Source organism: Perca flavescens, chromosome 20 (genome assembly GCF_004354835.1).
Source record: "Perca flavescens isolate YP-PL-M2 chromosome 20, PFLA_1.0, whole genome shotgun sequence".
Classification (NCBI taxonomy): Eukaryota; Metazoa; Chordata; class Actinopteri; order Perciformes; family Percidae; genus Perca; species Perca flavescens.
The window spans coordinates 21,718,337-21,861,098 of record NC_041350.1 but is presented as its reverse complement, the minus strand read 5'-3'; the positions used below and the strand labels follow the sequence as shown (position 1 = coordinate 21,861,098).

Sequence of the window (142,762 nt, the reverse complement as noted above, 5' to 3'; positions counted from 1 at the left end):
CACCACTATCCCAACTGCTAACCCTCCACCTCATCCCTCTGTACTTCACAGACTGCTTGATCTTATATTTCACTCTAACATCCCCCTGCATGCCTTTCATCATCATCAGATTATTTTTCTCCGACAGAAGCCAACTTCATTTGAATCAACTCTTATGTCACGTGTGGCAGTGTCATGTTTTGTTTGTTTCTCAGAGGAAGAGGCAAAGTGTGTGTGTGTGTGTGTGAACTGGGAGCCTGCCTGATCCATTATCAACCAACAACTAAATAATCCTCAACGCACATTGGCTTTTTGTCATTTCCTCGACACACTGGCACTCTCTCTGGCTTTCTTACACCCACACACACACACACACACACACACACACACACACACACACAGATTGTAGCAGCCTCAACAGGAGACTATGAATAATTTGCAGATAGTCTGCTCAACTGTTCCTCAATTTTGGAGGAAAGAATAGAAGCTGCCAACTGTATTCACTTTGCACCTCTCTCACCCTTTCTCAGTTCAGTGCCATTTACTCTAAAAGGCATGAATGAAAACAAATACTCTTAATAAACCAATCCCAATCTTAAAAATGTCAACAGTTACTGCCCAAGCAGAATAATGAATTATACATGTAAAAGCCACTTTCTGTTCACTCAGTTCAGTACATTTTGGCTGCGCTGTGACATGGGAATAACAGCACTGACCTGACCAATGATATTATGGTTCTGTAAAGGTGCACAAACTGTGGCCGTCTCTGCCCTAAACTGAGCTACGATGTCCCTGTTAACTGATCAACGTGTGTGGTCATGCAGGTTAGAGACAAAACCCCAAAAGGTATTACACTTAATATCACAGAAAACAAGCCAATATTCACATCTGAACACAGACTGTACAGTGGGCCTGAGGAGAAAAACGCTGTATTGGTGCTGTTGTTTATCGGTTGTCATGACTTCACGAGTGATGACGTCCTGTCACTGTCTCAGTTGCTCAGCCCTCAGGGGGGGAGAGAGAGAGAGAGAGAGAGAGAGAGAGAGAGAGAGAGAGAGAGAGAGAGAGAGAGAGAGAAGAGAGAATGACTGTTCGCTTGACTTAAGTGGAGGAGACAGCTCTTCAGAGTAGTGCGATCACGACTTCATAAAATTCTGAAGCCGCGACGGTAATAACTAAGCAGCGCTATATGTGTATTGCGAATACACTGCTGTATAAAATATGGACATAGTAGTTTCTGAAGAGCCCAAATGGAGCGCAAAGCGGGCGGCTCCCGCGTGTGTTGCAGTTTGTGTGAGCTAGCAAAGCAATCTTAAAAGCCATTAGAAAAGCCACAGATCTTACCAATGCAATGCATCCTGTCATATTGAAACCACTCGTGCAGCACCTGCGTCGTGGGCTCTGACCAGTGACACAGTTGCTCAATGCAAAGCAAGCACGGTATGGATATCCCAAATGCCTTGAAATGCAGCATAAAAGACTGAAGAAAAGTTAGAAAAGTTCAATATTTATATTAAATAGTACCAGACTAATGGCTAATATGTTTTCTTGTACTGAAAGAAATGTTCTCACTAATTAACATGCACCTAGATCACAAATACACACCCAGCCGGCAGGGGAGTTCTGGCAATAGGAGTGCAGACAGTTGAACGGCTGGTTGGAGGGCAGCTTCTATATTTGACGCATTTCAAAACATTTGCCCTGACATTCCAGTAGGTGTAAAAGATCTCTAAAGGGTGTAAAAAATAAATAAATAAATAAATAAATAAAAAAGGATCAGGGGAGTTTGAGCTCTAATAAAAATGTTTAGAAACTTCACCTGGGCTGAACCTAATAATCCCTAAATAAATAAAATAAACTACAGTGCAGTTACAGTAATAAAACTTCATGTAGCCACTTTAAACAGAGAGAGCATTTATGGGGAACATAAGGAGCCAATAACCATATAAACTGTAATAAAGACTTCTAGAGCTGTGTGGAGCAAATCGTGTTGTGTGCAGGTTGTTATGCTTTGACAAAGGTGTTGGGAAGCTTCTTAAAATCTCAACAAAAAAAAAAGTGGCCCAAAACAGAAGAAAAGGTAGTTTACTTTGCCCTGATTTGATCAGATTGTAGTATTGTATCATTGTGAGAAAACGCTGCACATATGTCAAGCAGTTGAGTTGTATTTTATACACAATTTTTTTTTTATTAATTTAGTGATAAGATATTCAGGATGGAACTGTAGCCACTCGTGCTTAAACAGACACACCGAGGGGTTATGCAAACACTTATGGTAACTATCTTTGGCCTGCCGAGTCACTTTATCCTGTGTGTGTGTGTGTGTGTGTGTGTGTGTGTGTGTGTGTGTGTGTGTGTGTCTGTCTGTCTACTTAAAAGGGAGCAAGACAGAGAGACAACGAGCGAGCATCTGAAAACCACTTAACATGCATGTCATGTTCTCTGGGAGGCAGGCCGGCGTTGCTATAGTAACTGGTGTGGGTCATAAGCCCGGCTGTGACGGCATATTTGATTGGCTGAGTGGAGGACAGGACGCCTGCTGAAAGTTGTTTTCAGATTTCTCTCTCCCTCCCTCCCTCTCTAAAAGAACTCTGTTGATGATCTCATACATCCGTCACATAGCTAACTAAAATTAGCCTGGTGATTCCTTCCTTATAGACACACCATTTAATCCCATTCATAATTCTGCTGTTCTTGCACTGCCATACTTATCCTCAGTGCTGTGTCAGGTATGGCTGCACAACACAACATTCTGGTACAGGGGGAAAAACGTGTGACGTTGTTCTCGCGATGCTATGTATGTTTACATCCGCTGTATACAGCGTAGACATACATGTGGATGACTCAAAATGCATACAGATGACACGCCACTTGGCTTTAGGAAAGTGGCGTGCATGTGTACGCAAAATCATGATGACATGTTGCAATATTGGGGGCTCTGGCAAAAAAAAAAAACAGGGTTGTTCAAGAAAAAAAGTTTAACCTAGCTTACGACACAATGCAGCATCTACCAGAAAAGTGTTGCGTTTGTCATTTGAATATTTCTACTGTTTACCTTGTGACTGTAGTGACAAGGTAGAATGGAAAAACTGGTCACTTTTACATCTTTGTAGAGTTGTTAATCCATTATTTTAGTATTATAAACCGTTGTGCAATGCTTTGGTATCTAAAAGGCCTTAAACCTATTGGATCTATTCAAACCAGCCTTTCTGGAATGCATATCGTTGTTTCACCAGTACCTAAAACAACAGCTCCCATAAACACAGCACTTTGTGTTCTTTCAACACAGTAGTGGAGTACGCCTTCTGCATCAGGGTGTTTTGGTGGCTACAAGAACGGGCTCAATAGGTGCCACCAAAAGGATAAAAAGTTATTGGTAGGACAGTGCAGACAACAAAGAAACTTGAAAAAAGGCTCAGTAATAGTTACTTCAGTGGCGCCGCACAAATGAGTATTTTGTGATCTTGCAAAGCCACTTCCAGTGGAAAGTCTCGACGCCACCACTGTCACTATTACAAAGTGAAGTAAAGTGGCACACATATACTGAGAGGTTTATGCCTCAACGCAGAGGTCCAGGGTTCGAATCCGACCTGTGACAATTTCCTGCATATCTTCTCCCTTTCTCACCTAGCTGTCTTGTCAAAAAGGCGGAAAAGCCCCAAAAAAATAATCTTTACAAATTGAAGTAAAGAAACAGGATTACTTTGGCTATAGAATGACTGCATTGCAATAGTCTCCATTGTAGTAGCTATAGACACATTGGTTAGCAGGCTAAACTATTTCCAGAGACAAATTTCTGTCATCAGGCTATATCACTGAGCTAATTATAGAGAAACAGAATAACATTGGGTATAGTGAATGCGTGAGACAATGCAGCTAGTGAGGCAGCGGTAATGTCACATTTCGACAGGTGAAATTCAGAATAATAAATCAATTCCAGTGCCAGAGGCTTCTAGGGTGAGACAGCCAAAACACCTTGACAGAAAAGCATAAATCTGGTTTTATAAAGTGCCTCTCACCAAAGCAAATGTCTTCCATGGTCACTTCACGCCCTTTAACTATGAAAAGAGAATGTAGAATAATTTGGCTTTATCGTTTAAAATACTACTCAAGGCAAAAATAGAAACAACAGCAAGCTCATAAAGGAAACACACTTTAATTAAGACCCTTCACAAAACTATTTAACACATCTTTAAAGCTCTAAACTTAAAACAGCTACACCATATAAATAGCGTACAGCTTATTATTATGGGTTATTTCACTGATGCCCAAAAGGAAAACCTCTCTCCCTCCTTCTACAGGGAAATCAGAGAGTGCAGGGTCAATCACACACTACAGCTGGCAATGATTCAACATCACTCGTAATGGTGACACTTCAGCAAGGTAGCAATGGGGGCTCGGCACTTTTCCTACCTCCACAGAAATACTACAATGTTGCAAATTACATGATATTGTGCACACAGAACATGTGGATATGACATACAATATTTGAAGCACATCTCGGACACCGAGGTACACTTGGTATTTTTAATATTTTCCCTTTAATTATTTAAAGATTTTAGAGCACCACAAAGATACATTTTACAGGCGGTAACTATAAGGTGATGATTGTTTTTGCCTGCATTATACTGTAAAGATCTCATCAGGGTTTCCTGAAGCAATTTGCAGTTAAGGCGGCAGCCTAAGCAAGACACGGCTGCCGCCTTAACTACGTCGTAATAAAAAAACGCGTTCCAAAAGTGTCCTCTCCGCATATTGACAGAGAGCGGAGCTCCGACACACACACACGCACGGGCTACGTAGGCTTTGCAGTTTTGCTGAAGTCACAGTGAGTCACAGCAATGCCGCTAAAGTGGTTTCCAGTGTGGTTTTTCAAAACTTCACGCAGAGAGATGATTAATGGAGAGGCGAAAGCGGTCGTGGTTCTGTTGACGTTAAACTTCCTCTGAGACAAGCAGGCACAACAGTGGTTTCTATGCCCTGATAACTGACTGACAGGCTGAGGTTGTAAGGAAAGGCAACTCTTTATTTCTACAGCACCTTTCAGCAACAAGGCAATTCAATTCCATTCCTTTGCACTTAAGTTAGTTCTCCATTAGTTTAATGTTGACAACAGGGCAGACACCAAGTTTATTGTTAAAGGTTTGTGTCATTATGAAGTGTGACTAGGGCTGGGCGATATGGAGAAAATCAAATATCACGATATTTTTGACCAAATACCTTGATATCGATATTGTAGAGTTGACTATTTGTGCGAGATTTTTGATAAATAACCATCAGTAATGTGGATATAATGACTAAGTGGGTAAAGGGAAATAATAGAACAGTTACAACAGTCTGGTAAAGTTACAACTTTACTGTAATGCAGCCTTTAAAGCCAGGAAAAGACAACACTTGTCATATCACGATATCCAAAATCTAAGACGATATCTAGGCTCATATCACGATATCGATTTAATATTGATATAATACCCAGCTCGTTTGACCTAAAAAGTCTTTGTTGTTTACATTCCTTTGCATTTCAGTTAGTTCAATATTAGCCTGTACACAATGTAATTTGTTTATCCATCCATCCATCCATCTTCGTCCGCTTATCCGGTGTCGGGTCGCGGGGGGAGCAGCTCCAGCAGGGGACCCCAAACTTCCCTTTCCCGAGCAACATTAACCAGCTCCGACTGGGGATCCTGAGGCGTTCCCAGGCCAGGTTGGAGATATAATCCCTCCACCTAGTCCTGGGTCTTCCCGAGGCCTCCTCCCAGCTGGACGTGCCTGGAACACCTCCCTAAAGGGGCATCCTTACCAGATGCCCGAACCACCTCAACTGGCTCCTTTGTTTACTCCGAGCTCCTCACGGATGACTGAGCTTCTCACCCTATCTCTAAGGGAGACGCCAGCCACCCTCCTGAGGAAACCCATTTCGCCGCTTGCACCCTGGATCTCGTTCTTTCGGTCATGACCCAGCCTTCATGACCATTAGGAGCGAAAACTGACCGGTAGATCGAGAGCTTTGCCTTCTGGCTCAGCTCTCTTTTCGTCACAACGGTGCGATAGATTGAATTACCGCACGATTCTCCGACCAATCTCCCGCTCCATTGTCCCCTCTCGCGAACAAAACCCCAAGGTACTTGAACTCCTTCACTTGGGGTAAGGACTCATTCCCTACCTGGAGAAGGCATTCCATCGGTTTCCTGCTGAGAACCATGGCCTCCGATTTAGAGGTGCTGATCCTCATTTTCACACTCGGGTTGCGAACCGATCCAGTGAGTGCTGAAGGTTTTAGGCCGATGATGCCATCAGGACCACATCATCTGCAAAGAGCAGCGATGAGATCCCCAGCCCACCAAACTGCAACCCTCCCCACCCCGACCACGCCTCGATATCCTGTCCATAAATATTACAAACAGGATTGGTGACAAAGCGCAGCCCTGGCGGAGGCCAACCCTCACCTGAAACGAGTCCGACTTACTACCGAGAACCCGGACACAGCTCTCACTTTGGTCATACAGAGATTGGATGGCCCTGAGTAGAGACCCCTCACCCCATACTCCCGCAGCACCTCCCACAGTATCTCCCGGGGACCCGGTCATCACGCCTTCTCCAAATCCACAAAACACATGTAGACCGGTTGGGCATACTCCCAGGCTCCCTCCAGGATCCTTGCGAGAGTGAAGAGCTGGTCCGTTGTTCCACGACCAGGACGGAACGCATTGTTCCTCCTCAACCCGAGGTTCGACTATCGGCCGAACCCTCCTTTCCAGCACATTGGAGTAGACTTTACCAGGGAGGCTGAGAAGTGTGATACCCCTATAATTGGCACACACCCTCTGGTCCCCCTTTTTAAAAAGAGGAACCACCACCCCAGTCTGCCACTCCTTTGGCACCGTCCCAGACTTCCACGCAATGTTGAAGAGGCGTGTCAACCAGGACAGCCCCTCCACACCCAGAGCCTTGAGCATTTCTGGACGGATCTCATCAATCCCCGGGCTTTGCCACTGTGTAGTTGTTTGACTACATCAGTGACTTCCGCCTGGGAAATCGACGACATCCCCCCGTTATCCTCCAGCTCTGCCTCTAAATTAGTCGGATTCAGGAGTTCCTCAAAGTGCTCCTTCCACCGCCCCTATTACCTCCTCAGTGGAGGTCAACAGTGTCCCATCCTTACTGTACACAGCTTGGATGGTTCCCCCCCCCTCCTGAGGTGGCGAACAGTTTTCCAGAAACACTTTGGTGCCGACCGAAAGTCCTTCTCCATGTCTTCTCCAAACTTCTCCCACACCCGCTGCTTTGCCTCTTTCACGGCAGAGGCTGCAGCCCTTCGGGCCCCTCGGTACCCTGCAACCGCCTCCGGAGTCCTCCGAGATAACATATCCCGGAAGGACTCCTTCTTCAGTCGGACGGCTTCCCTGACCACTGGTGTCCACCACGGTGTTCGTGGGTTACCACAAGCTAGATATTATTATTTATAATATGTTCATGTTGTGGCAAAAAGGTTTCTCTTTTTTTGTTAATTTTTAAAGTATCGGACTGGCACACCCTTATCCAAAAGCACAACCAGTGTTATTAATGTTACTCTGAGTGAGCAGTGTTTACCGTTTTGATTTACAATTAAGGTGGAAAAGAAAAGTTTTGTGTTAATGTATTTTGTTGATGTTGAAATGGATTTTAAAACATATGGTATTCCTGTTGTCATGGCAAGTGCTGGCCCAAATCTTCTGACAACTATAACCTGAAATGCATCTGCTATAATTGGCCATTATCTCTAGAGATGGAGTGTAAGAAAGCGCCTGCTTCACACCGCGGACTACGTTTTTAAAGACGGAAAACCACAAGACTGGATTCATGACTAATAACATCAGGAAGGAAAAAGCAAAGACTTTAAAAAAAAAAAAAAAAAAAAAAAAGGATGGTTGCTCAGATACTGTACATGTCCTACCGAATGTGCTGCCATCAATATAGCCAATCAAGACTTGAGAGCTATTTCTGTCTCAGTCAATCTTTCAGGATTTGAGACAGCAGTGCTACTGTACGACGGTGAGTAAAGCTGGGTATTAGGTTAACACTTCGCACAGGGCTACCTATCAGAGGAATATGTAAATTATAAAATGGGATTAGGACAGTACAAAATAGAAAGAAAAAAAAATCAACAAATAATTGAGAATATGAATTATTTAGGAGAAGAAAAAAATCCTTGTAAAACATTTTTGGCCATTTATATGGAAATGAGTTGTAAGAAGGAAATACAAACAACTGAAGACAACCTGGCAGATATGAATGTATTCTCATGCTGTAAAATCCATTAAGTAATATTAATTTGATTGACTGCGCTGGTGTGTAAAGGCCACACAGAGAAGAAGGCTCGCAGTGGGTTTTGTCAAACAGTCGCCAGCTGTTTGCAAGTCAATGCCTTTCTTGTCATGTTAATTATTCTACAGTAGATAATTAGCTTGTTTTTACAGTATTTGTGTCGCCTTAGGTAAGTAGCCAGCGCAAAACATCAAAGTGTGTTGCTGGTGAAAGCACACGGATATTCAAGCTCCACAAGAGGAAAGGTTGTCAAGAGGACTCGAAACTCTCAACACTCTCTTTACAAATGCAAGAAAACACACATGACTAACAAAATGAGCAGCTAAACAAGACAGGTCAGTAAGATTTGCAAAAAATCTGCTTAGAAACTTGAAACTGAAAAAGCACAAAGTGTAATTTGTAAGGGCATGCAAGGAAGTCATAATTATTTTTAATAATACATTTTATTCATATAGCGCTTTTTAAAGTACTCAAAGACACTTTGTGGTTTGAATGTGTCGAGGTCAGCCCGGTTACGGATGTGTATGGATAGGGAGTTCCAGAGGGAGGGGGCTGTCACCCAGGTCCAGTTACTTTCCCTAAGACCAAATGAAATGTATCCACTGCAACTAACGTTTATTTTCGTTATCAACTAATCTGACGGTTATTTTCTTGATTAATCAATGGTCTATAAAATGTCAGAAAATGCTGAAAAATGTCCATCCCAGTTTCTCAAAGTCCAAAATGATGTCTTAAAAAGTCTTTTGTCCAAAACACAAAGATATTCAGTTTTACATAATATAAAAACTGAAAAAAAGGAAACCTCCATATTTGAGAGGCTGAAAACAGCTTTTTTTGTATGAAACATTACTTTATGGATTAGCCTTATCGATTATCAAAATAGTTGGCATTTATTTTTCTATCAATTAATTAAATAACCACTTCAGCTCTACTCTTACATGTCAGGACTTTTGCAGGAATGGACTTGATAGCTTCATGAAAATGATGATCTGTGTCCCGCATGACCCATTTCAGAACAATTTATCATCTCGCTGGCAGCATTTCCAAGAGTCTGTGAGGGAAGCTGGGAGAATCAGCACATTAACTCAACCTGGTTCTCTCAATTTCTCTCTCAACCTCTGCCGTACTACAACAATCAAAAACAAAAAGCTAATAATTATATGACAGTATCACAGTAGCAGCTCCCCTAGGTCTTCTTCTTTTACAAACCGGTCAAACGGCCTCCAGATTTTCTCATAGACCCACAATTTGCCTCTCAAGAAATTCATTTTCTTAAAAGGAAACAAAAGCTGGATAAGAGTAAAAGCCACTATATTACTAAATTAACTGTTGAAAAGTCCATAACTCAAATAAGACAGTGCTTAGTAGAGCCAGAGTGAAGCAAATTCAGCCAGAAGACACTGGGAGATATTATTCTCTCTTTATATTACAGCCATAGGCTCAGCACATGTACTGCTGTGCAGAGCTCTGACTAGCTGACACGCGCTGAAGCTGCTTAACTTTGTCACACTATATAGCTGCTGACTCGCTGAGTGGATATTACATTGAGCTCAAGCTGACGTAGATTTAAGTTCACACCTCGTTTCTCTCTCTGTGTGGCTACATTTAAAAGTGGCCTGTGCAATAATTTGACAGAATCAAACAGTAAAAGCCGTTTTTGTAAACCACTGGTCCTTGCAAGGTCGGTTTCCGTAGCAACATGCCCAGTATAGACCTAAAATTAAGTAATTTTCTGCTCATCAGGCCATTTACAGCTTTTATTATTTTCTCTCTAAAACGATTCATCTTAACACTTTTGGCTTAGAATTAGAATTTGACCCACATCAGCTTCAGCTGTTATCTGGAACTGTAAACCATGCTGCGCCATCTCCGGTCCTCGCCGGCACACTGCGGTCTCCTCGACATCCTTTTACCACAACACTTTATGACAGTGTTAACATGTTGGACGCTCGGGTAGCGGACTAGTTTAACCTGGATGGATTTAAATGGCTTTAATTAACTTGATTCTTGGTGGACCTGCTGGCCTGAAGGGTAATCCCATGACTGGAAAATGAAAGAGTCAATCCTCCAGACGGTGTCCTGAGAGCACAGAGAACTCAGCAAATGCTTCATACTGTGCTTTGACTGTATAATAATGTAGATGTTTTTTGAGTTAGACTGAAGACCTACTCTTAAGCAGAGTGTGCATAAAACGATCCTTAAATGGATTGATGATGTCTGTCAGAGCTGAATTATCTGTTTCCTACAAATGCCACAAAGGAGAAACCTTGAAATGAATGTATGTGAATGTCTAAACCACCAGCCCCCCAGACATATTCAGCATGAGTTGTAAAGTACATCACAGCAGCTGATTGTAAGACAAATGGCCTGCATCAAGTCAGACTGCTGCATGCGTAGTTCTGAGCTGGAGAAGAATTCAGAAAGGGTTTCCTCACAGCTTACTCTGATAATGACCTAGTGTTTTAGAACACGTTGTGAACTCAGATCTTTACTTGCAACTATTTCGCTTTACAACTATTCTTTTGATTTTTTTTAATTCGTTAAAAAAAAAATTCTACCAAAATTCAGCAAAAAACAAATGTCACCTTTTTTCTTCTACTGTATATAGGCTACTACTTAATCAAACCATACGTGGGAAAATGATATCAACCAATTACAGGACAAACATTTAACATTTTATTAAACAGCTATGCAACAACAACAAAGACAAAGAATCAAGAAACAATCTAGAATCATCTATTCAATAATTCAGTTTGGTACTTTGTAGTCTATGTGGACAACATTTCCAAGTTCTGCCGGATGTCCGTTACCTTCTGGTTTCTTTGTGTTGGAATTTAAAACTCCGGTGGATTTAGGAGGACTATGGTTAACTGCTCCTCAGATCTCTGCAGGGTAAATCAAATTAATTACATCAAGCAGCCTATGTATCAAAACGATGCGTCTGTGCCAGTGGCAGGTTTAAAAGATATTTTTTCCAACAGCTTCTAAAAGCTACACTCAGATCGGTTATTTTGGATATGATTCGATAAACTGGCCAAGGTCTTATGCATTTTGGCCGTAAGACTCAGTGAGAAGCTGTAAGCTGCTACGCAAATATAATTAAAGGAGAAGCACTCACAGGAATCGCTTAGCAGCACAGTGAATGGCAACAGTGGTTGTAACTGACGTATGATGTACAGTACTTCTATAATTAAATGTAATGGTATAGTGCCTATAATCACATAACACTGGAGGAAAACTGGTCAATCAGAGGACTTTTCTGTTTTACACCACATTATGGTGAGTGGCCAACATCCAGTCAGCAGTTCAACTCAGAATAAGCTGCTCAGTTTCAACATTCTGGGGCTGCGAGGCCAACGAGGTCCATGCAACGGTACGATTAGTAAAACATGCCGACTTTCAATATTTCATATTTCACCCAGACCTTTCTGCTCCTCATGCTGAGCACCAACTCTGTATTTAACTGATGAAATGCTTCAGCCAGGAGTCCTGCTGCATCAGATAGGGTAGCGCTTACTCCACATGCTTGCATCTGACTGACTGTTTCACAGTTCAGATCTGCAAAATAACATTAGAGAAGATTTGCGCCTTTGTCATAAAGAGGAACAAATACTGACGATTCCCTCATTCCAAAAGTCAAGCAGTATGTTGGCATGCACCTAGCAATTGGGAAAAATCAGATACAGATAATACTGTGATTAAAGCCTTTATGGTTCACAGCAACCCAATTTCTCCAACAGCCTGACATTAGGGCTACATGCTTCATGTTAATTGGGTAATGTCTGAAAGGTGTGGCAGTCTGCAGGAAATGTGTTATTCATTCTACAAAGAAAGAGAGCAACACTGAGAGAGCAGAGTCCTTTTTCATGGTGATGAATAAACACAGTACTTAACACAAGGCCTATTTAGTGAAGTGTTCGGAAAAGACACAAGGGACCTTTTAGGAGCATGAGTTTAGATTCAAACCAGAGAAAGAAACTAGACTATGCAAAAGATCTATCAAATGACATAGTAAAAAACAGGGTACTGCACACACCAATTATAACCAGAGTGGTGCCGCTATTTAATTATCATACATTTCACGGTGCAAATGAAGCAAACTGACTACGGGCAGTTTTAAGACCGGCTCAAGTTCAGGTCGAGTCTTGAGGCCATCCCGCTGTAAGGAGATCAGCTGCTGGTGTTCACGAGCACTACAACTTCCTTCAGACATGGAGTACGTAACATTGCTGGCTTCATCTAAATAAACTTGATGATGAGTTGAAAATGTGAATACATTGTTGGGTTTCAAAAAAAGCTTTAAAATCTAAATTAATTAGCCTAACACTTATGAAGTAATTTGAATGAAATGTAAATTATAAAATGTATTACTAGGATTGTACTCAAGTATTTGGTTTCCATTTAGTTTTTTTGGGGTCTTTTTCCCTTCATTATATAGTGACAGTGGATAGACATGAAAGGGGGAGAGAGATGGGGGGATGACACACAGCAAAGGGCAGCAGGTCGGATTCGAACCCGCGCCAACAGTGCCCCAGCATTGAAGGACAGGGCATTCAAGTTGAGTCTATTCCTCTTTGCTCACATGCTGCATGGAATGTGTTTTGCCAGATATTCATTTAATCGGCCACACAGTTGGCGTGAATGAACACTGGAAACACATGGAGAGACTGTTAATCTGATTATTATTGTAAGAGGGGTTTTAACCTCTTTTGTCCTGGTCGCACCGCAAGGGGAAAATAGTGTTAAATAGACTGGTCTTACATGACAAGATTGATCTTATGCCTTGGCCCTTTTACAGTGTTGCCTTTATCAGATTTTGTGCATACGAGACAATGCTTGAGATAATATATTTATCACAGTGATCTTAGAAGGCGGTATAAGACGTGCATTTGTATGCTTCATCTGGAGCTGCTGTAGCCTTTAAATTAATCTGATGGCATTAAATTCTGACTTGTGCCACTGTTCCAATATCAATGTGTGAACTACATTGAGAATTTCTTCAGATAAAATGTCTGCTAGTCAGCGCAAAACATTTGAGATAAAGAGGCAGGAAGAAATGTCAAGACAGATGTAGACCAAACAAGTAGAGATAGGCTGGAGGAGCGGACAAAAGTCATCTGCCTGAAACAGAACAGAAGATGACGACAGCAGGCAGGCGGCAACCTGCATGATCCGTACATGCTGCCCCAAAAACCAACAACAAACAGGAAGTTTAGGTGTTCTTGTGACTCAGCAGACCAAAGGCTTTACACGTACTTGCAATAGCTTTAACTCATATGTACTTCTCAACCTAAACTGAATGACGCCTTGTGATTTTCTGTGTTAAATTAGCTAAGTCCTGTCAACTGCAAAAAGGCAGAGCTGGGGAGAGCTCCAATTTGGTCTGATGATGCATTCAATCTAGCACGTGCTGGCTCGTATTAAATGGCAGTGATGTCAACGCAAGGCTATAGTCAAATCCAGCTGTGTCGAGTCCAAGACAAATCCAAGACCAGGACTAGTCGAAACAGATTTAAGACAGAGTCGGAAAAAGTTTGCGTCCAAGTCTAGACCGAGTCCAAATGAGAGAGTCAATACCGAGACAGAAAAAAAAAAAAAAAGATACCTCTGCAAGACCACTCACTTATCTGTTTATTATTTATGTGATGTGAGAGACAGTATATCTTCTACTTTAAGATGATCATTTTGCTTTATTATTTGTAATAATCAAAAAGGGAGTGTAGAGTAACACACTATGGAATTAAATTAGGCCATATTTACTTAAAATATAAAATGGAAATGTTCCCATTCTTGAACTTATGACTTGTCCTGTAGAATTCATAGCCCAAAGTGCTCGCTGACATTGCGTGTGTGGCCAAAAAGAAAATGACTGAGGAATATGCAATCTCAATGGCTGTTTTAGATGGATTTTGAATTAAACTAATACCTGTTTTCTGAAGCGTGCTTCATCAACGGTTTTGTTTTGAAGGAGGAAGTTACTTTAGAACAAAAGCATATAGAGCTGGACTCGGTCAACACCATCTAGAATATTTGGCGAGTCCAATGCCCGAGTCAAGTCCGAGTCCAAATACCAATGAGTCCAATGGCGTTTTTCCATTATGAAAAAAAGTCCCTGTACCTGCCAACAGGTACTTTTTTAGTATCACCTCCGTTGAGTTCCAAGCGAGCTGAGTTGATACCAAAAGGTGACGTAAAAACCTGCAGACTACTGATTGGTCGGAGAGAATCGTTACTAATCACTGCGTCATCATTGCTAGCGACAGACGGGGGGGGAGGGTGTCCTGAACAAACCCGCAATTTTTAAATAGTTTAACCACCGGTGTTTTTTTTTTTGCTGCCTCCAGCTTCTTTTGAAACAAAATCTGTCTTCTGGCTGTGGCAACGGCCACATGCGGAGAATCAACAACACACAAACAACACACCTTCAACGTTCTGTGTGTGCGTTAGGTCACGGCAGTTTCCTGCGGCGTCGCTATGACGACCAGCCACGCTGGTCTCACGCATGAGGTGGTACTAAATCTGCAATGGAAAAAGGAGGACGGGGCACTGCGGCCAAGTCGAGTAGAGCTGGTAATAGCAGTGGGTAAGCGCCACAAGACTAGTTTGAGACAACAAAAAAGCCCCTCGAGTCCGGACTCCAGTACTACAGCCCTATGTCAACGCCTTTACCCTAGAAGGATAATAATTGAAATACATGCCCTTCACTTCTGCACAATTCAAAAACATGTAAATCATACAAGGCAGACATAGGGAGCCATAGGTGGTCATCCAAACTGCTTTAAAATTATATTGTGCACAATTTACTGATGGCCACCAGCATGACATCAACTACTCTACAACAGTGTTAAGCATAAGGGTGACTCCTATAAACTTGACAGTCTTCACGTTAAAGACAGTATTTTCTGCTACTGAAATCCCTCTGCTGCCACAAATACATTCCGTTAGCTCCTCATCCCTGGCAAATACGTAACACTGAATATGTTCCTGACCAGATGTGAGACGATAGAGGAGGAGAATGTGTCATTGGATCTGGAGGTGTTTGATTTCCAGAGAGGAAAAATAAGGATGTACATGTTTCACCACTTAATTGAATTAATTGGCAATCCTTTTGATCCCTGGTTGTTTAACCATGTTTTTAAGCAAACATTCCATAAATTCCAACTTCTCAAATGTGACAACTTGCGGTTTCCTTTGTCTCACATGATAGTAAACTGAATAGATTTGAGTTTTGGACCAAAAAAAAGCAATTTAAAGCTGCAATACAGGTTTTTTTGGGGGGGCTTCAGAGATAGGGGTGTTGAAATGAATCATTGCATCGATGCATTGCTATGCGGACCTGGACGATTCTGCATCAATGCAGTGACAGACCATAACCTATTATAGCCTACTGATGTTACTTGTTGATTTTCCGATCGCTGCTTTTTTTTGTTGTTGCTGATGCCTTTTGTCTGCGGTATTTAGACTCCGCTACATTCAGGAAGTGTCTTTTTTAAGAGCAGATACAATAAAAAGGGGAGTTCATATATATCTGACTGCTTGAATTTGTTGATGAAACCCATGTGTAGCAATAAATAATAATATTGAGGACGGGGTGCATTGTGACGCATCAGGATATTGAATCGATTCGGTGATAGGATAGTCATAATCAAACTGAATCGTGAGACCAGTGAAGACTCACACCCCTATTCAGAGACTCTATTGATATATTATCACTATAAGTTGATGTTGATAGGCTAACCTGCTAGCACACCAGTCACTCGTTTACACATGCAGCAGATGCGGAGCAACGTTAGCATTTGTTTGGAGATGTGTTTGTGTCTATTTGAGGAATGTGAGTCCAATATTCACTCCGTTTTAGCTCTGTTTTGGTCTCCTCCAACTGCTCAGGGAAATATCTGACTTTTTAGCTGCTGCTCCACTATGTTCAGCAAAAAATCTAGCTATGTAAGTAGATAACAGAACTTTAATTATGTCAGCTTGGACTGTTGAAAATTGTGTCTAGGCTTTTTTTTTTTTCTTCATAGACCAAACAATAGCAGATTATCCGATGATTAAAATAATCATTTGCAGCCCTAGTGAGCCCCTAATTAATTTGATCCCATGTTAGGAATCGAGGTGTGAGAAAATGTTTTCCACCTCTGGATTATTTAATCGTATTCCTTCCAATGAGTGCGGAATTTCAAGTCCCGACTTATAATCAAAGTCAAAACAAATCTGCAAAGGAACATCATACAACTCCAAACTACTAACAAGAAAGAAGATTACAAATCAGAACGCTCCCAAATCTCTCCACAATAAAAGGCCAACCAGAGCCTGAGCTGTGAGCTTGAACCACAATCGGTCCCTCTGGGCCACCGCTACGAGCTGAACCACCAAAGACAATAATTGTACTTTATCATGCTGCCAGCCTCCATACATACTGTGACCAAAGAGCCTTGGCCTTATAACTTGGAAGAGCCTTGAGGTCGACTGTGGCCGTCTGGTTTAACCAGATTATGATTATGTCACACAGTCGATTACCCATCCGACACACGGAGAGTCAGTCATGTTCCTGCACGCACGCACGCACACACACACACACACACACACACACACACACACAGCCATCTGTTATTGCCACAAACTACTGTATGCTAGATCTCTGCAGAACACAAAGCTTGATCTTCGCAAAGAGAAGGGGAGGGGAGGGATGCTGTGTGAACTACACAAACTGATAGGATCTCTGTTGAAAAATAGATTTTTTTTTTTCTCCCCCTAATCTCTTGAGAACTACCTCTGTGAATAAAGGATAAATAGATCATAGGAAGAAGAAAAAAAGGGCAAGGCTATGGAATGGCATAAAAGAGATAAGGCAGAGAACAAGCAATGTTTCTCCCCCTCTCTGTGCAATGGCTGCCTGCTCAGCTGCAGCTGACGCAAAATGGAGCCGCTAGAAGAGGTGGTGGCGGTGGAGGTTGGGGGGGGGGGGGGGCATTGTTAGAAGGGAGTGAGGGGGTAGATGGGACGAGTGGGTAAGGAGCGGGGGAAAGAGGGGGAGAAAGTGTGACAGTAGCACAGAGGGGGAGAGCAGCAGGAGAGGGAGTGGGTTGGAAAAAGAAAAAGACTCATTTGTTCATTCTCTCATCTGTCTGGGCTCCCTCTCTCACCTTGGCCCACATTTTCAGTCTGCCTCATGTTCACTTCTAATAGAGGGGGAGAAAGAGGAAGGACACACTCACAAACAGACACGCAGACTGACACACACTCATTACGGAGGCCATTACTCCTAACACCCATTATTACTTTCTAATGATCTAGCGGCACGTCAAGATTTCAAAAGAGCCTGCTAATCTGAGCAGGCAGATGTCAAAGCAACAAAAAAACCTGTTACGTAGCCTAGCAATAATGTACTGACAGCTGAGGGGAATAATGACTGCCCAGATACAGAGTGAGGGATTCAGAATAAGAGGCTAGTAAGCTCTGACTGAAGCAGATGGTTGATTTAAAACGGTGCTTCAAGGAGGTAGTGTACGTATGTAAATCCCAGCCAGGTGTCAGAAACAAATGGCGAGACAAGGAGGAGGAAAATGTAAAAATATAAAATATTCATACGAGTGGTACATTCAGTCATTGTTGAGGTGGACCTGTCCTGCTGGGGGACGCACAACAGTTTTGTCTACTGGGGTCTGTTTGAGCGTTTCAGACAACACACAACAAACCGATCATTACTTCAGAGTGGTGCGAGGCAAATTTGATTAAGCAATTAGTCAGCTTTAAGAAAATGTAATGGATGTCATTTGATCACTTTTTCTCTCTTTCTTTTTGGACTGTTTGCCTTGGGTTTAAGAAGTTTGTGATGGACATTTTTCACTATTTTAAAGTACTTATTTTGGCATTATATGCCATTAGTCAATAGTGAAAGTGGAGGAGGAAATGTAGGGACATGCAGCAAACAGTCCAGCCAGCTGGGAATCAAACCGAGGACCGCCCAGGGCATTTGCACCCATGTGGTATGCACCACTCGGCTATCGGGTCACCCGCACTATTTTAGTGATTCATAAAAAAAAAAAGTGATTCCCCCAACACCCTACTTTTCGATGATGTTCACGTCGCGTAATTACGTCACTTCATAACGTTACGATGGCAACAGGGGAAAATGGCTGCTCTTGTGAAGTAAACGCAACATTTTTCAACTTTCTGCTAAGATATAAGTGACTTTTTGGCAAAGAAAATGCGGGGATTATGAAATCATGCAAGCCCTGCATATTTTGCGCGGAAATCGGCAATTTATGCGGCGAAAGTGCGGCGTATTTGAAAAAATGCGGCCCCTGCATAAATATGCGGACTTTGGCTGATTATGCATTGGGTTTTTGGTGTCGTCCCTCCACGCCCTACTTTTTCCTTGCAGGTGTTGCATATTGCAAACTTGTTATCTTCTGCACACACGCTAAGGAATTTCCAAACAGCCGACATGTTGCAGGTTAATTCACGAGGTTCCCTACGTGTGCGAGAATAGCGCGGACACGCACTTCACACCGCGAGCGGGTACGCGCGACACACGGCGGAAAAGTTGAGAGAAAGGAAAAAGAGACTTTGTGCTGTTGTGTTCGTTCGTGCGTGCATCCTTGAGAACTGTAACTTGTATAACTTATGTTGTCAGTTAATTGTAGCATTGACCGGCATGGAAGCGGCATATGTCAGACTGACCTGCCGGACGCGGGTCATGGCCGAGCACGTGAAAACCGGCCAATTCCGGTCACCGGCCGATCTATCGGTGCATCTCTAATAAACACTAAACCTCAAACCACAGAGCTACAAAAGTACTGAGAGCTGAAAACACATTGACTTTTAAAAACGTTCTTGGCCCTGCACGGTAGACATCCTTATTTTTAGGTTCATAAAATGTACATGATACACACATAGCGCCGTCGCGCAGAGAAAAGTTCCATCCTTCGGCACACAGGAGCAAATCGATCATACACTTGCAAAGACCAAAACAATTTCCCAGTTTACATTATTTTAGTGAATGAAGGACATGCCTTTCCCTCTTACTAAATCAAATCAATAAAAATGACAATAGAATTACACACGGTTTGATGATGAATCACTGTAGTCAAATAGTAATTCTGTCTGGGACCTATTAAAGTCCATCGGCCAGATGGTGTTCAAACGGGGCTGACCCTGACTACAACAGTCAACAGTTTAAGGAAGCTGTTAGCAGTGGGTTTGTCTGACACTGTGCCGTACTGCTAGGTTTACATGTGGATAACGCTGGCAGTATAATATGCAGTCAGGAGGGAATAAGGAAAGAGGTTTACGGGTAAATAATCTGTTGGAGTCAGCCAGTGCAGGCAGGGAAACCCCTTAATCCCCTCCACACAGGCCGAAAGAGCAGACGGGGTATGAGTGATACAAACTAATGATGTCTCAGGGCAGTGTAGTGAACAATTCTAGCCTGCCACATCTCCACTTGTAGTAAACCTCGTACACCAGATAACACAGTTGTGTTGTCACAGTCCTTTTTTCCCGTTTGGGCTCTTAAATTAGTTTTCCAGACTTCCATTTTTATGCAGAAAGACAAAAAAGGTTTGTTTCCAACACCAATAATTATTTGGCACATTTACAGTTTCCAAATCTGTGAAGAAGCTCCGTCTAGTAGCTCAGTTTGCTGAAATGTTTTGTTCTTTTTGCGGCCACTTCATTTCCACTCTGTACAGCCACAGAACTGACTTGGCACAGGGCAGCAAATCAATATTAAGTAAAAGTGTGTACAAATAACACTGACCGTTGAGACACACACTGCCACAGCCGATGCTGAGGAGATGGTATTTGCTGCCGCTTGAAGCTGGCTGTTAACCCCCGCCTGAATGAAACCTAAAAAAGGATTTTGCGGATCTGGTCTAGTGCCAAAGTTGGATCTGTCTGCTCCTAACGTACGTAAATCACCAAATAACAATTTAAACCCCTCCAAAGCCGAGACGAGAATTCACTTATCCCCAGACATCAACCCGCAGGGACTCTATAAGCAGGATATCAAGCTCTACTTTTGAAACTAAAGGGAACTCTTAATGGCACCAAAAGAGATCAATAATCTATCATAACCTGTCTTTTCCCATTCAAAAAAAAAAAAAAACGGTGGCCTGCACTCCTTGAGGAGACACAGATACAATCTCAATCGATGTCTATGCAAATCAGACTTTCACTTCACGACCTTACCGTTGGCCAATGCTCCAAAAGGAATTCTTCCCACCCGACAGTATTTGTTTTTATGCTCCGAGCCACCGGATGTGAAGGCAGCTGAAAGTGTTGATATCTTTAATGTAAAATTTAAAAAAGCTACCTCTTTAGCCCGTCTGTCTATTAAAATGTTTCATAGCCATTATTTTTGTTAAATTGTATTGATGTTTGTATTCCATCTTATCCATTTTATTTGCCTGTATATTTTACTGTTATTTTATCAAATGGATTATCTCATTTTATAATTTCTATGACAATGTAGAGGCACACTAGAAATGGAAGAGAGAGAGTGGTGTATGACATGCAACAACGATCCCGAGGCTGGAATTGGACTTTGCAGATAAGCGGCATATACTGTAGCCTAGGGCTGGTCGATATGGACAAAATCAAACATCACGATATTTTTGACCAAATACCTCGATATCGATACCGCAACGATATTGTTGTGTTGACTATTGGTGCTTTAACAAAATATCTACACAATGAGATTTTTTATAAATAACCATCAGTAATGTGGATACAATGACTAAGTGGTAAAGGCAGATAATAGAACAAAAGTCTGGTAAATTCACAAAATGACAAATTCACTGTAACGCAGCCTTTAAAACCAGGAAAAGACAACACTTATGCCATATCATGATATTAGGATATCCAAAATTGAAGACGATATCTAGTCTCATATCACGATATCGAAATATTGCCCAGCTCTACTGTAGCCACTCGGCTAAATTCATCATCGGTTTATACGCCAGCATCCACCTATAGATGTCTCATAGGAGGATTTATAGTTATTAATAAAGAATTTATTTATTAATAAACACTTGAAATATCTTTATAACTACATTACAGTGCGTCGTTAACCATTACCGTTACATAGGGGGCGGGGGCGTATTTTCTAGTATTATTCTATTATTTCTTACAAATGACAGCTAAATATCTTCTTTACAAAAATTTATTTACTTCACACAAAGGCTCACTGTTCCATACCACCTTAAACTCACCCCTGCGTTCAATGTGAGCGATGCCCTGATGGCAATCTTTTCCTTAAACCGCCTGTCTGAGGCTCAGTCTTTAATAAGGTGTTACAGACTACAAAGCTCCACTGTACAGCGCTGAATTGTAAAAGATTTAATAAAAAAATGAACTGCTGGCAATCCCAACAAAGGCAGGAGCAACACTTTCTCACTGTCCTAGCAGCTGAAGGATAAGACAAACCAAAAACTCCATCTGATTTCATGAAGAAAAACACATCCAGAAATAATATTACATTTCGGATGCAAGTGGGCTGATTATAGTGCAATGATTTCATTCCTTTATAGTCAAGTGAAAAAATACCACTGCTTTGGCATTTTAATTGGATGTGTTTCAAGTGATGGAAATAACAATACAGTAATGTTTCTCTTATCATGCTGCCAGTGAGAGGAACGTTTGTGGTTGCAGTCAGCTTTAACAAGGTGAACAGACACCAAATGAATACATTATCACACACCACATTACAGAATTACAGTAATTACCTTGTTTATTTAAGCATTGTGGATTTTTGTTGTTGTTGCTGGATCTACATCCCATTGAGCAACTGTGTGGTTGAGATTTAGGATTTGTTTTAGGCTTCTATGCACAGTCAGCGGTGGAGAAAATACTCAAGTCCTTGACTTAAATACAAGAAAAATACTGCATTATTGAAACAACTAGACACAAGATGTTGCTTACGTCACTTAAAAAGGTCCATTCTCAGTATATGTGCTCTGAAGGTTAAAAGTTTCCACATCGCAGTTGTTTGCAGTGTCACAAAATCACGATAGTACATACACGTCTTAAACTCTGATTTAAGACCAACTCAAATCACATTTAGTCATCCCTTTTTGTATTGAAAAATAAGGTCAACGTGTTTTTTTAAATGCATCGTAAATAGTTTTTTATTATTCAAAGGCAGGCTGCCAGAGAGCCGGTGTTACACCAAAGAGAACGAGTGACAAAGTAAACAAACTTAGCTGTAGCCTACATTAGGGCTGTCCTCTACTAAAGAAATTCTTAGTCGACTAACACTTATACAATTTTGTCGACTAATCGATTAGTTGATTTAATTGACAGAGCTGTGCGCTTTGAGAGGTGGTTAAGACTAGAAAAGCACAATATAAATGTAGTTAATTAACCATCTGTAAAACTGAGTTTCTCCACAATTAATCCTGCAAAAGCACCACTTTAAATCTTGTGTTTACCATAAATGTGCTCATAAGTTTCTTGGAAATGAGTAATTACGCATGAATAAGCATAAAAAATGACTGATCGACTAAAGAAATCTTAGTCAACTAAGACCAAAACGACCGATTAGTCGACTAATCGACTAAGAGGTGGCAGCCCTAGCCTACATGTCACGGGCAGACAGCATGCTGTTGTTAGTTGTATTGAAGTGTAAGGACCACACCAGCATCTAACAGGACAGAAGAGATCACTGCTGGTACATGTTGTTTAATGTAGCAGCTAATTAGCTATCCAGCCTGCAAACTGATGTTTGTGGTACACTTATCAGTCCTTCCAGAAAAATGAGTTTTTTTTGTGATTGTTGCGGGCAAAAATCCTTGATTATGCGGCATGTTTTCTTAAAAAATGCGATGGAATATACAGGATATTTATGCAATTTTATGCGATGGAATTGTGGGAACTTGCAAAAACTGCAGTTTGATGAAAAAGAGGGGAAAAAAGTGATTTCCCCCAACACCCTGCTTTTTGATGATGTTCACGTCGCGTAATTACATCACTTCATAACGTTCCCATGGCAACAGGGGAAAATGGCTGCTCTTGTGTGAAGTAAACGCAACATTTTTCAACTTTCTGCTAAGATATGTGACTTTTTTGCAAGAAAAATGCGGAGATTATGAAATCATACAAGCCCCGCATATTTTGCGCGGAAATCGGCAATTATTTCGGCGAAAGTGCGCTGTATTTGAAAAAATGCGCCCCCCCCGCATAAATATGCGGACTTTGGCTGATTATGCATCCAATTATGCAATCGCATAATCGCGTTTTTCTGGAGGGACTGACTTATAATTGGTGGCTTTGTTCATGTTCATGTTTTGTGTATTGTTTCATGTCAAGTTAGATAAGAAAGGGAAGGTAAGCTAACATGGGTTGTTGTTTAAAGTCTGTGGCTCATGTGTTTGACTGTCTGCCTATGACAGAACACTGACATTACGGATTTATAGGCTGTATTGAAATAAGGTCTCCATCTACGTAGACAAATGCCGTCCATTCTGCCGAATAAATGCAAACCTAGTGGGTGCCAAAATATAATATATATATTTTTACCTCTTGGTTTTCTTGTCTCAAAAGACAGCACAGGACAAGTGATTTGTAGTAGACAAAAAAGTAGCCTACTTTAATTCCAGTTGGACCTATGTTACATTCCACATCTGTTTAGCGAGATCAGTGTAAAACTAGTTAACCATACATTTTCAGGGTCAGTGGAGTCAGAGGAGTTAGATCAGCCCCATTTGGGGGGCATTGCTAACAAGAAAACGACAGTTTTTAAGATTGCAACATTATACATGAAGTAAAGTTGTACAAGGAACCAAGGGTCAACTTGTGATGCTGAGACTCATAACTGCACTAAAGTATCAGTATTTTTTTTTATTTTATTTAGGCAGTGGGCTGAAAAAGAAGTGTTTTGACGTTGGAAAGTAAAGCGTTGGGATTGTTTCCCATTCCTAACTCTGTTTAAAACTACTAACAGCCACTGCCAGTTGGTAGTTTGGCTGCATCAGCAAACACCTGGTAAAAGCAGCTTGCTCAGCCGAGAAACCACTGAGCCGTGAAGAAATGCCAGGGAGAGATCACAAATCTCTCCACACACACACACACACACACACACACACACACACACACACACACACACACACACACACACACACACACACACACACACACACACACACACACACACACACACACACACACACACACACACACACACACACACACACACACACACACACACACAACCTGACAGCTGAATAGCATTACTTTAACAAATACCCTCTACTACAGATATTGCCTCCCTTATGAAGCAGTTGTCATCATGTTATCTGGCCCATCATTATGTCAAAACTGCATTAATAGGTTATCTGACAACTTGCAATTTTTCCTTCCAATCAGCCTGGCAATTTCTACCACTGGTAGTTTTAGCCATGTGGTAAAAGATAAGCCCCGACTATCTGTAAAGCACTGCTAGCATGCATAAGCAGTTAGCATACAAGCTCTTGTGGTACAGCAGGAAATCCATGTGATGCAGGTTGATATGTGTGTTGTATAAACGTGGACTTCCCAGCCAGTGCACATGCTGTGGTCACCAGCTGGTCCTGTAACCTTGTTGTACTTCTTGAGTTACGGCGGTATTGGGGATCGTAGTTGAATGCAGAAAATCTATAACTTCCAGGCATTTACAGTGACAATATTGCTACATATCATATCCCCAAATGTGCACTTGTCGTAGCTAATGAACGCTACCCCATGGCCAGCAGCTCTTTACACTTTGGCATTGCTTCCAAAACAATCAATATTTAACTTAATGGTGCCTGAGTTTATTGTGTAAGTGTAATGGCTTTAAAAAGGTCAGAATCAATAGTTGACAACACTCTAATGCCTGTGCAATGAGGCTGCAATGAAAAAAAATATTGTGTACGTGTTCCCAATTCATCTACAGTTAACACTACGAAACTGTAAAAAAAAAACAAGAGCCATGTCAACAATTCAATTTGTTCAGCTTTCAAAAGTGCAAAAAAGAATCGTGCAACTTGGTGTTAAAAGTTAAGTTGGTGGTTTCAATAATTTTATTGTATATAATGTGTCTAGTATGGTGTTTATGTACTGTATGTAAATGCTCAGACCTACTGCTGGACCGAATTGCAACAGCCTAACGTTAACAAATTCAGCTTGGCTTTACAGCAATCTTATTCCTAACTTCAACTGAGTTGCCCTGCACAAAAAAAGCGACAGTAACAGGTCTGACACCAGCAATGCAGCTAATTACACAACAGGAAACCACATCACAGGGAACGCCTTAACTCAGCCAAGAGTGACAAAACTAGTTTAGAAAGCATTACGACAATACGAAGAGGAAACATTGTTATTTCTATAGCCAACATCTTGAATCAAGGTCTTGTAATTGCCTCTGACAAATGTTAAAGCCATTACATAATCTCCTGAGCTGTATCATTATGAGCATATGGCTCTAACAAAAAGCACACTGCACTTGAGCAGTGAGAGCCTCCAGCTTAACTACTAGGCCTATATGGCACGAATACTAATACAGAATCCAGGTCTGCTCTTTCCAATTTGATTCAGTGTCAAACAATATTTCTCAATACCTTTAGGTTTAAAATCATTAAAGACATACAGTATCTTGCTTTCATTAGGATTTGTAAAGTACATTTTCTTTGCAACTAAAGGACAAGCCATTTGCCTTTCTTAACAGAAGCTGCCAGAAACCAATTCTCCTCAAAACAAACAGCCACATTACATATCCATTACTACCCATAATTCAACAAACTACAGTATGTGTACTAGGAATAAGTACCATTATATAATTCTCTTCTTTTATAGGCTAATTATGGTAAGAACCAGGGCAAAGAGCCAAGCATCAAGGGGTTAGAGGAAAGAGGAGGGATGATTCACCATTTCTGGTTTGTTCAATGACATGTTCTTCATATCAGCCACCTTTAGAAACTTCTGCAAGAAAAGCAACTGTATGCCAGCTTCAAACGGTTTTATTCCCAACCCCAAGGTAACGACAGTCTGGTGTATAACTAAATATTTATCAAATGAAAACTGTGTGGATCTTTAGAAACTCTGTGGTTTTCTTCTTCAGGGATGAAGCCATATGCGAGTATCTTGTCCAAATAGTTATTTCTTCAAAACAAGCCATAACACAGAGCACTTCTGTTTGGCATCAGACCAAATATTCATGTTAACGTGGATATATCTAAACCAACAATTTGGGAGCCAAACAAACAGTTTTTTCCTTAATGGTGATGTCTATCTATACTATATCTGCAACTTTGCTCTGGCATCAAAACATGCTGTGACTCATTCCGTGGAAGAGGGGCAAAGGTCATAGTGTGTGTGTGTGTGTGATCTCAATTGACTAACATATCACACCAGAGGATCCTGATGATGCAATAAATGAGGAACCAAGATATTTTCAGTTCACCTAGTTACCTGTGGAGGTCTACTCTAAAGGTTCCAAACAGAACCGCTATCACATCTCATCTTTTCTTGTCTATACAGATTTACACGAGGAGACAATTCCAGCACAGTTTTTAACAAATTCCCAGCCTTGTGTCCTTGCGTTTCCACGCAAAATGTAAAAGGAGGACATAATAAAACAAAACTATTTTGGGGAGAAGGGACAGACCTCTTTCGATAGGCCACCCAAATGCATGTTTTGTATGGGAAGACTAACAATACTGTGCAACTGACCAAATGGCAATAAAACAGGACACGTTTTAACAATCATGTCAAACAGTAGTAGTCTCCCTACTGCATTTGACTGTAGCAGGAAGTCAAAATAAATAAATAACATTCACTTCCAGTTTCTAACTGGACTGGAGCCAGGAATAAGACTATACAAATAAACAGATATTTCATGAAAACTAAACTCAATATAATGTTAGAGGTGGGAAATATGACCATCAAAGAGTAGCTATCTCTTTCTCTTCAACATCTCTGAGTGTATTAGTAAGTAAGTAAAATGGATTTTTATAGCACAATTAAAAACAGCTTGCACTGACCAAAGTGCTGTACATAGCGCAAAAACCACAGAATAACAATAAAATAAATACACTGACAGATCAGTGATTTAAGCTAAGACTACATCAATAGACAAACACTTAATTACAGACATAGCAGGGTAAGACAATTAAATCATGGGGGGAGACCAATGCAAATAGGTGAGTTTTGAATATTGTAAATGAAGGGGCATTTCTGATGTCAGGTGGCAGTCGGTTCCACAGCTGAGGGCCAGCAACAGAAAAAGCTCTGGCATCTTTTTGCCTAAGCCGAGACCCGTGGGACATGGAGGAGACCTTGACTGGAGGATCTGAGGGACCTGATGGCTACATGGGGATGAATGATACCAGCTATGTAGCCGGGGGCCAGGGCGTGAAGAGCTTTAAAAACCATCAGCAGTATTTTAAATTGTATCCTAGAACTGGACTGGAAGCCAGTGCAAGGAGGCTAGGAGAGGTGTAATGTGTTAAAGCTTTTTTTTGTGTGTTCGTGAGCAGCCTAGCCGCTGCATTTTGGACCATGTGAAGGTGTGCCACCAGTGTCAGAGGGAAACCAAGGTAGACAGAGTCTAGGCGGGAGGTTATGAAGGCATGGATGACTTTTTCCAGATCATTGTATGACAGAACAGACTTGAGTTTGGAAATTATTCTTAATTGATAAAAACTGGTCTTTACAACAGATGCCATTTGCTCGTTTGTTTGTAGGTTAAGATGGGAGTCCAAAATAACACCCAGACCATTATTAAGACCATTTTGGGGAATGTTGCAAATCTATGCGTGCGAGTGCTTATGGCAATATTTAATTTGTATATGATTGTTGCATCAATGTTATAAAATAGCTACTCAATGTGTCAAGGATTTAATTGCTGCTAAAAACATATGTTTATTTTATCAATTAAAATGTTCTCAATGGTGATGCAAAATAATTTCTATATATTCTTCTTCTATAATATAGAATTACATATATCATGAGAGGATATTTGGTAAATCCCATACACTTACAAAGCAGCTACATTTTAAATGTGCTTTTAGAATAAAAACACTCACATATTTTTTCAGCAGCAATTCATTTATGAAAAGAAAAATGTCACCAGGAGTTGAACCCTTTGTAAAGAGCCATCATCAATTGCATCAACACATGAAAATGCAATTCTCACAATGTTTAACATGTATTGCTTAACTTGTTCTGCAGGATAAATGAAATGTGGCTTGTGCTGTGCAGTATGGGGTGGAAACACGGAGTAATAATTGAATCTAAGTTGGCAGGCAAGCGGGCTGCAGATAGCAATCCAAGACAGCTTGCATGAAAAAAAAAAAAAAAATCACATGGCTGACTGTAAACAAAGCAGTTATGCAACAATCTGCGATTCATGCACACTGCCAGGAAGCACTCCGTGACCCACTATGAACTGTCCCTAACTAGTTTGCAGGGTTGAGCTGTACATAGGTCAGTTTGAGAGGGGAGGGACGGCCAGATTTAGACGTGTATAGGGCTATCTGGTGGAGCCCATCCCCCCTAATGTGACTCATGTTTCCCCGCTCAGTGTTGCCTGCTTCCCGCACAGAAGGGGGCGGGAATGGGAAAGAAGCGCCATAATAATGTTGTTTAACGTGCACGGAGTCCATACTTGCAAACATATTGAAAAGCATCCATCTGATGTCATTTATTAAAAAGCAACACGTTCTTTAGCCGTGTGAAAAGTCACCACTACTCTGAAAACTTGAAGGCAAGAAGGAGCTGGGATGCTGATGTTGACACGAGAAAAGTAGCTACGGAGGAACATATCTCATATGTCACACTGTATATTTCGGAGTGTGCAGAAAAGCTAAACTACCCGGGGTTAATAACAACAAAGTCACCAACAACGTGGTATTGGCGCTGATGACGATAATAAGCAAAGAAAGCATCGCACGGCAGGAGGGCAATACTGTAACCTACGATCATAATACGGCTGTGCAAACGAGAGAAGGAGATGCTCTGATTCCTGCTTTGCAAAGAGCAAGAAATCGCGTCACACCGCATGGCTCTTTATTTGTTGACAAGCCAAACTCAAGAGCCGGATGGAAATTGGTTGGCTAAAACAGGCCAGAGCTGAGACAACCACTTGTCCCTCTAGCAAGTTGTATTGCCGAAAATGTGGCGCTAGCTCGCAAGCTAATGGCTCTGCTAGGCTATAATGTAACTGAGGAAGAGAGAGAAAGCACATTCGCCTTCGTTAGCCGCTAACGCCCATCCCCCAACCAACCAGTCTCCCCTGTCTGTGTCCACCATCTTTAATCTGTTCTCCGTCTCCCTTCCCACTGCACAAAACACGACAAAAACACAAGACACTCACCTTTAACGAACATCACCGAATCGATTGTCACCTTCCAAAATAATAAATCGATTACCGTTTTAATATTGTGCGTATTTTAATATTGAAAATTGGCCGTGCGAGCGGAACCGCGCCTTGAGAGAAGAGCAGCAATCCTAAACCGCCATCTGGTGGTATTTTCCTCTCTGTGATGCAGCGGGAGCGGCGCAGCCTCAGACCGAGACACAGCTGCCCCCTGGCGGACACATTGGGCCGCGGCGGACACGCGCCTCGGGGGGCGAGCATGGGGAGGGAGGGACCGCAAGACCCCGCCAGCAACACTCACGGGGACGCGCACAGGAGCAGAGAGACTAAACTAACCCCTTTTCTCTCAGTTTGATTATTACATTAATAAAACACTACATGCAAAGCACTATAAAGGGTGCAAAATGTAAAAAATAATACACACACATACTTATTGATTACCTTTTGAAATAGTATAGCCTACACACATTGCAGCAGGACATTCAAGTATATTGTAACCACTATGAGTTAAAATAAATCACAAAATCCTTAAGAAATTCAATAGAACATACATTGATGTGATATATTTAAATATATATTCCTTTGCACTGTTTGTATTTGTTTACACTTTACTTGTATAGAGACATTGTATATTGTTTGTCATTGTTGCTTTTTATATAGCCTATACATTTACAGATATTTTGTATGAACTACTTGTAAGCATATAATAGTTCTATGTTTATTTGTACCTATCTTTGTTCAGCTTTGTTGTCCTTGCCTCTAGCTGTATTTTCTATCTTCCTGTAAATTGTTCTTGGTACTGTGTAGTAAATTCATTGAAAGCAATTAAAATGCCTTGTATGTGTACACATACTTGGCCAATAAATATAATTCTGATTCTAATATGATATAGCCTGCATGTATGAACCATAGGGCTGCAACTAACAATCATTTTCAATATCAATTAATCTGTGGATTATTTTCTTGATTTATCATTTAATCTATGAAATGTCAAAAAGTAGTGAAAAATGCATATTTTGCATTATTTTAATAGGTCTTTCAATGTTTTGTTTTGTCCAACCAACAGTCCAAACCCCAAATAAATTCCATTTACATTATATGTGACAAAGAAAAGCAGCAAAACCTCACATTGGAGATGTTGGATCCAGTAAATGTTTGGAATGACTGAAACGATCAATCGATTATCAAAATACTTGCCGATTCATTTTCTTGTGATCGACTACTTAATTTATCAACTAATTGTTGCAGCGCTAATAAACCCACTGTGGGGCACATGTCTGTATTGAGATATTAAGGTTCTATTAGAGGAATATTTTCAGAATTTACAAGATGTGGCTGAACAAAACAATACAAAGTTACTCAGCTTGCAAAGCATATGTCAGCGCATTAATGACCTTTGACTTTTGATGTGTGTGCTTTCTCTACCTGTTTCATCCTCTTTAAGCATATCTGCTTGTCAACCTAGACGGAGGGAGAGAAAGAAGAGTGAGTATGTGCACATGGCCAAACTCCTATGCTGTTATTCTCCATGAGATCCTTGAGCTGAAATTGGACGTGCATGAACCCAATTACAGAGCCTGGATGTGCACACATTATTCACTCTAGCTCACTACTACCTAAAGTGAGAGCTAGAGACAGCAATGGCTTTAGTTAATTACATTAGTCACGAATGAGATTCATTAAGTGGATATCAAACACCAGCATTACGTGTGTATGTGAGAAAACAAAGAGAGAGAAAATGCATAAAACAAAAAAACAAAAATAAATAACTTTTGTGTGCATTAAAAAAATGTTTTCTTAAAGTCTTCGTGTTAGATAAGGCAGTGACACACACACAGACACACACACACACACACAAACACAAACGTACCCGGTGGTGTTTCATCTGACAGACGCACTGTTGTTTGCCATAGCAACAGCACGTCTTCCCCATAAAAGCTGCAGCTGCACCTCAGGGTTATTTTACAAAAACACACACACACAAACACACGGACACACAAACACACACACACAAACACATGGACACACACACACACACACACAAATATTATAATTCTCTAATGTTTAGTGTAATGAGGCATTCCACAAGTGCCATATGTATCAAACAATATCAAGGCAAAAACAAAAACATAACAAAAACAACATAAATCGTTTTAAGTAATCCGCGGAGAACATTTTGTAAAATTGTAATTATGTTTATTTTTTGACAAACCAAATGAAAAAAAGATGTAAAATTTGTAGGCCTATCTCTATTTATTTATTTATTTTCTGATAACCCTATGCATGCATCAAATAAAATTAAAAGATTGTGATTATGTGAATAATACGTGAATGTAATAAACATCATAACTGCTTATCAGTTGCCTGTGCCATCTTGTTGCCTTTTTGGTTCATTTATCAGGTTACATGATTCATTAAAACAGTCCAAAAACGTTTCTTCTCTAATACTCAGATGGTCCTGTTGAGGAAAATATCCTTCTCGTGAGCAAAAGGTGCTGTAAGCTCAGTTCTTAAATTACCAGCATTAGATAAAGATGTAAGAATCTGGGTCAGAACAGCAGCCTGCAGAGATTAGCATTATCTTTGTCCAGAAAAACAAGAAAAAGAGTGACATTAGTGCCAGAAATGGATTATTTTGCAAGCCAGGAAGAGGATACGATGCCTGTCAGATCTTGTCACTGATGGGATGACAAAATATCACTTTTTTTTGTATCATCTGTGTTCTGCAATCTTTTGCACACAGTTCTGTCTGTTTTATTTACAACACCTGCTTCAAATCGCTGAGCATGCGTTTTGTTTCTGCGAGGTTAGGACATTGTACTGTACTTAAAAATTTTGATCGCTATGACAATGTTTTCAATACTTTTAACAACTTTCCTAAACTCTTAACGCACCAACACACCTACAACACACAATTGGCAGTTAATTTCATGCTCAAAATCACACATTGTAAACTACATTCCAACACTAATTTTCGAACTGCAATAATACACTAACACAATCCAGCATGTCTACCAAAACAATGTGAACATGTCTCAAAATCTAATTTCTTCCAAAACACTAACACATGTTCTCTCCCAACAGGAACATTTAGTCAATCATAGCACAATGTCATACAAAACACTAAATACTAAGATGGAATTACAGAAACTGCATTATTTTACATGTGTCAGGTCTGCCCTTATACAATAGACAATAGTATATAGTATTGATCATAGATTGTGTTTTACACTGCAGTTTCTCTTCAAGCCTCTCTACATTTTTGTTTTGGTGGGTTTAGTAAATGCATGCATTTTGTTTCTTTTGCTGCAGAAATTCAATATAAAAAATGAATGACCCATCTCAGAGTAGCTTTATAGAATGTACAGTTTACTGTATAAAAAAAAGAAGACAGAGACAGAATTGTCCTGGTACTCGTCTTCCTCTCTCTTGCATTTTTCTTACTTTCTTTGTGTTCATCTATATTGTTCGTGTTGCCTTGTAACCTGTTTTTCCCTCCCCTGGAGTTAACGCGGCCAATGAGGTATGCATAGTTCTTTTAATGTGTAATTATCAATGTAAAAGCATAACTGTGTGGCGTTTTATTAACAGTCAATCTAACGTTGTGTTGTTTATTATTCATGTGCTATTCTCTGTGAGAATATTCTTATTTCTGTAACTTATGTGATTTCTATGTTTTATTTAGCTCTCACGGCATGTTTGATGGCATCGACAATGACATGATTCAACTAATAAATGCCCGTAGACCAGAACGCCTTGTGTCCGTGTTTGTTAACTGGAGGGAGCTACAGTTCGTTTTCTACACAAGATCAGCCCAAATAGGACCTCTTTTATGTATTACCATATGGTCATGCGATCAAAAGAACCTCAACACCTGAGTGTGTTTCCTAGATGGGAATCAGCTGTGATTGATCTATTGGCATAACTTAAATCAGCTGTTTTTCAGTAGCAATGGAATAAAATGCAGGGGATATATTTGTGTTTCAATTTACAATATGAACAGGAGCACTTTGACTTTAGCCTATAAGTTAGGTTTAGAACATGGTGTTATCTGTTCTGACTTACAGTGTGACTGCATTTGTAAATTGGTCAGTAACAATCCATTGTTTTGGTCTTGGTTGAGCTTGTGTGTAAAAGAAGTTCAAGCATTTTAAATGTACGCATGAACTGTATGCATTTAGTGTCATAGCAACAATAAATGTGTTAATTGTATAGCCTACACAGACAGATGTTGTGCTAACTGTGTTAAGAGTTTGGGAAAGTTGTTAGAAGTACTGGAAAAATTGTCATAGCAAACGTAAAAAAAAAAGGAATATAATTGCTTATATATATTAATAATCCTGCATATTTACATTGTTCTGAGATATGCTGCTTTCTGTCATTTAGATCTGTGAGATTACACAATTGAGCCTTGAAACAGGCACACACACACACACACACATTCACACACACACACACACACACACACACTTACAGTATGATCTAGTGTCTGGCTGTTTATCCTCTTGTCTTCTACATTTTTTGTTCAGACAAAATGGGTCTGTCTGTGCAGGGTGTTGCATCATATTGCAGTGTTTTGCCGTGGATTTTAAGCTTTTCACCGTTCCTTTGGGCCAACATCCTCAACATTAACCGTCTCAGCCTCTCAAACTCGTTTTGTAGACACTTGCCCAGGTTAATCTGTTTTAAACCTGCCCAGTATTAAATCTCATGAAGGCGTTTCATTAAGACTGCACCTTACTTTTTAAGTATGCATGGTGCAACGTTGAGTTACATAACCAGTAGACTTCCATGACGTCTGCATCAAAACGTCTGGATCCATGTTTGTGTTCCCATTGAGAGTTTTGATGCAGATACATACAAATATGGCCGTGCCTGGAAGCACACACATAACACGCTCAATCACAGCCTCCACTACAATTTTAAAACTTTTCCCGAGGCTGTAACCATGGCAACAGAGGCTGTCTGGCACGGCATCAGCAGAGCAAACCCTTTTAGACTGTCAAGGTAATCACAGGTTATCATTTAAATAGTCAAGAGGAGTGACAGACATTAAAATCTGTGGGAAAACACAGGCCCGTGGCTTCAAGGGGGCTTTGATGACGGCTCATTTCAAACCTTTTCTGCAACATTTGACATACGAGTTATGTAATAAAGGTCTGTTCATCCTATGTCATCTCTGGGGCTGTTGACTAACGGAAAGGCTTTACGGGGCTGTTCCACGCCTGTTCTATTATTTGTCTCCCAAGCCTCCCCCCCCTGCCTCTTGCTGCTCTTGCCCTCCTTCCCTCGTCCCCTCTCTCTTCCTTTCCCCCACTGTGGTAATGCAAAATGCATGAGAGGTGGTAGAGTGCTATATTGCATCGCTGGTCGGAAAAAAAACATGACAGTCTATCACAACCTCACACACACAACACACACACACACAGATGGTAGTGGACATAGTCAAGTTTTTTTTTTTGCTGCAGTGTTTGTGTCATACACTACTAGCCCAGGCTCCTAATTTCCGTAGAAGATCCTCATCTTATCCCCATCTTCATCTCAACAGTGGTGGGTTTTTTCTAGTTTTCTATTTTGACTCCCCTGTTCCTCTCCTCCACCGCAAAGACCCGGTGATGAATGCGTCCTGTCTGTGGCTGCGGTTCACTTATTTCTGCTCTCATCAGCTCCTGCTGTAATGAGAACAGGCGCTCAGACATCCAAGGACCCGAGCTTTGAATAATGAGATTCTGTTTACAGTTCATAAACACTGAACGCCCAAAACAGACCTATTTAATAACCCTGAGACAGAGGAATATTAATTGATGCCAAATCCTGTTTATTTACCATAGAAATCACCCAAAATGTAAATTGAATGTCCATGAATGGTAATATCTGATTGACAGACAATCATGATGCCTCCTGTGTCAAACAAGTGTGAAATTGGCAGAGAAACTACCCAACCTACTTGTGCTAATGTGTGTGAACAGAAGTAGATGTTTGAGAGGCAGATCGAGGAAGAAAGACTCAAGAAGGAAAACACAGATGCAGCTGATAGTGAAAGACAATAAATGAAATATCCAAGTTTAGCTGCCACTCTGTCCTTCTGTGACCGTACTCTATAATTCATTTAATCCTGACCAGAGATGGAGCAGGAGAGAGACAGTACTCAAAATGTCTTGATTTTAGTTCTCACATGTACTTAAATTCATCAAAAAAACTCTCTGCCTCTCACATACTCTCCATCCATCCATCATCCTGCTCTTCTCTCCACTACAGCGCTCTCATCCCACCCATTTGCCTCCCCCTGTCCCCACTTCCTCCCCGATATCATCATCTCTGCTTCCTTTAGCATATTCTTATCACAGCAAGTCACCGACTCCTCCCCGGAGGCAGCACCTCCCAGGCTGAATATGATGAACCTATTACCCAAAAGCTGGCCTGCAGAGTAGACGATGGGATTTAAACAGTGCCCTAAATAGCTGGGTCCGATGTGCTGCTCTTATTCGCCGTAACCATGGAAACACTAGATATTCCTCCTCATCCTCAGAAACATAGCTTAAAGCAAATGCATGGGTGAGAGAAAGAAAGAAAGAAAGAAAGAAAGAAAGAAAGAAAGAAAGAAAGAAAGAAAGAAAGAAAGAAAGAAAGAATGAAAGAAAGAGAGAGAGAATTATATTTTCTTACCAGCAAGCATCTATCTGAGGAGCATGGCTACTATAAAAATAGCCCCAGGAACAATACACATTTAACTTATTTTCTATCACTGCTCCATTTGTCCATATTAAACTCTTTTTTTTTTCTAATTGTGCTGCATTTCAAGGGGAATTACGTGGAAACATCCCCGGTTATGTTGAATAAACAGTACAAGTTAAGAGTCTGACATCCCTGATATACCACACAGTGCTGTTTGTGATTTTTTTAGGGGAACAGGGCTCCTGAGAGTAAGATCAAATTCTGTCTTCTGAAGGATGAGTTGAAGCAGGGTAGTTTAGTTTTTGAGCTCCATCTTAAAAATATGCAAAAATGAACATCCATAATCCCTGTTGTATTCCAGCATGTTCCAACTAGACACCATTTTGGAAGCACTGTTGCATGGCAAAACATTGCTCTCTGATAACGGATGGCTTCATTTATTTAACATTAGCCTAAAAATGAGTTCAGTTTTTATAGAGTGGCAGGTTCAAAGTTGTAAAGCTGTAATGCAACAATACTTGCATTTCTCAGTCACATAGTATTGCTTCAGCAACTTAAAGCTGCACTTATCAATAGTTCTAAATGAATAATGGCTCAAAAGACTATGTACAGTATAATGTGGTCAGGGTCGCTTGTAGTGACAAACCCACAGAGAATTATCACCCGACTCTGCAGTTCTCTTCAGTTCTACTGAGCATTTTAGCATCTGTAACATCAGTGTATTTTACAACTCACAGCTTTACTATTTTGGTTCAGTCTCACCACTCTTGTAAACGTCGTTTTCAGCTGTTTTTAGGGTGTTGTGGAAATGAACACACATAAAATAATACAATAAAACACCAATTGATTAAAGATTAAAATGATTATTATTATTGTACATATGTGCAGCATCCGACTTCTCGATAAGGTAATCTGCAAGTGGTCTCAACAAAGCTTATGATCTTCATCCTGTTTTCAGTCTTTAGAAAACAATTTTTAAAGTTTTCAGATGAGCAGAATGAGCAGAGTCACAACAAAAGTTGAATAAATGATAACAAATGTTTCATGAAGGTTTGATTTCACAAAGGCAAATCTCATCCCAACCCACCACCCAGCCCCCTTAAAAAAACAACAACAAAAACACTGTACACTCACTACCTGCCCAACACCAAACGGCAGACAGACGAAGTTAGCGACTTCTCTCGTGAACATAGTGGAGACCAAACTATAGCTAAAAGGGACATTCCTATTGGACTTACATTTGTTCTGTGGCCAGAGACGTGAATCCAAATGAATGCTGATATTGCTCTGTGTCTGCTTAATGTGTAATTAGGCAAGTGTTTGCTTGCTGTTGCAGTTGCCTAATTATGGAAATAGTCAATAGATAATTGTCTACAGTGCAGATTATGTTTGCAAGTATAAAATGGTACTGTTGACAGTACTTTGACATACCCTCATTACACAGTAAAGAGCTAATTAGTGAAATGTGTTGTTGGTTGGCAACAAATCCTGCCCACTCTCTCATTTGGACACCACAGAAATAAAAACAAAAACAAAAAGCGTGTAGTACAGTACAGAGACTGGTTGCTCCTTAACGGGGTTATTGGCTGTAATATTTCCATAATGCAAATATTGGAGCAATTAGTGAACATGGAAAGATGTGTTTTACCTCTCATTATATGCTCACTGGAGAAGTCACTCTCCACTGGGACCATTGCTTCTTATTAAACAATATGACGGTCCAACCTTACAATAGTGCACCTGGCTGCATTAGGCAAAGGTTAATACGGCTCAAAATGGAGAGGAGCGCACAAGTGTTATGGCAGCAAAATGTCAAAACAATTACTGTCAGGTTGCAAAAAGATTACAGTGTGTGAGATTGTGCGGTGTTTGTGTGTCAAACAGTGGATGAGAACCTGTACCGAGCTCCTTCAACATCTGCCTCCTCTTTATTTAACCTCTCCTCCCCATTCTCACCACTACTATCACCTAGTGTTGTAGTGAAGACCACCTACACCGAGACCAAGTCATTACCAAGACCGGAGTGTATCCAGACCGAGACAAGACCAAGACTTTGAGGGGTTGAGACCGAGACAAGACCAAGACCAAGGCAGGGCGGGACCAGGACAAGACCAAGACCAGACCAGTGTGAGTCCCACACCGCATGGTACAATAAAATGTGGAAAATGCTAACCATAGGCACTCCTCAAATTCATCTGAAAGATCCAGATTCCCATAAAAAACACCCACAGAAAACAAATTAAGATTATTCATCATTTACCTAATATGTATAGCTAATATTCATTTTCTTTTAGATGTTGTTTTGGAAATAAACTCCTTATGTCTCCCGCATTCACTTTCTTGGGAGTGCATGTTAAAGGTCCCATGTCATGAAAATTTCACTTTATGAGGTTTTTTAACATTAATATGCGTTCCCCCAGCCTGTCTATGATCCCCGAGCCCTGGGTATCCTGCTCTGCCTTTGAGAAAATGAAAGCTCAGATGGGCCGATCTGGAATTTTGCTCCTTATGATGTCATAAGGAGCAAGGTTACCTCCCCTTTCTCTGCTTTGCCCGCCCAGAGAATTTGGCCCACCCATGACAGAGAGAGAGACATCATGGCTTTCAAACGAGCAAAGTGGCAGTTGGTCAAGGCCACAACCCCCACCCTCCCCCCCCTCTCTCCTCAATAGCTACAGACACAGAAATGGCACATACTAAGGAAAGCTCATTGTGGGACAGTATTAGTATTAGTATTATAAATGCATCCAAAGAGCACCATGTCATGGGACCTTTAAGGGGACGGGGAGAGGGGGTTAACAGTTACAAATTTCAAATTAGAAATGAGTCAAGTTGGGTGCCTAGATAGCTCACCTGGTAGAGCGGGCGCACATATATAGAGGTTTACTCCTCGAAGCAGTGGACCTGCGGCCCTTTGCTGCATGTCATTCCCCCCTCTCTCTCCCCTTTCATGTCTTCTGCTGTCCTATACACACAATAAAGGCTGAAAATGCCCAAAAATAATCTTAAAAAAAAGAAATGAGTCAAATTGTTGGTTGCATTTGAAGCAGGAAGTTCTACATCTAATCACAGTAATGATGTTACACATAAATCAGACAACGCACAGGCAATTTAGTGATATCCCTGCAGTTGTGGTCTTGACCGGTCTTGAAATAAAATCCGGAGTCCCATTCATCCGAGACCGAGACAAGGCCGAGTAAAAATGTGGTCAATTCCAAGACCAGGCCGAGACCTTCAAAAAGTGGTCTTGAGGCCAAGACCGATCTTGAGTACTGAAACACTGCTACCACCATTACATTACAAGGATAAATGTATGTTATCATAATTGTTAACATATTTTTGACACTATCATGCTGCTATAAGAGCCTTGTCTTTGGAACGTGGCAGCAGAGATTTTTCCCATTCAGGTCGGCCAATGATGTTGGGCGATGGGGCCTGGCTCAGATTTGTCGTCCCAGTTCATCCCAAAGGTGTTGGATTGAAGTCAGGGCTCTGTGCAGCCAGTCAAGTTGTTCCACACCGAACTGGAAAAAAAAAAAAAAAAACATTTCTGTGTGGATTATGCTTTGAACATGGGGGCTTTGTCATGTTTAAACAGGAAGATGATGGACCAATAGTACACAAAATAATGTAAACATGTATTTTAACCATATAGTGTGTGCACATCTCAGCAGATCTACAGTAATTCTATACGTTTTTCTTATTTATTTTTGATGTTATATTTTAATATGCATGTGCATACCAAATGTTTTTTGTTAAAATTCTGATTTAAAATGTATACTTCTTGATTATTACATTTTGTGAACTTTGTACAACCTGCTTGGGGGACCATAAGAGAACAGTACAATTTTAAATAAGGAAGGTATTGAAAAAAAGTGTTTGACATTGGCCCCTCAAGATTAAGTAATAATGCAGAACCTGGCTTAAAGGCCCATATTGTAACTTAATGATGCATATTCCCAAACTAAAGTGCAATTAATCAAATTACCACAAATATTAAAACTGGGACTTTTGGGGGCCCTGAGGGGCTGAGAGCACCAGGGCATGATGCCAACAACAACAAAAATAAGAGAGAGAAAAAAAGAAGAAAAAAAAGTCTATTCTTACAACAGACACAATAGGAAAGGATGTAATGAGACCAAGACACTCATGGCCCATATAAGTCAGGTAAGGGACACATGCGTTATCAAGGTTCCTGGTGCGCCCCTGACACACACGCGCGCACACACACACACACACACACACACACACACACACACACACACACACACACACACACACACACACACACACACACACACACACACACACACACAGTGGGGTGACATATTGGCCTAACATACAGAGCTGGTGTTGTGATGTCACGCATGCTCAGACGTTATAATTACCCCCCACCCCCACCCCCTCTTGTTTTATGTCTCCCTCTCTCTCTCTCTCTCTCTCTCTCTGGGTAAGATGAGGAGGAGCATCTGTATCAGTGCCTATAGCGTGATGGATGGGCTGCAGGTCGCCACAAAACACACATTTGCTCCCGCAAAGTGAAGTGAGGTGACCGCAGGGTCTGGTCGGGCTGAGGCGTGTCGCGGTGCCCTTGAGGAGACTATTGACTGCCGCAGGAGACAGGGGAAGAGAGGGAATTAACAAAAGAACAAATGGCCAAGAAGAGGTGATGGAGCTTTGGAGATGCTCGGTAAATGACTGAGGCTGACCGAGAGACAAGTTAAACCCGGCGGGATCCGCTGGTTTGCGGGAAAGCAGGTGAGTTAAGCAATTTTTTTTTTTTTTTTTTTTTAACTATAGCCTATATATGGCTATAAATAACTCACCCGTTGGTTAATTGAATGGACCACATTATGCAATCACACGAAAACAAAGAAGGGCACTAATTGGCTTAATGACTCAGTCGGGGTTCATTGATTAAGCTGAGGTGTGTCAATCTGCGGGAGCATGGAGAGTGTGAGCGAGCGAGCGAGCGCGCGCTTCTCTCCATTCAATAATTCGTCATAGGTCACGGGTCGGGCTGTCATTGTACACTACAATATACATAGGCTACATACATACATACACACATGCTGTTTGGTAGACGCTTAAAAACCTTTCACAATGTAGGCTAGTCTACCACAGGCGGGAGTCGAATCATCATCCCTGCAGGTTCGGGCGGGTGTCGAGACTATAGTGATATTATGATGTAACATGAATTGGAGATCTAAACAGCGAAAACACATGTAGCACAACCCTTTCCTCCCGTGTGTGTGTGTGTGTGTGTGTGTGTGTGTGTGTGTGTGTGCGCGCGCGCGAGCGCGTGTCAACCCTCTGGCGTCAGGGGCGCACCAGGAACCTTGATAACCTTGAAAATAACATCCTCCTTCACAGACACCCACTCACTTAAACACACACACATACACACATGGATTTACATAAGAACGTGCAATGACCCTTCAGCAAAGGCACATATGTATTTACCACCAATATGATACATTATATAACATAATCAGTCTTACTTTGAATAAATAAGCTATTGGGAGCTGCATAATGCTGTTCAGTTATTAACAGTGTAGGAGTACCATTCATTGGTAAAATAAAAAGTGATTGGCGTATTAATATTCCATATGAATGATGTTATTGCTTTTCAAATAAACTATATCAGGCTAGAAGATGCATATAAATACACCAGGTTGACAGTTTAATTTTTTTTAATGCCAGATTTCCTCAGAAATCAGAGCTTTACCTGCTGTGGTTCCCACATTGTGCAGGTGTGGTGTTGGCTAGTAGCGGCTCACTTTAGGGTTGTGTAATGTGTGAAACAAGGTTTTGAGAGCAGCAGCAGTGGCAGCACCAGCAGCAGCATTGCAGAGGCAGGCTGCATCACCCAGATCAGTAAATACTACTGACCGAAAAGAGAAGAGTCAGACTAGACTAGAACATCCTGAGCTGCTAATGCTCTTTGTGCTTCTTGTTCAGAGCAGCAGATCAGGTTTCATCCAACCTTCGGTGATAGTAAATGACTTTTCAAACGTCATCGTTGCAAACTCACACCTGTGGTTATTTATTACTTTATTCAGCGAACTTTGGAGTCGGGAACTCATGAAACGTTTTATTCGACCCAGATTCACGCTTCATTATTTTAGTGCAGGGCAACATTTCAAGTTGGGGTGATTTGAGGACGAATTATTGAATACTATAATTTTCCTCAAAGCCCAACTTTTTCAAAGAAATTTATTTATATTCTATTTTTAAATGAAAGACTTCATGAGCTCGTTGCCATTAACAGCACTCACAGCATGACTCTTCTAGTTGTTTGTAACAGGCAATTCAGGCTGACATCTCCGGGGAGAGTAAAGGTTGCGTAGCCAGCCACTAATTCACAGCCTCCCCATGCTCCTACCAAATCAAAAGGACTGCACCACCAACGACGAGAGAAACAGCAGTGAGCTGCCAAAACTGCCGGCTTTTTACTTTGCCTGCTGCTGCAGTTAGACTAGGAAAATATAATAAAACTGAAAAATTGTTTGTAATCTGGTATGATGCACCTTTGCCACGCATGTATGGTAATTGTTAGGGTTTGGTGGTATGAAGAGATGATATATTGAACCGTCCGAGAGAGTCATTGGGGGCAATCAATGTGCTGGATTGCTTTGTGACAACACTGTTTGTTTGTTTTTTATATGCTTTTTGAATCATTGTGATGAAGTACCTTGGATTGTCAGGTGTTCAATTTGCTAGCTAACCAACAGACAGAACCTGTTGTCTAGTTATTTTATCAATAAACTGGTTGATTTTCCAGAACTTGTCCTCTATCATGATACCTATACATGTCGTATATAAAATGAATTATATCGGGATCAGATATGTTATCCTTGTGGCCCAAATACTACTAGTATTAGTCATGTATTCTTTGAAGCATTTTGCTCGGCCCATGTGATTTATAGCCAGTGGGCAGCTTGGCTCTGTAAATAGGCATGTCAATGTCGGTCAAAAATCTCCATCTCCGATGGATTGGCACACACTTTGGTACTGACAGTCTTGGTTGCATCCTAAAGACTTTGATGATGCCCTGACTTTTTACTTGTTACTAAATTACATATTTTGTGTTGCCACTTACATTGAGTCTGTAGTTAGGCCTATAGGCTTTCAATAAGTCAAGTAAAGATGTGGTTCACTTACTGTGTTTAAGTAGCCAAATTACTGTTGAGTTATAATTTGCATCTACAGTGAAAAAACTGAGGACTTTGCATGAATAAACAGTATATCATGAGAAAGTATTCCCAATTCCCAAAGAAACCACTGCCTGCTGAGCATTTTACAACCTGAAATGCAGCAGTGGGTATGTGCCGTACAGCACCTGCATGGCCATATTACTCTGCTGCAGAGAGCTATTACTACATCTGTTATAAGTTAGTCATCCGGGAAGCAAGACCTTGAAGGAAAAAGTTAAAGAGATGGAGAAATGAAAGGACGGGGAGGAAAATGGTTGAGAGGGAGGTATTAAATGAGACATAGGATGCACGTGGGATTCATATAGCTGATTTTTGTATGTAAAAGCTGACATATCTAATATTTTGACAGACTGAGAACCTGAGAAAAATACTTGTATATTTCACCGGCTTATATTTTCCTGTTAATATATTGTGAGGGAGGGGAAGAGAAAGAGGCAGAGGGTGAAAGAAATTGTTAGAGACCAAGAGAGATAAATGAGACAGAAAGCACTTACTGAAGCTTATGTAACAGTCATTGCCAAAGATCTCTATCACCCCTCGATGTTCATTTTATCCAAGAAGTTTAAAATGCGGTCTAATAGAGTTGTTAATCTGCCATTATGGTTCTGTATGATTCTGCTAATATAAACTTTATGTGAACTCTCAATCACAAAGAAGAAAAAAGAATTAAACTGGCGATTGCTCAGACGTGGCAGTGCTTACGTACATTCTCTGCCAAACACGCAGGGCACATAGGAAGATGTGAGTCACTGCTATTATTATCTCAGATATTAAAGATATAAGAGGTATCAAGTGGTATCCCTGAGAGGGACAGTGTGAGGGAGAAAGCCGAGAGAGGATTTGCGTAAAGAGTGTAAAATGTATCTTGTATTTGGCTCTAATGTGTGTCCTTTCTCTTCCGTCGCAGGTGTCTGTCGTCATTAAAGCTTTAAAATGGAGTCCACTCACCTCCTGACTGGCTCTAAGAAGAGAGTAAAGATCCACCCTCACACTGTCACAGCCAAATACACCACGCACACCCCTTACTCCCCTCAACCTGGAGTACACACACACTTCCCCCAACCAGGGGACGAGGGCTACGATGACGCTCCATCTTTTGAGGACTTTGGCTCCTTCCTGGAGGAGACGTCAGACAAGAAACAGCTGACGGAGAGCCGGAGGTGGCCTCTGACTCTGTTTGGCTCCAAAGACAAGGACACGCCTAACAAATCTCAGGCTGCTGGGGGAGGAGATGGGATTGAGGGGGGAGCCAGAGCAGCAAAGGGGTCTGTGAAAGGGGTAGGGGAACAGCTGGCCAGTTTTGGGGAGGCGTCTGTGTCTGCGTCGCGGCTCACTTGGGTGGGGCTGCTCGGCGCGGCGCTGGCTCACGGCTGTTTGATTGTTCTGACCCGCCTGGCCTCTGAACGCTTCAGCCTGGGCCCCCTGTTTTTGCTCTTGGTTCGGTCCGTAGTCCAGCTCCTCTCTGTGGCTGTACCACTGCACAGGGGGGAGAACCCTTTCGGACCGGAGGGCTACCGTCTACGTCTGCTCTGTTACGGCATCGCCTACTCTCTCTCCCTGTGCTGCGCCTACTCCTCCTTAAGCTTTGCCCCTCCTGGAAACGCCACAGCGACCTGGCGCCTGGCAACCACAGCGCTATCAGCAACCCTGGCCTTCTTGCTCCTGGAAGAAAGGTTGGGATTGGCCGATGGGATCAGCCTGGCTGCAGGGCTGTGTGGTTTGGGCCTTGTGTTACTTCCCACAGCAGACGAGAGCAACTCAGATTCAACAACTCACCCGGTTGTGTTCTGGAGGGGTGCGTTCGGCTGGTCTCTTTCGGCTCTCGCGGGGCTGTGGATGGCTCTGGCGCTGGTTGGGTATCGCTCCCTAAAGGAGAGGGTGGGAGTGGGCACAGCTTTGTTCACAGTAAGCTGGACGGGCTGCCTGCTGGCCCCAGCCTCCTTGGCTCTGCTCCAGGAGGGCTGGTCCTGGCCTACGAGTGTCCCAGCCTGGGGCCTGGTGCTGGGCCTGGTTGCCTGCTCTGTAGCAGCCTTTCTGGGGATGACGCACGCTCTAAGCCGACTCCACCCGGCTCTGGTCTCCGCCTCTCAGAGCCTGGAGGTACCTGTCGCCATGCTGCTGCATCTGGCAGTGCTGCCGTTGGCTCCCACTGCGCCGGAGGTCGTCGGGAACGTGATGGTCATACTGAGCGTTGGTTGGCTGGTGGCGATGAAGCTGCTACCAGCTCGTGGGGGAGGCCGGCGCCAAAGGGAGGAGTATGAGGAGATTCTGGACTCACCCATCAAATAGACATCTCTTCTCTCCTCTTCACACCTCCTTGTCTTCTCCTCACTCCCTCCTCCACAAGATTGGTTTCAGTGTACATAAGAGACTGCTAAATGTTTACTGGAGATTTATCTATTTTGTATTGTCCTCTTTGCTTTTGAGAAAGTGCCAATGTTGTGTTGTCTGTTATAGTGACTATGTGATGTGACATTAAAATCTCTCTGATGAACACAACGCATTTCTGAAGCCACTTCTAATCAGCATCTCACCTCCCTTGAGTGTGTGTGTGTGTGTGTGTGTGTGTGTGTGTGTTTGTATGTGTGTGTGTGTGTGTGCATATGCGTATATATTGGCTACATTTCACAAGAGTGTAATGTCAGTCACTTTAAACAGCCAGCTGAGGGTTGGCCAAGAATTGAAGCCATCTATTTTGCTGCTGGCGAGAGAGAGAAAAAACAGGAGAAGCGAGGCAAGAAAGAGGAGCGAGACACACAATCAGAGGAAGATAAATGGGGGTAGAGAGAGAGAGATGATGGGATTGGCATACAGATAAGAAGCAGGAGAGAAAGGAGAGAGATGGCATGTGACAAAACAGAGATGAAAGAGCAGGAAGCCAGGGCAGAAAGCAAGGCGGATGGTGTCTGGGTATTGTTCTGAGTCTGGCCAGCTAGCTCTTAAAAACACTGTTCTATGTGTGGAGAACAGTCATTATGTCTTATAACTACCTGTCACTCTTTTGTCAGCATCTATCCTCTATTTTCCACATCATTAGCCTCTTGCTTTCCTTTTTTCCTCTTTGTCCCTTTTTCTCTGTGTTAAAACATGAATGAAGCGCCAACATAACACGAGATGACAGAGCTTCCATTCACTCAAATCCACCTACACTGCACAGATGGAGACTTTTAATAAACACAAGTGCCCCCACATTGAAGAGAACAGTGTGTGAATGTGTTCATGTGTTTCCGTGCATGCTGGATACCATGATGAAACAGACGTAGTAGGAAATGAGATATAACTACTATCATTGTTAGTGCATCTTGTTATTTGTGACGTCAAAGAAAAAGGCTAGAAGAAAACTTCAAATCTCGCCTGTAATTCTCCATCCAGCTGCAGATTTATAAGGAAAGGGACACACACACACACACACACACACACACACACACACACACACACACACACACACACACACACACACACACACACACACACACACATACAGCAATGGGCACAAGTATACATTCATGCCATGCTTGTAAGCCTTTCATTAGTGAAAATACTCATATGATGTCAGTGGGCTGGCCTAATTAAACTCACATACGGTTCAAATGTTCTTTGTTGCTATGTTTTGCCCAGTGGTGGAAAGCTACAAGATACATTTAGTGAAACACAATCTTTAGGTACTTGTACTTTACCATTTTTATACTACTGCATACTCTACTACATCTTAGAGGAAGATAATGTACTTTTTACTCTACTACATTTATTTGGCAGCGGATAAGATTCGACATATAAAACCTGGGACCAGTTTATAAAGTATGATGTTTTGTTATAGATTGAACTACCTAAATATATATATATATATATATATATAAATATTTTCAAATGAGCTCCTTCTTGATCAGCTACATTATTAAAATGCTGCTAACAGGCTACCACATCAGTAATAATTATGAAATAATATATAATAGCATACCACTGACTGGGGTTTTTCTGCTGCATAATGAGTACTTTTGCTTTTGATACATTTTGCTGATAATACTTGTAGTGGAGTATTTTTACATTGTGGTATTGGTGCTTTTACTTCTTCCGTGACAGATTTTTCCCTCTTCATTCTCAGTTTTCGTCTTTCTCTCTTGCTCCCTCTTTCTGCTTTCTCATTTGCCCAATTTCCTCTCTAGCTCTATAAACTCCACAAAACAATACTTCAAAAATGAATGAAGATGTGTTCTGGGACCATCATACAGTACATAAACTGCAAAATACACAGAAAGTACTTCCAGTCAACACCATCCATTGTGTGGGTAATAACTGTGAACGTATGTGTTTGTCTCTGTGCTGCTGCAGGAGGGATGGGGAGGGGGCAGTGTAATAGCTCTGGCAGAGTTTCATAAATCCTAAAGACTCTGAGAATTGTAAGTCGTGGCCTCTCAGCATTCAGACACTCTTAAAGCAGCTAACGAGAGGGAGAGACCTGCCCAGAACTGAACACAATCCAAAACCTCTGGCACACTTCCTTTCGGTTGTCGGTATCTACAGACAACACCACTACACAAACATTGAGGTGGCGCTGGCACGTGAAGGAAAGGATAAAACACATGCACTGAAATGAAAGCGTAGGCATGTGCATAAACATATAAGTGTGGCTCTAAAAATGAGTTGATTACTGTGTGGGATGGAGGGAGGAAACCTTTCCATGAGGCTTATTGGGCTGTTTCATTAGTTTTTATTCATTATAGTAAAACCCACAACATTTATGATATATTTAAATTCATTGTCACCAGACAAGAACAAGCTCACATATTTTTAAAAACATTATAAACTGAGTAAGTGCAAAAAATCATTATCACTGGATTGTGCCCAGACAATCTTTTATTATTTTTCCCCTTTGGGCAAATTATGTGTCTCCTCTGTCCTTCCTCAGTGTGGCTGCCTGCTCTATCACTCTGCTCAACTGAAGGTGAACCTTCTGCAGCTCTGTTGCTATGGCAACCAGGGCCCTTTCCATTGTGGCTATGTCCAGCGGTAAAGTCACTTCCTGCTCCTTTAGGCCAGATGTAAATGGCTTCATCCCCGAGCCAAATGCTGCCCCTAATCCTCCAGGTCTTGGTGTTGGTTGGTGCCCCATCCTGCCTCTACCTTCCTCCAGACGCTTCAGCTGGGCGTTCCCCTCATGGCCACTGTGCAGAAGCTGGTGCAAGGTAGCGTTTAACCTCCTCTCCCTCTCTGCTTCCTCCTCCCGGAGCTCCAGCAAGCCTTGTTGCAGCCTGACACTTGCCTGGTCGGCTTGCGCTTTGCACGCTGACTCCAGCCTGGGTAGACACTGCTGGCATGTCCCCTTAACCAGCTTGTCCACCTGGGTCCTGAGAGAGACCATTCCTCCACAGCACTGCTCCAGAGACTCCAGGAGCATGTTCTGCCTCATGTTGGAGTCCTCCAGAGCGATGAAAAGCTTGTCCCAGCGAGAGAAATCTGCAGCCTGGCATGGTGGGGTTGGAGTTCGCCCTGGAGATAACAACCATAGGGACGCATCAGTTATACAGACTCATAGTCAGTGGAAAAGTTGCTTACATTATAATCAACCAAATATAACCAAAATATGTTTTGGTGGCCACAGTTTTGCCCTAGGAGACCAAGTGTTTGTGAGGTTGTGTGTACGAATTCATGAACGCAACACGACGCAGTGGTGGCAGCTATTGCAAATTTGCGCTTTTTTGTATAGAATGAATAGAAGTGGACCAAGAATAGACCCTTGAAAAGTGTGTTGATGAATTCTCAATCACTCATATAATTATTTGCTTAATGAAATCAGGCATGGCAGCTGAGGACAAATTCTTGGAAATTCTTACAATGGCCCATCTGTTCAAACAAGCAGTGAACAAAAAAAGACAAAAGGACAAATAAACAAAACTCACCCTCCTGCTGGTCCTGAGATATCTCGTTGTCATAGTTATCTGCATAGTTCCCTTCATACTCAACCTCATTCACACACAAGGATGCACCCACTAAGCCAAGCACACACAGCACACGCCAGATCCTGAACACATGCATGATGAAGATCTCACGATATTCTATATCAGAAGTTTTTGTCACCAAGTTTTCCAGTTGCTCCCCCTTCACTTTGTGTAAAGCTCTTCGCACTGAGCCAACTGTTGCGGGTGCTGACTTATAAACTCAGCACAGGGGAAGGAGGGAAGTTAAGGAGGGTGGGACAGAGGTGGGGGTGCTGTGGAGGTTGGGTGAGTAATGCTTCAGTGGAGGTAACATGTCAAAAGTCAAGCTGAGTGGGAAATAGGACCATTATGAGAAAAGAGGAACAGAGGGAGAGTTACAGGGGCAAAGGGGAAGATGGGGTAAAAAAAAAAAAAAAAAAACAGGATGGCGGGAGGAGAGGAGAACAGAGAAACAGAAGAGAAGTGCAACGTGGAGAAAGGAAGAGACACCAGAGTTTAAATGTCTTTAAAGCCAGATTTTGTAACATTTGGAAGTAGAAATAGCCATCTCATGCTACTGCACAGCATTACTTAGTCTGGTATGACCAGTAGCATTTGGTGGCTAATGTTAGCTAAAAGGTAGCAAACTTAGATATTGCTGTGTGATGGACATAACTGGCTCAGTTTGCTGAATTAATGACACTTCTAAAAGCATTTAGCATTATCCCGTAATTGTCACTTATGACTGCTGTTCAGCATTAAATCCCTACCAGACAAATGAAAAACCCATTCCATCTTCACTTAAGTTTGTAATATGTTTAGTTTCTATATCATTAAATCTTTGAGCTTTAAAATCTGTCAAGGTTCAGCTTTATTGTTATTAAACAATAGATGATTGCACAATGAAATGATGTTATGCTACACAAATAGAAATTGTATAAATAATACAAAGAAATCAAACTGAATAAACACTTATATTAAAATGAATAAGTATACTTATACTATAGTATAGTACTATTATAGTAAAGTATACTATACTTGGATAGAACAAATATATAGTTGTATGTATAATATAGAAACACACAGTATGTACAAAAAATATTAATTTAACTTCTTTAAAATTTGCTTTTTAATAATCAATGGCCAAAATCGAATGATTCCTCCAAATATAGGTCCGTTTTTGTCATCGGAAGAAGCATACCATTCATTGTTAAATGTCCTCTACAGTCACAGTTTACATCTTTTTCACAGACATTTCAATCCACACACTCTCTTTAGGTCTGTGTGCCTTTCCAACCTTTTCACTGATGAGTCAGAGTCACTCCCTGCTCAGTGCATCAACACAAAATCACTTAATCAAAATAAATTGCAACACTGCAGTCTGGATTATATTTTAAGCTTGCAATGACTATGCGTTAACCACTTGAAATTTAATTTTGTTGCTAAGCAACACTGCAAAATTTACCTTGTGGCTGTGATTGTATTTTGTTGCCTGGTTACCTTGTCGATTAAACATTCTGTGAGGAAGAATTAGGAATTATTGGGCTCTTAGCAAGGCCAAATGACTTTATTTTTATAGACTCTAGAGGGCTCTGGTCAACAGGTGTTGGGGTTACGCAGCAGAATCAGGACATGTCAAGGTTAGAGGAAAAGCCGTGACCTTTCTACTCTCTGCAGACCTCTAGACTGAGCACGCCCTGCAGATGTCAGCATGTCTGCCTTTCTCAGTTTGGCAGGTTCTAATTGTAGCAGAGGGACTAAATGGGGTGGAAGCTGGCAGGTTTATCTCAGGAAAAGAGAAAACATGCAGAGGAAGAGATGGACAGAAAGAGTTAGAGAGAAAAAGTGATTGAAAGGTTGGTGATGAAAGGTACAGAGGAAATGTGTATACATTTTCCTTTTCTCATTGCAGCAAAAATACCTCACTGTGGGCATGAGTGTGTGCATTTCCCTAGCCCACTTCCATAAAATGCAATAATTAGGATCCCTTCAGGAAAGCAATAAATCCACACGTCAAACTTGCAGGTGTGAAATAAAATTCAGTGGATGCATGTCAGAAACAGTTGGTGTACTCATCTTGTCCTCATTGGTGCCCATCTCAAGCATTTTTTTTCTCTATAGGTCATCTTTCTATTTAGGTCATCATGACTCCAAAAAAGAGGAGCTACATTTACCAGCAGCCACCAGACGCTATTTACCACCCCCACCGGCACACCACACCTACAGTTTAGCTGTCACCCAACTCTCCCAGCTGGCAGTGAATAGGATGAGTGATGATTGATGAAGGATTGGCAAAAACATAGCAGAGAGAGAAAGATGGAAAGGAAAAAGACAGAGAGACAGACAAGGAGAGTATTCCTTCTAATTATTAAGACCAGAGAGAATTACATGAGAACAGATCCTGTCGTCTGGTTTGTCCAGACGGACCCAGATATGCAAGCAAAACTGTGACAGTGGGTGTTGTCAGCAGAACTTCACTGGCTAAAAACAGCCGATGTAAAACAGCAACAGGACTTTTTTGGTGAATAAACCGCAAACAGTACTAACACAGCCAAGTCAGCCAACACAGGCTAAAAAAAGGTAAAGGTACTTTATTTGTCACATACACGTACATGTAGCGAAATTCATTCTCTGCATTTAACCCATCCCTCAAGGGAGCAGTGGGCAGCCAATGACAGCGCCCGGGGACCAACTCCAGATCTGAGCCAGTGCCTTGATCAAGGGTACTGACTGGAGAACCTAGTAGTTTAATGAGAACTGGGTGTATCCCTTTTTTATCCCCAATATGTAGAAAGAGGAAGGGAGGAAACCATGGAGATATAATTAAAATACAGTATACTGTAAAGCAATAGAGCTATTGTAAGTCAGACAACTTTTAGTGCCTAATGATGTTAGAAAAGAGTCTATTTATTGATGTTTATGTAACATTTTACTAAAAACAGTGCAGTGGAAGACACGAGTCAATAGATATCTGATCTAAAAAAAAACTTGTAAACTCTGGACCATGTCCTGCTAGTTTAGTGATTATCTCTCGGGTAGGACTCAATGTGTCAAAGTCAATGGGCACTGTTCAAACTGGCTTACTGCACTGAAGGGAGTACCTCAAGACTCTGTGCTTGGCCCGCTTTTATTTTGTCTTTACATAAATGATCTAAGTATTAACACACATGGAATTAATACTCCTTATTATGCAGATTATGTTTTGTATACCTGGGGATCTTCTCGCCGAGACGCGCTTCATAATGTCTGCCTTTACTTTGCACAACTCAAACTGCTGATTGCAGATACATCTAAGATGATGTTTTCAAATGATAGAAGGAAGTCTATTGACATTGTGAACATTGTTACAGTTCAGGGGAAGACAATAGAAGTTACTTGTTACAAATATCAAGGTATTTGGTTTGATGAATGTATTTCATTCACCACATTTTTACTGGTTCTTAATTTTAGTGATTTGTTGTATATGGATAGATCAGTGTCTCGACATGTTGAACTCTGAACATCGAAGGGCATTGAGATTTGTAACCAAATCAAAACCATTCACACATCTTAGTTCTTTCTATTCCAGAGTTCACTGTCCATCTCTTTCCATACATTTACTTGTAAATTTAAATTGTAATTAATTGTAGAGTATTAATTGTGGCAATTCTAGGCCAATTATTAGCTTTATTTCACTATTACTATATGTTTTTGGTATCCATTTATCTGTTGCCTGGTTTTGTATGTTTTGTCTGTATTTTTCTGTACTGCCGTCTTGGCCACATATCCCTCACAAAAAAGGTTTCTAACTTTGAGGTTTTCTAATTTGCCTGAATAAATTAATAAGTAAATAAAGTTGAATAAAAAATTAAATAATACACCGTATCAATCCATAGAAATGTTATCTGTCTGTGCCCCTTGAATAGAGGAAAGGGCTATAATTACAAACATCCCATTTCCCTTTATCTGCTTTCATAACTCACTCATGTCAACCAAACCTTCAAAACATAATTTCAGCTTCCTCTTCCTTCCTGTAACACACATTAACACAAAATCAGAAGAAGACCAGAAAGAGAGCTGTCTCAGCTGACAGACAGGATGCATACAAAAAAATAATTTGGAAACATAGCAGGGATTTGCTGCATCAGTGGTGGAAATGCACTCATGAGCAGCTAGGGACATATCTAAATTAGATGAATCTATTTTCGTTTGGCTGAGTCAGAGGAAAGTTACAGGACCAAAACACCATTTAATATTTAAGAACTGGCAGTGCCTACTGTAAGGCCCCTCTAAAATGTAGAGCTGATCTAGTGGTGGGTTAGAAGTGTTTATGGTGTTATTTAACCACGGGCCTCCCGACTGTACTCGGATCAATATCACATAACCTGCGCTTGATCGATGTAATTTGACAGGAGGCCTCAGACAGGAATGAGATGAATGCAAAATACTAAACACACACACTTTCGTCAGTGTTTTTTGGAGTAGTATTTCACTATGTGAGCATTGAGGTTGAGATAAATGTCACACACCACCAGAACTCAATATCAGAAGAGCAAGCTAAGCTTAACTGCAAGCATCAGTGGCAGAAATTGGTTCAATTATTACTAGACTTGGCCTGGGAAGTCTGATCAAGACCTTGACCTGGGAATGATTGTCTGTGTGTGTGTGTGTAAATTATATGCGAAAGTAGCGAACGGCAAGCAGCATTTTAACGAGAAAATAACAGAAGACTGACTGGAGAACAAAGATCCACACTTGATTTGGATTGACATTACATCACTGTTTGCATATTTATTTCCACATCTTCACTTGAATCAAACCTCACACCGACATCAGCTCAATGTGGCTGAAAACTGGCAGCAACTAGAAGTGTGAACAGCGTAGCTATCCACACACACACACACACACACACACGTTAACATACTGAGACAAAAGCATAGAGCTAGTCGTTGGCGATTACATCAGTAGGGTCAGTGCTATATTAATGTGTGTTTCCATCCAGGGTCCCCAGAGTGGACCCACACCACAGTAGAGCAGGTCTGCCCTCACGAAGAAAATTACCAACATCTGGACTTGGAAACTTCTACCCATTTCACCTAGTGGATGATTTAATGGGGTGAAAGGGTAAAAGTGAGTATGTGATTTGATTGTGTAGACGGGGAAACACCCAGAGCGTGTATGAGGAAACATATTTTATACCATGCTATAGCATAAAGGTCCTGTTCAGCTTGGTGTTTTGGCACCTTGTTGGACTCCCCAACACATGTAAGTAACGTACGTGCGCACACACACACACATACACACACCTTTAAAAGGTGCAACATGTTTAAGGGGGGGGTCTGTAAACACAAGTGACAGTGTGCACACATGGGTCACTGACAGACATGGACACAAACACACTGAGACTGTCGCACATGAATTGATGTTTTCACACTTATGATTTTACAAATATATACTTGGCACAAAGCTTCATCAGTTCTCTCATTAGCTAAAAGTAAAAACTAAAGATTTCGTTTTGGACATATTACAGAGTAGACATTACATCCATTGCTACAAGAGAGGACACAACAAGAGGATACTTAGTGATTTTCATATAACATGAATAATATATGAATATGGTTAAAGGCTAAACTTACAGTATTGTAGCACTATATCACATTTAGAAAAATAAGCACTTTCACAACCACTTCACATTATCTTCGCTATGGGATTAATTAACGTTTTTTTTTTTTATATTCACCGTACCACGTTATAATGTTGTGTATCTGTTCCTTTATAATACAGTCTATATTCTCGCTACACTGATCTAATTGAGCTGAAGCTCTAAGCAAAGTAAGTCCCAGCTATTGAGCCATGTCCTGACTGGCTGTTCATCACTCCTGGGCATCTTCTCCGTTAATAGTGGGCAGCACGCTTGCGGTTTCATTGGCTGTTTGGGGCTCAGCAGCCATGCCACTGGTTGTCAAAGTCTCTATGGCTATGTCATCGGTTGTTATGGTCTCACTGGCTACTGCATTTGCTGTCTGAGACACGTTTGAGGTTCCGCTGAGTTCAGAAGGTGGGGAAGCTGTTGTTGTTGTTGTTGTCGTCAGACTACCTGCACCATTGGTTATTGCAGCTGTTGCTCCGTTGGTTCCTGCGCTGGCTGTCATGCTAACTGCTGATATCTGATCTGTCTGGTGACTGTCCGAATTTGATGAACAGACATGGTCCAATGCTTGGTTGACCGCTAAACAGTGACTGGTTGCCTGGCCATCAGAAAAGAAGTTGTTGTTGTTGTTGTTGTTGTTATTTGGCTGTGTGGTTACAGAGGAATCTTTAGTTTTTTCACTTGCGGCCGGTGGATTTGCAGTCCATGAATCCTGGTTGAAGTCTGGAACTTGGTGGACGACTATGGGAATTGGAGTGACCTGATTTAACCCATTGGTTACATGGTTGCTTGTGGACAGCTGATTCACTTCATTACTAATAGCTGACTGCCAGTTATTGGAGCAGAGGACTGCTGGAATGCTGCAGGGAAAATAAAAATCATAACCAAGTTGTTAATGTGGAAAAAAATAGTTTGCTTTAAAAAGTATTCTCAATACAGTTACTGAATACCCAATGTTCTTTGTGAGACCAGATGTCCAGAGTTCGTTGGCCAACTGGGTTATAGATTTGAATTAAAAATGGATTGGATCACATGTTGTACTACATACAGTTTGGAGTGATAGTTGGCTTCTGAATTTAGTGTTTTAAACTATTTTTCTTTTTTCCTGAGCAAACAAAAAAAAAAAAAAGCCTGTGACCTTAATGAAAGTACATTGAAAGTGCATTTTGTCAGTGTCCTGTGAAAATGTGAAAACCAAATTTCATTTTATATAGATTAATAGTAGAATTCTTTTCTCAACCCATAAAGGAACACTTGATCAAAATCACCGTAATTGGTGGTACAAGGTTTTCAGTGGACAGCAAATGTAATTTGGTAGCTGCTGTGTGAAAAACGTCAATTCAATTCTGATGTTTTTTCCATAAAGCATAAGGAAACAATGAGGGACTTTCATGCATTATTTTAGTTCTATAAAGATTTCGTCTTTATGTGTTGTAAACCAGACATACAGACCTGGCCAGCTGCTTCTGAAGCTTCTGAGCCTGTTGGTTGCACTGGTCGAAATAACAAGCCTGAGCCTCCACAAAGTCAGTCAGGCTCCGCATGTGGTTGGTCTGAAGAAAATAAAAAAAATAATAAACATAATGCAAGACACATTAAACAGATAGATGAAACAACATATTTTACTCATTTTAATAGTAGAAAGTAAAAAATAAATCACAAAACATCATTTGCATCCTTTATTGATAAAATGTGATTTTTACATATTGGATTCCCTCCATTTGAGGATATATTGAATGAAAAACTACAGTAAAAGATTTATTGCATCTATTTGTTTTTTAAAACGGTAAACAATATAGTGTTTTGCAGGGTATTGGGTATTTGTATGTGTGTATACAGTTCATGTTACAATTGTTGCAAACAAGCTTGAGAGATGTGTTTGTGTGCACATACATGAGTGTTGCTGATTCCTTCCACAACTTGTCTTGTGATTTCTGACTGTCGATCGAAAAGACTCTGACAAATCCTCTGCTCCATCTCTGCCTGCACACACACACACATACACACACACACAAATATAATGGTTTTTCTAATTATGTTCAGCTTTGCAGCAAAAACCAAATCCCAGATGGTCTTAAGTAAAAAGTCTAAAATAAGTCTAAATGAGCAATGAAATGGACAATAGAAAGACTATTACAGCAGCTAACAGGACCATAACTGCTGGCAGTGTTAAAATAGTCTCCCTCTATTACAGCATGAAGAATATTTATATCAGATCCTGTGTGAATGCAACGATAAACATGAACTCACCTGAGAGATTTCCTGGGCCCACATCTGATTGGGTGAGAGAGACAGAGGAGGACAAGCAACTTACTCAATGACCAAACAGAAAGTTCAACTGCGCCTGTCAGTGTTCAAGTCCCTTTACGGTCACTGACCTTTAGCCATTTAACGCGCAGGAAGCTGAACATGAAAGAGACATGGGACAGGTAGTCGTCTTCCAGGGGGTTCGCATTCAGGTTCTGACAAAGAGAACGCATAATGGTTTTGAGATAGAACATTATTTTGGTGCGGTTTTGGATCGATCCAGGTATGATACATGTATTTAAAGGCTATGTTTCTATGTAGGTGAAAGTCAAGACACTGGAACTCACTCTGCCTTCTTGGTCGGCTTCGTGGGCTTTTCTCAGTCTGGTCTTAGCTATGTCCAAGTCCAAACGCTTATTCACCAACATCTTGTGCTCATCCTATGAACGCACACACTTTTTTAAGAAACATATTAAACCTACAAACAATATATAAAATGAGCATGAACAAAAGAACAAAGAAAGAGATTAGAGAAGCAATTACTGACAATGTGACATCTGAAACAAACAATTAAGTGCCATAATAGACCTTTTTCACGGCAGACATGTTGACATGTCATAATAGGAAAAGCACAGGTGTATTCAAAACCATTAATGATGGCTGCATTCCACTTAGGAGAGGTCCTGGTATTGTACATGCTGACTCACTGAAATAGCTCACTGGGACACTTGATGGAACTGAGCCATCGTTAAGGTTACCAAGTTCAACGGTGCTTTTCCTACTATGACAAGTCAAAATGTCCGCTGTGAAAAAGGTCCATAATAACGGGGTGTGTGTGTGTTACCTGCATGGCTCTGTATTCCCCCTCAGTGAAACTCCTCAGAGGGGTGAGAAAGTGGATGTTAGCGCTTTGGACAAATTTCCTCTCTGCCTCGCCAAGCTGCTTCTGAGCCTCTCCACACCTGAGCAGTGCAGTTCCTGAACACAAAACATACTGCTTTTTGCATATGTTTTTCTTTTCTTTTTTTTCTTACTGTGCATACTTGTTACCCAGCATCTGCAAAGTATTTACTGATGTGATTTAAACAACAAATCTCAGATCAACATTAGCCACACCATACCATAGGGTGTGTTGGACCCCATTTCCATCCCAGCCTGGATCATTTGGTCTCCAAGTAATTCATGCGCACGAGGACGAGGGGGGACGCTCCAATCCAGATGCTCATATAGCCGGTCCTCTAACCGCGCTCCTGTTCATCAGGGATCACAGAGCTCAAATCAGGTTTAATGTTGACTTTGAACATCTTCTAAAAATGTATTTTGCCATTGGGCTGATACAGATAACGTTTTAATGTCTGACCTGAGCACACAAACAATTACCTCACAAAACACAGGTTAACCTCAAAATGGGAATCAAACAGGTGTCAGGATACTCCAAAGGACATTGGCATGTTGAATGAAATATTACTTAACCTCCTGCATGTATATGATACCGTATTCTACTAGGACAGTCAAAATATATTGTGAAAACTAATTTATGTGAAACAAAACAGTAGGCAGCTGCTTGCAAATCGCTGATCCTTGCCATAAGCCCATGAGGTATACATAAGGTAAACAAAAATGATTCTTCAGAGAGCCTAAAAGCCCTTAGTCGATAGACGCTCTGCAAATATATCCCTGATGCTGAGTAAACATATGAGATTATTATTTCTGGCATTTGAATAGTCCCCTTATTTGATAGATTACAGACCACATCCACTCATAATTCCATTTGCTGAGGGAATTCGATTCAAAAACGGCAGAAGTATAACCATCCCTATTCATCTGAAAAGGCCCTTTAGAGACAGTCAAAGCAAACAGCTGAGCACACGGGAGATATATCTCATGTAGGCAGGCAAACAGAGATCAAATGGGTCCTAGAGGTAAAGAGCCTAGTCATCAGTGGTTTTATGCTGACCATAATGGCTGGTACCCACTTGTTGGAAATACTGCATGTACAACTGGTTGTGGTTTGGTGCAAACATGAAGATGGGTGTATTTATCAGGACAAAATGTTTGGCCAGTTAATGATCTACATGTACAGTACAACATACTATATTTTGTGTTGTTCATATGAACACTTGAAATTACAGCATCCACCAACACCTTTAAATTATACACACTGTAGATTTATCTACAGTAAAACAGGCTTTTTGCCAAAACATCAGGCATGTAAGGTAACTTAGAGTAATTATTGTGTATATTTCTAGAGGTAAGTGCAATGACTTAATTAATTAATGATCATCGTCTGAATTCAAAACATATATTAGGACTTTCAGGACCTGCAGAGAATTGAAATAAATAATACGAATAAATAAACACTTTACAGTCTCTCACCGGAATTGGGCTGAAGTAAAACCTCAGTCTGGGAGATTATTTTGTCTGTGCAGATCTTGGTGGCGTCTGCCCGGGACAAGAGCTCCTCTAGCCCGGGGTCCAACTCCGTCTTGTCCGCATGGCCAAGACTCTCCTCCGTGTACTGGGGCGGAATAAACAATGACAAAGCCACTTAAAAAAATAAAGATTGGTCGAACTAACCGCAATACGCATTTTTCATTATACCGTTTTATTAACATGCTAACGGTATATGACAGTGCATTTCAACACAGTCATCTAGGGTGATAAGAATGTCTCAGAAGTGTTTTAATAACAATAAAGCACGACCACAAGCAGTTTATTTACTAGTTAACGCTCGACTTTTTTTTACCTGAACAGCCCGGTTGATGAACTGACCAGCATCCACTGCCAACCGCGTCAAATCCATGACAACGTCCCCAAGGTCGCGCTCTGTCCTCGCTGGTCCAACAGAACGTTAACGGTCCCGCGGGACTAAGCTACCGTTAGCTATAAAAAGCCCTGTGAACAACAGCAACAGCCAGCTGACCTCGCCATGGCCTCAACCGCTATAACCACCTCTGTTAGCCAGATTACGCCGAGCACATGAAGACGAAAACGACGCAAGTGTATGCACCTGCGTGTGTTGTTGTCAGTTTATCCATCCAGCCATGCTGAAGGCTTCCGCTGACAAATTGGCTGTTTGCTAACGTTAATGGTTTACAGCTGGGATTTGTTCGTAACCGCTGCCGAATCCCAGTACACACACAAGCGTTGTTGTCCGAGTCTGTGGTGTATTTATGTGCACCGCTATCTCCGTTTAGGACTTTTAATTTGCTGCTTTAAACGGTAGCTTCACCGCAGTGTGTTGTCTGAATTATTGTAAATACGCGTCCGTTTCACAGCAGACTAGCTAGCTGTTTAAAGCGGAATGTTAAGACTTTAACAGCTGTTTTTAACTGGGTAAAAACAGAAAATAATGACAAAAATCTGACATGGCAAGAATAGTGCCCGGGACTTCCGGTTTCGACTTTCACAATAAAAGTATAATCTCTACACGCCTACACCAATCAACGACGTTTATTTGCTGAGATAATCTCCAGCAGAGTAGTGCAAAAATGATCTTGCCATAGCATAAAAATACAAGTCACTCGTTGACATCCTCAAAAATGCCCCATATCCAGTGTTGTTTGGAAAGGTCCAAGACTTCTATCCAAAAGAAAGCTGAAACAGCAGCCAAGCGTTGACAAATATGAGAAAAGTAATGACAAAAAATACAGTGACCTTTTGAGTGTCTGAACTCATGACTGGACAACAAAAATCTTGCTCACCTTTGAGCAATGTACTATCTTCACCCAGTCTTTTTCAGCCTCTAAGGCTTTCAGGAGGAAACACTTTGCTCTAATTTGTGCTCCTGTGAAAAAGGTCAGCTGATTGGACCATTGACACACACACACACACACACACACACACACACACACACACACACACACACACACACACACACACACACACACACACACACACACACACACACACACACACACACACACACACACACACACACACACACACACACACACACACACACACACACACACACACACACACACACACACACACACACACACAATTAAAGCAATCTGACTGCTAAAGACAATCTAAGTAGAAGGGTTAGGAGATTAGAAGACACACTACTTACATACACATTTACTTACAAAATCAAATCTGCAAAACATATCATTTATTACAAGATAATGTACAGAAATGCAACAAATATATTTTGTTTCCAGAAAACAGGAAACTAAACAATGATGGAAGTACTCAAACAAAAATCTGGCATTCAACAAACAGTCGTGGGTGTAGGACATGTCTTTTTTTTGCCGTTATTACAAACTTCAGTGCAAGAATTTACTGTATTTGCACTTATCATACTTTCTTAAAGCCACCTTGGAGGGCACAGGTTGTCTTGTGTAGGCATTTGATCACAGGAAAGCATCTGAAATTCTCCTGAATTTAAATGCTTTCCTCTCCTTTGATGAATTTAGGTGTGTGTTTTACAGGTAGGGCCCCCAGCCCAAATACATCTGACAGAGCAGTTTGTCATCTGTGGCTTCCTGTATGAGGTAGTGGACGTGTCCCTCTATAGACAGAGGTAGACCCAGCACTTTGTTCCTGCTCTTTATTACTCCCTGCAGACGCTGGTCGATGTCACACACGTGGGTTTTTGCCTGGTAGAGAAGGAGAGTTAAAGATAAGACAATACAGTAATGCCAATATGAAAAATTTGACATTTATATGTATGTTATATTAAACAAGCACGCTGCTCTAAATGCATGTAAACATACTTCCAAAGGCAAAATCAAAGAATTACACACACCTTTTCATTAACTATCTCTCCTGTCTCGTTGGCCTGAGCTTTAGAAAGTCCTTTGGCCTGTTTACTCCACTCGACAAGCGGGTCATGAAGGAAGGTTTTAAGCACACTTCGAGGGGAAATCAAAAACAAAATTTGTTGAATTTTTAACCTTTTTACAAGTTCAAGACAAAGTATAATAATAATAATACATGCTCCTCACTCTATTTCCAGGCATATCTTTTGTTTTATTTAATATACCCCCATGGCATGCGTTTGCTCGGATTACAAAACAAGGTTTAACAGGATTATTCAAAAATCATGTGTTAATATTTGTGTACCTCATGAGCGGTTCTCTCTGGTCTCTCATTAACCTCAGGGTGACCTCACAGGCCTGTCTGAAGAGACCCTCGGTGCCCATGGGCCCCATGGCGTGGACCATGTTCTGGGTCAGACGGAAGGGAACCACCTCAGGCACGTCAAACGTCTCCCCCTAGTGGGGAGGGAAAGAAGGAGCATGAGAGAATGCAGGAAAAAGGGGGAGACCACAGAAAAAGTAGTAGATAAAAAACGATATATAAAACTGTCTGATTCTTTTCATGATTTCTATTGAAATATTTACAATATAAATAATAAATACAAATGATTTATAATTTAACACAATTTAGGACAAACACAAACCTTGTTGAAGAGGCAGTTGAAGTCGACGTGAACACATTCCCCGGTGAAAGAGTCAAAGAGGATGTTTTCTCCGTGGCGATCTCCCAGACCCAGGACGTAGCCCACCATGGACATCACAGCAGTGGAGCGGCAGTACGCAGAGCGACTGCTGTACCTGTAAACACGCACAATCCCTGAATGGGACCTTATCCTAAATGTAACTTTAAACTCTGAACTGGATCTTTTTCAAATTCCAAACCATCCAAAAACTCCTACATTTTTAAATCCAGAACTGAAACTGCTCCTCTCAAATGTGATAACGTACACAGACACACAACAAAAAAATACATAATTGACAGTGCTTGTGAAACAGTGGTCCTCATAAATGTAATTGTACCATGAAGTCGGGTCAGGGAAGGTCCGGAGGAACCACTCGTGGAACACAGGAGGGTGTCGAACACAAAGCACCTCCTTGTGAATTCGTAGCTTCTCCTCAAAGGGGGCTGTCTTCGGCAGAATAAGCTTCCTGAGCTCTTTACCTGATAAGTAGATACCTAGAACACACGTACAAATAGGACTATAACATTGATTATTATGACAGTTTATTTTTATTTGTTTTAGTGTAGTTTTATGTAAGAGAGTATACCTCTCTCTTTATACAGCTTGGTGAGAATGTGTCGAAGTCCGGCAGTGTTGTTGACCCATTCGATGATGCCGCACTCCTCATTGAGAGGAATCACAGCGTAGGTACGGATATGTAGCTCCCTCCGCCTTGACTCAGCATCTTTACGTAGGCACTACACACACAGAAAGCTTTTACACATACTATACATACTGCTCATTCTGTCCCTTCTATATAGTGTGGTGACACACTTTACATATATAGTGTAGACTAAACACCAAGATACCAATTTACAATTCAATCTATGGAGAAATGGACTAATTCAATTTAAAACACAAGACTATTGACTAAATTGTTGATGTAAAATTAGAATGTCAGAAAAAAAGCTTTCCTTTTCTTTAAAATTGTTAGAAGATGTGATCAATTTACTGTATTTTTACTGTTTTTTTTTTATTGTCATCTTTCCGTAAAAGTGTATATTCCTATTACGTATATATGGAAACGTGTCTGTATGTACTATATTTACATACTGACAAACATACAGTACTATGAATTTATTTAGTGATTGCTTACTTATTATTTCTATGTTAGTATGTCCCCTTTCTAATGTCTTGGCTATTTCTTAGTCACCGTTCAGAGTTGAACTGTTGAGAAAATACTAATGGTAAAGTAGTCCACCTCTATTCATATACACAAAGGGGACAGATTATTACTCCCAATATAAAAAAAAAAAAAAAAAAAGTACAGTTAGACTTCATAAACAAATATCACCACACACCTTGTTGATGAGGCAGTTGAACTCCATGAGTCTGCAGTCCTTCCTCAGGTCATCTTTAGGTTTACACATCATGGTGTAGCTCCGCCCATCTGAACCCTTCAGACTTATCTTCTTAGGCTTCTGTAAGGAGGCCAAGATCTCCACCTACACACACATACACATACACACACGCTTTGCAACCATGTTTCATGAACGTGTTTTCTTCCTACTAAAATATTTGTGACAAAAATCACCAGCCTCTCTCTCTTACAGTGTCTTCAAAGCCATCCAGGTATGCCCAGTGTCCGGGGAAGGCGTCGTGATGTGTGTTTGCCCCGCCAGTAGAGGGCAGCGTAGGGATGAGGACTGACTGTAGCGGGATCAGGATCTGGCTGAAGGTCGGCTCCTCCACCAGACGTTTTAGCTGCTTGAAGTGAACGCTCATGCTGAGGGTGGTGCTGTTACCATCCACCTGAAAGACAAATTCACAGAAATATGTATTTACAGCTACCTTGTGATGCGTCCCTCTTACTGGCTACTGCAATCACTCTGCACACTGTTCCTGAATGGAGATCAATACATTTATTTGATCTAATCTAATCTTGTCTACCAATAAAATGCATTGGTTTATAGTCACTTAGGAGATTTTATAGCAAGCTTTTGAAGTATGTGATTTACTATATTTAATGCCGTGGCTCCACACTCCATTGAAACCGATTACAGAACATGCATTTATCAAATGAATAGTACCTTAGAGTATATGCCATGCAATACAAAAAAAACATGGTTTATTACTTCTATAATGAACATACACATATATACAGTAATCCATGTTGACAATTATTATACTCTTTTCATTATGATTAAGATAAAGTTCATAGGGCTAGAATTACAAGAGTTTTGAAGTGTACCTTACTTCAATTTTAATTTCATGTAAGATAAAATACTTTGTGTGCGTGCGTGCGTGCGTGCGTGTGTACCGGCTTGTTGCAGAGCTCCAGCAGCTTGTCAGTCAACCTGTTGGCGTCTCCGATAAATTTCTCCAGAGACTGTTTGAGACTAATTGCTTTCTTGAGGATCTGATTACAGCGGTTCATACGCATTGGGTAGGACGACTGAAAACAAACACACAGGCACAGTCAGGAGTGAATGTGAGGTCATATTTTTTTAGTAAAGCTATTTATTGGTCTGAGTTTATGCAGGTGCTAAAACATCTGGTCAGTCAATCACACAAACACACACGCACACGCACACGCACCTTGGAGACAGCAGTCATTAGCCACATAGCCTGTTGGGGGTATGCCAGGAAGACTTTGGCCACGATGGTCATGAGGACGGTAAAGACCTCGTCGCTGGAGTGGCACACCCTGGAGATGAGCTGGGAGAAGGCGGTCAGGAACTGGTATGGCGCCAAGTTGGCACAGTGCTCACTCACCACCGTGTTGATTTTTCCCAGCTCCTGTCGCAACTGTCTGTCTGATCGCCCCGCTGTGGTGGAGGGACGTGTAGAGATAACGTTTGAATGTTATAACACATTTTTAAGGTTCCACGGTTTATGAAAAGTAAATAGGTATAAAGTGGTGGAAATGCTACTGAGTTAGCCAGACACGGGAAGTATTTCATTTGCCATGTGTGTATCTTTATTTTACACAAACAGTCACGACAGGCCACCTACCTTTATCACACTCACACACTTTTGCTCCAAAATCCAGCCAGAGAGACAGCATGCGAGGCATGGCCTGGTAGATGTACTGGTTTCCAAACTGCAAGGCTCTGGGAGGAAAACAACCCAAATCTTTCATGGCGGATAATGAAACTAATGAGTCTACGGTGGAGTAAAGTAAGTTTTAACAGCATTTCCCGAGCTCTGATCATAGACTGCAGGGCTGGGGTATCAGCAGTAAGAACAACAACTTACTTTCCAAAGAATGTGACAATGTATCGGATGAGGTTCCCCTGTTTCTCCAGCTTGTTATCAGTCACCATTGGCATCACTTTGTCGTAGTACTTGGCCAGGTAGAAGTTTCCATCCTCCCACTCAGGCAAAAGGTTGGTCACATCCTAAAAAAACACAACAAACACACTTTTAAAGCAGGGCCACAACTAACAATGTTTTCATTACTGCTTAATCGGACAATTATTTTTTTGATTTACATCAATTCATCCCTTGGGCTATAAAATGTCAGAAAATTGTGAAAAGTGCCCATCACAATTTCAGAAAGATAACTGAATTTGTTTTGCATGAAAAATGACTAATATTTGCCTTACGTCCAGTGCATCTTGAAACTCAGCTGAATGTGAAGTCTTCACATTAATAATAATAGTCTTAGTTAATGTGTTGATATTATTTGCAAACTCATTGACTGTTAAATTAAAGCCTTTGATGCCTGCACAGTGGTTCATTCCCTTTACAAATATCATGGCTGTTACCTTGTATGCCTTCATGATGGCATTGGACTCGAAGTTGGCCGTCTCCTCCATGAAGCGTCCCACCAGCAGCATGGCCCTGCTTTTGGTCTGCAGGCTGCGAGGGTCCGTGAGTGGCTTGTCGTCAGGGAAACACTGGGCCACGCCCTTCTGCAGGACGATCAGCGCCTCGTGTACATCGCCCTGATGACACAGCAAAACGCATTAAAAGTTGTATTACTGGTTAGCTCACCTGATAGAGCGGGCGCCCATATATAGAGGTTTAGTCCTCGACGCAACGGCCGCAGGTTCGCCTCCGACCTACCGCCCTTTGCTGCATGTCATTCCCTCTCTCTCCCCTTTCAAAATCTAAGCTGTCCTAGGCCTAAAAATGCCCCAAAAAAATCTTTAACAAAAATAAAATAAATTGTATTAGTATAGTTTACAGGTCCTAAATATGCAGTGTAAAAAGGACTACTAATCACAGCAGGCAAAATAACACACTTGGCACGTATTTATTATATGCAATCTTTCAAGAAAATCCGCTTCTTATTTTATATATACTGTATGGGTTAACTTAAAGCTTGGTTATACCTTGGACCAAAGCCACTTGGCCTTCTCGGTGACCAGCTCGGCCAGGTGTGTGTTCTCTGCGTTCAGTAGTGCATTGAAGGCAGTCTGGTGATGTCCTGCCTTTCTGGCCACCCGGGCACTTTGCAGCCAGCACTCCCCTACCATCTCTGTGCTCATAGGTCTGCACAGCAAACACAAGGCCTGAATTCTGTTGTGGCTTGGACTTATATACAGTAATTGACACAGACACAGTAGCCTGAATGCACAAGAGGGAGGTGATCATAGCACTCTCCCTGATTTCATGGCAATGCATGTGTGCACAACACATATGTGCACATAAGTTATTCAGGTTAAAGAACTAATAACTAAGAAATAAATACTGAAAAGATGCAAAGCCACTTGTTAACACATTGGGTAACATAAAGAAAGAAAAAATGCTATATCGGCTTGACTCAGGGAGAGTTAGACCTGTTTAGAGTTAGCCAAATAAAAAACAATGCTCATACAGATGAAAATGCTTGGAAGTGAATATTGAAATCTTAACACAACGTTTCTACATCCTTACTGTGGTCCCAGGCTGAGCAGGGCACGACGGAGGGCCAGGATTGGCTCCTTGGCCCTGAAGGAATTCTGGGTCATCTCCAGTCGATCTGACCAATGGGGAGGCAGCTGGTTGAGGCTGGGGGTGGAGCATTCCCTCTGTTTCTGCAGCTCAGTAAAACTGTGCTCCAACTCGCTGAGCATGTGAAGCCTAACCAGACACACACACACAAGTAGTTTGGGGATTCACAAGATATTGCTATGGAAAACCAGGAATCAACTCAGAAAAAAAGAAAAAAGCAAAACATAACTGATTCCAAGAAAACAAGGACACCCACAGACCTGACGATGTACTCATATCCTCTCTGGTAGGTTCCACACTCATAACTGGCTGCAGACAGAGGGACGACCTGTTCCTTCCTCACCAGCTTCAGCTTCTCATAGAAAGTCTCGCCATCCTGCTTCTTAGCTGACAGCAGTAACTGGCCAAGCCGCACACCCCAAGTATTGGACTGACGGTCTGGAGACACAATGGTAGTGCACAACTTAGTCATTACGTTCAGTGTGTTAACTAGATGTCTATTGCTGCCATTAAGTGTCACCAATGGTTTAATACGTCGCAGCTTTCAAGGATCATCCGTGTGTTTTATTACCTGAACTCAAATAATCTTCCAGCAGGTCCCATTTTCCGAGCTTCCAGGCGGCCTCCACTCTGTAGGTGTTCAGCTCTGACTTCCACTGGTGCCTTTATGTGTGCATATATAGCTTAATTCAGTGGATCATAACTGACATGCATGTTATCTAAGTATAAAATACAATAGTCTCTTAGTTAAGAAACCACCAAGAGGTCAAGACACAAGAGTATTGTATTCCTTCTCCACCTACAGTTAAAAGTGGGTTAAACTTGAATTAAAAAGCACCTATAGTGAGAATGAGATGTGTGTGTGAATTTGTGGCTCACTTGTTGGCCAGGACTCCATTGACCTGAGTGATGACTGTTGACAGCTGTCCCAGGCCGAGCATAGACGTCATCACCCCATGATAGTGACCAATCTACACAAAGGGACGATGAAAATATGAAATAAGAAAAAGAATTACAGAAAGATACAACAGTGTAACAAACAGCTGATGCCACACAATTTTCTTTCATCTTAATATATATATTTTTTTATTTATTTATTTATTTATTTATATTAGGGCTGCTCGATAATGAAAAAAATAAATCATTATAACAATTATTTAACATGATTACTCGTTGACTTTTGGAAAGATGTTGCATTTATTGAACTTAAAAAACAGTCAAACAAATCAACAGTGAGAACACCTTGAACTGTGAAATTTGCCTTAATACTTTCTCGTTTGAACTTCTTTCTCTCCATTCAGACCACAAGACAAAATAAGAGTTTACTTGCAAAATGTAATGTAAATAATAGCTTTTTTCTCTATTACATTGTTTTTGTGATCGTTAGGAGCCAAAATCGTACGCCCTAATATATACATATGTAGTGGCTATGTTTCTCTTAGCAGTATTTTTTGGCTGGACCGGAGCAAAGCGAGGTCCGCTGAGTAACTGAGTGAGTGAGTGAGTGAGTGATGAAGTTACACCGTATGTCGGTAGAGTTGGAGTCTCCCCATCGGCCGTTGCTCTTTCAAAATGGATAGGCACGACATTGTTTCCGCTGGTGACGTCGTTACCTCTGCGATCAATCATGCGATTCACTTCCTTTCTATATACATTTATATTTTTCGGAATATGTGATTAATGCTATAAGAGTAGCGTAGTGTGGTTAAGAGAGAGAGAGAGAGAGAGAGAGAGAGAGAGAGAGAGAGAGAGAGAGAGAGAGAGAGAGAGAGAGAGTAGTAGCAGCAAGAAATGTTGTGTTTGTATAAGTAGTAAGTTACCATTTACGGTGTGTGTGTGTGTGTACTAAATCTAGTGTGGGGATGGCAGACTTCACCGTTAAGAGAAGTAATTACTAAATTCAATGTAAATTAATTGAATGACTGCTGACAATAAACAGTATCAAACCATAGACATACAATCTATTTCTATGTATCAAACATGGGGTTTCATTTGAGGAAATCCTCAAGAATTTTAACTTGTTGATAATGTGAACCTGTTTCTATCGAAACCCAGAACTTTGGAAGTATTTGCTTTTATATTTGTCATTAAAAGACAAGAGGCAGATTTTTTTTAATGCTTTATTGACTTTAAAAAAAAATTATTTTCACTCTTCTTTTTGCTTTTTCTTAAATGTTTCTTTTTTCTTCTTCTCAAGCTTGTCGTCGGAGTGTTTGATCTCCTCCAGCGGGGCTCAATATTCAGTGAATCGTGGAGGGAGCCTCCTTCTCCTCGTCCTTCTGCGTGTCTTTGAGCTTGGCGAGTAGAGTCCAGAGGCCCTGGCTGACCTCCGCCTCGGCCCGGAGCTTAGTGACCAGCTCCTGGTTGGTCTTGTTCTGTTTATTCAGGGTCTGGATCTCCTCGTCGGTCTGTCGAAGCAGAGCGTCCCGCTCAGCCCTCAGCTGCTTTATGACCTCCAGCTTCTCTGGCACCCTTTCAGCTTGCGACTGAATCTCTTTCTCAAACCGTTTCTGAAGGCTGCCACTCTTTTCTCTTTCAGCCTCGAGCTCAGTTTCAGACCTGTGATGTGAAACTTTCAGCCGCTCGAGTTCTTGCTGAAGAGCTTCATTTCTATCTTTTTCAACCCCGAGCTCTGCCGAGAACTTTTCTTGGCTCTTTGAGAAATTCACTTTGAGCACCTCGTAGTCTTTTTGAAGCTCCTTCTTCTTCTTCTTTTTGATATCGTTGTGAAGGTCAGTGGCAATCCTCATGCCGTCCATGGTCTCTGTGTCACAAAGCCTCTTCAGCCTCTCCAGGTCTCTGCGTGCTTCCTTCTCTTTCTTGATGAATATTTCTTTAAGGCTCTTCTGCCGAGCCAGCTGTTCTGCAGTCTTTTGCAGTACTCTGCTGAGATGCAGCCCCATATTATGCTCCTGGAAGTTTATTGCACGCTCCTGCCCCAACAAATCATTCAGCTGCCTGACTTCATCCTGCAGGGTGCGGAGTTTCTCCTGGAGCCTGGTGCTTGTCTCGTGAAGCAGCGGTTTTCCCAAGTTCTCCATTTCTTGCTCTCTTGGGATCATCCGTCCTTCCAGTTTAGTGGCAGGCTGCTTCACCTTCTCTTCACTTTGCAGCTGAGCCTTCAGCTCCTCCACCTGCTTTGCAAGAGCCTTCTTTTCCAGCTCACACTCTTCCAACTTTGTGGCTAACCTGTAGAAGACCAGGGGCCCTTTGCTGTTCTCCATGTTTAGCTGGTAGATCTTCGAAGGTCTATCTAGTGTAGATGCAGTCTGTCACTGATAAATAGTTCTGTGTCTATCGGTGTTGTATCTTGGTTCTCTCTCACCCTGCTTGTTTTGATACTGACTCCAGATATGACTTTTCGGTAGTTATGTGATGACCTGCTGTTGTCATAACACACAGAGAATGGAACTGTTTCCTGAATGTTGTAACTTTGCGAGTTCCACAGTTTAAATGTTTACACTGACCGTTTCATTGGTTTTGTCCAAGATTTGATGATTGACAACATATCTGTGCATCGCCACATAATACAGTCAGCTTTTCAATTAGGGTTGAATGCAGATGTTTTTATGATACTATGACACTGTCCTCACCAGCGGTAGGTCAGCGCCGGTCTTTTGTGAATACACATAAAACAACCTATATGTACACTTTTCTAGATAAACGACTTCTTGCCCAGTCCCAGCAGCAAGGCATTTTTTGAATTCTTGTCATCACTATGAGGTTGCCAGGCAACCGCATTAAGTCGCTGATTGTCAACAAAAAGTTGCAGCATTAGCCACTGAACTTAAAGTTTTTATATCAAGCATTCAACATGCTGGTAGGCGTATTTTTGAAGTGTGTAGAGAGCCAGGCTTGCTGGTTCTCACCGATTCCATACTTTATGCTAAGCTAAGCTAATTGCCTGCCGATTCCTGCTCCACAAATAGTTATGATCCATATTGTATACGAGTAGTTTTTGAAGTCAGGAACAAACAGCCTTTATCACTTTTTAACCGTTTGTTGTTAAAAGGTAGAGGAACTCGTTGATACACTGCTCTGAACCATGCACTACCTTTTATTTGCTTATTAGCAACGTTGGTGAGCTAAGAGCTAAGAACTGAAAATCTATTTTGGCAAGATTTTAGAAAGAAAATTTAGAATATACATTTGTTTTTTACAATTAAATTTAACATAGAGGACCAAGAGATCAATTTCTGGTGTGACATTTTTACGTGAACACTATATGTATTACAGAATCAATCAATTTTTTAGCCTGACATGGTCATACTCAGACTCTAGTCAGAATGTGAACTTCCCGACCTCGAATGTTGTGGGCGGGGCTAAGTTCGGCTGGCATCCAGGCTACCAATTTCTGGGATACAAGTTATATTGTTTGATTACTACAACACTAAATACATTCTACAGTATATACACGCATCACCTAGAAGGCATTTTGGCAGTTGTGTTTTTTACGTTTTCATTGTTTTTGTGTGTGTGTGTGTGTGTGTGTGTGTGTGTGTGTGTGTGTGTGTGTGTGTGTGTGTGTGTGTGTGTGTGTGTGTGTGTTTGTGTACCTGGTCCGACTCCAGCTGTATGGCCCGGTCATAGCAGGCGGTTGCGTCTCGGAGCAGGCCGATGCTCTCGTGCTCCAGTATCTGTTCCCGTAGCGACGGCTCCTCCCTTCTCAGGGCGTTGACCCCCCTCACACCATCAGGCTCATGCATCGCAGCATACAGTCTCTGCAACAGCCAATCATTAAAAAAAGTTCAGAGAGCTGCAATTTCCACTTAACAAGGACTCAACATTACCGTTTATTGACTTTTAGCAGCATCACGTTGTAATGACATGATCTTAACAACAGTCTGATTTTACTTTCATTAGCCACATTGTGAATTATATTTAAAAAACATACCGTACCATTTATTTGAAAATCTAAAAAGTCTAATAACAGTAATTCTGCCTTCTAAGCAACCAGTGCCATGCCAAGATGTTTTTTATTCCAATCTAAAAGAAAAGGAATTGAGCACTCACTTTAGCAAAAAATACATTTTAATGACTGTTAACGTGCTGTCTGACCTGCAGGAAGGTGAGATGGTCCTGGATGTTCTCTTTGTTTTCTAAGATGTATGCTTCAAAGTGCATGAGGGCACGAGTGTAGGCTTTGGATCGTAGAGAGGCCTTGGCCAGAACGTCCTGTGGAATACCTTTCAGGAAGGCGACCACACGCTGATACTCGCCACTTTCTGCAATGATACGGTTTTCAAGCATGAGTTAATCATGCAGTTTAGAAAACAACAAGGATACATGCATTTACATTCAGTTCATTGAAATAAAAAATTTGTTCTGAACTAATCAGTAACATTTTCATGTAAATAAGTGTCTGTTCTGTTGTCATAGATATACGCTGATAAAACCTAAGCATTTTCTAAATATAAATATACAAAGAAATAGGCTCAATATAGGGCTGCACAAAATGAGGAAAAAACGCAATAAAGTTGTTGAATATCACAATACCGATATTACTTGCAAGAAATCCAAAGATATTAAAGTGTACTCAGTTCTGCATTTCTGCTGCTTTCAGAATTATGCTAAAATACCACAAATTTCTTGTTGAACTTAATACAAATGAAAGGAAATCATTACCAACATTCTTTTGTTGAACAAATTGAACACTGAATTGAATATTTCGCAGCCTTTCATGATGTGTTTATTGCGCTAGTTGATATTGCAATGGCCATAAAAAAACCAATATATTGTGCAGCCCTAATACCAATAATCTAACGTTCTTTTACTCTAACTTCCGTGTTTCAGCACTGCAGTGAAAAGCTAGAGACGTGTGCATTGGGGTCACTTACCGTTTTGTTTGGGTTTGGAGTAGAGGATGTGGCGGCTCCACTGTGTGAGGTGAGACATCATGCTAAACACAGTCTGAGTGCTGAGCTGTGATAGGCTGGAGGCTGTCACCTGACCACACTCCGCTCCTCGTCCATCACCTGCTGTCAGCACGGCCAGCATCTCCTCCGTTACCTGGAAGGAGGTGCCTTATTTATTCCAAAAGAAAACCAACCCAAAAAGCTGGATTAACGTCTTCTGTAAGTTATACTAAATGAGTGTCCTCACCTCCTGTTGCTCTGCAGGTGTGCAGCCCAGCAGCATGTAGAGCAGAATATGAGGCAGCAGGTAGATTGTAACCTTGTAGTCGTGTTTGATGATGAAACTGCAGCAGGTGAACACTTTGCTGGCCAGCTCATGTCTCACCTCAAACACATGAAAAAAAAACAGTTCCTAAAACCTCTGGCTTGAAAGACAAGTTTATGCTTTTATGGGGTTTTACAAAACATTGACATCTACATTGCTATATTACCTGCCTGAAATGAAAATTATTTTTTTTGTCTTCATCTTGATAATCTTATTGTCTTAAATATATACCTGCCTGAAAAGAAAATTTATTTTTTTGTCTTTATCTTGATAATCTTATTGTCTTAAATATATAATATTTATGTTTGTTCATGTTCAATGTGCTTGAAACCTTTGCAGTTTTTTTCGGTTGTCTTGTGACTGTTCATAAAGAAAAGGCTTTTCTTACGGTTGCTATTTTCACCTCCATTTTGATACTCAAAATGTCAGAATGTTATTAGTTACACATGTATTTAGAAAACAAGTGTTAAGAATCTAACAAACTGGACGAGATGGATACATTAGATGTGTATCCCGTTGGCTCTGCAAAAGTGAGCGATAAATCAGCTTACCTTGCTGATGAGGTATCCGGCCCAGGTGGCCGACCAATCAGAGAATTTGCTGCCTCTCTTGCTTAAGTACACTGGCTTCTTCAGTTTAGACCAGTTCACCTCCTTCTGACTGCTCTTATACCTGAAGATAGAGAGGGAGGAGAGATAGGGTAAGAAAGAGGACAAAGAAGTTTCACTTGAGGGATTTGATCTCCTGAATATATGGCTATGTGTGAGACAATTACATTACATAACATGTCATTTAGCTGACGCTTTTATCCAATGCAACTTCCATGAAGTGCATTCAACCATGAAGGTAAAAACTCCGAACAGTAAGATTTATGTGCAAGTACGATTTTCTTCATCTTTCTTTCTTTTTTTAAAGCCAAAGTGTCCAAGACAGGATCAGAGTGCATATGTGCTGAAAGTCTATGTGTGTGTGTGTGTGTGTGTGTGTGTGTGTGTGTGTGTGTGTGTGTGTGTGTGTGTGTGTGTGTGTGTGTCTGTGTGTGTCTGTGTGTGTCTGTGTGTGTGTGTAAACTCGAATACCTGCTGTTGAGGTGTGGTTCTAGTATTTCTTGAATCTGCTCTGGGAATCTCCTCCACAGACGGCGCCCCGGTGAGTCGGTTCGACCGTCACGGCACTCAAAGATGGACAGCAGCTCCTACAGTGTACATGACAGCAACAACACAAACACACATGACTGACATGACATGAGCCAACAACAAAAAAAAGAAAAAGAGACACACACAAATTAAAGTGCAAAGCTAGTGCTTGCACAAGTGTGGGAGTACCTGAATTGCATAAGCAGCAGAGTCCTGTGCTCTCACGTCATCGGCGTAAGCCAGAAATGTTCTGGTCAGTTCAGTCAGCAGCTCATAGGCGAAGTTGGGATCATCAACTCCACTCTGGTCATAGAAAAATATACTTTTACATTTAGTTTCTGACAGACTTCCATTTGGGGGGGGAAATCCCTACTTATCCTCTGTCAAACCAACATACGTATGTCTCTGAATGCAGTCTTTAGCTTACCACGAAGGTGTTGCGGTCGCCATGGGTGTGTGTGTGGGACAGGTCCAGACGTCCGGGATCCACGGCCCCCAGCTCCCCCAGACACTCCCCACAGAGGAGCCTGGCCTCCGGGGACGAGTCCTGGCAGCCCTTCAGCAGCACTGACACCAGGCTGGAGATGACCGGCTCTACCGCCTCACTCGCACAAACATGCCTCAGCAGCCACTCCTGCAGTCCACAACATAAAGAAACATATTTATTCTATGGATTGGAACGTTAGGGTAAGTTTGAGACATGTCGGTAAACTGCAGCGGGGAAAATTCTATTATAACTTACAAATAAGAAGCTTGGACTCTGGTCCTTTCAGAGGTAGTTGTCTAACAATCTGTGTGTGTGTGTGTGTGTGTGTGTGTGTGTGTGTATACCTGCTTGCTGTGCATCATGTCCCTGAGGCTGGTCAACGCATGAATCCTGACGTCGACGTTTTCATGTTGAACGGCCCTCATGGAGAGCTGCAGCGCTGCGGCCAGGTCGCTGCTGCTGGCTGTCAGCTGGATCAATGTAGACATAGCGTGTTTTACCATTTAGTGTATTTTTCTGATCTCTAAAACCACTGGCAAACAATAACCCGTGTCACCATCTGCATCCTTTATTTACTTCATTAGCATGATCATCCTCTTGTCCATACTGACCTTCTTGTAGTTCTGCAGAACGGTGTGGATGTCTTTCAGCTCAGGCTGGTCTGGCAGAAAGTAAATCTCATGGAGGTAGTCGTTGACTTCTTCCCTGTTGGAAATTGGCAAAATTAAATCACTGCTATTGGAAGTCTTTAAGTTTAGTGCAGATTTCTTTATTAACCTGAGTACTTTCTATTGGCATTTATTTGACAGTCAGTGTGGAAATACCCCCACCTAAGTACTATTTTTGATGTTAAAAAATGTTGTTTTAACAATGCATTAACAAAAGGTATTTTTATGTAAAGCAGGAATTACATAAAAATTTGTTTGATTTTGCACTTCTCAAGTTGTCACGTGTAGCTTCCTGCACAGGCCTAGTTTGGTCATTTAAAAAAAGAAAATGTATTTGTGTGTGTTACCTGTTGTGCAGTATCAGGAAGCGGATAATGGCAGCGGTTTCTTTGGGCTGCAGTGGGATCAGAGGGAGGAGTGCAACAATAACATGACTCAGTAGAGGGCCCAAGTGTGCCGGCTCCACACTCCTCACAAAACACTCCCACGTCCTGTCCACACAGGAGGAAGGAATTAATACACAGAATCAGCAGGGGTTTCAGCCAATCACACAGGACTGTGGCATAAATGAGTACATAAAGAGAGTTGAATTGTGCTACATTCTATCAAGTGTGGAATTAAACAGTCATAGCTGCCTTTCAGTGGTTCAGCTATCTCTAGCAACCTGCCTTAACTGTGGTCAGGGAAAAAAAGGTTACCTGTCAATCTTGACATAACAGAAGCAATATAGCACAGATATGAAGTGTGAGTGTGTGTGTGTGTACTGACTGGCAGCAGAGCAGAGGGAAGTCCTCTCTGTATCGGAGGCCCGTGCGGAGCGTCGTCATCATCTTTACTCGGACAGAGCTGATGTGTTTGGAGCCCATCAGTCGCATTAGAGCCATCACACTTGTCAATGCCTGCGCAGAAAACAGGCGGACACTTTCTTTTTACACTACACAAGCTAAGTAGTATCGCAATGGACAAACGGCAACATTGTGTCTGATTTCTATGCAGGTGTTTAAATGGTCTGGCAATCAGACACAATGTTGCTGTGAACAACATTGACCTCCAACTGTAGCGCGGTGAACTCTCTTACTGAAACAATACATTCTCAAATATCAATATTCGTTGTCAGTAGCGGTTCACACACCAACTTCTTCCGGTCCTTCTCTCCTGCGCTGGAGCTGAGCAGCTGCATGTTGAAGAAAGCAAGAATTCCCAGCAGCTTCGGCTGCAGGTAGTCCGCCTGTAACACAATGACCAAAGAGAGACAAGTGAGGAAAAATACAGATTCATGTTTAAAAAGAGAGGCGATTATGGATTACTAATTATGTAATAATTATTATATTTGGTGCAAAAAATGACTGTTCTTAGTTGCTTGCATATGGCTACAACTAACAATTGGTTTCATTATCAATTAATCAATTTAAACTATATAATTGTGCATGTACAGTTTACCGGAGTAAAAAAAAAAAAAAACTCTTAAAAGTTTTTACTAGGATATAAAGTATTATGAATGCATTGTAGTTTGTTCCAAAAGCTTTTGGGACTAAATTACATTTGACCTTGTCTGTTATAATTACACAGCATGTCACATAAGCACAAAATACAAAATGTATAAAAAATTCCAAACTGTGTATTCAAAGCTAAAGCTGTAATGAACACCACATTAAACTCTGACACGCACCATGCGTTCAGGGGTGGTGATGTCTCGGGGACCCTGGTACGGGTCATCATTGGACGCAAAGGATGCCAGGATCGCCAGACCATTAAACACCTGCATAGAAATGTAAAACACACATGTGAACAATAACTAGTTTTAAACCACATAAGTGAGTTAATTACACGACATGTATGCACTCAAGAATATATACGGAAAAATACTTAATTTGTAGGGGACCTTGTGTTTGTGAGTGAGTGAGTGTATGTGTGTGTGTGTGTGTGTGTGTTTTGACCTGTTGGTAGTGTTCTCCCAGGCGCAGCAGCAGCTCGTTGTGAAGACCCTGGAAGTCTTGCCTTAGCAGAGAGCCCAGTTCAATCTCGGTCTCACTCTGAGAGAACATTAGGAAAACAAATATAAATCAGTCTGGCAATCTGATTACTTACTATGGACAACGATCATTGCTTTATCTATCAGCCTTGTCAGACTAAAAGCCTTGCCACACAGCTGAGACTCACACTGCCAAAGTGATATTCTATTTGATTAATACTCGATTTTTTGGCCAACCTAAAACTTTATTTCTGCCCTAGTTGGTGAACTCTAGTGCTTTAAATCATACAAGTTATTAAGTTAATCTGCCACAATGCCAGACAAATTGCTCTGTTGTATCTTGAATGTGTAGACAATTACAGACTATAGCTAAGTATGGTACTATTATAAATACCTGTAGGTAGTGGAAAGCCCTCTCTAGCTCTTCTTTAGTGCAGGAACAGACCAGATGGCTGAAGATGTACTTGAAGTTGTTGATCAGGATCTCTCTTCTGTTCGCCTTCAGCTCATTGGCCAGGGTACGGATGAGGGCGGAGCCAGTAGAGCTCGCTTTGGCAGCCAGGTAGGGCAGGAGCACCTGGAGGGTCCTCTGTATATACAAGTATGCATAAAAACCTATACACTTAGAAACACCCATGGATGTAAAACAGTCTCAAAGTACTACCACCTATATACTGTAGACTGTACTGTGTACTTTTGTGTAGTTACAGTACATGTATGACATACAGTGAGGAAGCGGTGAAGGTCTGGAAAATCAAAAGCGTGTGCAATCTGAGCTAGGATGTCCAGGGCCAGTTCTCTCTGATTGGCCGATTCGCTGCCCTGATCGGGCGTGCTCCGCAAGGCCGACGCATGGCGTGAATGCAGCGACTCCACCAGGAACTGAACACACAGAAGAAAGAACTAATGTATGTCTTCACAGCACTGAATCGCGGCACACAGCTCCAATTCTTTGGAAGTAAAAACAAATTCATCATCTCAATGCAATTCATTGCGACAATCAGGAAAGAATATATTTCTCAAATCATTTTCCACCAACAAAAACACACAATCATGTGGAGACCTTATGATGCCGCAACCATTATCATCATACTATTTGCGGCAAACTAAAATTGTAAAAACAAATTAAAAGTCTTAGTGGTCCAAACCTTCATTAGCAAAAGCACAATTGAACATTAACAAAAGGGGTAAAAAAAGCATTACAGACATTTTTTACTACTATAATATTGTTAATATATCTAATTATTATTCATAGCATTATGGACTGCTTATAAAAGCAACACTAAAAATGTGTACCTGGCAAATAGGGTTCTTGTACTGACTGAAGAGGGTCTGAAGTTTAAGACCTTTGGCAGTGGCCAAGGCTCTGATCTGAGCGTAAGCAGCTACAGACACCGGAGACGACTTGGACAGCAGACAGTGAAGCAGCCGCAGCAGAGAGAACGACACCAAACTACCCTGAGACGCTCTGCCAGAAGAGGAGAAAGATGAACTAATGTAACAAAAACATTTATTTAAAAAAATATATAAAACCATTTAAAAGCCACAGCAACCTTCCCATGCTGCAGAAGAACTTGTAGAAATAAAACTATATGCAACATATTTACAGATGAGCAAATGATGATAGTAGTCACACTGAGTGATCACAACACAGCTGGTGGTGCTATTCTGTGCTTTGGTGCATAGGCAAAGGTCACCTGTACCTGCCAATCTCTCCAGTGGTGAGGATGAGAGTGTTGCGCAGGTCGTCGTCTCTGTTGAGTTTAGCCTTGTTGAACGCCTCTTTAAGACGGGCGACCAGGAGCTTGGATAGCAAGAAGAAACACACACACCATCAACCTCACTAAGATACATTGGTTTTTTTTACAAAGCAAGTATTAACCAAGTCATAAACCCCAAACGATGAGGTTAAGGTCTGCTTTAAAAAACTGTATGAACAAAGTAAAAATTTTAAACTTTTTTTTATCTCTTTGACTTTTTCACTTAACTGAGGGAATTGTGATTTTAAGGCACATATAAAACTGACATTAATGTGCATGTTTTTGCAGTATTGACCTAAATGGAATCTTTTAATATTGTAAGCTCTTTATGTCTTGCAATAATATATTTGTATTGAAAATGATGTATTTTAGATGTTTACACATTTGAGTCTCACTGCTGAAATTGCTCACCTCACTCAGAGAGCCCTGCTCGGAGTTTCTGCTGGTCTCCGTTAGCAGGAAACGCACTGATTGGCTAAAGCGTATTCTGACCACTGGATCTGAGTCCTCCATAAGACCAATCAGAGCGCAGAGAACTGCCTGGGAGTCACTATCTCCACCAACCAGATTCACATGCTGGCAGAGATGAGGCAGAGCTTCTAGGAAAGCTAAGAACGTGAAATAAATAAGTAAAATAATTAAATGACAACAATAAAATGGATGAAATAATATTGCATTTCAAAATAATCCACAGAAGGATCACAGCAATGTACTGTATATATACATATATATATATATACATATATATATATATATATATATATATATATATATATATATATATATATATATATATATATATATATATATATATATATATATATATATATATATATATATATATATATATATATATATATATATATATATATATATATATATATATATATATATATATATATATATATATATATATATATATATATATATATATTTACATATTTAGCATTTGTATTTTTTTTATTAATAAGGGAAATAATTCCACTAATTAACCCTGACAAGGCACACCTGTGAAGTGAAAACCATTTCAGGTACTACCTTATGAAGCTCATTGAGAGAACACCAAGGGTTTGCAGAGTTATCAAAAAAAGCAAAGGGTGGCTACTTTGAAGAATCTAAAATATAAGACATGTTTTCAGTTATTTCACACTTTTTTGTTAAGTACATAATTCCATATGTGTTCATTCATAGTTTTGATGCCTTCAGTGAGAATCTACAATGTAAATAGTCATGAAAATAAAAAGGAAAAGCATTGAATGAGAAGGTGTGTCCAAACTTTTGGCCTGTACTGTATGTATATATATATATATATATATATATATATATATATATATATATATATATATATATATATATATATATAAAATACATGTAGCATCTTTTAGGCTTTTTGCATGTTGTAAAAGCTCATTGTGGAAGAAAACATATAAAAATAAAAAAAATACCTTGTTTAACACTACTTGGAGCTTGCTTTTTGAGCAGTGGCAGGAAGGGTTTAACAACAGCCGCCCTGATGGATGGAATAGTATTCCCAGCATGCTTTGTTGCAAGGCTGAGTTGGTGGCAGAGGATCTCAGGAAGAAGAGTGGACTCTGTGTGGGTGTCACTGAGCTGGGAGAGCTCTGACTGGATACAGCTCAGCTCACCGATGATCCTGGCAAGCTCCTTCTTCACCTGCTCCGAACTGTCCTCCAGCATGGGACTGCAAATGGTCAAATGTACACCATGAACATAATGAAAAAAAAGTTTAAAACATCTTAATAAAAGCATAGAAAATTATGAAACAATGACACCCAAGCAAGAGAGAACATTTCCATGGTCATTGCATTCCATGGACAGTGTTTGATTGTGCGTATAATGTTAATACATATATAAGTGCGTACAGCAGAGTAGTGCTGATGAGGTTGTGGTGCGAGTTTCCCAGGTGGTGAAGAAGAAGAGGGAAGGCCTTGACTGCCGCTGCTCTCACCAGCTCATCTGGACTCAGCAACGTCTTGGTAAACACACACACACGCCACGTCTCACACACACCACCATGCAGAAGGGCCAGAAGTGACACACACTCTGCCTGGAACTCAGATGCTGTAAAAGACGCATATAGTTTGACATTAATTCTGAGTTTTCACAATGCAAACCGCTTGGTAAAAATCACTTAAAATGAGTCATCTCAAATTTCCTTTTTTTTTTTTTTTTTTTTTTTGTGATCTACTAGCCAAATGCTGGTGAAATATGCAAGTCACTGCTAGATTCGCTTCACTCATCAGTCAAAAAACAATGACTGAGTGGCTGGTCAAATTTGAACATTCAATATCCATTTGGCTGGTGGACAAAGAAAAAGTTCATTTTGGACCCTGGTTGTAATGCAGAAGAAATACTCACAGTAACAGAGGCTGAGTCTCTGAGCGAAGGCAGGCAGCCAGGAGGGGAATCCTGAACTCTTATAGGCTGGGATGAACTTGTTTTCACACACCCAGGGAAGAGACAGCAGAGCACACACTCGCCGCTGGAGCCCGCCCTCACTGTGGCTGCTCACTACAAACACACGCAGTATTGAAAAGAGATGGCTATCAACGAACTCTGCTTAAAAGGATGTGATTTTGATTTCTGCCATATACATCAGCTTGTTTTTAACGCTCAATAATGGCAAAAATAAGGGATATTATGCTTTAGTTGTGACATCAAATAAATAAATAGCAAATTAATAACCCAGCAAAAAATAAAAAAACATATGAACAGTATCTTTAATGTGTGTTTTTGTGAGTGTATAGATCCTTACTTGTCAGGTAGAGGATAGAGTCAAGGACCCTAACAGTAGTCTGGACAGCAGACTGAAAGTAGTTCTGGTTTAAGCCAGGTTCAGGACCTACTTCTAACACTGACTGGCAGCTCTTCAGGGCCCTGCCCAGAGTCTCAGCAGGCACCCAGAGAAGAGGAGAAGGACTGTCAACGAGACAGAGAAAGAAAGAGGGACAGAATATGCAACTAAGCTCAGTATAAGAATTGTTTTTGCAAAACTGCAGTAAGCAAAGTAAGTAATTCTTGTAGTCAGTTGATAGACAAAACATTATTAAAAATATTGGAAAGTTAGCATTTCCGTGTGTAAGACATGACAAGAAAAAGATAAAGACAGAGATGGAATGACAGCAGGTGTTTGAGTATTACCTGGTGGGAGAGGAGCAGAGGGCAGCCAGGTGGAGAATGAGGGCCAGACCCTCAAGAGCAGAGAGAGTCTGTTCGGTTTCAGGTCCATCAGAGTTCAAAAAGGTCAGCAGCTCCTCCAGCCGACTGTTTACCACAGCCCAAACCTCACTGCCAGCACGCATGTCCATCTCACTTAAGACACAGAAACACATAGTCATTTTAAATAACAAGATGTGAGGTGAAATATTAAGGTCTATACTGACACTAACAAAAAAATGGTCTGGGAAAACTCAAGAGAGATCCACATGACTGAGCAGCTACAGCGCAGAATTTTCAACAGATTTCTTACACGTGAGAGAATAATTGAAAATATGTACTGTACTGTGTTGTATTTCGCTGTATAATATCATGTAATGCTCTACGCCGTCTTTTACGCCACTAAAGTTAACCACTTCTATGATAGCACACAGTTCTGAATGTTTATGAACTCACGCTGCTGATGTTTTTGTCATTTTGCGGACTGACTTGGTGGCAGATTTGCAGGATTTCTTGGCAGCAGTCTCTCCATCTACTGACTTCTGCATCACCATAGCAGTCTCAGCCTTCAGTGCGGCTTGGAGAAAACCCTCTGCACACTACAAAACACAAGCACCACAGATATTGTAAAGAGGGTGAGAGAGAAAAGTTGTTACGAACATTATACCAGCAAAAAAAGATGAAGAACAGAATCGTACTTCAGCCTGCTTTTCTGTTCCAACGGTGCGTGTCAGCGTCCTGCAGACCTCTGTGACTCGCTGCCTTCTTAACAACGCAGCACTTTCATAAACTATGGCGACAGACAGCAAGAAGCTGAACAGCAAACAGAGTGTTTTGGTAACCTCAGTCCCCAACTTGACATCTGACCCTCCAAGAGTACAAACACACTCGAACATCTGCGAGAGGTAGATGGGCTCAAAGTGTGAGTGAGAGACACCAGACGACTGAAACACACAGCGAGTCAGGTGCAGCAGCTCGCCTTCATAGGGATGTTTCTCATCTAGTTTGGTGTCTGCTGTGTATGCGTATGAGTGTGTTTCCAGTAACTGAAGGTAGGCCATGAAGAACTCGTGGCCCTGCCTCTCAGGAAACCCTCCCAGCTCCACTAGTCGACTCAGCATCACCATGGACATCTTCCTCAACCTGCTGTTGCCATTGGCCAGGAAGGAGCAAGCAGTCTCCCAGGCCACACTGATGTCACGAGGGGAGACAACCCCCCGCAGGGCATCAGTTACGACACCGATCGCCACGGTGGTCAGCGACTCCAGGGCAGCAGGCGAGGCGAGAACAAGAGGAGAGGGCTTAAGGTACGAGGTGACACAAACGAGGGAGATACTGAAGCACTCGAGCGTAACAGGCCATCGGCTCTGCGTGTAAATTCCCAAAGAGTGTCCATTTCCTGCCAATGTGGAAATATGAGTGTACAGGATGTTGCTGAGGTCCTGGGCCAGAACAATGAGCTCCCGAGTGAGGCGGCTGAAGATGAATGGCGCCCTGGCTCTCAGAGTGTGAAGTAAAGAGCACAGCACAGCAGAGACCCGCCCGTGGATGACGTCACAGCCTGGAGCCGCTGCCACACGAAGCAAGCGCACGGCCACCCACTTACTAAAGTCTGAATCAAGGGAGGAATGAGGAGACATGAAGGTGGTGGGGAAAAGAAAAACACAAAATAAAAAAAACAGATCTCCAAAAAACGTAATATTGCCGCTTTTTGAAGCGCTCTTACCAGTAGAGCTCTGTGTGGTGTCCGGATACTCAGCAGGTTGGCAGGCAGGGTTGGTGAACATCAAAGATGAGGACTTGATTATATGCTGCACAAAGTCCAGCAGCATCACACAGGCCGGCTCTGAACTAGACTTCTTGTTCAGCCCTAGAGCAACTGAAGAACACAGACAATAGATTTGTTTTTGACTAACTGATTCACAACCTGGGGGATCAGGACTTTTCAGATTTATTTTGCAACCCATCACCCTGATGGGTTGATGGGAAAGGAACAGTAGTAACATTTGGCCATAACCTCTAATTATTGAAATATAACAGCACAATCAAAATTACTTGATTAGACACAGCTCTTCACAAGGAACCAAACACACTTTACTAATCGGTCAGGTGTTTTTATTATTGTGTCCACCTCTTGTACGTGCTTGAGATTCCTTAAAAACGTACCGACATCGACATCCGTCAGTATTCTGTCAATGAACTGACAGAGGATCTGTCGAGGTTTCTGCACCGCCTGGTCGTACTCAGCGGCGCTGGCACTGCAAATAACAACACGGTGTGACGTTATTTATGGAAACAAGGTACAGCGAAGGTTTTCATTAACTTAACTAAGGGCTCAGACTTTCAGAGTCTGACATGCTGTTAACAGCGTAGCATAGCCAACTTTAGCCGGTTAGCGTTACTCACCTAGCTAGCTCCTGAAGAGCAGGTATCATCGCAGACATCTCCAGTCCTTCCATTTTTACAGACGCTTGGTGTGTCGCTACTTGGACAACTTCTTCAAAATATAATATCAAATATTTCTTAGGTAATTTTAACCAGCACACTTTTACATGTCCTGTCCATCCTGTCAGGTCTTTCGAAAAACTTCGCTCCAAAATGACGTTTTTGTTTTGGTACGGCAGCCTTCGGCGGTCAATACACCTAAATATAAACTCGAACTACGAACTGCTCCCCCTGGCGACGTATTTGCCAATTATTTACCGTAAAAGTTATGGATTATATTAACTACTGTATTAATGTGTACGCATACTTTTTATGCTGCAGCTGGTAAAGGTTGGTGTAATTGTATATACTGTTGGGTATTAAAAAATACATAATACGTTTTTTATTGATTATTTTATTTTAATAATCTGAATTTGCAAAGTAACTCCTTAGGATAAATATAGTGGAGTAGAAGTATAAAGTAGCCCAAAATGGAATAACAAGCACCTCAACATTGTACCTAAGTACAGTACTTGAGTAAATGCACTTAGTTACTTTCCACCACTGTTTACCTTGTTTTTTGTGTGAAAGCAACTGTTTTTTGTGTGACTCGATATAATGTCTCCTTTTAATCCTACAGCTACAAAAAAAGGTTGTTTCTTTACGTACAAATAAGTTACTCATACATACAGTATTACATGGTGTTTTAAGGTGAAAGTTTGTTTTTACGTATGTTCTGCTTACTTTGTGCATTTAAAAATCACATTAGAGTTGCACATAATGACTCACTCATCCAAGACGAGAAAAGCTACTTTGTTTGAGCACAATTTTTTTCTCCTTTATTTAACCATGCATAACACACACACACACATACAAGACTGCTTGGTACATTTAATAAATTCTCTTTAATAATTAAATAGCAATATTAAGTGCACAACATTTACAGGCATAAAGGGAAGGTGTGTATGATTCTGCTTTTCCTTTAGCTGAATCTCCTTTTCTGGTCATAGCAGAAGCAAGTAAATAGATGTAATGCGCTATAAAATATAGCAAACAACAATTAAGAGCTTGTTCTATATAATCACAGATGCAAATGCAATGGCTTTGCTGATAAGAAATGATTTCCAACTTTAGGTAGGCTTATTGTCGTGACTGTCTTGCTTTGATCACAGAAAGTTTAAAGGTAAAAGAAAATTATGATGATAGAAAAGATGGGGGGAACAATGATGAAAAGCGCTTAGAAACAAAATGTATATTGGTGGCTGGTTTCCAGGTGTTTTGTTCATGTCCGTTTCAGCGTTTGTCCTTTTTCAAACCGTGGCCCATGAGGGAGGCAAACAGCGTCATCACCATCTTGGGATTCACTTCCACCAAATCCTCAGGCAGCGCATAGACACGAGCTCCGATCTTACGAGCCAATGAGATTGCATACCTGGGAAAGGAACAGGAAGAGAGAGCAGTTTGGAGATTTCAACCTAGTGACAAATACAAAGTTGCAAGAAGAGCAAAAAAGTGTGGAGATTTTGTCTTTTACTTTGCGTTGTTGAGTTTATCAGCATTCTTCAGCAATCCTTTCTCTCCTCTCTTCACCATGTCCCACTTGACAGTACCGGGAGCAATGGCGTCGATCAGGTCAATCACTGGCAGACTGGTGCTGATCAGTTTGTCCTGCAGAAAACAAGGAAACAGGGTCAAATGCAGCCTTGAGTTTAATCAAATACAACATGCACACACACACACACACACACACACACACACACACACACACACACACACACACACACACACACACACACACACACACACACACACACACACACACACACACACACCTGCACGCACACACCTTGAAGCTGCTGATCTGTGTATCTTTTCGTTTCTGGCTCAAGGTGGTGTTGACCCAGCTGAGGATGATCTGATCTCCAACCTTCTCTCCATCACCCAGATCTGACAACACCTGCACTGTGTACCTGAAGGATAACGAGCAGGGTGGATAACTCAAACTGTACAGGGACCTGTTGTATCCAAAACACTCAAATTGATTTGAAATGGACAGTCTGTCTTTCCCAAACAGTTTACTCTAGCAAGTAACCTGTCCCACAGCTTTGGACAGTGCATGTATACCTCCTCATCAGCTGCCAGATCAGCGCCAGGGTGTGCATTCGGCTCCCCTCATTCAAGTTTTCTCCTCCGATGCCAACCAGAGAGAAGTGAGCCACATCCCTGCCCAGCTCCACAGCATAGTTACAGTTCTCCAGCTAAGATATGCCAAGAAAAACAATGTTCATTTTATTTTATTTTGTCATCAAAATGTTTTTCTTTGGTGTTCCCCAGCTTTCTATTTCTTTAATAATAATAATAATAATAATAATAACTTATAATGTACTTATCTAACCTTCTTCATATTGCCCCCCAGAACAGGATAAGGCGGGTTGTTGACTTTCTTCCAGTTCACCGGCACATTAACCTTCTCATAAAGCTGCATGATCACCAAACCATCACACAGGTCACTGCAGAAGATAAAACACATAGAGAAAGTGAGGAAAACAAGTGTCACTGCAGCAACAGTTGCTTTTTTTGCAACAGGAATGCATACAAAAAAGAATCATAGAAGAAGAAAAAAATAGGTAACAAAATATTTAAGATTTATACCATGCTAAGTTTGGTTTAGTATCCCTATTTCTAACTAACTAAGGTATAACAGATTATGGCTTTTTGATAGTAAACATCAAAGAGTAATTTTATTTTCAGGCTTGTGCACAAAAAAACAGTTCTTCCTAAAGCTTTAATACTTTGTGGATACTTTACGGGCTAAGTCCAGTCTATTTAGGACTCAATATGTTTACATTTGATTACTTTTGGTCCAATAAATCAATGTGGCATTCAAAATGTCCCCACCAGATTCACATGCACTCAAAACCCTAGCTATAGCTCTTTTCATTTCACTTAATTTAACTTATTAAGGTTCTGAAGTCTTAAGGGACGAAGTAGGACAGAGAACAAAATTGAGTAAAATGATGGTCCATTTTAGATTAGGAAGCTGTTAACAGAAACTGTGAAAATGAAGTAATAACAATACTATTTCAGCTGTAACCCTTGAGCAAAGCACCCTATTCAACTCCCTGCTCAATGTCTACCAGTAGAATAACTATAAAACAATGACTATACTGACAAGAGCACATCAAATATGTAATTTAAAAATTGAAATACCAAAAGAGGACACTGATGTTGCTCGCCTACATTTTCAAATTGCCCTCATTACTGGTTGTACTTGGTATAAATAGGTACTGTAACTGTAGGAATGTTAAGCATCCATCCCCCTCCTTGATAAGATTAACACACACACACACACACACACACACACACCCTGATGTGTAACTGATGACATACCAGTATAGGTGGTTGACATATGGAGAAACACCAAGAGAGTTCATCCAATTTCGAAATGTTTTCTCTTCGTTGGACTCAGCTGGAAAGACATGAAGACATGATAAACACCATCACCTTCTCTACCAGCTGTTTGGATTACAGTTACTGTTACCAGACAGGGATGCTTTAGGTTCAGCTATAGCTTACATACAGTATATATGGATTCATGGATGCCATAACTTGTCACACCTTCTTTTGACTTTTTTATTGGGTTTACTGCATAACCCGTGTGTCTAGCTTTACATCAGTTCCCTGCACATTCATCATTATGGTGCACATTCTGGAGTGAGTGTGTGTTTGTGTCACCATTTGATGACTTGATTTTCATTTTGGGTTGCTAGAAAAGCAATGAGCAGCCTCAAGACCATGACATAATGCAGCCTATTCATATTGGACAAAATATCTTTTTAGTGAGGGATGTGTCTCACGCTCTATGTGTGCAGTCTCTATGCCGTTGCCGTTGATCTGAGCCTTCTGCAAACCAGAATGCATGTTGTACAGGTTCGCTACGAAGGCCATGTTGAGTTTGCTGTTCCCAGATGTGACGTCATGAGGAGAAACAAACTGTCTGCAGTCTAGCCGGGCCGCCTGTTGCAGCATCAGCTCAGCCCTTTGGTCCAAATCACGCTCCTACACATACCACATAAAACAGACACGTGTACATGCACGGTACAGACGCTGCATATATATATAAAATCATAGCAAAATCCAATAGGAAGGTCACTTCATTTAGTTTCATTGATGTACATCTGCAGGATAATATAAAGAGAGAGAGATGCAAAGAAGATCTACAAATTGCATTTTAAAGTTGAAACAAAACCCCACATCAAAATTCACAATAAACCCTTAAAAGTAATAATTAATTACTATCATATCCATCAGTTTCTGGTTCACAACTCTATCAGCTTCACATCTGACATGATCCACTGTGATTTGAGAACTTTGCAAAAACACATTTGCCGACTCACATTGAGGCCGCTCATGTCGATCTTGACGTTCATTTTATAGTCGTCTTGGAGAGCAATCTGGTCCAACAGGTAGAAGTAGGCTCGCGAGTCCTGCAGTGGTACAGTACAAGAAGGGGTTACACTCTTGTGTTGGTGTAATGTGTGTGTGTGTGTGTGTGTGTGTGTGTGTGTGTGTGTGTGTGTGTGTGTTTTTTCTATGTAGGGGACCTTAATGTCTGCACTGAAGTTGCTGATGGTGCTTGTTCCTGCGTTTTTTAGATGATAGTTGACCCAGCGAAGCAGCAGCTCCTCGGGGGAGAGAGACATCAGATGGTCCAGACTCTCATTGTCTGTCAGAAGGCCCACTAGACCTGGAGACACACATGCTGTTAGTTTAGCAGTGTCCATTGAACGTAGTAGTTTAATATTTTGGGGGGTAAATGGCTTAACTTCCAACCTGTTCTTTTACAAATAATGACATTCATGTTTAGAATAAAAACTACCTTCCAACTACTGTGCAGTATTGGTGTACAGTAACTGTGAAGTTATTATATTGCGTGTGTGGGTGTTTGTTGCTGACCTTCGTTCCTGCTGATCTCTATATCAGCAAAAAGGCCAACCTTGATAATCTGCCAGAGCAGTCCCAGGACTAAATGGGGTTTCCCAGCCATCAGATCATGGGCGTCAATGCTCACCACCATACAGCCGATCGCTGAGGCTGAGTTTAGAGCCAGGACCAGATTCTCCTACGAATGTAAATGATTTGTGTATCATCGTGTTCATTTTAGGCTCAAAGTCAGAGATTTTATAGCCAAACTACAGCATTTTTGCAATTTCTGTTGTAACAGCTCAGCAAAAGCAAACTGACTGATGCCTGAATCCTCCAATAATAACTAACTTATTAAATGCAACCGTCTAATTTTGCTCTTTTTAGAAGATGGATGGCTGGATGAATACATATCACTCAGTGAGAAATAAAAAAACAAATATGTAAGACTATGCTATTATTTTATTTTTACTTCTACACAGAGGAGGCAAATACAGAATTACAAAGGGATATAAAACAGAAAAAACAGGAAGTATGCAGTAAAGAGTTAATATACAGTATTACAAGTTTTGCACAGTGCAACGGTATTGGACAACCAATGCTAGGTCTTAGAGATCCACAATTATAACTGTTACTGTCTTAGTTGACATCCATATAAACAGACACAACTAGGAGTTAGCCACAGGAGTTGTTTGGTTAACTGCTTAATAAAATCTAACACATTATGACATTTATAGGTTACAGTTTCCTCCTTTCTAAGTTATTTTAAGTTTCCAGTACTTTATGAGTTCTTGTTAAAAAGAATAACTTTGCTTTTTGGTAAATAAACTTTGCTTTGTAATAAGCTTTGATACCATTCTCATATCTGTCTGTTCAATATGAAGTTGGAGCCAGCATCCAGTTAGCTTAGCTTAGCATAAAGTCTGGAAACAAGTGGAAACAGCTAGCCTGACTCTGTCCAAAAGTTCAAAAAATGCACCTCTAACATCTCAAAAGATTAGTAATTAAAACATGATGTCTTGTTTGTTTAATTCACACCAAAAAAAGCTGATCTTCTCATTTGACTTATGGCCAGAAAGCAAATAAGCACACTCCCCAAAATGTCAAACTATTCCTTTACAAATCTGGTGCTTCTTCTTTTGCATGTCTCATTAAATGTATGCCTGTAAGGATTACAATACATTACATATTTCTTAGTATTTGTATTATAATGTGTTACGGATCTACTAAACTTAGCTACTACTCACTGTCATTGTGAAGGTGGCAAGTTTCTTAGTGTTGATGACTCTTTCGTCAATCGTGTCAGGCTGAGACAGGTTGATCATTTTGCTGAAAGAGAAAAAGGAGTATGAGTAACAAAATGTCATTTCAGACGTGTAATCTCACATTCCTCCTTGTGTGTGTGTGTGTGTGTGTGTGTGTGTGTGTGTGTGTGTGTTACCATAACAAGATGCCATCACGGACAGAGGTGAAGAGGCTTTCATCGTTGGGGTTCATGGGCAGCAGATGTTGGCAGTCTGGATCCTTCGCCAAGGCTTTGTTGATCCAGTTGACAAATGCCACTTTCTCCTCATCTAAAACACACACACACACACACACACACACACACACACACACACACACACACAGGCACACACACACAGGCACACAGACGCAAAAATAGACACATGCATAAAGACAGCTCAGTCCGCATTTTCTGTTTCCTCCTGCAGTCACACACAAATACACATAACAATGTTGTGCTGTCTGGGCCACCATGGGGAGAGAGAGTAAGAGAGCAAGACAGAATTGAGAGTTGCTGGCTTGCTGAGTGTGAGTCATGGACAGGCTGACTGTCCTCGTGCCTCAGTACACCATCTGCACCCCCGCTACCTTTACGGCCTCATCACACAGCTCAATGCTTAAAATTGACACATATCTAGTACACTGAAATCATAGCAATCCAAATTCAACCCTATCTGATCATGATACACACACACACACACACACACACACACACACACACACACACACACACACACACAACGCATACTCTCTCACACCAGAGTAGGAGTGCTGCGTTCCCTCGCTGGAGTTTCCTGACGTTCCTCCGAAGGAGCGGATCCCATCTCTCCTTGTTATGGTTTTCCTAAACGTCTCACTGAACTCCTTGCTCTTCAGCTCTTGATAGATCTGAACATGGACAGGCTGTGTTAATCCATGCAAGGTTTTGAAGAGTAAGTTTGTATATTTGCTTACAATCGGCGTCAGAACTCACAGAAACAAATTCCTCAAAGCTGATCTTCTCGTCCTTGTTGGTGTCCCCAGCGATGAAGGTCTCCATGATCTCTCGCACCTTGTAGCCCGGCAGGGAGAAACTGGCCTCTCTGAACAGCTCCTGGAGCTCAAAGTCGCTCACGAAGCCGCTGTTATCAATATCTGAACACAAATAGAAACACAGAGAAACACACACACAGATACAGTAAGTCAATTTGCTGTACAAAAATTAATCTGAGGTTAATGTGCTCAATATTTATTAGTAAACAGTGCACACAGATGATAAAAGCAAGGACAAACAAAAGACTGTAATTTTCTAATAATTAAATTAGTGATAGGTTCTATGTTATTTGCAGACTGATATTGAAGTTTAATTAGTTGTGTTGAGTTTATAAGAAGTTATTGCTTCATTAACAGTTCTGCTCCATTTAAACCCAAATAAATGTTTCTTTTTTTATTCATTTCCAGTATTATTGTAAACTGTGTTCTCCATATATGTTGAATTGTATGTTTGACTTCAGCTGACCTGCTGTGCACTGACCAGGCGTTTTGGCTTGTGAGTTCCCAAAATGAAGCCTTAGTGTGAGTTGTGAGTGAGCAACTGATTTTTTGGATTTCTTTCACTGACAGGCTTAAAGAGATTAAAGTATCTGGTGTTTCATAAGAATTAAGAGGAAAAATGTCAAAACAATACTAGTGGCATCTGTCAGTTGGTCCACCGCTTTGATCCAGACTCAAATATATCAACAACTATTGCATGGATTGCCTTCAAAGGTTGTACATACTGTACATCTGTGGTCCCTAGAGGATGAATTATAATTACTTTGTTGATCCTCTGACTACAAAGCAATGTAATACAGATTTTCTTTTTTTATCATTGATCTTGTGGCATTAGATGTTATCACCACCATCAGCCTCAGTTCTACTTTGGGTTTAGTGTTATTACAGTAAACTAATGTTAGGTAACAGTGATAGACATTGATAAAAAAAACTGATGATGTTTCTGCTGTACGGTATTACAATTTAAACATCATCATCAGTTTTTTTTATCATCATCAGTCTTTTTTATCAATATATATATATATATATATATATATATATATATATATATATATATATATATGCACAATTTAATTACACTGTTCCTAATACTTAGGATGGATTAAATGCAGAGATTGAATTTCACTACAAGTGCAGTACGATTGTATGTGACTGATAAAAAAAGAAGTTATTTTTACAGCCTCTCAGAGCCACCGACCTGTCAGATTGATCTTCTGACCCCTTGTAGGGTCCCGACCCCCAGTTTATCTTTTGTGCCTTGTCATTGTATATCATACAGTAATAGGAATGTAACCTTATACCTTAATTACATTATATCAGCATCTGTTTTTAATTATACACCTATGATAATCGACTGATAAAATCTGGCAACGTCTCATTATTACATCTGGAATTATCTCACAAACAACAAAGTACATACATACTCAATAACCCAAGCAATAAAAATACTTACATAAGAGTCACGCTTTATGGTCAGCTGTAAAACTGTTTCTAAGGCCAGAATTCCTATCAATACAAGTCAGGTTAGGTGTGTGAATGCATGTGAGGGTGAAACTGACCAATTCTATTAAAGGCCTCCCTGAGTTCTTCCAGGTCTTCTCGGGAAATCTGGGTGACATGATTCTCCATTTTAGCTTCTTCTTTGTATACCTGAAAACACACACACAGACACAAACACACAAACACACACACACACACACACAATTTATTTATGTCCACATGAAGAAAAATGGTACAGGGACACAAATATTACAGATGCAGTACATACGCAAAACTCATGGACCAGTGGCATGCAGCAGGTCTTCACAATATCACTTAATAAGCACAATACTCAGTTCTTAAGGGTATAAGTAGCAACGTCCCCGCCAATAATAGCAGATATGGCACAGTACTTTGCAAGTACTGTTTAGCCCTCTTTTTGGCCATCCCAAGTTGTTGCAGCCCTCTTACTACCAACCTGTGTGTGTGTCCTAGGCTACCAAATATGAAAACGAGTAGTCTCCACCTATAGTCTAGCTCTGAGATGGTGTTTAGGAGTGGTTGGTATTTACTGTAACTACCTTGAAACACACGCACAGTTCTGGATCACAAAGTAGAAGCTCAATTGCAAGATTGATCAATACTGTACAGTAGAAGAACAATTAGGAAGTGTCAGGTTATATACTGGAATTTGTCCAGGGTAGCCTTGTGACTTCTCACTGTCATTTATTTACTCTGCACCGACTATTCGCACACACATACAGGCATATTCACACACACCTGCGTTTCCTCATAAAACTCCTGAAGCATTAGCATTTTACACTAAAGCATCCCTTTGGTTCTTTACTTGAGGAGAAAGACAGAGTACCTTCATAAGAACTTCCTGTTAGTCCTCCTGTGTTGAGTTATAAGCCTCTCGGTGCAGGTCCCTCTGGACTGGCTACATGAGTTGAGTCTTCCAGAGTGCTGCAGGGCTTCAGACTGGGGCAGAGCGGAAGCTGGATCCCGGAGAGACTGGAGAGGTGATTATCTCTCCAAGGAGGAGTCACTCAGGAGAGGCACGCAGTGGACCTTTGGCCTGCCTGGACCCTGGGACAGGCGTAGTCTGACAGTTAACATTTAACACCTCAACTGTGTCATCGTGTTATTGTCTACATAATGAGAATCATCAGTTTGTCTCTTCCAGGCAATTCATTTGCAGTTAAAGTGCATGCACCTTTACTGGAGGAAGCATAACAAGTTACATAATCAATAAAATAGTATGTGTAGCATATCCACACACTGATGTCTGTATGTCCACATGTTGGCATCAGGTGCTGCTCTGGAGCCATTTTTGCCCTGATTTGAACCTACCAGGCAGACATATCTCTTAAACTGTGAACCAATGTGCTCTTTAAAGAGGACTGACCTTATCTTAAGCCCTAACCATTGCTCTAGACATAACCTTATCCATATTCAATCCATAGGGAATATTTGCTATCTTGCCAAGAGTTAAATGAGAAGATGGATACCACTCTCCCACTCACTTTACCACGCTCTTTCAGGTCAAAGTGACTTCCAGGAGTCTCCACTGGTTGCCTGGCAAGTGATTCTGTCCAAATAATAACTTCCCGTAAAACCATAATTTGTCATTTTGTTTAGCTTTGGTTTGTCCACGAATAAAACAAGCCACATATTGTGTTAATTAGTAAGCTGTCGAGGTGCTGGTAGGCAGGTTTTGTTACCATTGGATGGAGCGGTTCACTGTTTCCCCAATTCCTACACGCTAAACTAAGCGGAGCTAATTGTGTCCTGACTCTGTGCCTATTTCAGTGAATATTTTTGGAATAGTCATCAATTTCAATTGATATTGAATTGAGTAAATAATTGCTAAACCTACATTTCCCGTCCTGCTTGCTGCATTTTGTAGGAAAATAGTATTTGGGATGAAGGAGCCACATTTTGTATTTCTGTCATGTTTAAAACATAAGGCCTGTCTCACTGCCACACAATGCCCTGTAACCTGAGGCACATAGCCAACGGCATCACTTAGATTAAACTGCCCCACTTTACCGCAACAGTCAACTTTTTATTCTTTAACACATGGCAATGCCTTAAAGCAGATTATACTTTTTTTTTTATTATTGCTATGCCTTTTTTCTTATATCTTAAAGAGAATTGGTTGTGATGCTCTTCCTAAATCACTGTCATTTGACCTATATGTTTAGGCTAGTAAACTTCTGTAGCTGCAGTATATTATGTTATATGAGTTTGCCAACTGTACATTGTGCAGCAAAGTTTACCTGTGTTTTAGAATAGTCAAACTGTAATGTAAGGAAACAATAGAAGTAAGGAGCTTACATTCAGTCCCATGCAGGCTGAAGGGCTTAGGGTCCAGAGCCAGTCCAAAGTAGAAAATCAGCTTGCTACAGAATTCTTTTCACTTCTCTCCTTTTCTATCACTTTTCCAACTCTCCTCACCCCTTTCTTGTCTTCGCCTCACCTCCTTTTCTCTGTTTGTACCTGTCAGCTTCTCCTTTCACGTCTACCACTGCTCTATAAGACACGCACAGTCCCATAACCAGTTAAAATAAAGGCACAAAACTGTGCAAAATGTTTCTCTCTTGGCTCAAACAAACATACTAAAGACATTTTTATACCTGTTCCTTACAAAGTTACACCAAATCTAAAATTGACGTCTGACTCCACACAGATAAAGGACTCCATTTTCTATCCCCGCTTCAGGTCTCTCAACTCAGACACCTGATCAGCCCAGGTTCACTCTGTGACTCTGAGGTGCTCTCCGGTTACCCTCTCCTACTGAATGCAGCTCCCAGGTAAGTACTCCACCTCCAGCCGTTGATGCACCAGCCACAGTTTTGGGTTGTGGACCCTGAGCCAGGATCAGTTGTTGGTGTAAACGTGTGACAGCCGGCCAGAGACTTTCTCATAAGCCTCATGCATTATTCACTGGCAACTCCGAGCACATGCACAGGAAGGTAAATAGAGTGAAAACATACAGCATGCACACAAGCAGGCATGCACACAAATAGGCTATAAAATAGTCTGAATTCATATATCAGTTTTAATGATGCACATATTTCTACTAGGGAGCTTAGAAATACTGTGAAAGTCAAATGAATTGCCTTTATGAGCTTATAGTAGTATAATAGACACTTATACTAAAACAATAGTGATATCAGTATTATTATTGGAGTTAAAGACATAAATATAAAGGATTATTATACAGTACATCTGTTGCACAGTTTGGTTTTCAGTTGAGCCGAACCATTTTAAATGAATAAATTAAATACTTTATCCCATTTACACCATAGAGGGCACTTGATCATGCTTTATCTACCATGGGAAAATACAAGAGGGCACTTTTGCTGTGTTTTTAATTAGTCCACCAGTGAGTGCAGTCACCCTACAATGGGAACTCTTCACAGTTATATGCAAAGGACAATGATTATGGGAATATTGTATTCAGACAGACTTGGACCTATCCTTTAAGTAGAAAGACAAAATATGTTTTGCATTACACACTTTGTCTTTGATCTTTTCTTAATGATATTTAATGTAATAATAGCTGCACCCACCTGTATGTATGTGTGTAGTTGAACCTGTGATGCTTCATTCAGTTGTATTGTGAAGTCATGACCATTAGGAGGCAGTGCTGACTCAATCTGATAAAGTAAATATGATCTTCCTGTTTCTCTTAGAAAAGTAGAGCAGTGTGGTAAAGATCATCCTGCTGATATGTTGCTGCATGTTGCCATACACTTCTTAAACCGAAACAGACAGGACACACATTATATAAACTGTAATTTCTGGCAACTTGAACTTAAGTTCTTCTACAAACTAAATTCAGATCGTGATCAGACATAACTCATTTCTCATCCTAACAAGTTAATCTTCTGTTATGACAGTGTATAAACCAATAGGTTGGGATAAAACAGGGAAACATTAACTACCTTGCGTTCAGTGGTGGAAGAAATCGTCAGATCCTTTACTTGAAAAAAATAATACCACAGTCTAAAATAAGCAGTTACAAGTAAAAGTCCTGCACTCAAAACTCTTCTTAATTAAAAGTACAGTACACATAAGCTTCAATGTTATGCTACTTTATACCACTCCACCACATTTGAAAGGGAAAAGTTCTTTTTACTCCACTACATTAATCTGACAGTTGTAGTTTGGCCTACTTGTTACTTAGCATATTTAGGTTACTGATAGAAAATTTTCTTTTTAAAATTAAAATTTAATGCATCAGTAATATAGTAGTAGGCTATAGGCTTATGTTATTCTGGGGCGTTCTGCATAATGAGTACTTTTACTTTTGGTACCTCTAGTATATTTTGATATGGATGTACTTTTGAACATTTAAAATGCATCACAGTTGTAACAGAGTATTTCTACACTGTGGTATTACGGCTGCAGCCATACACTGTTGGCTATTACATCTGTGGTGGTTTCAGAATTCTTTCTACAGACTATAAGGACTACACGCAGGGGGGCGTGTCAGCTGTCATTGGTCACATGACCCGGAAAATGTGGGGCTTAATTCCTGTGTTGGACTGCTCCCAGCTGCTGTGCCTCTGCCCTACGCAGTGCAAGCCCTCCATCTGCCCCATCACGACCCCCGGACCCCGGGTGGACTCTCCTCATCACACCATGTCAGGTAAGACACACCGGGGCTCCGCCGACACTCGCAGCCGCCACACTGACATCGGAACACGGCAGCTCCGGACCGGACCGGACCGGGGATGCGCGACCTGCCCTCTTCTACTCAAATATCGAGATTTTTATTAAACGCTGCGGAAAACACCGGCTGCAAAACGCACTGCTACTTGCATATACTGATATTAACTGAATCGTTATTCATGCCATAAATGCTGCGGCCATTTGAAGGGTTGAGATGTGTTGATTTGATGAGTTGCTGCAGCGGGTTTGGACCAAAAGTGAAGCTATCGAAAATCAAAAAGAGCACTTCCGGTTACAATTTTCAAAATCAAACCGTTTTGAATGCAACCGGGGTTGAGTAATAAAATGTAAAGGGAGAGTTCTGTTGAGAAAGAAAATAGGCGACATCTGCATTATTACATAATCTTGAAGCCCCTTCTTGTAGAGGAGCCCTTAAATAAAATCAAGATATAAGAACTTTATAAGATATTACTGGTAGGCTATTTTAGTTTTTATTTTATAATTCATTTGCATGGTGCCTATTTTTGAATAAATGTATCCTTAATCAAATTATAAACTAGAGCTCAAACGATTAGGCTACTCTATTAATGTAGGTGTACTTTGTCAAAAAAAAATCATCTGAAACCATTTTAATAATATAGCAGTAAAGTTATTCTTTTAAGCAAAAATGCCTTAGACTTTTGGTCGGACGGGCATTTTCCAGTACTTTATAAACCAAACGATTAATCAAGAACATAATATAATTTGATACTGAAAAAAAGTATTTTGAACAGGTAGATCTAACTTTGTTCCATAGCTCATGTACGCTATTATTTTTAAAGAAGACGCGTATAACTTCCTGGGTTAATGTGGGGTCTTTGATTAACCTGACGTAGATGTTTCTCAGTGCGTACGTGCGCCACAGTGTGTGGCCTTGTTTTTTTTTTCTAGTACTATAAAAGGCCCGTATACCTTTTATAATGTACTAATATTAATGTTGCCTAGATAAAAACAAAAACAACAACTCTGTACAGTAATATAGGATAGATAACAGTAAGCATATGCACAAATAGACAGTACTGCATTTTGGCAAGCATCATTTTATTTTATGCAACATGCAATTTATACGCATTATGTTATATATATTAATATAAATTTACTCCATTAAGTTTTAAAATTGGTGCACTCACGCCAGATTACATTTATTGCTAACATTTTAAACAAAAAAGTGTTATTCATAAACATCTGTCCTCATGATTTTGAAAATGTGTCAGACCCAGAGGTGTGTGGGTCATATGGCTTTATGTAGCCACAGATAACTCTGTGGGAACACAACACATGCTTCCTGTACGTAGCCTTAGGCTCTTTTGATAGTCAGTTTATAGTTCCTTGAAACAGCCCCTAGCAACCGTACAGCACTGCTTCGCCGATCAGGTTTCCCAGAAACCCCGAACAACACGCATTCAGCTTGATACAATGTGCTGGCTCTGGGCCTACTTCCACTCAAGCAGAAGCACAGTGTGCCCCCTGCAGTTGGTAATGTATGCAAAGGGAACTCATCACACTGAACTTCACACAATAGGCCTGCAGATGAATTGGACATACTTGTACTGGTGCAGTGGGTAACATAGACATGACATGATTGTTGAAGTTATGGAGGAAAAAGCAGAAAAGGGTGCATTAATTGAATGTAATTTACTGTCAAATTAAGACAGAGGTACCGATGGTTGGTGGTGGAAAGTACACACTTGTAGCTTACTTACCTTTTCTCTCTGAGAAAGTTTACTCACTTCAATAGCAAGTGTTAATATAAATGCTCAATAAAAGCCGCAACAACCAGATGTGTCTAATGTGGACAGTGTCCTTTTGAGGTAATTAAAACAAAGAAAATTGTAACATTGAATAGCTGGTGTTGATTTGTTTATCTTATCAGCGCAACATGGGAACATTAAAGTTTGACTCCATCCCATTGTCCTTAAGAAAAAAAATGATGTGTGATGATTTGTTATGATGCTTTTATTAACTATTCACATTCTACATACATTTTGGTGTATTGCCTTCTGTGTCAACGCTCCATTGTCCATTGTCTTCTGTGAAACGCTTGTGTCTCTTTAAGCCCCGCTTCAGAAAAAAAAGCCCAGTCTGGTCTGATTGGTCAGCATTTCGGGTTATTTTGCATCTGTGCTCTCAGCTTCTCTGCAGCGTCAGTGCAGCCGGGGAATGACTGTAACCGCACTGTAGTGGCATTTTCTACCTATATTGTATAGTTATGACATCACAACTGTATGTCTCGTTTAATGGAACAGTTTCTGATTATGGGCTGTGCATTTCTCTGTGGATTGAGCATTTGGATACTTTCACTGTATTTTTATAGCCCCTGGACCTGCTTTATAATAAAAAAGAAAGACATCGAAATCTCACTTTTTATAATATGGGACCTTTAAGTGTTATTAGCAGATATTCACATCAAATAATTTTCCATTGTGAAACAGCCCTGGTTGTTCTCATAAAGATGATGTACAATAAAACACATTTGAAACTAATACGTTTAGTTTAGTTTATTAGTTTATAATGTCGTGGACAGTCCCCTTTAATTAACTGCACAGTAAAAGGAGCAGCTTAATTTTTAAACTGTAGTCCCCTGCCAGCTGACAAAAGGCATCCTAAAATACAATGGTTAACAAATTAAAATAAATTACATTACATCTATAATGAAAGCAGGCCTAAGAAAAAGGGATCAAGACATTCAAACAAGTGGCACACAAACAGGCGAGCACAAACAAGCAAGCACAGATGATAAGAGACGTTGAAAGGCAGATAAATAGAAGTAGGACTGACAAAAGAAGTAATGACACTAACGTTATAACCAGCCAGCGACATGACTGATGATTGTGTATGTGTGTTTGTGTGTTTCTCCAAGCAGACCAAGCTTTTGTGACGTTGGCCACGAACGACAGCTACGCCAAGGGAGCGATGGTTCTCGGCCAGTCGTTACGAAACCACAACACGACCAGGAAACTGGTCGTACTCGTCGGACCTCATGTTGCAGAACCTTGCAGGTAACACACATGGCTGATGTTGGGTGAAAAATTGTCAAATGTCAATATCTAACACACACACACACACACACACACACACACACACACACACACACACTCTGACACAATCATGCTGTCTGTGTCGTAGAGATGCGCTCCGCTCCATTTTTGATGAGGTGCGTGTGGTGGACGTCATGGACTCAGGCGATGCGGCTCATCTATCCCTGATGAAGCGTCCGGACCTGGGGGTAACATTCACCAAACTGCACTGCTGGACTCTTACACACTACAGCAAGTGTGTGTTCATGGATGCAGACACACTGGTGAGACAAAAACCTGACAACGGCACAGAACGTACACAAGTGGCAACGAAGAATCACCTTAGAGTTCAAAAGTAGTTGTTTGTTAAGTGGTTTTACTCTCACAACTCACTGTTCTTTCATCAGAACATTAAACAGTCCATGTTTCATTGGTAGACTCTTCAAGAGAAGAGGGTGCGATGTTACTGGAGTAAAAGGGGCCGCGGACTTCTGCATTTTCATTACAAATTACTATATGGAATGTGGAAATATTGATAAATGAAACTCCATGTATTCAAGTAAGTAAATTACATTTATTTGAATGTATTCAGGTGCTGTCAAATATAGATGAACTCTTTGAAAGAGAGGAACTATCTGCAGCGCCGGATCCTGGTTGGCCAGACTGTTTCAACTCTGGGGTGTTTGTCTTCAGGCCGTCCAATGAGACGCACGACAAGCTGCTCACGTTCTGCAGTGAAAACGGCAGCTTCGATGGTGAGGCCCAAGTGTTTGTTTTTTTAATCTCGTTCTTAAAGGCTCATTAGAACATAATCTGAAGTCCTGATGTCCTAATCTTAACTCTGACCTGGTGTAACCTTTACCCTCACACCGCCAGCTCACCCCTGCTGTCTGTCTGCAGTTAGCACTGTATCACACACATCTGCTATCTGTTTATGAGTGTATGTTTCACCATATGTTGTCATTCACCGTGTGCAGCATCCTCTCACAGCGTTGTCAACACTCAGTTTCTATTTATACATGTCAGAAAGGACAGTCTGTGCGGTATGTGTGTGTGGTGTTGACCATTCAGGTGGGTACTATAGAGTGTCTGTCTGAATGGATTTCAGCAGCCAGAGAAGAGAGGTCCGATACGGTAAATGGTATGTAAATGAAAGAACATCAGTTCTTTCTTCCGTCTTCAAACTCCTCTCCCATTCGCTAAGAGCAAAAATGCTGAATCATTCTGACAGGACTATGACTATTTGTTTATTGTAACATACCAAACCAGAGCTCGATCTCTCATTTTGCTCTACTTGATGAAATTATGTCTATCATTCTGAGCGTATTTGTGCGTGTCTGTTGTTGCAGGTGGAGATCAGGGAGTTCTCAACAGTTTCTTTAACACCTGGGCGACGGCAGACATTTCCAAACACCTTCCCTTCATCTACAACCTCAGCAGTATCGCCATCTACTCTTACCTGCCAGCTTTTAAAGAGTTAGTACACACACACACCAATGTATCCAGTGTTTCTGTAGACGACTTATTGCTCTGATTCTGTAGCTTTCCTTATAAAACGTCAGGGTTAGGAGGCATAAAGCTCATCCAAGGTCAGTTCAAATGGTGTGTGTGTGTGTGTGTGTGTGTGTGTGTGTGTGTGTGTGTGTGTGTGTGTGTGTGTGTGTGTGTGTGTGTGTGTGTGTGTGTGTGTGTGTGTGTGTGTGTGTGTGTGTGTGTGTGTGTGTGTGTGTGTGTGTGTGTGTGTGTGTGTGTGTGTGAAGGGGTGTTGAATTACAAGAAGCTGCTGAAATTTAGAGCAGGGACAACACACATTCTGCCACAACCTGCCTCAAAACAGAGGAGCTCCTGTAGCTACACCTGTATACTTTCTGTTTTATTTATATCTGCACTGTGTGTGTGTCCTTCTGTAGAGGACATTCACTTTACACATAACGTTCACTTTGCGTGCTGTGTTTTCACAGGTACGGCCATGATGCCAAGGTGGTGCACTTCCTGGGTAAGGTGAAGCCATGGAGCTACTCCTACGACGCTCAGAGGGGCGAGGTCAAAGGTCACGCCCTGTCCCCTGAACAGTGCCATCTGCACCCCGACTACCTGCTCATGTGGTGGCAGCTGTACGCCAAATCTGTGCTGCCTTTACTGCAGCAGGCCTACGGGGACACGCCATTCAACAGCGGCTTTGCAGAGGCGATTGAGGACGTACGTCAGCTGTTGTGACTTTTTTTTATGTGTGTGTGTGTGTGAGTGTGTGTGAAAGACGAGTGTCCGGTTCTAGGTGCCATTGTGGTGGCTATGCACGTGTTGAAACATAAACCAGGATGGCTGTGATTGTGTCTTTAGCCTGTTGCATAATCATCAGTCATGTCCTGACTATGTCAAAACCTGTAATTACTAGGTGAACTCTTCTTTCTCTCGCACGTCTTCAAAATGTTTAAATCTATTTATCAATTTAGAATTTACCAAGTGGTGAAAGTGCCATATATTGAATTTTTTATTTTTATTTTTTTTTGACTTCCTCTTTAACTCCAAAATACTGGTTGGTTAGAAGAAGTCAAGAAAATGTTTGTTTCACATCCCTCAGCACCAAATTGTTGCCAAAAGTTGTGTTTATTGCCGCGAGTATTTACAGTTATCTTAGTCGTGTCATGACTGCATGAATAGCTTGCTGATAATGATGAAACATGCAGGGTGGCTCCAACAGCTGTTCAGCTCTTCAGTAACTAGCAGGAAGTTGCTATGCCGCCTGTTGCAACAGAGTTAGTCAGAAAAGGAAAGCTGCCAGAACCTGCAGCTTTGCCCAATTACCTGAAACTGAGCCATCATGTGTCACACCGACAAGTTTATACAGTCTTAAAGTGCTCATATTATTAAACCATGTAAACCTATTCTGGTACAACCTCTTAATACAATTCTGAACCTAAAAATGAGCATAATATGAGCACTTTAACAAAAATCTGAATCTTGAAATGTAGGAATTTTAAAAGTTGTCACAGTGGCAATTACGGGACAGTGGCACAATACATCTTCCAGAATTTTCCCCAAATTCTTTATTCTTCAGTGAAATCAGTGAACTTACACTGTAAAACAGCAATATCCATCTAAAGTTTGCTAACATCAGCCACCATATGCTGCCTGTCATACCAGACCAGGATGGGCTGTAGCAGTACAAAACAATCCCAGAGTGTAGGTTTCATTAATTATTCTTTCAAAATGTACATAGTCAACGTTTAAAGTCCCCCTCCACTCAAAGATATTGTTGAGTTTGACACCAGAATACTATTTTCACATGTATCTGTTTCTCTGCGCCCACTTTAAATCAGACTTCTAACAAGTGTACGTAGTTTGGAAGCCAGTCATAGTCCAATATGTAACTTACAGAAGTGTGATGTGGAAGCTTAAGGTCTCCAGTGCACATACACTGAGAATGGACTTTTCAGTAAAGCATGAGACACCTTGTGTCCAGTAGTTAAATCTTTGGTGGAAAACAATTATCTAAAAATACAGTACAGGCCAAACGTTTGGACACACCTTCTCATTCAATGTGTTTCTTTATTTTCATGACTGTTTACATTGTAGATTCTCACTGAAGGCATCAAAACTATGAATGAACACATATGGAATTATGTACTTAACAAAAAAGTGTGAAATAACTGAAAACATGTCTTATATTTTAGATTCTTCAAAGTAGCCACCCTTTGCTTTTTTGATAACTCTGCAAACCCTTGGTGTTCTCTCAATGAGCTTCATGAGGTAGTCACCTGAAATGGTTTTCACTTCACAGGTGTGCTTTGTCAGGGTTAATTAGTGGAATTTGTTCCCTTATTAATAAAAAAGCAAAGGGTGGCTACTTTGAAGAATCTAAAATATAAGACATGTTTTTAGTTATTTCACACTTTTTTGTTAAGTACATAATTCCATATGTGTTCATTCATAGTTTTGATGCCTTCAGTGAGAATCTACAATGTAAATAGTCATGAAAATAAAAAGGAAACGCATTGAATGAGAAGGTGTGTCCAAACTTTTGGCCTGTACTGTACATTACTCAAACTACAGCATTTGATTTTTTTTGTTAAATTCTCTTAAATCTTGCACGGTCTGTCAATGTGCTCCTTACTCACTAGAGCCATTATGTTTCGATTGGTTTTGACTTATTGAATGTGTTATCCACTGTAGGAAGCCCAACTTTTCTATTTGTTCATGTTGGGATAAACAGCTTTCGTCATCTGTGAAACTCAACTCTTATCTGCTGCGAGTGTGTTGCAATGCCGGTCTTGTTTGTCCTTTGAGTCTCCTGACGAAACCCTCGCATGAACTGATTGTGGGAAGAAAAGAGTGTTCAGCCGAGTACGGAAGAATGTGGAGAAACCAGGCCTTATAAAGTATTGCTCCAGTCCCGTTTCATGATTCATTCATTCTCTGTCTCTGTCTGTCACGCAGGTTAAGCTTCACGAGGATGTTAAAGAGCACCCGGCACCCTTCGCTCCCCCTCCCCAGAAGGTTTCATCACAGGAGAGGAAGCAGCGCTGGGAAGCGGGCCAGATCGACTACATGGGTGACGACTCCTTTGCCAACATTGAGCGAAAGCTTAACTCCTTTTTAAAGTAGCGGGCAGGCGAAGTAGCGTGACAGACAGAGAGAGCACCAGTCAAAGCTCTGTGTGGGTGAAGATTTTAATCACTGCTCAGCCAATCACAGGGGCTTGATTAGCATGGGACTGGTTGCATCTGTGCAATGTTTAGCCTCACTCTCTGCACCCTGTCAGTGTGTGTGAATGACAGGGAGTAGACGTTTGACAGTTCCCATGCACTTTTACCATTCATTTAGTTCCCTCAGAGGAAAAGTTTGACATTTCGGGAAATAACCTCATTCGCTTTCTTGCTGAGTTAGACGAGAAGATTGATAGCACTCACTACACGTTTGTATGCGTGATATAAAGCTACCACAAACAGCTGGCTAACGCTTAGCATAAAGACAGCACTGTGTACGATAGATACTCCATGATTTGGTCATGTTTAAAGATTGTTTTGTTTTTATGTATTGCTACCGGACTATTTCTTGGCCGAAACCAGTTATTTCCTCAAGTCTCGGTTAGTTGCCCAGCAACTAGTTGCGGCCGCCTAGAAATACTTTGGCATATAACGTCCCATACAACTAAATATTTTTTTCTTTTTGTACGGATTAAACAAATGAGATACATGTTAATTAGTGAGCTTTAGAAGTACTGGTAGGTAGATTTGGTTGTTTGGACACAGCCAGGCTAGTTGTTTACCTTTTTTCGGTCTTTATGCTAGGCGTTGGCTTCACTGTACAGACATGAGTGGTATAATCTTCTCATTTAATTCTCTGGAAGAAAGCGAATAAGCGTACTTTCCAAAATGTCAGGTTATTCCTTTAAGTGTTCTTGTGCATCTGATGGAGTCCGGAGTCTTCCTAACCTGTGGAAACTTCCAGCAACAGAAACTGAGAAAATGACCACGGGCAAATCCAATGGTTAAAAGGGAACTCAGTAAGTTTAAATGTTGTTTCTGGAATTTACCACAACTCCTTTCCTGCAATAAGTCTCTCTATTTAAAACACTTAGAAGCCGATATGCAACTGGCTCACTTCACTCTTACTGATCTCCTTTCCAGCCAGTTATGATTATCTCGCTTTAATCAGACAGTGTTCACCTCACCAGAATACTTAGGTAAAACTCCTCATTTGTGCCTCTGATGCTCACCAGCTCCCTGTGACATCAACTTTGTAATGGCTGGTTGTTGTAGGAAAAAAAAAGGTCTGTTGTGTTTGCATAGCACAGAGTGGAAAAAATGGCACAGTAATGTACGTCCACCCGCATTCTAAAGTGATGTTGATAGTCAGTTTTGTATGTATTTGTGTGGGATTAAAGAATAGTGCGCTCCCCAAACATCTGTCATCTGCATGTTATGTCCCTGCCAGACCTGCATCAGTATATCTTTGTGCCATGAGCAGTTTCATCACTTCCTGTCTGTAGTGTAACCAGCTGCCTTATTACCGTTCACTGTTTACAAAACCTCACTTACTGTAACTGCTGCTAGTAGCACAACAAATTCCCTCCTTTACTGTTACCAATACCTCCTCTACTTCACTCCAGCTGTGCCCTTAAACTAAACTATAGCTCCTGACAATAATAATAATAATAATAATAATAATACTCTCCTCACTCAACACTCTCACAACAAGAAGCTGGCAAGGTCGAGAGAAAAGTCCACTTGCGATTTTTTTTTTTTTTTTTTTTTGTCCAATTTTGCCAACCTGCTAAATCCCGAATATGCATGAGCGTGGAAGTGGAACGTTATTGTAGTAAATGCCGATCTGTCCTGTTCACCAGCTGTTAACTGTACATACCTGTTGAAGCGCTAATAAAGAACTGGTGAAAGAAGTCACCCTTTATCCAACCCTTCTGTCATGAGTTTCATTTTCTTTATACTCTATGTAATATTTATATTGATTAGATATAGGGCAGCAATTCATTGTTTGGTCTATGAGATGTCACAAAATAACAATAAATTGCCAACAAAGGTTCTGATAGCCCAAGTTGACATCTTTAAATATCTAGGTTTGTCCGACTAGTGAAACAAAAGTGAAAAGCAGCAAATCCTCACATTTCAGAAGCACTTATTGTAACCACTTAAATGATTATTAAAATTGACAAATAGATTCAATAAGATACGCTATTGTGTGGTAAACAAATAGTTTCCCTTTAATTCCATGTTCTGAAAGATGCTGTCTGGTTAAATACAGTAGCTACAAATGTACAATATCAGTAGTCTACATTTCTTTAATCCAGAAATGGCAAGAAAAACGACAACATACAGAACATCGGAATCGTCACAGCTGTTAAATTTGCATATTGACAACTCGAGCTGCTACAACAGGTGGGTATTTCTACTCCGTCTTCATCCCACAGTATCAAATCGTACAGTAGATCAAGACAAACAGCTCCTATGCATCACATACAGTATGAACAAAAATGAAAGCTTACCAAGTGATGAAGTGTCCTGTTAATGAATCAGTACAAAACTTTAACCGTTACATAGAAGTTAACATAAAACAGAATTTAGAACAATATTAATCAACCTATACACGAAACATTTTAACTTTTCAAAAATAATACAACAATCTCTGCAGCCCTTCAGATGTGAACTTTCTGAACCAAAAAAGAACAGTCAACTTCTCCAATGTTTGTGTTGTTCCCAAGTGAAAACATCTACAGCTCCATCAGAGCTTTGATGTCATCAATGCGAGACGTTTTCCTTTCTGGGTTTGAGGAGCCAAAAGCCTTCTCCACCAGATCCTGCTTCTGCCTCTGGATCTTCACCATGTTCTCCTCCACTGAATCTTTCACAATGAACTGCAGCAACAAACAAAATCTAAATATAGATACAAGCTAAATATCATAGTCAGTCATCTTTCTCATGCACCTTTCTCTATAGTATGAAAATATGGAGAATCCAAAAAGCGTTTAGTTTAAGAATATAATGTACATAATCTATCATTTTAGATCTAATAAAATCCCTTTACTCATCAGGTACCCGGACATTTGTGTTGGTGACAAAATACATTAGGGGTGGGAGAAAATACATTTAAAAAAAAAGAAATAAATCTAAATGCATCGGGATTTGTTTTGCAACGATTGTTAACATTTATTTTTTATTTTTTTACTAATTCACCTAAATATATTCTGTTTATACGGTTCTGCTGACAGCAACTAAATCATATCCGTTTCCAGCAAAACAGACCAAAAGCAGAAAAATGCAGAAAATACACTTACTTCTTTACAAATGAAATAAATGTCAGACTGACTGACCGACATGTGATGTGCATTCTTAGAAAACATCTAGTTTTTAAAATCATGATGGATTGTCTCTAGAAGTGTATTATTCAGTTTTTGTTAAAGAAGGAAAAGAAAATCGCGATACTATCACAATACTTCTAGAATCACAATAAATGACAATCGCAATACAATTTGAATTGGCACCCTTATATCATGAAAGAATCGAATCGGGACAAAACCATATGGTGCCAGCCCTAAAACACATACTGTCTTTTAGTGTTCACAGTATAAAATGGACCTAAAAGAACAAGTGATGCCTTGCCACAGAGAAGAAAAGCACTAAACTTTCACGGCAAACCCTGATAAAACAGTACAAACAAACAGTTTCTAGTTTCTAACCTTAGTGACGACGACTTTCCTCGTCTGTCCCAGACGGTGGCAGCGGTCAATACACTGCTCCTCAGTGGCAGGATTCCACGCCTGAAATACACAGTGAATTACAAGTGAACATGCAGTTCAGAATTATTTAGTTTTTTTCCCCCAATAAAAGTATATGAATTTTAAAGATGTGTTCTAGAATTACACATATATTACACATGTTGGGTTGGGTTTACGTATTATTCTTTTCTTTAGATTATTTTTTGGGCATTTTAGGCCTTTATTAGACAGGACAGCTGAAAAATGGAAAGGGGGAACAAAGAGGGGGAATGACATGCAGCAAAGGGCCTCAGGTCAGTGCGGCAAGGAGCGAGCCTCTGTACATGGGACGCATGTTCAACAAGGTGAGCTACCCAGGGTTCAGATTACCTATTAACCTCACAGTCTATATGCTCAAAAACAGGGTTGGCTATATGTTTTCTCAATGTAAACTTTCCCCCCCATGTTACCATTTTAAAAGGCAGTGAACATTCGGTTTAACCCTTGTGTTGACCTCGGGTCAACTTGACCCATTTTCAAAGTTTCTATATTAGACATTTGGGTATTGGGTTAACAATAATAAAATGACAATAACTGCAAAAAAACATGTCGAAAAAAGATGATCATTTTACATTTTGACCCAAAAACAACAAGAAGTTGAATGGTCGACGGGAAGACAATACAAGGGTTAAACACAAAATAAAGAGAGAGAGATCTAAAGGGGGAGAATGGCAGTAGAGTGTAGCAAGGTAGAGAAAGCAGTAAAAAAGAAAAGCATTATGAAAAGGTGTGAAGAATTGGAAGAAGGGCTTTTGCATAGCAAGCATTTTCACTTACCATAGCAAGTACCAGAGCACAGGTGTGATCAATAAAATGAACAAGAGCTTATTTCCATTCAAGTGTCCCAGTAAACCATACTAGTGACCATTCAGGCACAATAGCAAAGCCTGAAACTGGTAAGGCCTAATGCAATATGTTATTAATTACACCTGCTACGACAAGTCTAGCGTCAAAATGATCGCATCATCCAAAAAGCTACCGATTAAAATCACTACACGCCCATGGTTGACACACACAGGTGTTTTTAATTAATTTGGCTGATTAGACCTCCTCTCAGGACTGTGTGGGCATGAAGAGAAAGTGCCCTCAACTGTCTCCCTGAGCCTCATGACTACAGCTTACAGTTGTACGGACGTGAACCTGGGTATCAGAATGTATTGTACAATATATCAACCAAATAAAAAAAAAGTTTAATTCTAAAAAAAAGTGAACATGCAGTTCAGAATTATTTAGTTTTTTTCACCCAATAACAGTATATGAATTTTAAAGATGTGGCAGAGTTGGTCTTTATTTAAGGTGAGGTGGCCCACCTCCACTGTGAAACATTGCTGAAAAACTTAATACGTAATGAAATCAGATAAGATTTAATTAAACTTTGTCACTATTCACTGTCAGGCTATCCCAACATGGCAATCAAAGTGCCAATAAACCTGCCGTGACGACGTACTTTATTTATAGGCGGACAGTTAATCAGCTAACAGACTTTTGTGTGTGGCATCATGCAAAATCCCTTCAGCGTGCACAACCTCATATGTGAAGTAAAATGTGGTTATACATGTAACTGTGTCTGGTTCCTGGCCAAAATCAATACTTACAGGGTCCATGAGGAAAACATGAGAAGCGGCCGTCAAGTTTAGCCCCACCCCTCCAGCTTTGAGTGACAGAAGCATAATGGCAGGGCTGTCGGCTGCAGAGCTCTGAAACTCCTGGATGACCTGAGTCCTCTTCTTTTGGCTCATAGTGCCGTCCAAACGCACAAAACTGAAACCATGCTCTCTGGTGGAGAGGACGCAGGGCAATCACGTCAACAGACAAGTCATAAAATAACATAACGGAACATTTAATTAATTCAATCTAGAAATTCTCTACTCTCTCTGCTGGTGCACTGCTAACAGATCGTGTTTTCTTTTGCTTTACTATCAACCTTGACAAGCATAAACATCTAGATCTGAACAAAAGGAGAGAGGTGGAAAAGAAATTAATCAGTTACCCAAAGAGACACAAAACAGTTTGTTTCCAATTTCTGATAAATACTATAATGGAGGAACCAATATTTTCACAAAAAGGTAAACCACTCCCTAAACTTCCACCATAGCTATTGCAATAATTAAATGAACCACAGCTGTTTGAGTAGACTTGTGAGAGCTCTTTATAGCTTTAAAACCCACTTAGACCTTTAAAAATCCAGAACCTCTACTGTGAATGTGTGTATTCAGTTTTCCTTTAGGATTTCTTTTAGCAGTGGGGGCAGGCCCGAACCCCCCCCTCCCCCCTTTTTCTGCCGAGTGACCGCGCTATTTTCCAACATGCACTCTAACAATGCAGCCCTATTTCTGATACCGTGGGGGGCAGAAATGCTGCCGTGGGGGGCCGCCACGGTCAAATCAACATAGAGGAAACACTGGTATTACCTGAGTGGAGTCTCCAGTATGGAGAGGAAGCGTGTAAACTGAGAGACGACCAAATACTTAATGCTGCTGTCCTCACAGCGCAGCCTGAGCAAGTTTCCCATCAGTGCCTGCACCTGCAGAGACAAAAGCAGAACACTGCTCTCACATAGCATGCAAGGCCATTTTCCATCACTGTCACACTGCTGAAGAAGATGTATTAAGTGACTTCTGGTTAAGAATTCGATAATTACAGCCAATAGAATATATCTAAAGTAAAGCATTTTGATGCCAAGTATGGAATGATGGAATTCAAGGCAATTTAGTATTTCAGCTTTTTTCCCCCCATTGAGAACATTTATCAGAAATGTTTGATCTTCTTACTGCACAATATAGACCAGCAAACAAAAGAACAATAATCAAATAGTCACTAATTGAACATAACACTTAATAAATATGGTAAACAATATTTTGTCACAAACACAGACCGTTAAAGGTTTGAATGCAAGAGAAGACTAAAATAATTTGTAGGCAACTTAAAGTCAAAGATTTTGCACAACACCAGAACATCTTGTTAAAGCCCAACTCAAGCAGGTTTCATTGTTCTGCTTTTTTAAAACCACGGGTAATACTATAGCCTCAGTATGTGCAGTGTACCTTTGAGCTTGTCCTCCACTTATCAGAGTTTGTACTTTTCTCTTCCTCCATTTCCTCCTGTGGAAACTCCACCAGTTCATTGGTCTTGATTTCACTTCGACAGAGAGGACAGCGTGCTGTTTCCTATGTACACACACAAACACACATTGAGCATAGAGAAAAGATGGATCAGTTCATGTTTAGCAGCTAAATAACTGATTACATAGTAGTAAAAACTTGCCTTTTTTGTTAACTGTCAAATGACAATTTATTTTAAAGCCCTGCTGTCTGCTGAGGGCAGCACATGTACCTGCTCAGTGTTGATAACCTGGGCGATGCAGGGCCGGCAGTAGACATGGGCACAGTGTGTAATGACAGGCAGATGCACCGACTCCAGACACACAGAGCACTCCTCATCTGAGCCGCTGGCTAACACCAACCGTAGCTTGTCTATCAGACGCTCCCGCAGCTCTGCAGGTGTAGCTGCAGCACCTCCAGACAAAAGATTTTATACATTAGGAAATAAATCTGAAAACATATATTGAGGCCAGGGCTGTACTGTAGCTATAATTGAGGACACAAATGTCATGTCCTCTTTTTTTGTGGGAAATTTGGGGTTTTATAATGACATGAAGAGGAGTGTTCTAGGATTACACACACACACAGACTACACGGGTTGGGTTTACTTATTATTCTTTCTTTTAAGATTTTTTTTTTGCATTTGAGGCCTTTATTAGACAGGACAGCTGAAAAATGGAAATGGGGAAAAAAGAGGGGGAATGACATGCAGCAAAGGGCCTCAGGTCACTGCGGCAAGGAGCGAGCCTCTGTACATGGGACGCATGTTCAACAAGGTGAGCTACCCAGGGTTCAGATTACCTATTAACCTCACAGTCTATATGCTCAAAAACAGGGTTGGCTATATGTTTTTTCAATGTAAACTTTCCCCCCCATGTTACCATTTTAAAAGGCAGTGAACATTCAGTTTAAACACGAGATAAAGAGAGAGAGATCTAAAGGGGGAGAATGGCAGTAGAGTGTAGAGAAAGCAGTAAAAAAGAAAAGCATTACGAAAAGGTGTGAAGAATTGGAAAAAGGGCTTTTGCATGGCAAGCATTTTCACTTGCCATAGCAAGTGCCTAAATCACTACACACCCATGGTTGACACACACAGGTATTTTTAATTAATTTGGCTGATTAGACCTCCTCTCAGGACTGTGTGGGCATGAAGAGAAAGTGCCCTCAACTGTCTCCCTGAGCCTCATGACTACAGCTTACAGTTGTACAGACGTGAACCTGGGTATCAGAATGTATTGTACAATATATCAACCAAATAAAAAAAAGTTAATCTCCAGCAAGCCTGTTTGCATATCAAGTGACCCCCGGGTTCAGAAGCTATACTCTATATTAGTCAGTGCTTACATTAGCCTCATATCACATTACAGGTCTTACCCAGGTCTGAGGAGGTTTTTGCCAGTAGATCAGGGTGGCAGCAGTGCTGTCGAAGCCTCATCAGGATGGCCAACACGTCGGCATAATTCCTCAAGACTGTCCCTTCAGCTACGTACCTACACACACAGTTAAGACAACTTAAAGAAGATAGACCAATATGCAACAGTTTACAGCATAAACCTGTAACATCCCTTGTAACGAACATTTATCAGCTGAATGTTCTGTCAAAATTACTTTTCTTTATTTTATCGCGTCGTTTATTTATTCAAACATACGTGCACATGTACATGCACACTGACACATACTTTCTGATAGTGTTTTTTCCCTCATTGCGTGCCAGCTCGTACTCCTCCCTCTCTGTCTGGCTCAGCTCGACCTGCTCCACACATACTGCCTTCTCAGGCAGAGACACCAGGGGGCGCCCATTCACCTCACTGCTCTTGGTTCGCCGCAGGGTGATGCACTTCACCAGGGTCTGAAGGTTCCTGTACAGCATCAATTGCAGGAGTTTATCGATATCTGATTATGAATAGTATAATATGACAAATGCTTGCATATTACCCACAATTACAAACTGTTATCCAACACTCACTCAACACTGGGGACTCAACCTAGTTTTTAGCATATCTAGTTACCATGTAAGAAAACTATGAATGGTGACATACACCCACTGCAATTGTGTTGTGTTTAAAGGGGTGATAGAATGCAAAACCGATTTTACCCTGTCGTAGTTGAGTAACGACAGTTCGGAGGGTAAATAGGACATACATAGAAGCTCAAAGTCCCACTGATACCCCTTTACTATGAAAATTTCATATTTTGAAACTGCCGCTGAAAACGGGCGAATCCCAACAAAGCTGGAAGTTGACGTCAACCTCCCAAAAACCGGAATATTTGTCAGCCCATGGGTGTATTAAGAGAACGGTCACGCCCCAACATTTACATAGGCTACACAACTGACCTGAGATCAGGTAGTCTTCTGAATCTAGGTCGCACAGATCTCTGCTATTCCATTACAAAATTCACTTCTGAAACTTTTTTATGCGAGAAATCAACTATGTAAGGCTCAAATATGGGCCATTTTACGAAAATGGATGGCTAATTGCAAATTTTGTCCAACTGTGTGTCTGAATTCAGCTGCCGGTGCTGCCTGTGTTGCTGCCTCGCCGCCTGATCTGCCTTCCTTCACACACCCCGGCCTGCTCTGAGGTACTTTGAGCTCCGTCACGACTGGCAGCCCACAGCACTCCATACCCGCGCAAAGTCACCGTTTTTTGGATAATGGACTACTAAACGCTGGTGCTCTGACAGAGCTCCAGGGCCTGCAGCTCCCCTCTTCCTGCTAGCTAAATGCCCGGTGTGTGTGAGTGAGAGCACGGTCAGCGAGCTTGTTACGCCAGCAATCTCTTACCACAGGTTCCAGTTAATCTTTTAATGTGTGTAATTATAATGTGTTGAGTTATTTAAACAAACGATTGGGGAAATAAACGCCGCTTGTCCGCGAGTCTCATTGATAGAGCCTGCGGCTGGATGTAGCTCTATCAATGAGAGCTAGCTCCTTCTAGAATTCCTCTGAAATTCACAAATATTCATTAACTTGAAATCGCACACCGTTGTTAGCTTTATGAGACATTTAGGGAGATGTTGTATACGTGGCGTGATGAAATTCAAACTGTAAATATACAGAAATTACGCCAAAAATTAAGCTAACTATCTGTGATTTGTAGCTAGCTACACATAGCTAGGATTGAAGGGACAGTCATAGCTAACGAAACCCCCACTGTTCACAAAAAATCATTAACTTGAAATCGGACACCGTTGTTAGCTTTATAAGACCGTTAGAGATATGTTGTATAAGTGGCGTGACAAAATTCAAACTGTAAATATAGCTAGTTATGCTGACAGCCAGCCAAGATTAACTGGAACTGTTGTAAGAGATTGCTGGTGTAACAAGTTCGCTGACAGCGCTATCACTGTCACACACGGGCCATTTAGCTAGAAGGAAGAGGGGAGCTGCAGGCCCTGGAGCTCTGTCAGAGCACCAGCGTTTGGTCCATTAACCCCAAAACAGTGACTTTGCGCGGTTATCGAGTGCTGTGGGCTGCAAGCCGTAACGGAGCTCAATCGAGCTCAGAGCAGGCCGGGGTGTGTAAAGGAAAGCAGGCCGTGCAGCGAGGCAGCAACACAGGCAGCACCGGCAGCTGAACTCCGACACACAGTCTTACCAAATTTGCAATAAGCCATCAATTTTCGTAAAACGGCCCATATTTGAGCTTTATATAGTTGATTTCTCGCTTAAAAAAGTCTCAGAAGTGACAAACAATGTATAACTTTGCAATGAGACCTGCTGTCGAGTCTCCCATGTGTTTCTATGCAGTTTGCTCAAACCAATCAGCGCGTAGCTCATTCTGAATATTCATGAGCATACCATATTTGGAAGAAAAGCTCTTGTTCCAAATAGAGCCATATTCACAGGGTAGTTAAGGGCCTAATAAAATAGCATTCGGGCAATTTTTAGCCCAACCAATGTTACATACCCCATTAGGAGACCTTAAGGAACAGTGTAAAATACCCTATATAATCATTCTATCACCCCTTTAAATAAAATGTTCTACTGTCTAAATTGACAAAGTGACCTAATGATGTCAAGTTAATACAGCCAGCACAGTCATTGTAGATTAGTAAGGACAACAAGAAGCGAGAAGTACATTAATCATCATCTCCAACAGCTGTGATTAACTTCTTCAGAGAATAAGTCACGCCCAAACCACAAATTTGCCTAAAAGGGCAAAATCTACAACATTTTACACCCTCAATCTTTGGACCCTTGATTCCAACAAGGAACAACTCCTTTCCTAGTCTTTAAGAGAGGAAAAAAGGGAGACATTTCAGAAAGAGCAACAGAGGAGAGACCCCTCTTCAAGGATGGAGAGAAAAGCAATAGACGTTATACCGAGTAGACAAAATCAAGGAAAAAGTCTAAACATATAAGAATATTGATAGAATACAGCTTTAGCGACAATTTCACTCAAACTGACTGTATCACAGTAGACAGCGCCCTCTGGAGTCTTATTACTACATTGCATCAGTGTAATATAAGGTATCTGTGGCACTCACTGCAGGCCGGCCCTGTCTCCTTCAGTAACAGGTCTCTGGATCACTCTGTTCCACCACTCTCTCACATCAAAAGGCTTCAGACGCAGGAAGGCCAGCAGCATCCACAGGTCCTTCACACTGTTCTGGATAGGAGTACCTGGAGGGATGGAGGAATGAACAAAAACACACACGCATTTGACAACTGCCTTAATAATGAAACTATCTGTGTGTACTTATTCAGTCAAAATGAGAATTTGTGGTGGACACCCTAAATGTGTACAGTAAGGGCTATTGGGATATTATCTCAATATATCAATATCCACAACATTTAATAAAGTATTCAAAATCACATGGTAAAAAATGAAACTAATGTTCAACCAATTATGTCAAAAGGTTTGTGTTTTATTACAAAAATCTAATAATCAAACAAATAAAGTATATACAATCTTTTTCTTTTAGACATGACAATTTTGAACCATGACTATATGGAGAGACAATGAACAGTAATAAATTATCACCCAGCCCAAGAATGACTATCTGTGTGTGTGTGTGTGTGTGTGTGTGTGTGTGTGTGTGTGTGTGTGTGTGTGTGTGTGTGTGTGTGGGTAATACCTGACAAAATCCAGCGCCGCTGAGCTTTTAGGCCGAGCACAGCCTTACTCATCTGTGCATTTGGGTTTCTTACAACGTGTCCTTCGTCCAGCACAACCCTCAGCCAATTGATCCCATGGAGGGGACTCTTATTCTGAAAGGAAAACAAAAACATTATATTTGCTATTAAAAAGAGAAGAAAATTATCACTCAAGTCAAGTGAATATTGACATGAATTAAACACACAGTCCAGGTTCAGAAAAGACATCCATTAGCCACCATTTAGAGGACTTTGCTTATCAAAATAAATGAATGCAGTCTGCCCCACCATATGAAGTGTGTCTCCCATGTTTTCTTTTCTGTCAACACCTTGGCTCACCTTACAGCTACAGAAATACATGTACACTTACCCCAGAGTCGGCAGAGAGGACGTTGTAGGTGGTGATCACCACATCCTGAGAGGACAGAAAGGCCTTGCTCCTGTTGCGCTCCGAGCCATAATACAGATACACGTTTAGCTTCACGTTTGCACGCACATGCTGCTCCAACTGGTGCTGTACACACACACACACACACACACACACACACACACACACACACACACAAACACACACACACACACACAGAAAACATGACATTTGCTGAATTTAGGGATGGAAGGGTAGCGTTGAATGTGGCACTTCTGCCATCAAAAGTTTACAAAATTACCAACATAGTTTGTTTCCCTACAATACTGGTAATTTGTTGATCTTTCACTTGCAGTTCAATGTAGCCCTGCGCTGTTATAGTATGCAGTTTTTTTTACCAGTAAACAAGCTTCACCTATACTTGTAACCAAGCGAATTAGCAGGACTACGTAAATGAAGTTCAACGAAAGAAAGTGTCTCGTTGTGTGGGTTTTGTTGTGTGAGGCTGTATTCCTACCAGCCAGTTGCTGATCACAGAGAGCGGGCAGATGATGAGAGTCGTTCTAGCTGATAAGTCATCAGCACTTTCAGTGACGGAGGATTCCACACCTGCACATACAAAAAGGCGCACAACTTTTCCTTTTTACCCTACTAAATTAATGCAATATGTGAAACCCAAAACACCAGGTAAAAACATGTTGACTGATGGAACTCACCCAGTGTGGGACCGGCCTTCTTGGCAGTTTTCTTCTTCTTTAAGCCTGTATCTGCTGCTGAGCCACCAAGTGCTGCAGCAAAGTCCAGATCCTCCAGCATTACTGGGGCCTCTGCACAGTAAGCAGATTAATGATTTATTTCACAGGGGACGGTTCATTATAATGGTATAAAAGCTAAATTACAACAGCATTGAATTATGCCACCACCACTACAAAATAAATCAATTCACTGGCTTTTAAAAACAGTTGTCAAACTATGTCACAGATTGCTTTCAACATGCACATATTTTGACACCCACATATTATAGTGCACAAATACAAAGAGTTTCCTGGGCCTGTACCTTTAATAGGCTTTCGCTTGTTGGCTTTCTTCTTTCCTTTGCTTGTACCTTTAAGTGGAGAAGTCAGATAAAAATGTATGCAAGCCACAAAATCCATGGAAGGAGGCAAAACAAGCAAACAGCACGAACAGACATATACAAGTTAAAAGGTGATATATACAGAGATGACAATTAATTCTTACTGTTATCTGACTTGTCCGCTATCTCCACTATGTCTGCTGAGTCCACTATCTCCACTACGTCTGTCGTATTAACACAGATCACCTCCACCTGAGGACTGACAAAGGCATGAGCATATCAGATATATAGATGGACAGAAAAATGTATTGAAATATGTCCAGATGCAGTCATTTGCATTGTTGACTTTACACATGATTAAACTATGCCATGATAATAAAAAACACATCACTGACAATATAATCTGAGCACACCAAATTCAACTGAATCACACTTACAGGTGTGAGCATTGAGGACCAGCTGCTGACACTGAGACATTGCTCACTTCTGCTCTATCGCCTGCACTGCTGCCTTCTGAAACAAAGAGCCCACATCATCTCACCGGTCATGCTCTTTTTCTGAACATGAACAAGAAAGCTGATCTATTGAAAATTGTGATTACCTTGTAGTTTAGTTTTGGCTTTGATAGGTGAAGACCGCTCCTCCTGAACACAAGGAAACAACCACTTAACAATGGTCGAACACTAGTCAAAGACTGCATATTGTTTGAACACATTCACACGCTTACAAATGTCTCCACAGGCAGAGGCTTTCCATTGTGAAAGTTGGTGAGAATCAGAGCAATGGTTGTCAGAGTTTTCCCCTGGAAAACACAAACGGGGGGTTCAATGTTGATTCATGTCAGCTTACATAGCCGCAGCGTAAAGCCTCTTATTGGGGTAAATGTAGAAGAAAAAAAAGCTCTCTTTTCTGGAGAAAACGTGAATTTTGAGGTTAACATTTACAGCCTCATTTTCAACACATACATACAAAAACAAATTAAAGAAAATGTTCTCTACTGTATATAGTAACAAGCAACTGACCAAACATCTCATCATGAGTTAATGTATAAATAAACTTGCAATTCACCAATAACAATAATTTTTAACAGCAACAAAATCACATCAAGTGTTACTCACCAGTCCCATGTCATCTGCCAGTATTCCTCCACGGATTCTCTCTGGTATTTCTTTGGCAGAGAAACACGTGAGGCTGTTATAGTAGAGCTCGCCTCTCTTCTCCCAAAAGGGTGGCAGCGCAGATTTGTTCTCTCGAGCACACATCCAGGACAGTGCCTGCTTCTGGTGAGGCAGGAGAGGCGTACCCACAGACTGCAGAGAAATGAGAGCTGCATGTTCACATAGGCTGCATTAGGACAGTGATAGAAAAATATAGCAACAACTACTAAGGTGAAAAGCAGTTTCTCCAAAAACCGCACCAAGAAAGAAAAGGCAGAAAAGAAGAAATTAATACTTCTTGCATTCTGATGACATTATAAAGAAATAGGTCAAAAAATAATCTCACAATAAGAAAGAACATGCAATCATTAGTTATGTACATAATTGTAGTGAGAGTGGTAAGAAATACAAAATGAGACAAAATGCTGACCACAAACCGATACATAACATTAGGGCTGGGCGATATGGAGAAAATCAGATATCACGATATTCTTGACCAAATACCTCTATCGATATCGACAATTGGTGCTTTAACAAAATATCTTCACACTTAGATTTTAGATAATAATCATCAGTAATGTGGACATAATGTCTAAGTGGGGAAAAGGCAAATAATGGAACAGCTAGAACAGTCTGGTAAGTTCAGAAAATGACATCACTTTACTGTAATGCAGCCTTTAAAACCAGTAAAAGACAACACTTATGTCATATCACGATATTACAATATCCAAAATCTAAGACGATATCTAGTCTCATATCACGATATCGATATAATATCGATATACTGCCCAGCCCTACATAAAATGCAGACAGATAAACAGATCAAATACACACCTTGGCAGCTTCTTTCTCTCCATCTTTACTCTCCATCAAACCATCAAAGAGGTTGTCAAATGCATTCTTCAGCTGAAAGAAAAAAGGAATTACAACTGCTGACTTAAGCCTTATCTAAGTCTGTTTCACAATGTTTAAACATTTCTGCATGTATAGCCATTCCACGTTAACTGTTGGTCAAAATATAAGACAGCGTTATGTGGTTCATTTCAATTTTAAGGACTTTTTTTTAGCACTTTATTAAAAAGAGGGCTTTTTTCAAGGTATTCTAGTTGTTGTGGTTGTGGATATTTCTGTTGCCTGTTTGTATATTTCTGTTGCTGTTTCCTGTTTTGTATATTGATTGTGTATCATTCTGAGGATTGTTTATGTTTCGGTTTGGATCGTGTATTATTCTGCTGATGGTGTATGTTTCTGTTTTATTTTGGTAGTCTGGTTTTCTGTCTTGTCTAGTTTTACTTCCTGTGATTTCCCGCCTGTCTGATTGTCCTGCCCCGCCCTGATGCGTTTCACCTGCTGTATCACCGGTCCCTTGTTTGCTCGTTACCTCGGGTATTTAGCCTCTGTGTTCCCTTTGTCTTGCATCAGATCATTTTGTGTCTGTTCCTGTCCGTGTTTGCTCCAGTCTCTGAGTTATGTGTTCGTCTTCCCTGCGGTCTCTGTGCTCTCGTTTTGTTATTCAGCTGTTTCCCTTTTTGCGTTCTGGACTTAGTTTTTGCCTACCTCAGTTTGTACTCCTTGTGTAGTTTCTTGCATTTTAGCAATTTGGGATTCCTGTTGGTTTGTACCCTGGATTTTTGTGTTGGAAATAAATCTTCAAGCAACTAATCCTCAGCCTTCTCTCTGCATTTGGGTCCACCATTCCCTGCACCTCGTAACACTAGTACTTGATTTTCTCCCCTCAAAATTCCCTGAATACAGTAACTGATACCCGATAACGTGCTTTACATTAAATATCCAAAACATGTGAGCTTCCTAAACCGTTTTTGCTGCTTCCCTACCAACGTTACGTGATTGCTGTATAAACGCCATGCTATACCGTTAAATATTACATTAACTAAATTTAAGTAGATTACCTCCTGTGCAGTTAGTGGGATGGTCAATCCTTTTTTAGATGACATTGCACGAGCACCTTGACTAGACGATTTCTGATTTGTACCTGAACACACACACACACACACACATTAATGACTAAAAACTGACATTTCTAATGCAACAATGTAGCTACATGGTAAAGTGCGAGAAGTTTTCCATCAGGAGACGAGTGAGATCAGATGATTGAGGGTGTGTGTACCTGTTGCGCTGCTTCCACCTGTGTTCAGTTTATATCCGCGACGTGCCATGCCTTCAATCACAGCATTTTTGTTCTCTTCTTTCCCCCAAAAGGACAGCATCACTGGCATGGTAAATGTGTTTTTTGTCCCTGAGTGTACCACCCTGACACAGCAACGAGACAACAATATACACACAAACACAAAAATCACACACCGTTGGTATCCTACTGTAATGACGGTGAGCCTGAGCTCAAAGTTGATCTTAAAACCACCGAACAATAAAAATATGATATGAATAACAATAAAAAGTTGAATCAAATGCAGATATTTATGGAGAGAAGCGGTCAACTGAGGCAGCCATTTATGCCTACATTCAATGTTAGTCAGGTGTTAGTGCAGGCTTTGTAGGGTAACAATCCTTAAGATGGTGAGAAAAATTATTCTGACATTGAACATCTCAGCAGGGAATGACACTGACAGGTGATTAACAGTCTACTCACCCCTCTACTTTAGCCAAATTGTTGTCCATGACGTGGGCCATGGCTGCTGCCAGCTCCCGCTTGATGTGACCCACTTGGTTGCCATAAATGTTGGCGACCATCACTGCATTGCGGTCGTATGGATTCTCGGGCTGTCGCACTAAACCGACCATTTCCCCTTGATTCACCTGTAAAGAGTAAAACAGAGATGATTTTAAGGTGTCTCAATGTGGCGTTTCTGTGTTGTCTCCCTTGTGAATATGTGCACTAGAGGATTAAAGGTTACCGATCCTCACCACCCCTGTATAATATCTGAGGCCAACCACAGTGCCCTTCAGGTGGCCAAACAGCACGCTGCCATCTGCATCCGGCTCCTCAGACGCTGCAGCTCTGATGGCCTGGGAGAGGGTCTCTACATCGGCCTCATAGCGGTCCGTAAAGAGGTCCACCTCACTGTACCTGTCCAAGCCGAACCTCCACCTGCTGGAAAACATGACAGCTGGAGCACAGAGAGAGAGAGAGAGAGAGAGAGAGAGAGAGAGAGAGAGAGAGAGAGAGAGAGAGAGAGAAATGCATGCAGAATAAGACACAAACAGACAAAAAGGACATTTTGACAAACGTTTTGATAGATATGGAACAGTAGAGGAAAGCTTCAACTGACAACCCGTAAAAACAAACCAGTACTGTGGGTGCACAGAGATGGAGCTACAGGTATTATTATGTTTTATTTCTGTGGTTATAACCTTATTTTTTACAGTCCATGGTTGTAACTAAGGAGAAGGAGAAGTTGAACCAGTTACACACTTCTTACGCTAACAGTAACGTTAGACACATACCGTTAGGTTTATATGCAGGTAACGTTAACTAGCATAGGACTAACATTCGAAGTAAATGTTGCTAAATAGCAAAGCCAGCTAACCAAGTGTCCCACTCATATCTCCCTACAGGTTGATGAGCTAGCTAGCTATTTAACGTTAACCAGTCACATAGTTAACGTACATAAGATAGCGTAGCCTAATGTTAGCTAACGTTACTCAAAGAAAACTAACATTACACATAAAATTAAAACTGTTTGAAAAGCTAACGTTAGCTAAATAATTACAGACAGAATGTGAGATGTATATGTAATTAAAAATGTCGTACTATTTTCTCCTCCTCTTTCAAGAGTATTGTTTGGCGTTTTTGATGGGATGTTGTTGATATTTATGCTACTTTCTGATTGTAGATTAGGAAACGTCAAGAAAGATGCCGAGTGTAGAACTTCCGGTAGGAACCTCCTAAATAAATCCCTTGTTATGTGACATTTTATAATAACGCTACAAGTACACATTGTTGTGTGCACATTTGTTTATAGTTTGAAATGTAAATGAATAAATATTTATAAAAAATATAGTTGCTGCTGTCATTTCACATATGCTAGCTTTATTGGCCTGTAGGTAATGATGTGATCCAAAATTTGCATCTGAAACTTGTCGTTTTTAAACATAAGCAACATTCAGCCAGAAGTGCAAACATTCAAATTAAATATACATACATTTCATAATGGTACAGATAAACAAGAATATGAATTTAAATAAATAGAAATATTAATAACAATACAGCATTTATATTATACTTTAAAGAGTTTACTGTACATTTTGACTTATTTTATAGTGTTTAGAGATAATTTCAGAGTCCTAATATATTCTTTAAATTCACTAGCTACTTTTAAATTGGGTTTTGACTGTCGGAAAACTACAGGCAAGCTGAACGTCACCTCAGGTTTTGGGAGACTGTAATCTTTATTTTCACAATATTCTGGCCTTGTAAAGACAAAACATCATGAGTTTACAGTTTATCATGAAAATAATGAATGGAGTAATCAATAACGAAAATAATAATGTGCCCCTATCATTGATGTAACACATTGGCTTAAAAAAAGAAAATATATATATTATTTTTATTCTGAAATCAAAGTCACCTTGTTTCCGGTGTGTGTCCGTCTACTTTTACAGTCCGACGTAGTGCATACAGTGCACAGCATTGGTGCAAAGCGGTAGCTTTTTGCCAACAACACGCACTTTACGCGCTCTCTGCGTTTTGTCCGGTTTTGTCCAATGAGCGCTACGGAAGCCGTGTGGTTCAGATTCCTCTGTTTGTTTTTACGACGTTCCGCTTCATCCACGCCAGGTTCCTCCCCGGGCCAAGCAAAGAGACAGTATTATTGGGGGAGAGAGACAGGATTAACGTGTGTGATTAAAAACGATAACGTTTTTCTCACCTCCAGGGAAGTTTTTGAAATCTCAGCGTCAAATCCGGGCTTTAAACGGAGTCAAAAATCAGCAGAGACGGGGCGGAGTTTCGGGACTTTTAGCCAGAGTGCGGTTGATTTTTTTTTGCTGTTGACAGCAACCGGTAAGTTTACATTTGCTCATTCAACACAGCCAATCAATCAATCTTACATAAAAATGGATTCTTTGGTAATAGTTTTGTTACTACATACTTTATTTTGGCACAAGAAGCAGTCAGACTGAGTGGCTTCTTCTATAACTGTGGAGGAGACACTTTTCTAGTCTCCTTAGGAGATAAAAAGTAAAAAGTAGGCTACAGCAGTCACGAGATCCAGATCCTAGTGTTAGTGGGTATTGTGGCTTGCTTTCTTTTAAATTCAAACCATAGTATGATAGTCTACGGGGACTCTATAGTATTGTAATAACACATAACACACACATCTGTAATAACAGCCAATGGAGTCAGGGCCTACTTTACTGAAATGGACCTGTGAATATCTGAAAGCAGTTCAGAAGCTGGTTTAATAAAAGGTAATTGAATAAAGCAGAAGACGCTTGTAAAACGTGTGTTTCAAAGAATTCATTTTCATGTAAGATTGGCTATCACTTCATGTTATTCTGTGCAACAATGTACAACATTCATACAGTATAATGTCTGTGTAGCTACACATTTGTTTGTATGTTTACAGCTCAGGGTTTTGCAATGATCACCTCTGCAAAAGCAGCAGTAAACTGGCTAGATGTAATGTATAGTTCTCTAAATAATTGTCCCTACGTTTAGTTGCTTACCACCTGTGCTACCTACTAAATGTTTTTACCTGCAAACAACCACAAGGACACCAGACGTGTACTCCTGGTGTGGAGAAGGCTTTTAACAGCATTTAGACCTTCATGTAGCTAGAATGTGACTGGGGAAGTTTGGACTCATGCCTTCTAGGCAGATGCAGGGCCTTAGCTATGACCTTGTCTGCAACTGCTACATATCAGTGTATATATCTGTGACTGTGATTCCTCAGTCCAGACTGGTAATCCTGCGCCTACACTGGTTCAGTCATTCATGCCCTAGAACCTGAGTCCTGAGCTTGGTTTTGTACCTTGTACAAACTTTAGTGCAACCTGGGACTTCACGTTGCCAGGTTGGTAATTTGATTCGTCAAAATGTTGACACAGGGGTGGGGCAGCTGTTGGAATAACAGGATAAGGTGTTCAAGTGTGGGTGCGCAGCTGGGCTGTGTGTTTACGCCTCATTCACGGCCAGACCTATAATCAGTGAAGTGAACTGTAGAGGGAGTGTGAGTGCACATATATATAGTACAAATGTGTGTGTGTGTGTGTGTGTCTGTGTTTCTGTGTGAGTGAATGAAGTGTTTGTGTGTGTGTGTGTGTCGGCTTCATCACTCCTTCCAGGAAGTCCTCCGCAGAATTTCCTTTTATAGAAGCCGAATACAAAAGGCCTGCTGTCCACTTCCTGTAAACAGCTCGGTGGCTGTGTTTGCTGCGCTCTGGTTGGCCGGCCCGGTCCTGTGACCCTCTGGGGCTCGGGGAGTTCCAGGATGAGGAAGTGGGCTTCCCTTGATGGCGGCCAGCCACAGGGAATAGAAAGTGCTCTGATGCAGCGAGAGAGCACAGAATGAGGAATAGAAATGATAAAGCCAGAGGGATGTGACAGGCTCTGAGGCACAGCGATGATGAAAAGAGAGCTTCTGTGAATTGAGAACAGATGAGAGATGCAGTTGGATGCTGTCTGGATATGAAAAAGTCTATGTGGTTAGCAAGCATGCAGAGTTTGAGGGAAGGAATTAGAAAAAAATAAAAGCATGGAGAGAGGAATGTGAAGGAAAAGTGCAGCCTGCAATTAAAAGTGGAACATATCCACATCAATAGAGCTAAAACGATTAGGAATAAAATAAACGCCAAACATTGCCATGCTAGTTCCAGCATAAAATGAGAGAATTTTTCAGAAAAAATAATGGTCAAATGAATCAATAATGTAACTATGTAACCAATAACTATTTTGATATCTTAACTAGGGTCTAGGGTATCTGCAGAGACAAAATTGACATCTGTACAGCAGCTGCCTCACTGAGTGAAACTCACTGAGATAAAAACTGTAAATTGCACCAAGACCACATTATGCACCAAGGATTGCTGTGAGGCCAAACATGTAGTCAGTGTCTCATTGTAACTGAATGCATGTAAATGCTTTTCTCTATTTCATATCCATATTGTATGTATAATAAAGGAAAGCAAGCAACAGTTCACATTTCTGAAGCTGTAACCACCAATCTTTGGCCTTTGTACTTGATAAATGGCTTAAAGGAATAGTTTTTGGGAAATATGCACATTTTGCTTTTTTTGCCAAGAGTTAGATTAGAAGATCAATATGATATATATCTGAAGCTAGCAGGCAGGGTTACCTTAGCTTAGCATTAAGACTGGAAATAGTTAGTTAGCTTGGCCCTGTTTGAAGCCAGTAACTTAGCACAGCAACATAGCCCGGCACACGTTAGAGGCAGAATTGTTTTTTTTTTTTTTAAACACTTTTCTTGCTGTGTTTTTGGGTTAAGCTAAGCTAACCGGCTTCTGACTCCAGCTAGTATGGATCTTCTCCTCTAACTCTTGGCAAGAAACAATATTTCCCAAAATGTCCCAAAATTAAATTAATGATTAAGCCATGATCTCTGCTAACAATTTAGCTAATTCATCCATTAATCATGTAGGTAGTGCTAGGGTGTGTGCAGTAATAGAAACACACAAGCATGTAGCCTGCAGTACTGGTTGCTGATATGTTCACCTGGCTGCACCCCTCAAAGTTGTTTTTGCTGCGCTCAGTAAGCTTAGCTCGAAGCTACATAAAAGATGTTCCAAGTCTTCACAATGGCGCCCCTGTTGGCATTGGAAATGTGTGTTTTAGGGCAGGGAACGAGGAGGAGCGTGTGTATATGTGTGTAGACAGGAGAACACGCCCAAGCCCTGTAGCTATGGAATTCCTAGTGAGAGACAACTTGTCTCAGCCTAGCCAGCCAGCCCCTAACATTCAGTCCAACACACACACAGACACACACAAACACACACACACACACACTGACTTAGAAAATGCACATTAAGGCTGGACTGGGTCTAATTTTATCCTGCCCGGGCAAGAATACACTTGTCCCATCCAAGATCGCTGAGGAATGAGGCCGCCTGCTAAGACCTGCCTTTAGAAGAGAAAAGAGGGGTAAGGAAACTGTGAGAGCTAAGTAGATAAAGGAGCACTGGAGAAAGAGGTGCATACACTTGCTGGGAATACAACAGTTGTTATTGTTTCCTTGGTCTTCTGTAGGACGCAGAAGAGGAAACAAACAGGTGAGTATTTAGCATCTTTTATGGATGAGACAAAGGTATTGAAAAGGTTTTTGTGGGCGTAAAGAGAGCTAGAGGACTGTTCCATGTTCTGTAGGGGGGACTAGCTCATTGGGTGGTGTTTTTATAATGATGTGCCACATTGGAAAATGTTAGGTTTGATCAGCTTACATGATATAAGTTGCCACTTTAGGTAGCTCACAGCCATCCTGTGATTCAAAATCATTGCACAGTAGTCAAGTCAACTGTATTGTCAATTCTGCAATATGTGCCTGACATACAGAGGAATCGAAAATAAGTTACTATCCGACCCACGGTGCAATAAGGACAGGTACAACACGTATAATATACAAAGATACATAAAGATACAAAGATAAGTAATATATATATAATTATAAAGATTAGTAATATATACAGGTAATATACAATAATACATTCTAAATAGTGCAAATGTAATGCAAAAACAAAGTACAGTATACAGTATAGAAAACTAAAGTTATTGAAAATGTGCTATATAAAAGGAAGAGTTCAGTAGAGTCAGTAGCAGTGATAGCTAGGATAGCTTCCATCATAAAGCATCTGACTTACAGTACAATGAATGTTTCAGAAATGATGCAGGGAGGGGAATCATTTATCCTTGAGGCAAGTTAGTGCTGATGTGTCTTCAGCTAAGGGCCTAAGGACTCTCTCGCTTTGTGTGAAAGGGCTTTTTCGATTACCTTAAAGGCCTAACGTGTGTGTTGGTTAATGTGTTAAGGACAAGAGTCTGTATCAAGATAACTTCACAGGTTTAAGGTTCATTAATTGCCATTATACAACTTAGGGTTGCACAACAAAAAGCAGTTGTAGTCCCTTTATGCTACTAAAATGGCTGGAATCTTAACATAAAAAATTTGGCAAATTGTCCATCAACTTTGACTACCTTTGAACACCAAGCATCCCCGATGCAAACATAGAGTCCGCCTCCCCTCGTCCCACCAGAGTCCTGTGCTCTGTCGGCGCAGAACGCGGTCTGCCCGTCAAGGGACAGTAACAGTACGATCCGGTTGCGCGATGGAGCCAGGTTTCTGCAAGTCTCAGTTTTCCTGATTTAACTTATTTCATGGTGTTTTGTATCAGAGGGGAATCATGTTAGCAGAGCTGTTTCAGGAGGAGTATTTATGTGTGAAGAAGAGGTCATAGGCATACCCACTATACCTGAGCCACGTCTGTTATCCGGGTTTAATATGTGGTGTGTCATTGGCGGTCAGACACAGGAAGTGAGGAAACCTTTGTTTGCTTCCTGTTTCCCGTCTGTGATGTCACCGAGAATGCAGGATGCAGCTCAGAGTCGATCAAATTGCTTGCAAGCTCTGCAAGACTGTTAGAGAGGTGTGTGAGTGTGAGTGTGCGTGTGCATGTAATTTCATTATATTAGGGTAATGGATAAAAAGAGTGTTTACTGTGGTGGAAGAAGTACTCACATTAAGAATCAGTACATCAGTGTTAAAATACTAAATTATGAGTAAATATCCTTTTATTCACAATCCAACTTAATATGCCAAAAACAAGCCAACAAGATTGGAAACCACGGGTTTAATATACAACAATGCATTATATTTTAGAACCTTATCATATGTAGTGGAGTGAAAGTATGAAGTAGCATGAAATGAAGTACTGCAATTTTGCAATACTGCAAAATTCCCTAAGTACAGTACTTGACTGTTGTCTTCATTGTGTTACTGAGGTTTTCACACTATCCAGTTCAGTTGTCCTCCTTTCTGAGCTGTTTGTCTTTTCACTCCTCTCCATTTAGCTCCAGTTGTCATACCATTCTAAGGCTCTCTCTAACTCTTAGACACTCCTCTTTTCTCTCTCTCTCTCTCTCTCTCTCTCTCTCTGCCCCTTTTCCTTCCTCATTAATGCGTAACCGTGAACAAGACTCAACACGTCACTTTGCCCATTCAGCGTTGCTTCCTGTTCACACTCTCTGTTCCCTTCGCTCCAACGCGGTGCTGACCCACAGATTGTGGCATGGATGGATTAGTTAGGTCTGTGTGAGTTTTCCTTTATTTGTTGTTGAGTTGTTTCTTTCTCTGTGTAATGTAGGCTAAGCTACTCTTGATTTACAGCCGTTTCTCAGTAGCATTTGTATAGCTAACATGTATAGCTTTGACTAGCATTGTGAAATATGAAAAAAAAAAACAGGAAGAAGTGATACCAGTGACTGAGCGTGCAACTGACTTACTCTATTTCTTGTATGCATTGTCTCATCCTGTCCGTTCAGGTGTACGTGTGTGTAGATGTGTGACAGCGGAGTGTGTGAGGACAAGCCCCCCGCCCCCCCTGTCAGGATGAGCAGCCAAGGAGGAGGAGCCAAGGACCCCCAGTCGGCCAATCACAACTCTCGGCCACTGCCGTCCGTACCGGAGGAAAGGAAGTCAAGAAATAAGATAATCTCAATGTTTGCCCCTGAGAAAGGTGAGAGATCACAGACATTTACGTAGACACACAAAAGTGCAACAAAAAACACACGCACTGCAGCGGATGACCAACACGTTGACCCTTTATTGCAGGAGGCAGGAAGAAGGACCGCGACAAGGACAGGCCCGAGATCTCCTCCCCCTCAGACTTTGAACACACCATCCATGTGGGTTTTGATTCTGTCACTGGAGAGTTTACTGTAAGTATCTAACCTTAAATTAATAATGTGCAATGTGCTTGTTTATAATTGGGACATTTTACAGACCAGAATTTGGCTTACTGCACCATTTAAACTTCTAACATTTTGGAAATACACTTATTTTCTTTCTTGCTGAGAGTTAGATGAGAAAATTGACGTCGCTCTCATGTCTGTACACTAAATGTGTAGCTCGCCTCGAACCAATTAGCTTAGCTTAGCATTAGGACTGGAAACAGAGGTAAACAGCTAGACTGGCTCTTTCCAAAGTCTCACTAATGTCCAGCCACATATGTACCATATAGACATGAGAATTATATAAATGTACTCATTTAACTCTTAAAGTGTATTTTATGGGTAGATCTCTGTATAGGTTTTTTACATGTGTGTTTGTGTGTTTGTCCAGGGCATGCCGGAGCAGTGGGCCCGTCTCCTACAGACCTCCAACATCAGTAAATCAGAACAGAAACAGAATCCTCAGGCCGTCCTCGACATTCTGAAGTTCTACGACTCCACCAGTGGAAAACAGAAATACCTCAGTTTTTCCGCCTCGGGTCAGTTTTATTTAGCTGCAGAGATAAATCAAAGTTTAATGTTGCAACTGTGAAGACTAACTCATCTGTCCTTACGCTTTTATCTCTTTCAGATAAAGACTCGCAGTCGGTGAGGAGTTCATTGATCACTTCAACTCTCATTCATAACATTAAATTGAATACATTCAGCAGTTTCTGACTGTCCCTAATCTACGTATGTTTGCTGTTGCAGTCAGGCAAGCAGGGTTCCGCGACCTCTCCATCAGGTGGAAAGGATGGAGACGATGATGAAGATGATGACACACCACCTCCAATTGTGGCACCGCGGCCGGAACACACAAAATCAGTGAGTCAAGATAAAATGATTGTGATGCGTTGCTTTTAAAAACTTTAAAAATACAATACTATTTGATAGTATGCCCTTTGTTGATACTGGTTCACAGAGATACATTTAGTCTTTATGACTTTAAAGTAAGCTGAATATCCAATCAGCAAATTTACAAGCAGCTAAAAATAAGAAGGGGCAAATCACCCCAGGTCAGTATGCCTGAATTTGTTCCTGTGTTCGGTCAGATGTACACGAGGTCGGTGATAGACCCACTCCCAGCTCCAGAGTTAGACGGCGCCTCTAAGGCAGGCGACAAACAGAAGAAGAAGGGAGGAGGAGGAGGCAAAATGACTGACGAGGAGATCATGGAGAAACTCAGTATGTAAAACACACACGCAGATACCCACCAGAAATGACAAATCGCGGGCAGAGTCGCATCTATTTTTGGATCCAGTAGAGCTGACTATTTTTTTCTCCTAGGAACGATTGTCAGCATTGGAGATCCTAAGAAGAAATACACCCGCTATGAGAAGATCGGCCAGGGGTGAGTCAGAATTCAGGATAATTTGAACACTGAAAATGTTTTTATGGAAGTTGTTTATTTGGTTGCTAGTCCAAACAGACAAAAAGGAGAAGGTTGTAACAGTTTTTTTTATGATTGCTAAACGACAGTGGTCACAACTGAAGCTACACGTGCAAAACTCTAACCACAGTCTGCACTACCAACAGTCACCTGAACTAAACCGTTCACATAACACACACCGTCACTCAGAACACACTGAGAGTAAAAACACTAGCATAAAACACCAATACACAAATTAGAAACTTTTCATCTTTAAAGTTTCAATAATTAGTTTTTTTAAGATCATTTTTTAGGCCTTTATTGACAAGACAGCTGAAGAAATGAAATGGGAGAGAGAGGGAACGACATGCAGCGAAGGGCCGCAGGTCGGAGTCGAACCCGGGCCCGCTACGTCAAGGAGTAAACCTCGATACATGGGCGCCTGCTCTACCAGCTGAGCTATTTGGGCGCCTGCAGTTTCAATCATTTTAGTGACTTCACACCTATCAATAGTTTATTTAAAAAAAAGAGTGAAATTCTTTCAAGTGAACATTTTTATTTTATAACATACCAGTTTTTGTAGTAAAGAAAAAGGAATGAAAATCAGCAGTGTGCTTCAATAGATATAATTTTATTTTGCCTGTAATAGTTTATGTAATGACTGGAAAAAAAGTTCAAAGCTAGAGGTACGTAATAACAAAGAACATTGGATGTCCTGGCTTGCCATGCACCTGCCTCATCTCTAAATACAAAGTAATCTGGTGTTTCCATTTCTTCCACCTCCATTACTTTCTGAAAAACAGTAAATGTGCAGTTTTACTGTAGTAAAGGTAGTTTTTTTTCACTTTTTTTATAGCTGTGTCATCTTACCTGGACATATTGGTATCGTTGCTCTTTTACCTGTTCACTGTTTCTCTCGAACAGTATAGTGTATAACTGATTCATTCTTATTTGGTGTTTCTTTATTTCCAAAAAAGGCTTTCTGAGCTTTCCCTATATATATACAGTATGTGTTCGCTAACCGGTCTTCCAGTTGAAATTGCAATCAGCAGTGTTTGAAATACAGGCTGAAATCCATTGTGTTTTGAATGTGTGGTTAAGAGTTTTGACAGCAGTGTGTTAGCATTTGAACAAAGTGCTTTAAATCCACAGTGTTGTGCAGGTTGTGGTTAAAGTCATGAGATAAATGTGTAGAGTTCTGAAAACTGTGTTCAAGCAATGAAAAACTAACTAGAGTTTGGTCCATATGAACTGCTGCTCTGCAGACTGTAGTTAGAGTTTTGTACATGTAGCTCCAGCCCCCACTGTTGTTTAGCATTCGGAAAAAAAAAACTGTAAAGGTTATTTCACTTCTTACTGTTTCTTACTTTCAGGGCATCTGGCACAGTTTACACGGCCATAGATGTTGCCACAGGACAAGAGGTAAGGTTACTTCTTCCTGTGTCCTTCTTTGCCTCTGCAAAAATGACCCAAACATCATTGGTAGGGTTGAAGCAATGGAAAGTAACTGAAAGAAATCACTGTTGGTTGAAGTGCTGATTCTGTTAAATTATTGTGATAGTTTAGGGAAGGCTTCTTTGTTTCAATACAGATATTTTGCATTTGTTATTTTATATACTACAGAAACCTATCAAAGGTACCAAAACGTATCTATCTAAAATATCTATGTTTTCTCTTGGCAGCTTCCAAATTTGACAGTCCAAATTTCAACAAGTTAAAAGTATGCCTACGGTATAGACTAGTGGCAAGTTAATTAGTTGTACCTTGCAATTACCCATAAAGCTTGCGTGTATAGGCTGTACCACTTTTACAGGATGTTGTGTTCTGCAGGTGGCCATCAAACAGATCAACTTGCAGAAGCAGCCGAAGAAAGAGCTGATTATCAATGAGATCCTGGTCATGAAGGAGATGAAGAACCCCAACATTGTCAACTTCGTAGATAGGTAACACTGACCTAACACATACAGTACAGACAGACCTACAGCACACATCCACAGCACCAACTGTAAGTCGACTGCTTTGTGGATTTGACTGTGTGTGTGTGTGTGTGTGTGTGTGTGTGTGTGTGTGTGTGTGTGTGTGTGTGTGTGCGCGCGCATGCTTTTTTAGTTTCCTCGTGGGAGACGAGCTTTTCGTGGTGATGGAGTACCTGGCTGGTGGCTCCCTAACTGATGTTGTGACAGAGACGTGCATGGACGAGGCTCAGATCGCCGCCGTCTGCAGAGAGGTAGGATTTTTCAGATTTTTCAAATTTTTCAGATTTTTCAGGCTTTTCAGACAACTGAGCCTCGTGGTTAAAAAAAAAAAAAAAAAAAACTATAAAGCATCAGTGAAAGCCAGTAAAAGCACCTGTGTCACATAATCCAAGTCTCGCATATTACTACAATCAGACAGTATGACCCACTTACATCCTCTCATGTGAGCTTTTGGATCATTTATTGACCAGAGCCCGTATCTATCACGTGTCTTGTAAGAGTTACTTACCAAAATGTATTGTGTGCATCCTTGAGATCTAACAAACGTGATAAATTAATTTCCTTCCTCATAAAACATTTGCAAAGCCGATTTGTAATAAATGTTTAAAAATGGAATAGTTCACATCCATGTTTACAAGCTTGCAGTCTTCTTTGTCTCTTCCCTGCATATTGCTGTGTTCCGTTGCGCATTACTGTCACCTGTCGGTCAGCCGAATAGTGTGATAAGATTGGCAGGAATGTGTATAGCGTCACATGTGTGCTTGTGCTTTTGGGGATCCTAACCTTCCTCCCTCTCTGCGTCCAGGTCCTCCAGGCTCTGGAGTTTCTTCATGCCAACCAGGTCATCCACAGAGACATCAAGAGTGACAACGTATTGCTGGGGATGGACGGATCGGTCAAACTCAGTAAGGGAGAGCACTCGCATATATCTAACTGAATACTATTGCCACACTTCTTCTTTTTTTCATTTGCAGGTTTACTTTTAATCTTAACTGTGGGATCACAAATACATTGATCTCAACAATTCCTTTCTCTCTTTGCAGCCGACTTCGGCTTCTGCGCCCAGATCACGCCCGAGCAGAGCAAACGCAGCACCATGGTGGGAACCCCGTACTGGATGGCTCCAGAGGTGGTTACCAGGAAAGCCTACGGGCCCAAAGTGGACATTTGGTCTTTGGGGATTATGGCCATAGAGATGGTGGAGGGAGAGCCTCCATATCTCAACGAGAACCCTCTCAGGGTGAGTGTGTGCGGGGAGAAAGAATGGCCAGGTGGCGGCCATTTTGGTGTTTGGTGGCATGTAGCAATTATTTTCAGTTGGTTATGTAATTAGTCTTTTAGTTTAAAACATTTCAGAAAAAAGCCCTTGGACAGAACCAGGCTTTTTTCACCTGTTCCCAGGCTTTGTGCTAAGCTAAGCTAACTGGCTGTAGATTCTTATTTATATATTTATTTATTGGACAGATCTGAGCGTGGTATTGATCTTGTCATCTAACTCTAGTCAAGGAAGCAATAAACATATTTTCCAAAATGTCAGAACTTTTTCTTAACTTCCAATGGGAAAAGTAGTCCATAGTTCAGTTTCAGATTTTTCTATCGACGTTTCAGTGTCCCCATTGTGATCATGAATTATCACATTTGATCATTAGTATTAACAAAAGGGCTGAAAAAAATGGAATCTGTCAGATGTTAGCAAACGTCTTTAAAGGAATGAATGTTGAAATGCTTAAAGATTATATTATACTGCTTTTCTCAACTTGATATTGTGCTCGTCTTAGGCATTGTATTTAATCGCCACCAATGGGACTCCGGAGCTGCAGAGTCCAGAGAAGCTGTCTCCTGTCTTTAGATCCTTCCTGACCCGCTGTCTGGAGATGGACGTGGAGAAAAGAGGATCAGGCAGAGAACTGCTGCAGGTAGAAAAGACCTACACCTTTAATTTATGAATATATCCCTCTTAATCTACAGATGGTTTTCTCAATTAATCGTTTTAATAGCCTAGAAATCTAGATGCACCCTAGCGGCAGCAAATTTAATTTGCAGCCAAGGGGTTCTAGGCAGTCTCCGTTGGCTTGCGAGCTGGAAAAACCAAACTCTGGTCAGGCCAATCACATCATGTATAGAGTCAGTGGGCGGGGCTTATGGTTGCTGCTGCGGAGAACAGCGATCTTCTGGAAGACTTGGAGTTAAGCTTTTCTTTGAGAAAAGAACAAAGAACGGCACAGAAATCATTCTTAAAAAAAGGAAGATGTGTTCGGAGTTTTGCCGACCGGATACGGCAAAAGTTTAATCTATCAACTAGCTCTGCTACCTTCTTCGTTGCTCTGCCTGGTATTAGCGCTATCCTATTGCGTGTAGAGGGAATTTGAAAGACAACCGTTTATCCCGCCCCTCGGATTGAGCCCTGCCAATGGTGAGTTCCCAGACTCAACATCTTGATGTGGGTCTGGCTTGTCAGGCTATCGTTTTAACTGTTTATTGTCTTGATTATTTTCTAAGAAATGTCAGAAATAGCAAGACAATGCCCAGTCGGATTTCTTAGGCCCTGTTTACACGAATATGCTCGCGGGTGAAAACTTAAATTTTTATCAGATGTGCCTTTTGTTTAGACGCCGACGCCGTTTTTGGGGCTTAAAAACAGAAAAAAAGTGAAACTACCCTCCAGAGTGGAAATCTTAAAAACGCTCCACCATCGCGTTCCCGTCTCAAGGGTAAAAACGCACTTGTGTGTGTGTGTGTGTGTGTGTGTGTGTGTGTGTGTGTGTGTGTGTGTGTGTGTGTGTGTGTGTGTGTGTGCGTGCATTGTTTGGAGCAATAACTCCACTTCCTCATCTGTCCAGACAAAATTGTCAGCTTTTGTTGTTTGCTTCCCGCTACTAGAGAGAGAAGTAGAAGGAAGGTTCTATGCAGGCGCACTGACTTGGTGGTGTTGTGTGGCAGTGCATCACATTACCACCTAGCCGCCTGGTGTGCATACTACATCGAATTTCACACGCCTTTGCGTCACCATATGCACACAGATTTCCCCCCCAAAACGCTCGTCTAAACGCGGAATAAAAAGTGAGAACGCAACGCCACTTTTGCGTTTTCTCTTCAGATCATTTCCGTCTAAACATAGCCTCAGAGTCCAAGATGACATGTTTTGTCCAATCCACAGCCCCAAATCCCTGTGCACACATTTTTCAGAGTTAATCCCAAAAATGTAGTTAATTCCGCAACTTATTATTATGTTTCATGTGTGCACTTCTTTTTCCGTCTGTCTGTAGCACCCATTCCTGAAGCTGGCCAAGCCTCTGTCCAGCCTCACCCCGCTCATCCTGGCAGCCAAGGAGGCCATGAGGAGCAACCGCTAAATCCCAGTCTCTAAGGACTATAAGAGCTGACACCAGTGGCACCCAAACCAGCCGGCAACTTCTACTGGTCTCCGTTTGATGACTGTCAGCACCCTGCTAGTGTTTGTGTTTCTTCAAAGGGTCACAACATGCTTCTCCACTCCTCCCAGTGTTTTTTTGTACTGATGCCAGATTTATCTTACAGCCATAATGGCTTTTCTATTTGTTGCAGCCAGAGCATGTGTGTGTTGTTGATGTTGACGATGGTTACTACATTATGCATATCAGGAATGCAATTGCAAAGGTTCAAGACTCTTTGCACACTGACGGCCATATTCACAAAGGATCTTATCCCTCAGAGGCGTTTTTTTTGTTTGAATAGATGGCGAAGTTCTTCAGGCCTGCAAAATGCATTTGTACAAGGAGTGGTGAGTTGTGCAAATCATCATCTCTGGTTTTACTGGATTGTTTTAAATTGGCCAGTGAGCTGATCTTAATTTTATCGCCGGCCATTAAAATGTCCTTTTTATTAGTTGTTTGTCATATTTTGTTGGCCGGTAGTGACTTACTGTAGGAGCCCTTTAGACTTAAAGTTTGGACAATCGCATTCTTTATTTTTAGTGTCCTCTCACTCGGCCAGTTAGGAGCTGAAAATTAAATTCTTTTGTATTAGATAAAAGTTTTATGACATTTGCGACCTTCTTCGTTGAGAGAATGTTTGTGTCGAGAGGCTGGAACCTTTGCAACTGGTTTCCATGGTTGCTGTTGCTATGGTGGTTACACATGTGCGTCCTGAAAGTTTTGTAAGTGACATGGAAAACTAAAGTGTACCAAATACTGTGCTGGACTGTGGCTCACAGCATGGGACAGTGCAGTCTTTGTGCCCTGGGAAAGCCAAATCAGTGTGTCCGTTTGACCCTGTGTCTCACTGAAAATGTCACCATTCTATTAAAAAGGAATGGGATTCTAGTTTCTGTACATGAAACTTTTTTAATTTTATAATGGTAGATAAAAAAAGGCCCATATATTTTTCTGTTGTGGGTTTCCACCCTCTGGTGGCAGCTTCGGGTTTTACCAAGCACCAACATTTTCATTAACACTCCAACTTTACACACCTCTGCTATCAAACTCTCTGTGCAGGCTCTTCTACAAACTATGCAAACCCGTCTGAACACTCTGATGTTTAAAGCCACATTTCTATCACTATGATGTTTCTTCTAGATGTTCTGTTTGTCTTTAGGTGTGCCTTTTGCAATAGACGCCTTACTGTCGGTGTGTTGGTGTGAGTACAACACAAAGACTGGATGAAATTGTCTGAATGTGTTAAACTGGAGGAAGACTTTGCATTATTTTTGTATATTATGTATTGGTGATGTCCTGGATTTTTAACAGCTTTTAAAAAGTATGTATATCATTGTTTTATATTTGTTACTAACACAACAGAAGGCAAATTAGTTTTTTTTGTTTTTTTTGTGTACCAATTCATTCTCAGTTCCCTGAACTGTGTAATTATGGCCTTCAAACCATAAATTGTATTGACAGGCCTAAGACAATCGGGTCAAGCAGTATTAGGAAATGATTGTTTTAACCTGCTTGGAGTATCAAATGAGATTGGTTTATACCAGCATTTTTCCAGCATGATTAGACAATCACTAGAAAGCTTTAAAAACATTGAATAAATGTGCCTTTAACAGATACATGATGCAGTAAAACCCACACGAATGGTACTCAACAGGTTGACACACACATACTGAGTACTTGCGAATACTATTTACAGGCTGGAAATACACTGTTATGTTGCTTTTGACCAGAACACACATTCCAGTTATACATGTAATATGAATATTCGAATAGTGTAAAATGAATGTGTTATTGTTAATCATGAAACCAACAACTTCTGGCATTGAATATCATCCAAGCAGTATGTAAATTATTATTAAAGGTGGACCTTAACAGGCTTGTGTCTGGATCACTGAACGGGCCTACCTGGCTTAGGGGCCCGTGTGGTCCGGGGCCCCTGGGCAAGAGCTTCTTTTTGAAGAGACTGGTAGCATTCATTGTTGGAAAGTCAATCAAACAACTACAATGAGATGCAAAATGACCTCAAAAAGAGATGAAAAGAAATGACCACCACAGATACGTAAAATAACACAGACGCAACACAACCACAGAGAGACGCAAAATGACAAAAAAAATACACACAAGGAGACGCAAAACCAACAAAACTACTTCTAAGAGACACCAAACGACCACAGAGATAGAGACAAATCAACCTCAAAAGGTAAAAAAAAATCATAGCCATAAAGAGACTAAAAACTACTTTAAATAGAAAACAACATCTACAGTCATACAAAACGTCTACAAAGACTCTTGCTCCTCTTCTGTCCATAATGTGAACGATTCAAATTAATTTACATTATCCTATTTTGACACAAGATAGCACAGCAGTATTCATCTTTAAGTGGCAGAAACATAGACAACTCTCACAGGCACATGCGTGTCCACCCACATACATCATTTGAATATCTGTTGTGCTTCCCTGCACATCAGCTGGCTTTTAGGCACCAAGTCTTATGCCAAGTAACACATTATTTTATTATTTTATCTCACACAAGCATACATCCATAGTGAAGATGTTACGGTACCTACCTGGTGATACTGGCTGTCCAATTTCAGGGTGAGATACTGATTTGATGTAATTGGCTGTATAGCAAGTGCACTAACCAACCTTTAAATATACTGTACAGTTGGTTTTATGTTAGAACTGTTCTTGATATAATATATTACATGCAAAGTTTTATTTTCTTCATTATTCGTCACATACAAACAGTACAATGCAGTGAAATTCTATTACTGCATTTAACCCATCGTAAATATTAGGAGCAGTGGATAGTTATACATACAGCGCCAGGGGAGCAACTTGGGACTCAGCGTGTTGCGCAGGGACATTTTGACATGTGGCAAGAGGGGCTTGGGATTGATCCGCCCACCTTGTGGTTATTGGGCGACCATTCTACCTCCAAGCCACAAGCCACCCGATGTGATTGATGACCAATCCAACCTTGACTCAATCTCCTGTATCAAACTCTGTTGGTGTGGGAGATTCGGCCTCTCTGAGCTGCACAGCCAGTACAGGAGTTGATGATGATCTCAGTTGGTACCTGCAGAAACCTGGGCAAACTCCCAAACGGCTGTTTTACTAAATAAGTAGCCGTCAATCCGTTACTCTGAGTCGTTTCAGCAGCAGTGGAGTCCAGGATGAAGATGCAGGAGATTACAACTGTATGGGAGCATATCATATACAGTGATACAGAGTCATACAAAAACCTCCATCAAATTAGACTGCATACAGATCACTGTGTTGCAGCTGTGACCTGCTGCAGGAGATTTTGATATGCACCACGGCTCACCTGGAAATAGCACAGTCACCCAAAGCACAACTTAACAGAAACGTCATCAAGTTCAACCAAAATCAAAAGGGGAAGTGAAACTCAGATGTTCATGTCCCTGACAGTCAGGTTTTGTTCCCTTTTACAGCTCCAGATGTTCAATAATGCACACAGTTACAAGAAACAATAAAAATGAATACAGACTCTTTTTACACATAATCTAAAGTACACTTTGTGACATAGTGTTGCACATTTTTGCAGAAAACAGGCAATACAACTAAATACAGTGTGTATGATGAATATACATGATGAATGTATTTCTGAAGTGTACTATAGGCTTTTATATGAAACAAAAATCAAGATTCGGAGAGCAGACCTTAACAGTCAAGATTTCCTCCCTTAAGTGTTTCAGCAGCACCTCATGTTGTGTCTCTACTCGGTGGTCATGAAAACAAGGAAGGAAATCAAAGTGAATCAAACTATCGGTTGTGTTCAATGTGGATCAATTTACCAGCAGCAGACGCCATACACATGTCAATGAGAGATGGAACCAAAGTGAGAAAAGTTTGCAAAGAAGAGAAACAATTTGAAGTCAAAGTTTTTAAATGAAAGAGATAATTTTGGAGTCAGTTAAACAGCCTGCAGACTAAAACACTGCACATCATGTAAAGTGATAACAACATCAGCCAAAAATGCCTGTCAAGCTAGCAGGCTTGCTAAACTAGCTAGCCAGACCCACCTGGGCTGACATGGACTTACCTGTTCTCTGTTCCTT

At 40.9% G+C, this 142,762-nt stretch overlaps 10 protein-coding genes across 16 annotated transcripts in view; 3 read left to right on the top strand and 7 right to left on the bottom strand.

Annotated features, from left to right (window-relative positions):
* The window catches only part of stag1a (STAG1 cohesin complex component a), a 54,560-nt gene extending 24,727 nt beyond the window's left edge, over positions 1 to 29,833 (bottom strand). Inside the window, exon 1 of the mRNA XM_028565259.1 lies at positions 29,618 to 29,833. The gene's annotated coding sequence lies outside the window, so the exon portion shown is untranslated. The remainder of the gene's footprint in view (positions 1 to 29,617) is intronic.
* A 10,964-nt stretch (positions 29,834 to 40,797) lies between these two features.
* Positions 40,798 to 45,940, top strand: slc35g2a (solute carrier family 35 member G2a). The gene is made up of 2 exons (XM_028566706.1): positions 40,798 to 41,053; positions 44,420 to 45,940. The coding sequence occupies exon 2, from the start codon at positions 44,446 to 44,448 to the stop codon at positions 45,799 to 45,801; it is 1,356 nt and encodes a 451-aa protein (XP_028422507.1). The 5' UTR covers positions 40,798 to 41,053; positions 44,420 to 44,445; the 3' UTR covers positions 45,802 to 45,940.
* Positions 45,941 to 48,248: 2,308 nt separating this feature from the next.
* Positions 48,249 to 49,619, bottom strand: LOC114547404 (pentraxin-related protein PTX3). Its single transcript, XM_028566765.1, has 2 exons — positions 49,410 to 49,619; positions 48,249 to 48,999 (listed from the first exon to the last, which is right to left on the bottom strand). Exons 1-2 carry the CDS (start codon positions 49,543 to 49,545, stop codon positions 48,392 to 48,394), a joined length of 744 nt encoding a protein of 247 aa, XP_028422566.1. The 5' UTR covers positions 49,546 to 49,619; the 3' UTR covers positions 48,249 to 48,391.
* A 4,546-nt stretch (positions 49,620 to 54,165) lies between these two features.
* LOC114546738 (endophilin-B1) lies at positions 54,166 to 61,051 on the bottom strand. 2 transcript variants are annotated; one of them, XM_028565748.1, is made up of 11 exons: positions 61,008 to 61,038; positions 60,050 to 60,900; positions 59,680 to 59,821; positions 58,425 to 58,553; positions 58,148 to 58,281; positions 57,651 to 57,743; positions 57,435 to 57,518; positions 57,307 to 57,330; positions 56,950 to 57,039; positions 56,509 to 56,609; positions 54,166 to 55,916 (listed from the first exon to the last, which is right to left on the bottom strand). In XM_028565748.1, exons 2-11 carry the CDS (start codon positions 60,104 to 60,106, stop codon positions 55,280 to 55,282), a joined length of 1,491 nt encoding a protein of 496 aa, XP_028421549.1. In that variant the 5' UTR covers positions 60,107 to 60,900; positions 61,008 to 61,038; the 3' UTR covers positions 54,166 to 55,279. The 2 variants fall into 2 exon arrangements, with proteins under 2 accessions (XP_028421549.1, XP_028421548.1); XM_028565747.1 differs by having other exon boundaries at positions 60,050 to 61,051.
* Positions 61,052 to 61,403: 352 nt separating this feature from the next.
* Positions 61,404 to 85,595, bottom strand: atr (ATR checkpoint kinase). Its single transcript, XM_028565743.1, has 47 exons — positions 85,459 to 85,595; positions 85,219 to 85,310; positions 84,779 to 84,931; positions 83,751 to 84,664; positions 83,509 to 83,651; positions 83,038 to 83,208; positions 82,652 to 82,815; positions 82,255 to 82,407; positions 81,759 to 81,957; positions 81,321 to 81,577; positions 80,287 to 80,483; positions 79,819 to 79,919; positions 79,412 to 79,583; positions 78,510 to 78,704; positions 78,081 to 78,176; positions 77,813 to 77,902; positions 77,276 to 77,371; positions 76,912 to 77,042; positions 76,491 to 76,634; positions 76,087 to 76,180; positions 75,820 to 75,945; positions 75,416 to 75,622; positions 75,178 to 75,291; positions 74,932 to 75,047; positions 74,404 to 74,524; positions 73,775 to 73,912; positions 73,510 to 73,681; positions 72,731 to 72,897; positions 72,229 to 72,393; positions 68,552 to 68,643; positions 68,244 to 68,335; positions 67,933 to 68,110; positions 67,616 to 67,801; positions 67,072 to 67,231; positions 66,502 to 66,681; positions 65,990 to 66,132; positions 65,747 to 65,844; positions 65,330 to 65,559; positions 65,052 to 65,186; positions 64,343 to 64,543; positions 64,093 to 64,236; positions 63,339 to 63,489; positions 63,090 to 63,246; positions 62,714 to 62,867; positions 62,374 to 62,525; positions 62,057 to 62,162; positions 61,404 to 61,907 (listed from the first exon to the last, which is right to left on the bottom strand). The coding sequence occupies exons 1-47, from the start codon at positions 85,509 to 85,511 to the stop codon at positions 61,734 to 61,736; spliced, it is 7,674 nt and encodes a 2,557-aa protein (XP_028421544.1). The 5' UTR covers positions 85,512 to 85,595; the 3' UTR covers positions 61,404 to 61,733.
* On the bottom strand, positions 69,800 to 71,075 carry LOC114546736 (myosin-7-like). Its single transcript, XM_028565744.1, has one exon. It carries the CDS (start codon positions 70,894 to 70,896, stop codon positions 69,913 to 69,915), a length of 984 nt encoding a protein of 327 aa, XP_028421545.1. The 5' UTR covers positions 70,897 to 71,075; the 3' UTR covers positions 69,800 to 69,912.
* A 767-nt stretch (positions 85,596 to 86,362) lies between the features above and the next one.
* On the bottom strand, positions 86,363 to 96,613 carry pls1 (plastin 1 (I isoform)). The gene is made up of 17 exons (XM_028566184.1): positions 96,535 to 96,613; positions 95,063 to 95,283; positions 94,275 to 94,365; positions 92,657 to 92,817; positions 92,442 to 92,571; positions 91,841 to 91,973; positions 91,647 to 91,728; positions 90,433 to 90,598; positions 90,081 to 90,223; positions 89,874 to 89,963; positions 89,334 to 89,535; positions 88,867 to 88,945; positions 87,872 to 87,986; positions 87,601 to 87,734; positions 87,323 to 87,446; positions 87,011 to 87,144; positions 86,363 to 86,908 (listed from the first exon to the last, which is right to left on the bottom strand). Exons 2-17 carry the CDS (start codon positions 95,066 to 95,068, stop codon positions 86,770 to 86,772), a joined length of 1,929 nt encoding a protein of 642 aa, XP_028421985.1. The 5' UTR covers positions 95,069 to 95,283; positions 96,535 to 96,613; the 3' UTR covers positions 86,363 to 86,769.
* A 2,078-nt stretch (positions 96,614 to 98,691) lies between these two features.
* Positions 98,692 to 108,349, top strand: gyg1a (glycogenin 1a). 2 transcript variants are annotated; one of them, XM_028565669.1, is made up of 7 exons: positions 98,692 to 98,854; positions 101,777 to 101,915; positions 102,043 to 102,217; positions 102,526 to 102,688; positions 103,283 to 103,409; positions 103,895 to 104,132; positions 106,371 to 108,349. In XM_028565669.1, exons 1-7 carry the CDS (start codon positions 98,713 to 98,715, stop codon positions 106,536 to 106,538), a joined length of 1,152 nt encoding a protein of 383 aa, XP_028421470.1. In that variant the 5' UTR covers positions 98,692 to 98,712; the 3' UTR covers positions 106,539 to 108,349. The 2 variants fall into 2 exon arrangements, with proteins under 2 accessions (XP_028421470.1, XP_028421471.1); XM_028565670.1 differs by having other exon boundaries at positions 98,693 to 98,854; positions 101,780 to 101,915.
* A 279-nt stretch (positions 108,350 to 108,628) lies between these two features.
* Positions 108,629 to 125,938, bottom strand: hltf (helicase-like transcription factor). 3 transcript variants are annotated; one of them, XM_028565140.1, is made up of 26 exons: positions 125,854 to 125,938; positions 125,554 to 125,766; positions 123,890 to 124,092; positions 123,615 to 123,781; positions 123,135 to 123,277; positions 122,917 to 122,999; positions 121,841 to 121,912; positions 120,968 to 121,159; positions 120,577 to 120,651; positions 120,451 to 120,493; positions 120,287 to 120,362; positions 120,014 to 120,108; positions 119,832 to 119,879; positions 119,491 to 119,601; positions 119,292 to 119,383; positions 118,778 to 118,921; positions 118,389 to 118,521; positions 117,798 to 117,933; positions 114,986 to 115,165; positions 114,681 to 114,796; positions 113,539 to 113,720; positions 113,250 to 113,372; positions 112,617 to 112,729; positions 111,801 to 111,981; positions 110,128 to 110,208; positions 108,629 to 109,305 (listed from the first exon to the last, which is right to left on the bottom strand). In XM_028565140.1, exons 3-26 carry the CDS (start codon positions 124,085 to 124,087, stop codon positions 109,162 to 109,164), a joined length of 2,928 nt encoding a protein of 975 aa, XP_028420941.1. In that variant the 5' UTR covers positions 124,088 to 124,092; positions 125,554 to 125,766; positions 125,854 to 125,938; the 3' UTR covers positions 108,629 to 109,161. The 3 variants fall into 3 exon arrangements, with proteins under 3 accessions (XP_028420941.1, XP_028420940.1, XP_028420942.1); XM_028565139.1 differs by lacking the exons at positions 125,554 to 125,766; positions 125,854 to 125,938 and adding an exon at positions 124,737 to 124,853; XM_028565141.1 differs by lacking the exons at positions 125,554 to 125,766; positions 125,854 to 125,938 and adding an exon at positions 124,737 to 124,853 and having other exon boundaries at positions 120,287 to 120,359.
* On the top strand, positions 125,603 to 140,556 carry LOC114546388 (serine/threonine-protein kinase PAK 2). Of its 3 annotated transcripts, none has more exons than XM_028565143.1 (15): positions 125,603 to 125,987; positions 131,475 to 131,668; positions 131,764 to 131,870; positions 132,274 to 132,421; positions 132,514 to 132,530; positions 132,633 to 132,746; positions 132,974 to 133,106; positions 133,209 to 133,272; positions 134,664 to 134,712; positions 135,121 to 135,233; positions 135,400 to 135,517; positions 136,072 to 136,171; positions 136,310 to 136,506; positions 137,045 to 137,182; positions 138,533 to 140,556. In XM_028565143.1, exons 2-15 carry the CDS (start codon positions 131,491 to 131,493, stop codon positions 138,617 to 138,619), a joined length of 1,563 nt encoding a protein of 520 aa, XP_028420944.1. In that variant the 5' UTR covers positions 125,603 to 125,987; positions 131,475 to 131,490; the 3' UTR covers positions 138,620 to 140,556. The 3 variants fall into 3 exon arrangements, with proteins under 3 accessions (XP_028420944.1, XP_028420943.1, XP_028420945.1); XM_028565142.1 differs by lacking the exon at positions 125,603 to 125,987 and adding an exon at positions 131,129 to 131,238; XM_028565144.1 differs by lacking the exon at positions 125,603 to 125,987 and adding an exon at positions 131,129 to 131,244.
* The last annotated feature ends 2,206 nt before the right edge of the window (positions 140,557 to 142,762 follow it).

Excerpts from the sequence above, each read along its gene's own strand:
- slc35g2a (XM_028566706.1), top strand. The coding sequence starts at position 44,446 with ATGGAGTCCACTCACCTCCTGACTGGCTCTAAGAAGAGAGTAAAGATC.
- LOC114547404 (XM_028566765.1), bottom strand. The coding sequence starts at position 49,545 with ATGCATGTGTTCAGGATCTGGCGTGTGCTGTGTGTGCTTGGCTTAGTG. Across the intron at positions 49,000-49,409 it reads ATCTCAGGACCAGCAGGAGG|GGCGAACTCCAACCCCACCA; the intron begins GTGAGTTTTGTT and ends TGTTATCTCCAG.
- LOC114546738 (XM_028565747.1), bottom strand. The coding sequence starts at position 60,106 with ATGGATTTGACGCGGTTGGCAGTGGATGCTGGTCAGTTCATCAACCGG. Across the intron at positions 57,519-57,650 it reads AAGCCGACCAAGAAGGCAGA|AACCTGAATGCGAACCCCCT; the intron begins GTGAGTTCCAGT and ends TCTCTTTGTCAG. Across the intron at positions 57,331-57,434 it reads TGCGCGTTAAATGGCTAAAG|ATGTGGGCCCAGGAAATCTC; the intron begins GTCAGTGACCGT and ends TCACCCAATCAG.
- LOC114546736 (XM_028565744.1), bottom strand. The coding sequence starts at position 70,896 with ATGGAGAACAGCAAAGGGCCCCTGGTCTTCTACAGGTTAGCCACAAAG.
- atr (XM_028565743.1), bottom strand. The coding sequence starts at position 85,511 with ATGGAAGGACTGGAGATGTCTGCGATGATACCTGCTCTTCAGGAGCTA. Across the intron at positions 75,946-76,086 it reads TTCTGCAGAACTACAAGAAG|CTGACAGCCAGCAGCAGCGA; the intron begins GTCAGTATGGAC and ends ACATTGATCCAG. Across the intron at positions 75,292-75,415 it reads GCGACCGCAACACCTTCGTG|AGTGGAGTTGATGATCCCAA; the intron begins GTAAGCTAAAGA and ends TTCTATGACCAG.
- pls1 (XM_028566184.1), bottom strand. Across the intron at positions 92,818-94,274 it reads GGAGGCCTTTAATAGAATTG|ATATTGATAACAGCGGCTTC; the intron begins GTCAGTTTCACC and ends ATTTGTGTTCAG. Across the intron at positions 90,224-90,432 it reads AGAGATCAGCAGGAACGAAG|GTCTAGTGGGCCTTCTGACA; the intron begins GTCAGCAACAAA and ends GTGTGTCTCCAG.
- gyg1a (XM_028565669.1), top strand. The coding sequence starts at position 98,713 with ATGACCCGGAAAATGTGGGGCTTAATTCCTGTGTTGGACTGCTCCCAG. Across the intron at positions 101,916-102,042 it reads CATGTTGCAGAACCTTGCAG|AGATGCGCTCCGCTCCATTT; the intron begins GTAACACACATG and ends TCTGTGTCGTAG. Across the intron at positions 103,410-103,894 it reads TACCTGCCAGCTTTTAAAGA|GTACGGCCATGATGCCAAGG; the intron begins GTTAGTACACAC and ends GTGTTTTCACAG.
- hltf (XM_028565140.1), bottom strand. The coding sequence starts at position 124,087 with ATGTTTTCCAGCAGGTGGAGGTTCGGCTTGGACAGGTACAGTGAGGTG. Across the intron at positions 119,384-119,490 it reads GAAGGCCGGTCCCACACTGG|GTGTGGAATCCTCCGTCACT; the intron begins GTGAGTTCCATC and ends TTGTATGTGCAG. Across the intron at positions 113,721-114,680 it reads AAAAACCTCCTCAGACCTGG|GTGCTGCAGCTACACCTGCA; the intron begins GTAAGACCTGTA and ends TTTTGTCTGGAG.
- LOC114546388 (XM_028565143.1), top strand. The coding sequence starts at position 131,491 with ATGTGTGACAGCGGAGTGTGTGAGGACAAGCCCCCCGCCCCCCCTGTC. Across the intron at positions 131,871-132,273 it reads CTGTCACTGGAGAGTTTACT|GGCATGCCGGAGCAGTGGGC; the intron begins GTAAGTATCTAA and ends GTGTTTGTCCAG. Across the intron at positions 136,507-137,044 it reads TCAACGAGAACCCTCTCAGG|GCATTGTATTTAATCGCCAC; the intron begins GTGAGTGTGTGC and ends TGCTCGTCTTAG.